The 144179-nt window shown below is 35.0% G+C and overlaps 6 protein-coding genes across 6 annotated transcripts; 2 read left to right on the forward strand and 4 right to left on the reverse strand.

Annotated features, from left to right (window-relative positions):
• Positions 1-8812: 8812 nt before the first annotated feature.
• LOC133334944 (phenoloxidase-activating factor 2-like) lies at positions 8813-16361 on the reverse strand. The gene is made up of 2 exons (XM_061543257.1): positions 16270-16361; positions 8813-9635 (listed from the first exon to the last, which is right to left on the reverse strand). The coding sequence occupies exons 1-2, from the start codon at positions 16359-16361 to the stop codon at positions 8813-8815; spliced, it is 915 nt and encodes a 304-aa protein (XP_061399241.1).
• Positions 16362-32790: 16429 nt separating this feature from the next.
• On the forward strand, positions 32791-93715 carry LOC133334976 (synapsin). The gene is made up of 11 exons (XM_061543290.1): positions 32791-32833; positions 43120-43199; positions 43431-43798; positions 48218-48378; positions 48448-48519; positions 48596-48739; positions 55768-55872; positions 86366-86583; positions 91555-91651; positions 91733-91900; positions 92513-93715. Exons 3-11 carry the CDS (start codon positions 43561-43563, stop codon positions 92939-92941), a joined length of 1632 nt encoding a protein of 543 aa, XP_061399274.1. The 5' UTR covers positions 32791-32833; positions 43120-43199; positions 43431-43560; the 3' UTR covers positions 92942-93715.
• LOC133334933 (tissue inhibitor of metalloproteinase-like) lies at positions 56310-59168 on the reverse strand. The gene is made up of 4 exons (XM_061543248.1): positions 59036-59168; positions 58634-58719; positions 56604-56822; positions 56310-56513 (listed from the first exon to the last, which is right to left on the reverse strand). Exons 1-4 carry the CDS (start codon positions 59166-59168, stop codon positions 56310-56312), a joined length of 642 nt encoding a protein of 213 aa, XP_061399232.1.
• Positions 93716-104065: 10350 nt separating the features above from the next.
• On the forward strand, positions 104066-123045 carry LOC133334955 (uncharacterized). Its single transcript, XM_061543269.1, has 5 exons — positions 104066-104366; positions 117342-117547; positions 117622-117745; positions 122676-122847; positions 122922-123045. The coding sequence occupies exons 1-5, from the start codon at positions 104066-104068 to the stop codon at positions 123043-123045; spliced, it is 927 nt and encodes a 308-aa protein (XP_061399253.1).
• Positions 123046-123399: 354 nt separating this feature from the next.
• LOC133334966 (multiple coagulation factor deficiency protein 2 homolog) lies at positions 123400-129374 on the reverse strand. The gene is made up of 4 exons (XM_061543280.1): positions 129229-129374; positions 129058-129145; positions 126789-126927; positions 123400-123515 (listed from the first exon to the last, which is right to left on the reverse strand). The coding sequence occupies exons 1-4, from the start codon at positions 129372-129374 to the stop codon at positions 123418-123420; spliced, it is 471 nt and encodes a 156-aa protein (XP_061399264.1). The 3' UTR covers positions 123400-123417.
• Positions 129375-130437: 1063 nt separating this feature from the next.
• Positions 130438-130844, reverse strand: LOC133334988 (piercer of microtubule wall 1 protein-like). Its single transcript, XM_061543300.1, has 2 exons — positions 130703-130844; positions 130438-130650 (listed from the first exon to the last, which is right to left on the reverse strand). The coding sequence occupies exons 1-2, from the start codon at positions 130842-130844 to the stop codon at positions 130445-130447; spliced, it is 348 nt and encodes a 115-aa protein (XP_061399284.1). The 3' UTR covers positions 130438-130444.
• Positions 130845-144179: the final 13335 nt, after the last annotated feature.

A 144179-nucleotide genomic window follows, 5' to 3' on the forward strand; every position in this document is an offset into this window, starting at 1 on the left:
TGGCTTTATCCTAGTTCATACGAGAGCTATACACTCCCAGAGAAACGTTGCAAAATTTGGAACTGATTGGATTATTAGTTTTTGAGTTATCGTGCCCGCCATTCGCAAAAAAATGTTTAGAGAAAAACGCGTTTAAAGTTTGAGAAGCCCTTCAGCCTTCACTTGATGCTGACACAATAAATCGGCTATATCTTCAAGAGTTCTTTAAATTTTTATTTGAAATTTTGTACGGACATTCTTTAATTAGTGTAGATTCGAATTATACCAACAACATTTTTACCCCGAGAATGGGGGGTCACCTTAAGTGAAGTATTCTTTATATGGATTCATCGTTTCGTTTTTAAGTATTTTTCCTTTCAGGAACATTATGTGGTTTTTTATTGTATCTGAATTTGGCATATTCTGGTATATTGTTTTTACTCGGTTATGTTTTTTTAATTATAGTTCTAGCATTTAGATTCTGATTTTCTGCATTCAGAAGGTTCTAATCGAATTCCAATCCAATTGGCTACAATTTAATTAGTCTTCATTCGTTTTATAATAAGGTATAAAACTTCAATCCAACCTCATTTAACGACAATTCAAATAGTTAAAATTTTTATTTTTTTATTAGTTTTTTTCGTACAACTTGCCTTGACTCACTGTTCGTTTCTAAGAACATCTGTACAATAAATAAATATTTATGTACAGCAGCATCCATATCTGTTTGATGAATGAGTCAATAAAATGGTTGACAACATTTTATTGGCATGTGTCAAGGCAAGTGAGTAAATTCAACAGATTCTTTACATATTTCAATCGAGTCTATTACCAAATGTAATTTGCAACTAAATAAATGATAAATTTTCAAAATTACAAATTGTTCAAAAGAAAAAATTACGACAACTAAAATTTACATAATAAAAAAAAAATTGCAATAATTTGAGACAATAACATGTTTTTTTGCTTATATTTTTGTAACTGCTCTTATGTAAATTTCCGCCACTGTTAATGCGATTTTGACATTCATTCAAACAAATATACTATACGAATATAAGACGTAATCATTCAGCCAGTCAGTCAATTGTCAGTGGTTTTGTTTGGTACGCTTGACGTTTTTTTGGTTTTGGGAAGGGGGGAAATTATAGATTCAAAACATGGTCATTGTTTTAAAGTCACATTTGGCAGAGTTGGCCAAACTCGGCTATTGTAGGCGAATATTTTTGTACACACCAGATAAAAAAAAAACATAAAACCGCTTATTTTCAACATCATCACACACATACACTCACACACAAATATACAAATAAACAAAGAAGTTCATTATAGTTTGTTTTTGGCAATACTTGATTGAAAAAAGCCACTTGAATGATCATCAAGAATAAAAAAACAAACGGTCCACTTCTATAGCTGGGGGACAGTTTTAAAAATATTTAGACGTTTTTATCTTAGAATTAAAATGAGAACAAATAGTGGTGATCTTGGTCAATAAAACTTGGCTGCATATAACCGCTACAACAACAATATTTCATACATTAACACACAAAAACAAAAAGCAAACAAATACACAAACACAACAGCATCGTCGTCGCAATGAAGAGGAGCAGCAGCAACAACAACTACGCCAACACCAGCAGTATTATTCAGCTTTGAAAATGGCAATGAAATATTTTTTTTGTTGTGTTTTTTTATTTTGCGTTGGAAAATATTATGGAAATTGATTTAGGAAAAATCTAGCACTTCAATTATTTTGTTTTTTCATATTAGTTTTAAAAATTATCATTTTGTTGTTGTAGTTTGACTTTGAAATTTTTTGTTTATTTTTAGTTATTTATTTTTTGTTGTTGTTTTTTTTTTGTATTTGTAGTTGTTTTTTATATTTTGTTCATCTCCGTTAACACGGCTTTTGCGCATTTGCGACGGCTAACTACCTTTTCGTTTGGTTGGTCGTATTCGGTTTGAGTGTCACGATTAAACTGTTTCTAGAGTTAAGCCGCAAACAACGAACAACCAAAGTTAAAAGTTGTGGTTGATCGGTTAGGTTGGTAATAGAGCGAGCGTTGCCAACTGTCGGGAGTTTTTGATATTGCCAACTGTCGTTTGTACACTTGGGAAAAGTAAAAGGGAATTGTTGGTAGTACAAATAAATTCAGTAAATATTTTAAATTGAACATTAACAACCTGTTTTTGTAAAATTCGAATCGAACTTATTCGAACGAATTACTACCAAACCATTATTTATGTAATTTTTTTTTAATCACAACAAAAAATAAATGAACATTTTTCAAAACTAAGGGGTTTGATCGTGATTCACTCGAATTCATTCATTTAGAATTTTACAAAAACAGGCTGTAAAATATTTAGGGTAGGTATATGAATTTTATCACTTCGTGAGGGTAGAAAACATTATTTCAGAAAATTGTCGACCACTAAAGTGGCAGTAATTTGGCATTTTGGTCTACGATATCAATGCCTTGTGTGAAGGTGGAGGTTTTTTTTTACATTTATAATTTTTCAACTAGAAGATATTGCCCTATAGACCCCATCTTCGGATTTTAGGTTTGTGCAATCTATGGATCAAATCTGCCCTATTCGCTTCGTACGCTTTAAAATTATGTTTTTAAAATTTTTTTAATCTACTTCATTTATACATACCCAAAAAGTATCAACGTATCCCAGAAAAACCACACAAGGTATGACGCAAGTTTTAATAAAATCGGTTACTCCGTTCGAGAGTTATCGTGCGCACCAGCCAGACACAAACGGATTTGGTCCAAAGAAACAGGGTCCAATATTTCCATAAGGCACATTTTGCCGAAGAAAAGTGTATATACCCTCATTAGCCAAAGGCGGGAGAGGAACGTTTTAAGCCCTTCACCATAAGGTGGTGTGTATATTAATGTTGTCATTTCTATTTCAAGGACTTCGAATATTCACGGGACACCCCAAATCAGAATGATATTCTGTGTCGATTTAGTCATGACAGACGGTCTTTTGAAGTTACCTAGCAATATTTGAAATAGAGGTTTAAAATTTTACACACAACAATATTGGAATACGTAGACCCCTGTAAATATTTCAAACAAAAGTCTTGGTCCTTTTGACCAGCTGAACATGCTAATTTTTTGGACTTACTTCATGCAAAATTTGAGACATTTAAAGAGATCAGAAGAACAAAGAAAAAATGGTTTGGTCGTTTTCAACAGCTAAATTTGGACCAAATCCATTTCAGAAAATGTGGAGTCGATTTACACATGTCCGTCCGTCCGTTGTCCGTCTGTCTGTATGTCAATGTTTATAATACCAATATCGAGCTAATGGAATCTCCGTTTTGAACCAAACTTTGCACAACCTATTACCTTTACCAGGCATATATCAAGTTTGAATTTGAGACCCATTGGTCCACTCTTTCTGGTACCTCCCCCACAAAATGGTCAAAATTGTGCTAAAATTAATTTTATAATAACATACAAACGGACTATCCGATTTTAATGAAACGTTATACAACCTATTATCTTTACCAAGCCAGGATCAAGTAGGAAGATGGGACCCATTGGTCCACTCTCTCCAGTACATCCCCCACGAATGGTCAACATTTTCAATATATGAAAATCCAATATCAGGCGAATGGAATGTCTGATTTGAATCAAACTTTGCACAACCTATTATCTTTACCAAGAATAGATCAAGTTTGAAGATGGGACTCATTGGCCCACTTCTTCTGGCACCTTCCCCACAAATTGTCAAAATTTTCAATATTTATAAGTGCAATATCAGCAAATGGAATGTCAGATTTGAACCAAACTTAGCAAAACCTATTATCTTTACCACACCTATATCAAGTCCGAAGATGGGACACTGTAGTCCACTACTTCCGGTACCTCCCTCACAAATTGTTAATATTTTATAAAATTTGATCAACATTAAATCCGAAACATCTTTGATATAAACATATTTCTTATATAAAGCTAATAATAAAATATGTGTGTAATTCCAAAGATCTCTGCAAACAATAGGCGGGGGGTATATATCTGTCGGCAACACCGACTGACTTTTTTTACTTGTTAATTCAAATTTCCTTATTCGTATTTAAGTATACAAATAATTTTTATATTCAAAGTTACTAACAAATTTCTTTATACATTATTTACCACTTTTAGAATTTTTTGATCATTTTTTAACAAAATCTAATTTTTCAATGAAGTTTTGGCAACGCTGGTTGTATTTTGGACAAAAATTTTGGTATTGTTATTTGGTATTTTGAGCTCTGTTTCGGTAAGGGTAGGATCCACAGACCGATTGATCTTAAATTTCAGTATTTCGGGTAGTTTGGGCATGTTTTTTAAACAACTTGGCCTTTTTATACCCTTCACCACACTGTGGTACAGGGTATTATGTCTTTGTGCATATGTTTGTAACAGGCAAAAATAATCGAGATAGACCCATGGTTCCTTTTGCGAATATGCATAGAATCACTTTCTGAGTCGATTTATGCATGTCCGTCTGTCTGTCCGTCTGTCCGTCCGTCCGTCCGTCCATGTATTTTTGTTAACAAAGTACAGGTCGCATTTATGATCCGATTTGGATGAAATTTGACACAGGTCACTTAATTGGCCCAAGGACGAACCCTATTGAAATTGGAGAAAATCGGTCCACGTTTAGGCATAGCTCCCATATAAGGGTACCCTAAAATTTTCGGTATTTTGAGGTTCTTGAGCGCGTTTTTTAACTGAATTCGCTGAAATTTGGTACATTGAGTTCTTATTGGGTAGCAAATCTCTCTACCAAAAATTATAAATAAAGGTCCATTTTTTCGGATAGCCCCCATATAAGATTACCCCCAATTTTCGGTATTTTGGGGGTTTTGATCGCATTTTCCGACCGAATTCACTGAAATTTGGTACTTTGTGTTCTTATTGGGTAGCAAATCTCCCTACCAAAAATTATAAATAACGGTCCATTTTTTCGCATAGCCCCCATATAAGGGTACCCCCAAATTTTCGGTATTTTAAGGTTCTTGAGCGCGTTTTTTAACTGAATTCGCTGAAATTTTGTACATTGAGTTCTTATTGGGTAGCAAATCTCCCTACCAAAAATTATAAATAAAGGTCCATTTTTTCGGATAGACCCCATACAAGATTATCCCCAATTTTCGGTATTTTGGGGGTTTTAATCGCATTTTTCGACCGAATTCACTGAAATTTGGTACTTTGTGTTCTTATTGGGTAGCAAATCTCCCTACCAAATATTATAAATAAAGGTCCATTTTTTCGGAAAGCCCCCATATAAGGGCACCCCCAAATTTTCGGTATTTTCGGGTTTTTGGGCTCGTTTTATAACTGAATTCGCTGAAATTTTGTACATTGGGACTGTAATTTTGGTATTTTGGGGGTTCTGATCGGATTTTTCGACCAAATTGACTGTAATTTAGTACGTCGAGTTCTTATTAGGTAGCACATCTCTCCACTATAAATTATAAATATTGGTCCATTTTTTCTGGAAGCCCCCAGGTTTTGAGGTTCTTGAACCAAATTCTTTTTTCTGGTACAGGGTATTATGTTTTTGTGCATATGTTTGTAACATGCAAAAATAATCGAGATAGACCCATGGCTCCTTTTTGAGAATATGCATAGAATCACTTTTTGAGTCGATTTAAGCACGAAATTTGGCACAGCGTAGCAAATTAGGTCTAGAATGATGTGTGTAAAGTTGCCTGAAATCGGTTCAGATTTAGATATAGCTTCTATATCTGATCAAATGAACAATTTAGTATCGGTTGCAGAATGACGTGTTTATGGTTCCAATTTCATTTTACTGGTCCTTTAAAAATGCGACTTCTGTTAGGATTCATCTGTTGAATATACTCAAAGTGGTGAAGGGTATCATATAGTCGGCCCCGTCCGACTTTACTACTTTCCTTACTGGTTTATATTATCATTTGATAGAAAATCTTCCTACTAAAAATTTTCAATGTTGGCCCATATTTAGGGGCAGATACATACCAAACATTGCATGTTAAGAAAAAAATGTTCCTTAATTTGTGAGTTTATACCCTTCATCACACTGTGGTACAGGGTATTATGTCTTTCTGCATATGTTTGTAACAGGCAAAAGGAAACGAGATAGACACATGGTTCCTTTTGAGAATAGGCATAGAATCACTTTCTAAGTCGATTTATGCATGTCCGTCCGTCTCTCTGTCTGTCCACGATAAATTGTAAACAAAGTACAGGTCGCATTTATGATTCGAATTGGATAAAATTTGGCAGAGCTCATTTATTTGGCCCAAGGACGAACCCTATTGAAATTGGGAAAAATCGGTTCAGATTTAGATATAGCTCCCATATATATTTTCCTCCGACTTAAGGTAAATGGTGCACCAAAGTCCCTATATATATTTCGATTTGCACGAAATATGGCACAGCGTACTGAATTAAGCCTAGAATGATGTGTGCTAAGTTTCGTGAAAATCGGTTCATATATAGATATAGCTCCAATATACATTTTCGTACGATTTAAGGTAAATGGTGCACCAAAGACACTATATATTCTTCGATTTGCATGAAATTTGGCATAGGGTACTGAATTGAGTCCAGAATGATGTGTGATATGTTTCGGGAAGATCGATTCAGATTTAGATATAGCTCCCACATATATATATTTTCGTTCGATTTTAGGTAAATGGTGCACAAAACTACTAATGTTGGTCCGATTGACACAAACCTTTGCACAACGTATCAAAGTGAGACTAGAATGACGTATTGTATTAAAATTGGTGCAAATGCAGACTAGCTTCCATATACAGTGGTGGTCACAGAATTAAAACATTTACTGTGGTAAACATTTTTTGATCAGCACACGATTCGTTTGAAGTATCTTTGAAAATTTTTTAATTCAGAACACTTCGATATACTGCACTTAAGAGATTTAGTGCGAAAATAGAAAATTATTGCATGCAATTTTCCATAAATAACGGTTTTTATGAAAATACATAGATTTTGAAGTGGCCATATAATTAAAACATTGTATGATTTTTTATTTTACTGCATTTTTTGAAAATATTTTTAAAAAAGCTCTTTAATTTAGTTCAATTATGTAAACTAAGCACTGATAGAGTCATTTACAAATAAAAATATCTGAAAAAAATCTGTAAAATCTATCAAAATTGCCAATAATTTGTACAGTACACGTAACATTCAGAAAACACCCTTATTATAGAAAATAAAGGTCCGAATGCACTAGAAATTGCTAGAATTAGTAAAAAACAATTAATAATTCTCAAAATGAATACATATTTGAAATAAAAACTCAAAAAATGGGAATTAACCTAAAGGAACGATTCAATTTCAATAGCCTTTACTAAAGAAGGAATATTTTTGCAGTATGTGAGAAAATATCGATTGATATTGGTATTTATTATATCAAATCGATTGTTCAAGTAGAACAGAATATATTTTATCAAAAAATATATCAGTCACAACAGAACGAACAGAGATCAAGGCCTATGTTGACGAGTAAAGGTTTCTGATCAAAAAATGTTTACCACAGTAAATGTTTTAATTCTGTGACCACCACTGTATATTCGCACGGGTGTCTGATTGAGATTGCATTTTGAAGAGTGCTGCATACCGAATAGCGTGTATTAAATTTGCTATAAATCGATTTAAATAAGTTTGTACATAAACGACTCTAAATCTGCCTGAATTAAATGAAACTTAGCATAAGTTTCAGAATATATGTACGGATTGATGTTAGTCGGTTCACATTTGATAAAGATTACATATTTATGTTCGTTCAATTTCATGTCAATGTTTCTTCGAAAAGGCGACGTCTATTAGAATATGTATGTAGAATATATCAAAGTCCGACATTCCTACTTTCCTTACTGGTTTTGAAATAAAAGCTGCTAAGAAATTACATATTTATTTTTTATGTTTGACCAGTCATTTCAGATTTATTGGGGTAGATTTACTTACATCTTACTGATGAGAATCCAAACATAAAAAATATTTCAGAAAAAAATTAGTTTTTAAATGGTTTTAATTAATCGATTAAACATATAAAGCTAATAACATTTGATTACTACATGGGAAAATTAGATAGTGTGTAGTGTTGTGTATTCTAATTTGGAATTTTTATTTTGTAGAAATTATCTTTTACATTTTTAGATAATACATCCACACAGAGCCATCATCGTGGACTGTGGATGACAATTGCTTCTACGTTTGCCTAATAATTATTATCTTCATTTAAGCGTATGGCAACATATATTCGTTAAGTGTGGTCAACCACCTTAACAGGGTACATCAAGATGACAATAAATACTATTATTATCAGCAGATGGCGCCAGCCATGATTTTCCATCATTGCCTAGAACCTTCACGAAAAAAACTCAAAATATGGTAACATTGAAATAATCGTTAAGAATATACAATATTTCGTTTAGTTTTGTGGATGCAATATTTCATCGTTAGATGGCGTTTGCTGTTTTTTTTTTCTTCAATTCGATGCATTGAATGGATTTTACGAATATTTTTCAAACGTTTTTTTAATAATTTCTTTCCAAATAATCAAAAAACCATAAAATTTGAATTTTATTCATAATTTTATTGCATGGATTATTTAAAATTATTTTTTTATTCAGAATCCATGGCGTGGAATTATTTAAATTATTTTTTTACTCAGAATCCATGACGTAAAATTAAAAAAAAAACTAATAGTCAATTAATTTTTTATTCAGTAGCCATAGGCGTGGATTTTTTTAAATTAATTTTTTTATTCAATATTTATCTGTATTTATCAGATTATTTAAAATTTATGAAATACATATTTTTTACTCGTGTATATAGGTAGTAATGTCCAGTCCATTGTCTCTCATCTGTGAATCAATCCACTCTCTTAAGCGGGCAACATCGGTATAACCCCCGGGAATGCCAGCAAAACATGCAGCTCCAAATGACGTGATCCCAATTTGATGATAAACCTCTTCCTCCGTTGTGATACGACTTACCAGCGGCGCACCAGAATCGCCAGCACATGTATCATTGCCATTCTGCCCCAGGGCACACATCACTGAACTATGTAGCTGTGTATTCATTTCTCTCTCACAAATCTCCTCCGTTAAGCTAGTCAAAGTGACTCGTTTTATTCTGCGACTTATATCACCAAACATTGATTGTCTACCCCAACCGGTGGCATAACACATTGTTCCATTAGGTGTCACATAGTTCGCTGGAGGCAAACACACGGTGTTGATATGATCTGCCAATACAAATGATTCATTAACGAACACCAAAGCTATGTCGTATTTTCGTGCAGCCATCTCCGGATGAATGATGAACTTTTCAATTGATCGCTCTTGATAAGGGTAGCGTTCATTGTTGTCTTCGCGATCCCAAAGGCCAGCACGAATTGTTAAATTTTTATTATCAAGTTGTCGCAATAGGCATTGACCTGCAGTTAGTACAACTTTGGGATGTATGAGAGAACCGGCACATATCAATTTCTGATTATTTGTAATATCGATGGTCCAGGGAAATTCACCAAATCTACTTTCACCTGGGGGACCAGAGGGGGAAGTGGCGGAATTGAGGGCTCCCAGAATACCTTCCTTATTTCGTTGACCACATTTAATTGGTTGGGTTTCCTCAGCTTGGCTGGCGGAGCACAGAAGCCAAATAAGTCCAATAAAAATTAGAATCCGAACTAAGGGTCTTTGAAATCTGCTCATCTTCTTCGTGGGATATGGTGTTTACTTTAACAACTCGTGTGATAATGAATCATTTTTTATTCTTTGCAAGATTTTTATATTCTTCACAGGCATTGATTTTTTTCGAACTTTTATTGATAAAGTCAGACAATTTTTGCCGAATTTTTTGCTATGAGTTCATGTGCACTCTTCGGACAAATACGTAAATATTTTACACAGGCAAATATATTTTTTGCCTGGGAATGTTGTTTTCGAGGTGTCAACATAGACGTGGATTTTTCAAATTCATTTTTTGCCTAGGAGACACTAGGCAAAATCTAACACAACACGGAAAGTCGACGTCGAAAAGCTGCAAACACAACAAGTAGCCGAGGCCTACTCCGCTCAATTTACCCACCTGATTGAAGAAAGCACTTCTTGTCCTGATAATAGTATAGAAGCACAATGGCAAAGAATTGCCCACTCCCTACAAAACAACACTTGTGTACCAAAAACCACCACCTGATGCTACTGATGTGAAAAACGCATCGTATAGGGCAACCCTGCAGACAGTAGCAACATGTAACGTGATGGAAAATTATCGGGAGAAAAATAGAAAAAAGAACAAGAAAAGCGTGAGCGTGAGCAAATCGAGATGTACAGGAGTCAGAATGAAGTCCGGAAATTTTACCAACGAGTAAAACACCAAAGCGAAGGCTTTGATGCAGGCACAACCCCTATGGTATTCCTGCAAAATTAATTCGGCTATGCAGGATAGTGGCACAAGGTCAGCAGTTAAAGTAGGAAAGGACCTATCGGGACCCTTCAATACCGAACGAGGATTCAGACAAGGTGACAGTTTGTCGTGTGATCTTTTTAACAACCTGCTGGAAAAGGTCATACGACAAACAACACCAGTTACTCGCCTACGCCGATGACATCGATATAATGGGTCGAACATTGCGAGCGGTAACAGTCACCTTTGAACAAATTGAAAAGGAGTCTCCCAAAGTGGGTCTGGCAGAAAACGGCGAAAAGACTAAGCTGATGGTATCAACCCGCAAGACGTCCAGTAGACTCGGACCAACTGTGGAACTTGAGAACTATAGCTTCGAGGTAGTCAAAGATTTTATATACCTTGGTACCGCCATAAATAAAACGAATGACATCAGTTTTGAAATTCGGAGAAGGATGGCCAACAGATGCTACTATGGTCTAAGTAAGCAGTTTAGAAAGAATACCACCTCCCGCCAGACCAAACTCACACTTTACAAGACGCTGATACTACCCGTGCTATTATATGGATCTGAAGCATGGGTACTTGCGCAAGCAGATGAGGCAGCTCTTGGGGTGTTTGCTCAAAAGGCATATGAAAGCGAGCCTACTGATGGTTCCCGTAGAAGGGGAAGGCCACGAATTAGATGGAAAGACCAAGTAGAAAAAAAACATCGTGGAACGTGGTCTTCCAAATTGGTGGATTTGCGCACAAGACCGATGCGCTTGGAAATCTTTTTTAAGCTCGGCTTATGGAACAACCTTTCTGTAACTAGTCAGCGAAGAAAGTAAGACATAGGCGTGGATTTTTTAAAATTTAGTTTTTGCCTAGTAGACATAGGCGTGGATTTTTTAAAAGTCATTTTTTGCCTAGTAGACATAGGCGTGGATTTTTTAAAAGTCATTTTTTGCCTAGTAGACATAGGCGTGGATTTTTTAAAAGTCATTTTTTGCCTAGTAGACATAGGCGTGGATTTTTTAAAAGTCATTTTTTGCCTAGTAGACATAGGCGTGGATTTTTTAAAAGCGTGGATTTTTTAAAAGTCATTTTTTGCCTAGTAGACATAGGCGTGGATTTTTTAAAAGTCATTTTTTGCCTAGTAGACATAGGCGTGGATTTTTTAAAAGTCATTTTTTGCCTAGTAGACATAGGCGTGGATTTTTTAAAAGTCATTTTTTGCCTAGTAGACATAGGCGTGGATTTTTTAAAAGTCATTTTTTGCCTAGTAGACATAGGCGTGGATTTTTTAAAAGTCATTTTTTGCCTAGTAGACATAGGCGTGGATTTTTTAAAAGTCATTTTTTGCCTAGTAGACATAGGCGTGGATTTTTTAAAAGTCATTTTTTGCCTAGTAGACATAGGCGTGGATTTTTTAAAAGTCATTTTTTGCCTAGTAGACATAGGCGTGGATTTTTTAAAAGTCATTTTTTGCCTAGTAGACATAGGCGTGGATTTTTTAAAAGTCATTTTTTGCCTAGTAGACATAGGCGTGGGATTTTTTTTAAAAGTCATTTTTTGCCTAGTAGACATAGGCGTGGATTTTTTAAAAGTCATTTTTTGCCTAGTAGACATAGGCGTGGATTTTTTAAAAGTCATTTTTTGCCTAGTAGACATAGGCGTGGATTTTTTAAAAGTCATTTTTTGCCTAGTAGACATAGGCGTGGATTTTTTAAAAGTCATTTTTTGCCTAGTAGACATAGGCGTGGATTTTTTAAAAGTCATTTTTTGCCTAGTAGACATAGGCGTGGATTTTTTAAAAGTCATTTTTTGCCTAGTAGACATAGGCGTGGATTTTTTAAAAGTCATTTTTTGGATTTTTTAAAAGTCATTTTTTGCCTAGTAGACATAGGCGTGGATTTTTTTAAAAGGCGTGGATTTTTTAAAAGTCATTTTTTGCCTAGTAGACACATTTTTTGTGGATTGGATTTTTTAAAAGTCATTTTTTGCCTAGTAGACATAGGCGTGGATTTTTTAAAAGTCATTTTTTGCCTAGTAGACATAGGCGTGGATTTTTTAAAAGTCATTTTTTGCCTAGTAGACATAGGCGTGGATTTTTTAAAAGTCATTTTTTGCCTAGTAGACATAGGCGTGGATTTTTTAAAAGTCATTTTTTGCCTAGTAGACATAGGCGTGGATTTTTTAAAAGTCATTTTTTGCCTAGTAGACATAGTGGATTTTTTAAAAGTCATTTTTTGCCTAGTAGACATAGGCGTGGATTTTTTAAAAGTCATTTTTTGCCTAGTAGACATAGGCGTGGATTTTTTAAAAGTCATTTTTTGCCTAGTAGACATAGGCGTGGATTTTTTAAAAGTCATTTTTTGCCTAGTAGACATAGGCGTGGATTTTTTAAAAGTAGGCGTGGATTTTTTAAAAGTTATTTTTTGCCTAGTAGACATAGGCGTGGATTTTTTAAAAGTCATTTTTTGCCTAGTAGACATAGGCGTGGATTTTTTAAAAGTCATTTTTTGCCTAGTAGACATAGGCGTGGATTTTTTAAAAGTCATTTTTTGCCTAGTAGACATAGGCGTGGATTTTTTAAAAGTCATTTTTTGCCTAGTAGACATAGGCGTGGATTTTTTAAAAGTCATTTTTTCCTGATAGATATGTTGAATCATCCCATATTGAATTCATATTAAATCTCGATAAATTAAAAAACCTTTTTGGTTCAACATAAATTTTATATGTTTGTTATTAATACACTTTCCCTCAGAACCCATACCTTAGACCAATACCGCAATCATGTCCCTACAAAATTTCCAATTAATTTTCGTTCTACACACTCAACAAAACTTCTATATGACCTTCAAATATGCCTCAACATTACCGCCATTATAGATATATAAATATCACAGCAATTGCCATCAAGCTGCCAATACTGCTTTAAAATTCATCAAACTCATTCTCATTGAAAAAAAAAATTCAATAAGTCGATTTAAAATAAAAAAGGAACAAAACAAAAAACTTAAGATAACAACAAATACTTCGTCCTTTTCAATTCAATTCAAAGGACTTTGTCATATCTGGAGCAACACCAACACCACCACCACCAGTAAGTAGCAACAAAAACAACAACAATGACGACAATGACAATAGCAGTCGTATCAATAAAAATCCATGACATCACAGAAGAACATTTCTGGCGACACAAAGTGAGGGTGGTTTATTCCACAACAACAGCAACAACAAATGTAATGAAAAAAGGAAGAAAAAATGAAGGAAGTAATTCATCGATTTATGTTTGCTTGCACAGACTACTGGTCGTGGAGTTTTTTGATGTTAGTCGTCGTTACGACGATACACACGCACATAAACAGGCCCTCACACTCAATGACATAACGAGATTATTGAGGATTTCTTGTGACAAAAATATGGGTAGTTGATAGGCCAGAAGCTATTGCCATTGATATATCCTATGATGGGGAAGTCCTTTGGATGTTTGACTTCGTTTGGATTTTTATAAGTATGTGTGTAATTATAGAAAATTATTTTTGTTGTTTTCTTTATTATGTTTATTTTAATGTATCAGGGATTAATGGATATATCGTTTTCGAACATGTAACATTCGACGAACGTACATCATGATATATGAGTTTAATTAGTAATAAATTTTGGGGAGACATGTGGTGTTCAATCAGAAGAGGTGTCCATGTATATAATGTATTTTTGAGGTTTTCTAACGTTGTGCATCAGAAAATTATTCTTTAAGAATCCACGTCTAAGGTTGTGCCTCAGAAACGTATTGCTCCCAATTGAGATTGAAATGAACAGGACTGCGTTTCCATTGTGAGAATTGCCCACTCCATACAAACTTCAGCAAAAGCAACACTTGGGTACCAAAGACCACCATCAAGAATCAGGAGTTTCGTAATGCTACTGATTTGAAAAACGCAGCGTATAGGGCACTCCTGCAAACAGTAGCATCACTTAATGCGATGGAGAATTATCGGGAGAAACGGAGAGATTAAAAACGTATTTTCAGAAAAAAAAGAAGAAAAAACGAGAAAAACGTGAGGGGAAGCAAATCAAGACGTACAGCAGTCAGAACGGGCACAACTCCTGTAGGGATGAAGAAGGAAACCAGGTTACAGATACAGAAAGCGTGTTAAGGATCTGGAAGGATCATTCTGAAAAGCTTCTGGTATCAAATAATGACGAAGAAGAAGATACCCCAGAACCAAGATGAGGTCATAAAAGTAATTAATCGGCTCAAGAACAATAAAGCAGCAGGTGCCGATGAATTACCAGCCGAACTTTTCATGACCGGTGGTCAGATGTTGGTCAGGAGCATGCAACAGCTGATTAGTACAATTTGGCTAGAGGAATGCAAGCCCAATTATTGGAACTTCGACATCCTCTGTCCTCTGCACAAAAAGTAGACGGACTATATGTCACAACTATAGAGGGATAAGTCTCCTTCCCATCGCATATAAAGTGCTATTCAGCGTGCTGTGTGAACTACTGAAGCCAATGGTCAATGACATTATTGGACCATACCGCCTTCGGTTTTCACTCTGCGTCTTCGGTTTTCACTCTGCGCCAGATCCTACAAAAGACTCACGAAAAACACATAGGTTGAATATTCCTCCACTGTATAGCCGCATTCGACAGCCCTCTCCGTACATAAGCGTTTAAAGCCATGTCTGCGTACGGCATTCCTGCAAAATTAATACTGCCATGCAGGATAACTTTAAGTGGCACAAGGTCAGCAGTTAAAGTCGGAAAGGACCTCTCGGAGTGATCTTTAAAACATCCTGCTGGGGAAGACTAAGCTTATGGTATCAATGCGCAAGACGTCCAGTAGACTCGGATCAACTGTGGAAATTGGGAACTGCAGCCTCGAGGTAGTCAAAGATTTTGTATACCTCAGTGCCGCATAAATAAAACTAATAACAATAGTTTTGAAATTCGGAGAAGGATAGTGTTGGCCAACAGATGATACTATGGTCAAAGAAGCAGTTTAGAAACAAGGCCACCTCCCGCCAGAACAAACTCAAACTCTACAAGACGCTGAGTGCGTTATATGGATCTGAAGCATGGGTACTTACGCAGTGAATATCGGCGTCGAATGAAACACGAGCTTTACATCTATACACGGATATGGACAGTCGTATTGAGCTGCAGCACTCTGTTGCTTTCCACAGATCGGTCGATTGCTTTTTAAGAGATTTATAAGGTCTCCTTGTCAGGAGAAAAATGTTGCCGACCAGCGACTTGAGAACCCTACTCCTACTTCTAATCTTATCGCAAATGGTGTTGGCTTCATTGGGCGTCTTGAAAATACGGTCGAACGTTAACCCAATATCTGGGGGTAGTTTGTGGTCCGAATTTGCTCTCAACCGACCATTCCATTTAGCGAAAGGTTCATTTTAACCGTCCAACTGGTTAGCAGGGTGGCTTGCGGATTTGGTGGCGGATATTTTCATCAGTTCCACAACAGCTAGTTCTATACACCTGATTGACTCGATGGTAGACTTCAGTCACGGGTTTTTTAAAAGTTAAACAACGTCTCGTGTCCACCGTCTTGAGGACGTTGTTCCTACCTCTCAAGAGTTCGCATATATCAGCCTGGACGACTTAAAGAGGCTGTCGAACGTATAGCTGTAGTTGGTGCTCGGAATCTACTTTCTATCGACCATTATGTTTAGCTGGAGCTTCATTTCAGTCGTACAAGTGGTGAACCCTTGTTAGCACCCTAAGTTCTGGCGGTCAGTGACTGAGAACTTTAGTTCTCAGCTTATCGCAAATAGCAGTGGTTTGTGCGGATGAATTGAAAAGGCTGTCGAACGTTATATCCAATATCTGAGGGTGGTTAGTGGTCGGAATATACTTTGGATCGAACTTTATGTTCATCGATAGTTCCATTTCAGCTGTCCAAGTGGTGAACAGTGTTGCTGGGGGTTTGGGGACGAATTTTTTCATCTATTTCACGACAGCCGGTTCTTCGAGATTTGTAAGAGGTCAGCAAAGTGCTACCGGCCAGCGTGATCGCAAATATCAGTGTCTTGTCAAAAGTAACACCTAATATCATGGAAAGTTGGTGGTCGGAATCTACTTTCCATCGACCTTGAAGATAAAAAGATCAGCTAATTTATCGTCTCACATATTTTTATCAATAATATGATCCTATACCATGCTCGTACAATCAACCGTACACGTTACCATATTAATGAAGTCCGTTGCTTCTGGAAGGTCAACTACGATCAGAGGTCAGTTGTCTCGATGTCCTCGAACAGTTTGGCATGTTTGGCCGTATCAATGGCCATTGATATGTCAAGGGCCACCATGACGGATGGTTGGACGTTCTGTTCTAATTCAGCCCACTATTAATAGTTGGGAATGGCGTTTAATGATGTTATCGTGCTGTACATTTTACGGAATCTATATTGGTGTTCGTCTACTGGAAAAACTGCTTCTCATCGATGGGAAGAGTAAGACTTCAAGTGTCTTAGCTACTGGCGACAAAAGTGAAATCGGCATGTACGATACACTTCTGTTGTCTTCAGTAAAGGGACGAACCCACCTACTTTCCACGGTTCAGGAACTATGTGAGTGGCTTTCGACAATGTGAGGGCTGATATTAAGCACTCAACTCCTGGTTAATCCAGTTGCTTAAATATTGCCGAGGGAAATCCGTTTGGACCTAACGGTTTCAATGATTTAGAGGTCTTATTGATATTTTCAACGTTTTTCTTCGTAAATATTAGTGGTACCTCCTTTTACCGGATCTGCCAAACTCCTCTCGTCTTTCCTTAAAGAGTGCGTCTTAACCTTATCCAACGATTTTCTTGTACCGAATACAATTTGTACTCGCATACTAGCTTGTTGACTTCAAGAATAAGTTCTCTTACCCTTGGGAAATTTCTCACAGCTAGCCGAGGATCTGACGGGATGGGCAGCGGTGATTGGAAAACTCTTTGAAATCTTTCCAATCTGCTTTCCCATGGTTCAGGTAAGAATGGCGTTCATATATTCTGAAGTGGTGTGGTCTATTAACGTAGACGATGAAACGGAGGTGGTGTGATCCGAGGAAGTAGCGGGTTATCAAGTTACGTCTATCAAGTTACGACTTATGATACCCATGCAAAATGTTGTGCTATAAATTTGATCGATTAGTTATGTCATAACTCGTAATGGGCATTGAAATACCCTGGCGGATACTTCCTCGTAAAAGTGGTCTAATATCCAATTCTACCTCGGCAGTTGAACACACAATACATGGGTTGGAAAACCCAATACATTCAATGTATGGGTCACTATAGTCTAGTTCAGCCGAGATAGGTCTGTACTGGACAGAATGGTGTCATAAGAATGCAAGTCCAACACCTCCGCTTCTGGTGCGATCCTTCTGCCCCTCTTGTATATTTGGAAAATCCGAGTAAAATATCAGTTAGTATTCTTATCTCTTACAAAAATCGCTTAAACAATATCTCAAAAAAATTGCCTAAATGTCTACACTGATTGTCGTTTTCTCCATGTGACATGCGTCGTACTGTTCGACAACATGGTTATGCAAATTGCTCTCCATCCATCAACGAGAATGATTTGCTCCAATTGTGGCACAAACTGAACTGAACTGAACGCACAACATAACTAACTCTAGTCCAGTGTAAAAGGAAATGTCAAAAGTCCATCACATGCACCTGTAAGCTAGCAGTCGGGACAACCAACCAACAACGGTGAGCGGTGAGTCTGTTGGAGTTTTTAATTAATCGAACGTCAAAACTAAACTCTGTCATTAATTATTGGAGTGATTTGTTCGAATCCAAAATAAATTACAAACTTATTACGGAGCGGCGAAAAGGGATGAAAACGATACAAAGAACGGGTAGAAATTGTTGTACACTGTGGCGTTTGTGTGTGCGACGAGTGTTTGGGGTGTAGTGTTGCCGTTGAAAAGGGGATATTTTCTACCAAAATGTTCATTTGGGAATTTGTGAAATAATGTGAAATAAATGTTAGTAATAGATTATTTTAATAAGGCTTATATTAAACGGCCAAATCTGGAAAATACTAAAATATAAATATCGATTTCTTGTCTTTGTGTCTAAACATAACATCTTCAGAGAAAACTTTTTGGAGGGTAAACAGGGCCTGCTTGATTTAAATCATTTTAAAGCCCACAAGGATACAAACTTTGATCAAAATATGCCAAATTGAAATATCGGTTTTAAACATCAAGTTATATTGGTTCATTCGTTTTTAGTAATATACGTCTACAGCAGGTGCGCCCGATAACTCATGAGTAACCGATTTGATGTAAATGTTCCTTCACAATTTATATCAAGTCCTATATGATATAAATCGGAGTCATCTGTACTCCGATTCGACCCAAAATTCCTACATCGTAATATACTCACCAAACTTAGATAAAGTCCGAAGTTTATACCCATTATGTAACACCGTCTGGTACGTCCCACTATGGACCTGACTGACATCCCATTTTTTGGACATAATTGGAGCAGTGAGTTTTGTAAAAAAAAATAGAACTCATATATAAGGGTTTCGGGGATGCTGAAATTAAAATAAAAAATTTTTGGAACACGTTTCATAATCAGTGACCTTAGCTAAGTCACTGATTATAAATGTGATTTTGAAAACTAAATAAATTTAAAATATAGGCTATTTGGAAGAAAAACATGCTCAAAATCCCAAAATACCAAATAATAAAAGAGGTCCGCAAGCCAATATTGATTGTTTTTTGTATGAAGATTTCACACCCAATGATAATTGGACCAAAGAGGACCAAATATAATTTAAAACGAATTGAATAACTGATTTGATCACCATTAAATCAGAAACCTCTTTGACAAAAACATGTACCTCATATAAAACGAATAGTAAAACCTCCGCAAACCTTAGGGTATATATCAATTGGCAACACCGACTAACACGTTTTCACTTGCTTTTTTAGGTTCGGTGTGTTTTTCTAACGTCATGCGGGATTTTAAAGGTCCTAGCCTAATTTGCAAAATCGGAGTCGGTAGTTTGGCAATGGGCTGTGACAGATTCGATCGATTGTAGGCGACGATTTTACTTGTTTGCATTGATCGGAAATAACTAACTACACAGTTATATTTTCTTGGAATATTTTCAAATTTTAGCTTGAAGTTTCCACAAAGCTTCGCCATCTTATTAGATTAGTTCCCGTTGTTTTAGAATCTTTCTATGCAAGTTTTTTTGTCGTAATTCTTGGGTATTGTACGCCTCCGCCCAAAGTTTTTTTCTTATGCGTTAGCAATTCGTGATGGTTGGGGATTCTATTCGAGAATCATTCTGGCTATGAACATGTCAATGACATTATTGGACCATACCAATGCGGCTTCAGACCTGGCAAATCCACCATTGATCAGATTTTCACCCTGAGCCAAATCCTGTAAAAGACTCACGGAAAATACATCGACACATTCCACATATTCGTCGACTATAATGCCGCATTTGACAGCCCTATCCGTTCAGAGGTGTTTAAAGTCATGTCTGCGTTCGACATTTCTGCAAAATTAACAAGGTCCGGAGTTAACGTTGGAAAGGACCTATCGAGGCTTCAGACAAGGTGACAGTTTGTCTTGTGATATTTTTTAATATCCTGCTGGAAAAGGTCATAAGAGACGCAAAGCTGAACAGAAATGGCACATTGTACACCAAACAGCATATGTTACTTGCATACGCCGATGACATCGATATAATGGGTCGAACATTCCGAGCGGTAACAGCCACATTTGAACAAATTGAGAAGGAGTCTGCCAAAATGGGTCTGGCAGTAAATGGCGAGAAGACCAAGCTGATGGTATCAACGCGCAAGACGTCCAGTAGACTCAGTGGACCAACTGTGGAACTTGAGAACTACAGCTTCGAGGTATTTAAGATTTTATATACCTTGGTACCGCCATAAATAAAACTAATTACTTCAGTTTTGAAATTCGGAGAAATTGGTCTAAGTAAGCAGTTTAGAAACAAGGCCACCAAGACGCTGACACTACCCATGCTGTTATATGGACCTGTCTTTCAAATAGGAGGAGATGCGCCCAAGACCGACGCGCTTGGAAATCTTTTTAAGCTCGGCTTATGAAACAACCCTTCTGTAACAAGCCAGCTAAGTTAGTATACATTTAATTTCAAGCGAATTGCTCACTTCGTTACAAAATTTGCAGGGATCTGGGTGATTCTAAAGTTTTCGATGATGATCAGTTAATATTTACTGAATAAAATTGAATATATTCATATAAATATATTGTTTTATATATTTAAAAAAATATATATATATATATAAAGTCAAAATATTGACATTTTCTAGGGGAGGTACTAGAAGGAGTGGACAGATAACTCCTATCTTCCCATATTATACACATTAATTCAATTTGGTGGTATTGGTGGTATTATAAAATTAGTTTTCAGCAAAATTATGACCACATTGTAGGGAAGGTAACAGAAGTAGTGTCCGATATTCCCCATCTCCGAACTTGATTTAAGTTTACGATGTACAAAATTTGGATGAAATTGGTCAATCCCTTCTATAGGTATCGTGCGTATCACTCATACAGACGGACGGGCAGACATTTGTATTTGTACTCCAAATTGTCTAAAACTGATTTTGTCCAAAGACACATGGGGTCTAAAACCAATGAGGCACATTTTTGCCGTAGGCAAGGTGTATTTACCAAAACTAATTGTTAATTTACTATAAGACTGAGGGTTAAAAATTAGTACAAATTTAAAAAAAAAAAACAAGTGAAAAAGCGTTAAGTTCGGCCGGGACGAACTTTGGATACCCTCCACCATAGATATACTAAAAGGTAGTTGAAATGAAAATGTAGGGAAAAAACCAAAACCATAATGTGAACCATGTTCCAGAAAATGTTGATTTCATCCAACCTGTGCCTATCTTATTATTCTTCCAAACTTAGTTCAGGTTCGAAAATGTGGACTATCGGTTCACTCCCTCTGATACCTCCCACGCAGATGCTAGGCCTAAATGTGGGTTATAGTTCATGTATAGTTCATTATCGAACCTTACGTTCTAACTTTATCTCGATATCCTCCCCAGGTTAAATGATTACGACAGACTCTTAGAACCAAACCCAAAACCCGGAACAAATTAGATAACTATTTTAATATAAAAAAGGGGGTTATATGGGGACAACCCCAAAAAGGGGGCGAATATAAATAATTTTTAGTAGAGAGATTTGTTACCATATACGACTACAAAATACCAAATTGCAGCGAAAAACGCGCTCAAGAACCCCAAAATACCGAATATTGGGGGTACCCTTATATGGGGGCTACCCGAAAAAATGGACCTATATTCATAATTTTTTGTGGAGAAATTTGGTGCCTATTAAGAACTCAAAATACTAAATTACAGCAAAAATACGATCAAAACCCCCAAAAGACTGAAAATTAGAAGGTGCCGTTATATGGGGGCTACCAAAAAAAGTGGACCAATACTCAGGCAGACAGTTAGTACCCATTAAGAACCCAACGTACCAAATTTCAGCGAATTCGGTTGAAAAACTCGGTCAAGAACCCCAAAATACCGAAAATTGGGGGGTACCCTTATATGGGAGCTATGCCTAAACGTGGACCTATATATCCCATCTTCGAACTTGACCTGCCTGCAGACAAAAGACAATCCTTTGCAAAATTTCAGCACCCTATCTCAATTCCTTCAGAAGATAGCGTGATTACAACAGACGGATGGACGGTCGGGCAGACGGGCGGACATGGCTAGATCGTCTTAGAATTTTACCCTGATCAAGAATATATATACTTTATAGGGTCGGAAAAAAATATTTCGATGAGTTACAAACGGAATGACAAAATTAATATACCCTCCATACTATGGTGGAGGGTATAAAAATAAATTTGTAGGGAAAATTTTAGGCGGAAAGATGTTATCAAACGGCAACACAGTTTATAACACACATTCGAACCTATGACTACCTACCCACATACAAAATTTCTAGATTCTACCTTTAGCCGTTTCTTATGGGCGTTTATTATTGAAAGTTGCAATTTAGTACTTTTCGTACTCTTGTAGTACGAATTTGCAAAAAACCCAGCCTTATCACACACCTATGTGTAAATACTGACTTTCACACAATTTTTCAGGATTTTAGCTTCAGTCGTTCCGTCTGGATGTTGTCACGTTCAGTAGCTTTTCCAATCGTTACAGTAAGGATTTACCAGCTTCATTGATACGTTTTTTTTTTTTTTTTAAATCAAACTGTCTGTTATTTTGGGTACCAAATCTTCCTACAAAAAATTATCTATTAGTCCACTTCTTAAGGTATTCCTCCTCATTTTCAACAAAAATAGCTGTAATTTCATATTTTGGATTCTAATTGTGTATGAATTATCCCTCACAAAATCTGTCTATATTGATTTAAGTTTTATGGAAGGCTCCATATAACGGTCCCTTAAATATTCAATATTTTGGGCACGTTTTCCAACCGATGTAACTGATTGATATTTTGGGTCCACATTGGGTAGCATTTTTTTTATCAAAACATAACATTATAGATTCATTTTCGGTCATTTGAAGGGCTCCCCCAAATGACAATATTTATATGGACTAAAAATATCCCCTCGAAAGGACCAAAATTTAAGTAGTCAAAATATACAGACGACTTTTTCTCAACGAACCGATATTGGCAACATTTACAGTGATACATTCCTATGCTCTCTGTAACATTTCCAAAAGAGAGAAATAGAGAAACCCCCAAACTGAGTACAGAGAGAAGAAAGCCAAAAAAGTAACTGTATCGCAATGTAAGTAATATGGGTATAACGGTAAATGCCAATGGCTCTCACAATCAGTTAAGTTTTTAACGTCGAGTAATAAAGTTGGATTTTCTCTCAAAAGAAACTGGAAAAAAGTCTCGGAAACGGAATTTTTTCTTCTGCTAAAAAAAATTAACAAAAAAATTCAATTCTTTTCAAACAAAAGCTTTGTGTGAAACTTAAAGTTATGCAAAGAAGTTGTAAGTTTATGGTGTAAGATATAAATTAAAAAGGTGTATTTGTTGTTTGAGAGGAATGAAAAAAAGTTGTATAAAAATTCTTTTACGTTTTCATAATCGAATCGATAATAGGTTTGTCTGTCTACCCACATTTTCATAAAGGAATTCCGTTTCGTTTTTCTTCTTCATAAAATAACGTTTGATACCAACAAAAAATTTTCGGAGAAAAGAAAAAAATATAGAGAAAAAGTGGCAAGAAAACTAAGCACAAGGAAGGACCCGTGTGTGTGACACCAAGCAAACAAGAACCAAAAAAAAATCGAAAACGGAAAAAATTCAATTCAAATCAAACGGAATCGGGTGTGTGTGGTGTTTTTTCTATACTCGCATCACGTAGCACACATAGCGACCCCTTCTCCTCCTTCTTGAGGAATTAAAAAAGTGAAAAAAAACACAGAAAAGAAATAAGAAACTCCTTCGTGTCCTGTTTGCGTGTTTGTGAGTGTGTGTCTGTGTGAATTCATTTTTGAGAGAGTGCGAGCAGAGAGTGATTTGCCGCAGTTGTGCGCATTTGTTAGACATCGTAGCCGTTATTGGAGTTGTGATAAGAAAAATATTTTTGCTTCGTCTGAGTATACACACGGATACAATCCTCCCCAAAGGATACCGCTTAATCCCCCTCGCTGCTACTACTACTACTAACAACCCCTCATCAGGAAAAGTACGCGAAGTAGCGGCAGTCTCATAATATATGTGTCACTGTGCTCCATTGAAATTCTGAGCCGCTGTGTAGTAGAACACTAAAAGGAAAAGAAAAATACAGCCGGACAAAAGGACACAGAAAGAGGGTAAGCATTTAAGGATTACTAGTTTAACTAGAAGCTCTAAAAGCATCCCTACCTCCCTCCAAACTCACACCCAGCCACCTAAACTAGGATTCGATTAAAAATATCTTCAACAGATACCAAGAAAAAAGAAGCCACAACAACAACAAAAATAATGTTAATGGACTTTATGCTAAATTTATGCAAATATTTATATAACTGTGTGTATGTATGTATAAGTGTTTGTTTGTGTGTATGTTAATGTGTCTGTAAGTGTTTGCATTTTGGACAAAAGACGACATGTGGTTCAACGACCGAACGTTTGGCTATATTATAGTAGTCGGACGTAATCGTCGGTAGTCAGTCGGCCGGATGGTTGGTCGTCATTCATACAGCGTCACCTGTAAACCATCTAAAGTCAACATTGCCATCATCACCGCCAGCCACCATCATAACTATCACATGATACAGATAGAGAAAGAGGCACACACACTCTCATACATCCATTGAGACACTTCTGTGTGTGTATTTGTCTGTATATCTATGTGCCGAAATATATAATTTTTTTCGATGGCATACACACCTCTTGTTGGGCATCCCATTTTTTTTTTTTTTTTTGCTGAGTGGATACAGCCATTTGGGATTATGGAGCATAAACGTATGAATGCAAAACTTAAACACAAAACTCACTATGGCTAGATTGCTATCTTCAGCGTTTTATAGCTCCCGGGAGACACATTTTATTTTAAATGAAAAATCCGTTACTTTTTTTACTTGGGAGATTCGGATTTCTATTGTTATTTCGCAAAAGTGAAATATTTACTTTAGCGTTAATGACACTTCAGTGAACAAATACAAGATATCCTTTTAGGATATTGAAAGGGGTTTTTCGTAGGACTGTAAGCTAAAATGTTGTATGAGATGTTCCCTGTATAAATTAAATTTTGCAGATTTTTTTCTAATCTGCTTCTTTTTCTTATCGGGATTTAAACAAGAAAAGATTTCATTCATTTCGAAAGAATTTGGTTTAGTATAGGAATTATAACCAAAACTGATCAAAGATTTTATAAGGGGAAAATACAAATTCATGGAAATTTTATATACTAAAAGAAGAGTGGTTAAGCTTGGCCGGGCCGAACTTATACCCACCACAATTTGGTACAATCAAAATTTCTTAAAAAAAATCGGGAAATTTATATTGTCTGATAGTTTATACTTCTAGAAATAAAACCAGTAAGAAAAGTAGTAAAGTCGGACGGGGCCGACTATATGATACCCTTCACCACTTTGTGTATATTAAACAGACGATTCCTAACAGACGTCGCATTTTTAAAGTACCAGTAAAATGAAATTGGATCCATAAACATGTCATTCTGCAACCGATACTAAATTTTTCATTTGGTCCGATATATAAGCTTCATTACGCTGTGCCAAATTTCGTGCAAATGGAAAGGTATATAGGGACTTTGGTGCACCATTTACATATAATAGGACGAAAATATATATGGGAGCTATATCTAAATCTGAATCGATTTTCAGGAAACTTAACACACATCATTTTAGACCTAATTAATTACGCTGTGCCAAATTTCGTGCAAATCGAAAGGTATATAGGGACTTTGGTGGACCATTTACATAAAATCGGGCGAAACTATATATGGGAGCTATATCTAAATCTGAACCGATTTTTACGAAACTCACCACACATCATTCTAGACCTAATTCATTACGCTGTGCAAAATTTCGTGCAAATCGAAAGATATATAGGGACTTTGGTACACCATTTACATAAAATCGGGCGAAACTATATATGGGAGCTATATCTAAATCTGGACCGATTTTTACGAAACTTTTCACACATCATTCTAGACCTTATTCATTACGCTGTGCCAAATTTCGTGCAAATCGAAAGATATATAGCGACTTTGGTACACCATTTACGTAAAATCGGACGAATATATATGGGAGCTATATCTAAATCTGAACCGATTTTTCCCAATTTCAATAGGGTTCGCCCTTGGGCCAAATAAGTGACCTATGCTAAATTTCATCCAAATCGGATCATAAATACGACTTGTACTTGTTCACAAAAGTACATGCACGTACATGCGTAAATCGTCTCAGAAAGTGATTCTATGCATATTCTCAAGAGGAATAATGTGTCTATCTCATTACATTTTGCCTGTTACAAACATATGCGTAAAGACATAATACCCTGTACCACAGTGTGGTACAAACATATGCACAAAGAAATTGGACTTATTTGGGCCAAATATGCACCAAATATGTTGTAAGATTTGTGGCCATTTTAAAGGCTTTTCTCGATCATTTCTCCGATTTTATCGAGATTTGCATCTTTAACATTTCTCATCACAGGGCATGTTTTTCTTGTAGTGGCGGACCTTTTTTCCATACGAACTACAATATTTGTAGTTCGTATGATTTTCGGGCGAACAATCATTCATGTAAATATTTTTATTTATTTCTCTTTCGAAGTTGCAATGAACAGAAAGCCAGAGAGATACTACATTCTCACCATTATTATTAATTTAATTTTCTTGGTCCAGGTGACCCCCTAAATATGGAGCGACCGTTGACAAAACTTTTGTATTGGTCTGAAATGCGGCCCGCACTTTGATTACAAATTATATCGGAAAGACGGACGGACACGCATATCTAGATCGACTTAGCTAGACGAGATTTGATGAATTTAAATAAAGCTTTAAATTTTTGCACATACCTGGGTTAATAGGTTATATATAAGGGTTCCCAACAGCAGGTGTTATTTTGTATTATTATTTTGAAATTCGGCATTCCACAAATGTGTATGGCATTTTGCATAAAAGTCTGCATCATAAGGTTTTTGAAGGATTCAAATTTTAGTGGATTAGAACTTTATACGCACTCTCAGGTACCTTATTTTTTAATCTCAGAAAGATATCTCATCCAGCAAGTTCTGTTTTATCGTGTTATATGTATGATTGTCTTACCTTTATGTAGAATTTGGTAATCTGAATATTAAAGGAACTAGGTAATTAATTTATTTTCATGTTTCGTTTAGCCCTGCCTTTCATTGGCAAACCTCTATTAATTCGATCAATCATCTGAACTATCTAAATGAACTATTAATACAGTACTAGGCGAACAAGAGCAAAAAGGACTGGGGTAAAAGGTACAGAATGAACGAAACATCCGGACCTAGTACCGAATGTTGCTTTTATAGTAGAATATTTCCTTTTAAATAGCTAATTTCGAAAAAACCTAACACTACCATTTTGTCATGTCAGTATGTATGTTAAAATCATCATAGCCCACGCAATATTGAAGAAATTTAGCACGGTTCACTTAATTGACACAAGGACGCACCCTATAGAAATTGGATATAGCTGACATATATTTTATTTTTATTCGATTTTATGTAAATGCAACACCAAATTAATATATCTTGGTACATGACATACAGTTGTGTTCATAAAAATAGTAGTGCAGTTGATCAATTTATAAATGTCATTCAAACAACGAAATAGGTACTTATAGTTTGTCATTGGTATACAAATATTGAAGAATGGAATTTAAAGATCAAGAACACGATTAAAGTCCCGAGAGAGTTGCTGTCGCTTTCTTGATTTTCTCTAGTTTTGTGAAATTTATTAAAAAAATTACTGTGAGGGTGAATGCCAATAAAAAAAAATAAATAAAGCCAAAAATATGCAAAAGTAAGTGTTTTATAAACAAGTACTAAACATTCGTTTGATATATTAATTATTTTCCATTAAATTACTTAATGGTATTAATTTTTAGTGAGAAGGGGAAAACATTGCACGGTTGCGAAGGGTAGATTGATAGTAAAGCTATGAAATGAAGGAAAACATACAAAGAAATAACAGATAAGAAAAAGCTTGAACAACGTGGTCGTAGATGTAGCTCTAGAAATTTTGGAGATAGGTGCCCCTAGTACGGTATAGTACGGTGAACCCTTAAGCGTCATCTGAAATGATGAAATGATCTAATTGAAGTCCTAGAAAGGTCCCTCTTTTGACTAGCATGCCAACGCTAAGTTGACTTTTGCAAAATCTAATAAATGTTGACCACTAGAAAAGTGGCGTAACATATTATGGACATATGAAACAAAATTTTCTTATATGGTGAAACAGGCTCTAGACAGTATGTAAGAATTCACCCATCATTCATTCATCAACTTCAATACGCAACCAAAAGTATTAAGCATGCAGGGTCGAGTATAATCGTTTGGGTCTGTTTTTCATTATACCCTTCACCACACTGTGGTACAGGGTATTATGTCTTTGTGCATATGTTTGTAACAGGCAAAAGGAAACGAGATAGACCCATGGTTCCTTTTGAGAATATGCATACAATCACTTTTTAAGTCGATTTATGCATGTCCGTCCGTCCGTCTGTCTGTCCATGTATTTTTGTGAGCAAAGTACAGGTCGCATTTATGATCCGAATTGGATGAAATTTGGCATAGGTCACTTATTCGGCCCAAGGACAAACCCTATTGAAATTGGGAAAAATCGGTTCAGATTTAGATATAGCTCCCATATATATATTTAACCGATTTAATGTAAACGGTCCCTATATATCTTTCGATCTGCACGAAATTTGGTACAGCCCAATCATTTAGGTCTAGAATGATGTGTGTAAAATTTCATAAAAATCGGTCCAGATTTAGATATAGCTCCCATATATAGTTTCGTCCGATTTCATGTAAATGGTGCCCCAAAGTCCTAATATATCTTTCAATTTGCACGAAATTTGGCATAACATACTGAATTGAGGCTAGAATGATGTGTGCCGAGTTTCGAGAAAATCGGTCCAGATTTAGATATAGCTCCCATATATATAGTTTCGTCCGATTTCATGTAAATTGTGCACCAAAGTCCCTATATATCTTTCGATTTGCACGAAATTTGGCATAACGTACTGAATTGAGCCTAGAATGATGTGTGCCAAATTTCGAGAAAATCGGTTCAGATTTAGATATAGCTCCCATATATATTTTCGTCCGATTTAATATAAATGATGTACCAAAGTCCCTATATATCTTTCGATTTGCACGAAATTTGGTGTAACGTACTGAATTAGGCTTAGAGTGATGTCTGGTATGTTTCGTGAAAATCGGTCCAGATTTAGATATAGCTCCCATATATAGTTTCGTCCGATTTCATGTAAATGGTGCACCAATGTCCCTATACATCTTTCGATTTGCACGAAATTTGGCATAACGTACTGAATTGAGCATAAAAATATGTCTGGTATGTTTCGTGAAAATCGATCCAGATTTAGATATAACTCCCATATATAGTTTCGTCCGATTTTATTTAAATTGTGCACCAAAGTCCCTATATATCTTTCGATTTGCAGGAAATTTGGCATAACGTACTGAATTGAGCCTAGAGTGATTTCTGCCAAGTTTCGTGAAAATCGGTCCAGATTAAGATATAGCTCCCATATATAGTTTCGTCCGATTTCATGTAAATGGTGCACCAAAATCCCTATATATCTTTCGATTTGCACAATATTTGGCATTACGTACTGAATTGAGCCTAGAATTATGTCTGCCAAGTTTCGAGGAAATCGGTATATATTTAGATATAGCACCATTATATTATAGATTGATTTTAAGTAATTGACGCCCCAAGGAACCAATATATGGCTGATAGGAACAAAATGTACTGAAATTAGTAAAACCTAACCTGTACCAAGTTTCGTTGAAATCGGTTCATTTTAGCATCCATATATAAGTAAATTGTGCATCAAACTCCTCATATTTGTTAGATTGACATCAAATTTTGCACAACGTACAAAATTGAGCATAGAATAACGTAGTTTGGGTTTCTAGAAGTGCAGACCTAGCCCAACGGATGACCTATTGATATTTGTTTGAAGTCGATTTAAATACTTTTGTTCCATTGTAATAAACGAATTACATGTTTATGGATAGATCTAGGTCATTTCACATTTAGATAAATATCACATATTTTATTTCATACAATTTCATGATAATAGTCCTGTTTAATATACCCATAGTGGTGAAGGGTATCATATAGTCGGCCCCGCCCGACTTTACTACTTTCCTTACTGGTTCATATTATATCGTAGGGCCAAGCATTCGATCAATGGTTTAATGGATAGAGCAGTGTATATTAATAACCTAAAAAAACATTATGGCAGTTAGGAAAAACTTTTCAAATGGACATTTCAAAAGGATAATGAACCTAAACATACTAGCGTATTGGCGTAATTCCATGGCATATGCAGTCACCGGATCTTGATCCGATTAAAAATATGTTGGAAGATGTACAACGATGTGTGGCCAATGCCAAACCAACAGAAATATCCGAACCTATGGGCTGTAGTTCAAGAAACATGGGCCCAGATACCAGAACAGCGATGCAAAGACCTTAACAACTATATCAGAGCCGTTGCGATGCTTTAATTAAAAATAATAAAATATGAAATAAGCTATTGCTTTTATCGCACATTTTTTGTTTTAATATTATTATTTGGAATATAAAATTTAGTTAAAACCAGGAAAAAAGTGTCAGTCGGTGTTGCCGATAGATATATACCCTCACCCTATGGTTTGGGGAGGAGGTCTTCGGAGTTATACACAGGTTTTATTATTCGTTTATAAAAAATATATGTTTAATAAAAGATTTCGAATTATATATTGTTCAAAAGCTTGGTTCAAATCGGATATACCATTCGCCTGATATTGGATTTTTAAATATTGCAAATTTTGACCCTTTGTAGGGGAGGTACCAGAAGGAGTGAACCAATGTGTTTCATATTCTAACTTGATCTATTCTCGGTAAAGATAATAGTTTGTGCAAGGTTTGATTCCAATCGGATATTTCATTCGCCTGGTATTGGACTCATAAATATGAAAAATTTAAACCATTTGTGTTGGAGGTACCGGAAGGAGTAGACCAATGTATATCATCTTCGGACTTAATCTGGGCTTGGTAAAGATAATAGTTTGGGCAAAGTTTGGTTCGGACATTCCCATCGCCAGATATAGGATATATAAATTTGGAAAATGTCTATCCTTTGTGGGGGAGGTATCAGATGTAGTGGACCGATGAGTCTCATCTTCAAACTTGATCTAGGTTTGGTTAATAGAATAGGTTATGCAAAAGTGGGTTCAAATCGGACGTTCCAATTGCCTGATATTGGATTTATAAATATTAAAAAATTTGACCATTTATGTGGGAGGTACCTGAAGGAGTGGACCAATAGGCCCCAACTTCAAACTTGATCTACGCTTGGTAAAGACAATAGGTTGTACAAAGCTTCGTTACAATCTTATACACCGTTTGCATGTGATCATAAATTTAATTTTTAACACAATTTTGTGAACAAAAGTGGACCGATAACCATCTTCGAACTTGGTACAAATATTACGATGTACAAAGTCTGGATGGAATCGGTTACTCGAGTTATCGTGCGCACCAATCGGCCAGACAGACGGACATTTGTAAATCTACTCCAAATTGTCTGAAACGGATTTCGTCCAAAGAAACATGGGGTCTAAAACTAATATTTCGATGAGGCACATTTTTTGCCGGGTGAGGGCATAAAATCCTCTTTCGAAATGTGATCCCAAAAACAATCTTCGATAGCTCCAAACAAATATATTTAGCTTTTTCTTCATGAACTTTCGAGTCACCAGAAAAAATGCATTACGCCATAACTGAAAAATGTGACCTATGGCGAATATGTCCTCCCGGGTTCTTAATATACTCGTCAAGCGCTTTCATCCCCATTAGGATTTTTCCACCCATGACATTTTGTGGCACATTCTAATTCATGTTGAATAATAACGAACCATTTCAAATGTTGATATTGATTTTCGAAATATTCACCTTTAGGAATCCTATTTTCAAAATCACTTTTACTCTTCGTATAATAAATGTAGCTTAGAATTCAGCTATATCGTATAAAATATAATTGAATAAGAAAAAATGGCTGTTTCTGCATCACATTAACATAAAGGATAATCCACTTATAATAGTGTATGTCAAATAATTCCTTCCTTGTTATCGAATATTTAGCTGGAATCCCAGGATTTTTATTGTATAACTTAATTGTATATGTAATGAAGCTGTCAATCACATGTCCACATCATAGTCTATAACTATGAAGAACTCATCAAAGTATCCTGCGGCAACAATTGATTTATTGTAGTCCTTAGGGGTCATTCTGCCAGTTTAAATAATGTTGCAATAGAATTCCACTTCTATTACAATTACAACAAACGCGCTGACGTCTACGTATTACAATTTCAACTACTCTATAAAATTAGAATAAATATTTATTGTTTACATACAGACATATGTATTTATTTTTACAATATCTAATCAATATCCTTATTTTTGCAGTGTCCACAAAAGCAACAGCAACAGCAGCAGTTAAATTAAATCAAACAACCGACCGACCAATTGTTGTGAATTCCTGCTAAAGGCGAGACAAGTGAACGACAGCACCAGCAAAGCGCGCCAAGAGCTGTGTCAGCCCTCTTTCGTAGTCGGTCAATATAAGTGCAATAGCTACTGCTGGGTGCGGGCGAATTTGTGCCCCACCTCCGGTAAGTCATCACATAGCCAGCCATGTTATTCATGTTCATGTCAATGTCATTTTTATGTTGTTCTTGTTTTTCGTTTTCATTTTTTTTGCTTTGCAATTTTTTACACACTCATTTGTTGTTTTGTTTTTTTGTCATTTGTTTACTGAATTCAATCAAAAAAATAATGAAAGAAACGCGAGTAAATAATTTGCATACAAATGTTTTTTTTTTTTATTTACACACACACATATGTCTATATAATGTGTATTTTTTATTTCTAATTTATATGTACATATGTGTTGCATACACTTGTGTGAGAGAGTGTGTGTGTGTGTGTGCGAAAATAATTTACATTATTTATTTACATACTTATTACATATGTAACGTACATATGTAATTCGTCTATTGTGTGTAATTTGTATATTTACTTATTATATTTGATTTTATTTTTGTTTTTCATTTCAATTATTCAGTTTTTTTTGTTTATCTGCACAAAAAAAAAACAATAAACAAAAAACCCAACGAAAATTGAAATCCATTACAGAATCAAATAAATTATGAAAATTAAAAAAAAATCCGAAAATATTTTGGCTAACTTTGACATTTATGTCTGCACGTTGGCCACCCTCTATCCCACAAAATCAAAAATGAAATCTGTGTAACACATGTGACCACTACCATTACCATCACCACCACCGCCACAATAACCATTTCAAATTGTTGGCCATCATCATCATTACCATCGTCGCCAGCACCTCCCTCCTCCGGCGTCGTCACCATCTACCACCACTAACAATTATCACCACTACTGCTTTGCTACCTTTGACATTTCAGAGAGAAATTGGAGATGAGAAATTTGTGATGTAATGCCTACCTACGCTTGTTCGAGTTCTTTGCCAATTTGTGTTAGGAGCGAACTGTTTTGGTGTGTATTAGGGTGGATCACATTTATAATTTTATAAAAGGATAATTTAGAAAAAATGCGTTAAGGACTTCAGAATAAAAAGCTTTTAAATAACCTATATAAATGCTTACTTTTCCCTACAAAGATATTCTATGACTGGAAGGCCTGCAGGCGGTCTTCTATGTCCAGAAGCCCATCACTGCCATATTGTGTCTAGAAGATCTTAAACAGAGAATTTGTGTACCGGTTCCTTTTTTCCAGTTAATCATAACAAAAAGAATAAATAAATAAAGTGAGTTTAGTGGCCAGGAACGGGTAAAATTGAGAATAGACAACCTATATATGGATTTTTTTTCCACACCGCAGAGCGTAATAAGTCTTCTGTGTCTTTAACTTTAACTCTGTGTCTTAACTTTAAAAGGACTTTTGTGTTCCCAACACATATACTAGGTCTTCTATTTCTAAAACATCCTATAATACGTATTTTGTATCTATAAAGCCTAAATCAGCTCTTTTGTGTTTAGACTACCTACAGGCGGTCTTATAAGTATAAAATGCCCATAGCAGGTCTTTTATTTCTAGATCATCTATATCAGGTCTTCAATGTCTAGAAGGCCTATAGCAGGTATTTTTGAATATGTTCAGCAAGTGTTTTATGTCCATAGACTTCTAACAGATGACCTAAGCATAGCAGACCTAGAACAGGTATTCTATTATATATGGAAGGCATATAACTGGTCTTCATTGTCTAGAAGACCTTTAACAGGGTTTCTATGACTGAAACAGATCTTACATTTGGTGAAAAAAGTCCCGTAAAAAGTTTTTTATGGGTAGAAGACCTATAGGTTCTTTACTTTGACTGAAAGCATTTTAGGTGAAAGCATTTTAGGTGGTTTCCTATATCTAGAAGACGCACAGGCGCTTTTCTAAACATTCGAATGTCTCATATGTATAAAAACCTTTAGAGGTCTCCTATTTCTAAAAGAAAATATATAAATTGGAGAAGTCCTGCTGAAGGTCTTCTAGGTCTATAAATGGTTTTCCAAGTCTATATTTAAAAGACTTAAAAGTGTGACATGTCTAGAACAGGTTTTCCATGACTAAAATACGTCTATGAGGTTATCAACGTCTAGAAGAACTATAGGAGTTCTTCTACGTTTAAAATATCTATAAAAGGTATTCTAGGTATATAGAGAGGATCTCAAGTCGATGTCTAGACTACTTCAAAGTCGTCAATATCTGGAAGAGAATTTCGTACTGTAGGAGGTTTTCTAGGTCTAAAATATCTATGGAAAAAGTATCAAATGCGTAGAAGACTTGTATGTGTTGAAGAGATCTTCTGGAAAATCTGTAGGATGAAGTTTACGTCTAGAGATGGACCTCTTCTATACACGGACGACTTCCTTTTAAGTCTTCTAGACATATAATACCTGGACATATAATATATCTAGAAGAGAAGAGTTTATTTCCATAGAAGAGCTAAAGCACTTCTATTTTGTGCGGAAGGTCTATAGTTTGTCTGTAAAACCAGCATGAAATCTGCTATGTATAGATCTTCGATGGTTAGAAGTAGGTATTCTATTTCTAGAAGACATATACGAAGTATTCTGTACTAAACGACCGATAGGAGGTCCTTCTGTAGGACCTATATGAGATCGTACAAGGGTACCTTCGTATATTTCTGTGCAGAAATCTTTTCACGTATATATGTTCGATGGATAGAAGGAGGTATTCTATGTTTAGAAGACATATTTGAGATATTCTGTACTAGAAGACCCATAGGAAGTTCTCAATGTATAGAAAACCTTCAGTAGGACCTATAGAAGATCATACATGGGACAAATATTTCTGACCTGAAAAATCAGAATCACCTTTTCCACTCCGATTGAGACAACATCCAAATTTGGTTTTTTTCGATCGCTTCATTATCATCTTCTGGTGAGGAAAATCGTTGAACACTCATTTTATGTGCAGGAATCAGAAGATGTCAATTGTGTGGCAAACCTTAGATTTGATTTATCCATCCAAAAATTGCTGCTTCGAACCGATATATGGGAGATTGTAATGGTGATTAGTATTCTCACCGTCGCTTTTCAGCTTGCTCTAAAGACTCCAGGCATTTCATTTTTCCAATCTGATTGAGACAGAAGATGGCATGTGGAAATTGAAAAAAGATTGGGTGTCAAGTTGGAATTGCACGGTGAATGATCCATCCACGTTTTGGCGGGTCAAATAGGAACTGCTTTGGCAGATGAGTAAGAGCTCGTACAATGAGACCTCTCTGGTTCATTTTTCGATTTGTTCCGATTATTTCAATCATATATATTTTCACTGCGACTGTGACCCGAAATATGGGGTTTGAAAGCATCAAAAATTCCTTTTGGCGGCTATCAACATCTTGGTTGACCACGAATTTTTTCCCTGATTTGCGGACAAAAATAATTCATTGTATGCCAAGCGGACTTTTACGCTCAAAACGTCACTGGTTTGAGTGGATGTGAGAGAGAGCTCGCATGATCATGGTGTACAATGATTCACTTTCCCTTGCTCGTATTCCAACTTGGTCCGAAGTCTTCACCCATTCACTTTTCCACTCCCATTGAGACAGCTGTATGGTAGATGATTTTGGTAGGTTAGAAAGTGCTGCTTTGAACCGATGTTAGAGCCAGCATAGCTGTGGTTCAAAATAGTTCGTCTTGTTCAGACCTTTCTTCGGATTTTTCCGAAGCCTTTAGGCAAACAAATAGTGGAAGAAACAAGCGACCAGTTGCTTGGAAGTATTTCTTCTGCAAACTACTTTCCTTGAATTTGACTTCTCTTCGAAAACCAACATTCGACTGGCATTTTGCCCAATCGGAACCGTCGTTAAATGTCCACTTTTGTCGAAGAAACAGATGACCATTTGTTTTGAAGTGATTCTTCTAGGAACAACATTCGTTAGATTAGACTTCTTCGAAGACCCTCACGATCGATGTTTCGGACTCATAAGCTTAGTTCTGTGATTCATCACCTGTCGGCCACGATTGTAATCATTAAACCAGTTTCTCACGGTGCTATGGAATGGTAAACATTTTATTTCATCGATTCACTATTGCCTTATAATCCACGTCGAATGATGTCAATAATGGCCTCAAAGTTTGGAAAATTTTCTTGAAATTTTAAAAAAACAAAAAATTTTATACACAGTAAGCAACACAACACATGGTGGTACACCAAACCGTACTGAGTATGTTTATGCAAACAAATTCTAAACTTTACAATTTAAATGGCTTGAAGTGTAGACCTCGTAAAATGTCTCAAAAATGATTTCCTATAGTATTCTTTTTTCTATCTTCCAAAGTTTTAACCAAAGTAAATTATCACACCCTAATGTAAATCGGTGTTATGTTTGTTTGTATGCGTGACCAACAAATAACGATGGTAGTAATAGCAGTTGTTTTTTCAACAATCATGTCCTTGATGATTTCCCCCCAAACTCTGTTATTAGTGAAATACGGCATCACAATCGTTTCACATCTCCCACAGTCCTTGTTTGAATGGCTGACAGGCAACCTGTCTAAATAAATGAATGAATAGATGGATGGCTGACTGGCTGGCTGTTTTGTTGTTTACAATATTTATAAGGTTTCAGTAAATACTTAATTGAGGGTGAATTTGTTTTTTTATTTCTTCTTCTTCTGCTTGTCTGTCAGCCAGTCTTTAAGTTAACGCTTAACAGCTAACAACCACAGAAATGTGGGCGGCTAAGGTGTGCGTTGAAAGTATGTAGGTTAGATTTCCTGCAACCCACAGCAGTTTTATTATATTCTATTCCATTTGGTTTTTGTTTGTTTTTTTTTTGTAATATAATGAAATGAAATAAATAAACAAAAGAACACCTAGATAAAAACAAAAAAAAATTATTTAGATCTATGTAACCAAGGAAACGTTGTAAATATAGGGTAGGATGTAGAATGTTGTGGGTTAAGTTAGATTAAATTAAAAAAAGAAATAATATATTCTGAGAAATCATCAAGCACTATTCTACAGAGAATATTTTCCAAAAAAATATATAGCTCGTTGTTATTGGTTTGTCGTATTTTAAAGGTCGTAAAGATCTAATCGAATATACTGGAATATATTTTAAAATTGGAAGAAGGGGATCTCTTTTTTCCGGGGCCCGAGCTTATTATATAGTTTTCAATAGATTTTTCTTTATAACCGAACTTTTCGGTTTACAAATGTGTTTGAAAAATATATAATATATGAAAAAGATCTCGTTTTACCATATCTTTAATAAAATACATCTCTGATACAGTACTCCAAAGGTGTGGCAAAATTGTCAACGTATTTAAAAATTTTGACATTTAAAACATTTACATAGTGGATATCCTGTGGTTTTTTGTGAAACCCCATCCAGAATACGTTTTTGATCGACATTTGAATACCGTATATAATCTATAATTGAAAGGCTTTCCTTCATGGCTAGAGGCCCTCTTCCAGATTACGTTTTATATGTACGAAGGAATTGGTAATGTAATGGAATAGCAGAAGCTTCTGTAGGTCAAAACCTTTAAATTAATTTTTATTTCTTTCGGAAATCATCGAAATATATTTGATCTCCAAATGGTCTTTTCTATCTTTCAGAAGTCTTTTAAGAAAGAATATTCGAATCTTTACGTAATTTTTCCCAAATTCTCCGAAAGATTTTTTTTTCAATGGATTTAACATTTTGAACATCTTCAATTGATTGAATGCACCATGGTCACATATCAACCCAAAAACTGCTTAATTATATATAGACATTGCCCGAAACATCACCTGCCCCATCGCTTAAATTTGCAAGTTAAAATATTCGTGGCGTTAACAATGAGAAATACTCAAATGGCTTATGCGAGCTCGTTTACAGGACTTTACGTGCAATTTTTCATAGTAACTGTCCTATGTACTCGATAGCCTCATGTATTCCACCATTGGTTCTAGGCCTTCTATGGCCCCAAAGGAAGAAGTTCCAAGATGTTAAATCACAAGATCTCAGCAGTCAATTATGATCACCTCTTCGACAAATTACACGGTCCGGAAACCTTTCCCCAAAAAGGTCAATGGTTTTGTTGCTTATGAGGCACGTAGCGCCGTCTTTTTGAATGTAAATGTTACCCTTATTAATACCATCCAAATTTTCACTTATTTGACCCAAGGACGAACCCTAATGAAATTGGAAAAATCGGTTCCTCCGATTTTATGTAAATAAAGTCCCTATATATCTTTCGTTTTGAACGAAATTTTTCATAGGGTACTGAATTGAGTCTTGAATGATGTGTGTCAAGTTTCGAAAAAATGGGTCAGATTTAGATATAACTCCCATATATAGTTTCGTCCGATTTTATGTAAATGGTGCACTAAAGTCCCTATATATCTTCCGATTTGCCAGAAATTTGGCATAGGGTACTGAATTAGGTCCAGAATGATGTGTGCTAAGTTTCGTGAAAACCGGTTCAGATTTAGATATGCCTCCCGAATATAGTTTCGTCTGATTTTATGTAAATGGTGTACCAAATTCCTTTAATATCTTTCGGTTATGGATCCAAATTCATTTTACTGGTCCTTTAAAATGCGACGTCTGTTAGGATTCAACTGTTGAATATACCCAAAGTTGTGTATAGTCGGCCCCGTCCGACTTTACTACTTTCCTTACTGGTTTTAAAATATGAAATAAAGGCATCCTTTGGCATTTCCTCTATTAGCACCCATGCTATATAGCGTGGAAATCTGGCCGTGAAAAAGGTTATTTCTCGTTGTATTCCGCACAATTGAAAAAAAAGATTCGTGTCGATTAGTGCAAAGATATTTTGAAAAAATATGAGGGCGGTGTTTCAAACTCATATCATCATAGGCCAACCATGGTAGTGTAGACCTTCGAAGACGCACCAAATTCAACGGAAGTCGTTCGTGGATGAAACACTTCGAATTAAATGGTCGTCAGTTTTTGGTCATGTTGCGACTTAAGATTTGAAGGACGGTCAATTCCAGTGGTACACCACAGTTTGTTTGCCTAAATTCTACTGAAAAATTCAAAAAAAATTAAGAAGAAAAAACTAATCATTCTACACGATGACAAAATGAACTCTCAAATATCGACTCAATCCAGTTTTTTTGACAAGCCAAAACGTGGAATTGATGGCTCTTTTTGCCGGTCAGCTATGAAACGGCGACCAATGATTTCCTTTTATTCCCGAACATCATACAAAATGCGTATTCAATTACTTTCGCCTTTGTTGACGCATTCAAAACCCACGTTTTGTGGTTTCTCGATCGGAGTGGAACAAGTACATGGAAATTAAAACCATTCCGTTTTCTTATTCGGAAATAGGTATATGTAATAATATAAAAATAATTGTATTTGAAGGATAGAGTAAACCAAAATTTGAATGAAACTTATTTGAATATTGTCATATATGATGATTGTGCTATCCTTTGAAAATATTATATAGGCCTGCCAAACATATAATAGGTCCATATTTTTAAAACATCAAATATGTGTATCATTTACTCTTTACTAACTACTACATTACGAAGTATATTGTCCTCAGATCGATAATGCTGTTGCTACCATAATCCTCAAAAAAAGATAAAGATAAAAACATCTACACATCTGATAGTCTTTGAAAAAAATTTAGAAATCTGTTCTTCTCATATTCCTCGAAATATTTTTTTAGAAATCTACCGATTCGATTGTCATCAAAACAATAAGCAAATCCCGAATCCTCGCGTCTGATAGCACCTAACAAAATATTTTTTAGAAATCTACTGTTCTAATTGTCCTCGATATTTTTAAATCAACGCTTCTGGTGGTTCTAAAAAATATGGTTCGGAAACCTACGCTCCTATTAGTCTTGGAAAAAAATATTTAATAGAAATCTGCGATTCTAATAGTCCACGAAAAATAATTTCAAAAATAACCTTTTCAGTTGATAGCGCTTATTTTTTTTAAAAAAAAAATATACGTATCTAATAGTCCAGAAAAAAATAAAAATCAAAGCTTCGGGTGGTCCTCAAAACAGTATGGTTTAGAAAACTACGCTTCTGATGGTCTTCAAAAATAATATTTATTAAAAATTATTATTATTATTCTACTATTCTGATACCCCTCAAAAGAATGTTCTTTAAAAATTCACATTTTTGGTGGTCCTCAAAATAATAATCTTTAGAAATATCCTGATAGCGATTCATTTTTTTTCGGAATAAAAGCTTCTCACAGTTCTGGAAGAAATATTTTTAGAAATCTACAATTCTAATTGTCTTGAAAAAAAAAATTTTCTCCGCTTTTCCGCTTCTGGTTGTATTTTTGTTATGAAATTATACAATTCTGATATTCCTCAAAGAATATTCGTCTGGTTGTATTTTTGTTATGAAATTATACAATTCTGATATTCCTCAAAGAATATTCGTCAAAAATACACTTTTCTGGTGGTCCTCAAAAATTTGGTCTTTAGAAACCATTTTTTTTTTTACCTACGCATTCGATTATCCTCAAAATTATACTCGTGGCAGTTAGAAATATACGCTTCTAATAGTCCTGAAAAATAGATTTTTTTTAGAAATCTACGCTTTTAATGCGCTTCATTAAAAAATGTATCGCTTCTAATTATCCTCAGAAAATATGGTTTAGAAATCTACGCTACTAATAGAATTGGAAAAAATATATATTTTTTAAATCTAAGCTTTTAATAGTCTTCGAAAAAAACATTCTCTATAAAAACTCCTTTCAATTTGACTATAAAGACTCCAGTCAGCTCGTCTAAACTCTATAGAAATTCCCTTCAGCTTGTATTTAAATACTCTTTCAGCTCGTCAATAAAGACTTCTTTCAAATCATCCATTCTGCTCATTTATAAAGAATCCCTTGAGCTCGTACACAAATACACCTTTCAGCTAATCTATTAAGACTTCCTTCAGCCATTTCTGAAGAGACTACCTTTAGCTCTTCTCTAACAACTCCCCACAGCTGGTCTATAAAGGCCAACCAATAAAAAAACTTCCTCATACCACCGCCGTGTAACATAGGCTACCATAACCCTTTTCACACTGTTTTCTAAATTATCTGTATAATGACAATTTTATTACATTCTATTTCCACTGTCATTGTCTAACTTCGTCTCTCCCTAATGAAGCCATAATTTCATTTTGGCATAACACCAAATTGCTATAGAAAAACAAATGTTGGTCTGGCAAACCATCAAAAACCCTGATTTTATTGTTCACATTATGAAGCAGCTGGGGTTGGGAAGTATTTAAGCTCTGTGACATTTCACAATGTGAGAGACAACAGGATTATATTACGCTTTCTTGCGAATGCGAAAGAGTTCATTCATTTAGTTATTCATTTATCATCATCACCACCACCACCATCATTACAATTCTCATTATCCTTATGGAATTCATTTCACTCTTTTGTCACACACACACCCTGTGAATTGTTGTTGTTATGTTTTTGGCGGCTGTATAAATGGCAAAACAATGAGGTTAAGTATTTGTGTTACATATATTTTATTTCTTTGTTGTTTTCATTCTCCATCCTTTATCATCATAAATACATTTGTATATTTATGTAAGTGTGTGTGTGTTATTTTTATTATGTATAAGTGTGTATATTATTGTGTGTTTTTTTATATAAGAAAAAAATATTTACACACACACCGCAGGATATATTTTCCTTCCTCTCCTCTCTCTCTATCTCTGTGTTTTTTGAACTATATTTCTCTCAATATTATAAATAAAAAATCATTTACTAATCGAATTGAGAGGAAATCCTAAGCATATGAAATTTTAAAGAAAAAAAGATCCGGTGGTACCTTTCAAATTTCTGTAACAGAAATTTCGAGAGGTCCCGCACAGTAATAAATACCGGTATCTCGTTTTAATGTTTTTTACCATCTTTGCTGGTGTGAATTTTCATTTGAAGTATACCAAAGCAAGAAAAAAAGGAAATGAAGAAGAAAATCTAACTACAACAACAACTATCTATTACTAAAATTACAACAACTGCACCTTTCTTATAAAATATTTTCTTAAGTTCTTCTTTACTTTTTAATTTTGGCTTTTGTCTTGTGTTACTGTCTTCAATTTAATTTTTCGTTTTTTAACAACAACAAAAACGCTTTAAATGTTTATAACAACAATAACAAAATTGAAAAATAAAAAAAAAATCAAAATTCTAACCAAAAAATTATTTTTTTTTCTCAACAAACTTCTATCTCTCCCCCGTGTCTCTCTTTCTACGATTTTATTCCATTCGAATTTGTTTTTCTTTTTTTTAAATTCCTTACCCAACAAACGATCTTCGTTAAAATTTCGCATTTTTAACAAATCGTTTGTTAAATCCACGAAATGAAAAAAATCGACAATCCTTTATACAATCCTGCAGAAGGAAACTAAAACCGGCACCCTGAATTTCTCATCGTTCAAGAGCAGTTTTACTTCCAATGTTAATTTCCTGAAGAGAAGGTAAAAACGTTTAAAAATTTCGCTACGTACCCCCAAAGAACAACTAAGTCGTACTAATTTAAAATTTCATATGGTTTGGCTCTCTTTGTTCTCTCTTCTTGTTCTTCTTCCATTTTTTTTTCTATTGTTCTACACTATTTTTTCTCCTACATAATACAACAACACATTTTGAAACCTCCCTCATCTAAAACCAACAAATAAAAACACTACACACCCACACCACCACTACAGATTCAGCTCGGGAGATTTATCTTCCGAGGCTGATGACATCGATCCAAATGATTTGCCACCGGCAGCTCGCCCCATCCAGGAACAACCAACGAAACCACCAACGGCGGTTTCGTCGGGTGGCCCCCCAACTATGCCACCACCACCGGCACCGGGCACCGCCAACATACCGCCACAACCAACGGGCAATGCACCAGACTTCTCGTTAAGTTTTGGCAAGACAACAACAGCTACGAATAATCCAACGGCCAGTGCTGCTCCACCGCGTGGAGTCAGCGCCCCCACGAGTCCGGCTAAATCGCGTGAAAGTCTGTTGCAACGTGTTCAAAGCTTAACGGGAGCCGCACGAGATCAAGGCGCTTCAATTTTGGGTATATACAAAAATAACCAATTTTTAAAATGTTTTAAATTAATGAATCGCTTATGATTTTGAATGCTCTAACACCAATGCCACAACAAAAACTACTAATAAACTAATGCACGAATGTCACAAAAAATACTTACTAACACCTATTGCCGTATACTTTTATAATGCACTGTATTATAAGCTTTAACTGAGTATTTAAGTTTTACGAGAATTTAAGACATTCAAATAAATAGAGACCTTTAACTGTTTTTCGGGGTAATTGTAATATTCATAGCTATACCTCGACCTTGTATAATGAAGAAGATTCGGAACTGGAGTTATATATTGCAGAAAATAGGGTAGATTGGAATACCAGCATAGATAGAAAGTTATTGTATTATTGTCCGTATATAACGACGAAGTTTCGGAAATAGATTTATATTGGAAAAGATATGATGGGTTCGATTCCCAGCTAAGATGGAAAATTTCTTTCAAAGTGGTTTTCGAATTGTTTTTTTATAGAGGCTTACATATCCCTCCAGATGAGATGCATTAGAATGACCCCGACATTCAAATAACCAACCTCGACATCAATGAGGATAATACAAAATATGGCAATGACAATACTAAATAAGCAAAGACTCCAATCACTGCACAAGATTTACAGAAACAAGTTTTCTAGATAATGATAGATGTCACCCTCATCACCTAGGATAGACTGCAGCAGACCAATCACATATGTAGCTGGATTAAAACTAAACAAAGTTTAACGGAACCATTATCCATTGGAGGTGGATAATTTCTATAACTGGTTTTCGAATATTTGTAAAAGGGGTCATGGAGAATCTCCTAGACGACCCCTTACATTCTAAGAACCATCCCCGGTTTCCACTTATGAGTACAATACAAACCAAGGGGTAGAAGGAGATAGCGTCACCAAGAGACAAATGTCAAGATTTAAAACAAAGAACCCAACCACTAGGTGTTGTTTCTAGTCAAATATAGATGGCAGACTCATAACTAAGACTATAGATGGGACACTCATAACTAAGGCTACAGCAGAACAATAATCTACATAGGTAGAATCAAAAAGACAAATATTAACGAAACAATTACCTTGTCGACCTGGGCAATTCCTTGGCCCTAGATCCAATTCAATACACCGATTGTCGACTAGTTGAGTCGATGTAGATATTTATGTCCGTCTGTCCATTATAGAAGAAGATAGCGCCACCAAAAGAAAAATGCCTAGAAACGATAGATGGCAGCCCCATAACCTATATTACAGGCTACTGCAGACAAATGATATACTTAGCCAGAATAAAAAACAAATATTAACGAAACAATTAACTATTATAAGTGGTTTTTGAATATTTGTAAAAAGAGCCATAGAGATAATAGAATGCATTGGAAGGCTTCCTGACATTCTAAGAACCAATTCCGGCCTTAAATCATGAGGAATAGAAGGAGATAGCGCCACCAAGATGAAAATGGCAACACTAATAAGCACAAGGCTCAATTATGTTTTGTTTCTAGGAAACTATAGATAGCAGTCCCATAACCTAGACTACAACAGACCAATAATCTACTTAGCTAAAATAAAAAATAAAGATTAACGAAACCATTAACCAGCCGGCTGGAAAATTCCTTGGTCCTAGAACCAATGTAATACACCGAACATCTGGCAATTATAGAAGGAAAATAGATGGAGATAGCGCCACACAGAGATAAATGGAAACACTAAATAAGCAAAGACCCCAACCAATACATAAAGCACAATTAGGTTTTGTTTCTAGGGAAAAAAGGTAGATGTCAGTCCCCATCACCTAGGACAGGCTACAGGAGACCAATCATGTACTCAGCTATAATAAAAATACAAAGATTAATGAAATAATTAACCAGTCGACTTGAACAATTCCTTTTCCTAGACCCAGTTTCGTACACCGATCGTCGTATCTTGACTAGCTGAGTAGATATACGTGTCCGTCCGTCCATGCGTCTCTCCTTTATAGATGAAGATAGCTCCACCCAGATTAAAATAGCAACACTTAATAAGCAAAGACCCCAACCACTACACACAGTGCAATTAGGGGATATTTCTAGGAAACGATAGATGTCGGCTTCCCCCTCACCTAGGACAGGCTACAGCAGACTGATCATTTAAGAAGATTATGTAGGTGTTAAGATCAACTCCTAAAGGACTTCTGACGATGGATGAATAACAAAAAAAATCTGCAATAGATTCTAGAAGTAGAAATTTTATAAAGACAAATATAAAAATCTGCAAGAATATGTGTAGATTGGCATATAAGCTGGGTCAGATGTATATTGTCTATGTATTTAATTTATGTTAGGGTATAATACAATAAAATAATACAATACAAAAAATAAGTATAACACCTTTTCAAGGTCTCGAGTTTCTTCTGTAGATCATTTATGGTGGTTAAACCATAAGTTGTGAAAATTCGCCAATTTATAAATAGAATAAGCGATATCTAGAGATAACCTGTATAGAAGACCTATAAAAGGTATTATTTCTATTGAAGGTCTGTAGAAGGATTCTGTCCGCAGAACACCTGTATAAATTAAGGACTATAGTTGTATTTTTTATTTCAAAAAAGGACTACAGCCCGTAACACGTCCAATTGGTTGAGCACCTAAGATTTCAGTAGCCCGATCAAAAAGCCCGACCTAATACTGCTCTCCAAAATGCAAGGAGTTGTGTCCAGATGACGATCACGTCCAAAAAACATAATGTGTTAAGGACCACACAGTTCCTGCTGACATGATATTTGACGTGTTATTCCTTCCATACCTCCGCCACTTACCAGGACTTCAGCTATTCTCATCAAGGTATCTAAGACGTTATTCCCTCGGACGTAAACAGATCGTCGGTAGAAAACTCCGTGCAATATGTACACCAACTAGAGGTAACCGAAGCCAGTAATGGTTACAGATACAAACCAACACCCTTATGGAATTTCGGACAGTTGGAGGCTTTTTCCTAAGTAAAATTGTTCCATTGTGTGGCACAACTTAGGTTCTCAAATTTTATTGAGACCGCACTGATCCCGGAATCATAAAAAGGTATCCTTCCTATTTTTATATAAAGCTAAAGGAGTACCTGAGTGGTCCATACATTTCCTTTAAGTGGAATTATAATGCGATGAAGAACTTTTTTGGACTGGTATCTCCCCAATAATTTAAGAACATAGTAGTCCAAATGTTGTAGAAGTCGCTTTTGAAGTAAATTCTAACAAGTAAAAAAGTGTCAATCAGTGTTGCCGGCAGATTATACCCTCACCCTATGGTTTATCAAAGATGCTTCAGATTTAAATTGATAAATTATATAATATTGACGCTTTTTGGGGGAGGTACCAGAGGAAAGGGCAGATGAGTCCCAACTTCGGACTCCTCTAGACTTCGTAAAGATAATAGGTTGTGCAAAGTTTGGTTCAAATCGGAGATTCCATTCGCCTGATATTGGATGTATAAATATTGAAAATGTTGACCATTTTGTGGTCAGAAGAAGGAGTGGACCAATGGGTCCCATCTTCAAACTTGATCTAGGCTTGATAAAGATAATAGCTTGTACAACGTTTGGCTACCATTTTGTGTGGGAGGTACCTGAAGGAGTTGATCGATATTTGCCATCTTTGAACTTGAACTAAGTGTGGAAGAAATAATAAGATGTGCAAAGTTTGGATGAAATCGATTATTCTTTTCTAGAGTTATCTTGCGACATTTGTAAATCTACTCCAAATTTTCAGAACCGTATTTGGTCCAAAGGAAACCCATATTTCTAATGTTATGTTTCCAACGCTTTACACCGCTCACTGTTTATTTCACCCGTTTAAACCTACCATATAAATCGTTGATAATTGATTTTCATGGGATAGTGTCCGGAAACTTGTCGCCAATCTATGTTTTTGCTTCAGTTAAATTTGTTGTCCTTTCAAAAATCAACATTGTGTCAACATGAATAATTGCATTTTATACCCTTTTTAATATTACAACTTTTGCTTCACACAAAAAAGTCATACAGTAATGATCCGAGAGCAATATAAATCAAATAATCGCATTGAATTAATTCTAGTAGCTTCCTATATGTCAAATATTTAAGATTAATCTAAATATTTATATTTTTTAATATTTGTTTATTACCTTATATATTATTCAATATACATATTAAAATTTATAGCCGGTGTTAAGAAAAACGAGTTTTCTCTCAACATAAAATATCCCGAAGGTCTCTTTATTTGAATGCCTACCTTACTCCAAATAACATAACAAAAAATACAAAATGCATGTTGTGAGCCCAAGCCCATAACCTTGGTGTGCAATTTCAATATATATTTAACATAAATATTCACTAATCATTATTTTTCATAAATTTCACAAAAAAACAACCACCCACACACTCACTCCCGAATACAATCCAAAGGTGCTGCGGTGCAAAGCGCAACACGTGCTCCAGCCTTTAACAAGGATAAATATTTTACGCTATTGGTGCTCGATGACCACAATACAGATTGGTCGAAATATTTCCGTGGCAAACGTTTGCATGGCGATTATGATATACGCGTGGAACAGGCGGAGTTTAGGGTAAGCTAAACTACTTTTTTTGATAATATATAATATTAATTTTATGTAAATGTGTGTGGGTATTTATAGGACATAACCCTTCACGCCAGCGCAGAATCTGGACCGGTAGTAACAATGGAAGTACATCGTGGTGATTCTAGGGTAAGTTGTTTAAAATTAGTTTGATGGGTATTTCAATATATATAAAATTTGTAAATATTTGTATTTTTCTTAACAGATCCCTCGCATGTTCCGACCAGATTTTGTTCTTATCCGCCAGCCACCACGTGACGGTGCTAATGATTATCGTTCAACAATTCTGGGCTTGAAATACGGTGGAGTGCCCAGCATCAATTCATTGCATTCGATTTACCAATTTCAGGTAAGATTTCGATTTATTCGAATTATTTTTAATTCACAGGGAATTAAATAGGAATTTTTCCGTAGGCAGAGGTTTGTACAAACTTATCTATAGATGACTGACAAAATGATAATTGTCGACCAGATAAATTATATAAGTGTACAACAAAGTTAGAAAGCTATAATGGGGTTTAAACCCTGACAAGAAAACCACTATCCCCAATGATTTTCGGACGAATGAGTTTCAATATAAATGAGCTTATATGGGATATACTATTTAGAGATGTTCTACAACAACATCTGTCGCCATAAACATTCCAACTTCAACTTCAACTACACCACATTTTACATACACAAACCAGTACCAGAGCTCGCTCCAAGAGTACAAAAGTTCTGAAATTCGACATTAGCCATAAAGCTGAAGGTATGAAAATGTACTTCATCGAAATATTGATTTCAAACCCCATTTTCAGTCAATTTGGGTCAATTTGCAAATGTCCGTTAGTCTGACAGGTGCTCACGAAGTGAGTAACCGTATTGTTCCAGTTTTTTTTTTTTTTGAATGTTTCTATCATCTATCCACTCCTTTTATTACCTCAGTACAGGGTTGCCCATTTTCAACGGATCCATGTTTTTTTTTTTAATCAAAGAAAAAAAAATAAAAATTTGGCGGTTAATCATTTAATTTGTTCTAAGTAGCTATGTTTACATCAATTTTTGAATATGATATCTCCGCCTCTGGCGTTGATGACGTATTGTGCCCTTTTTGCTGCATTTTCCATCGTTTTTGCCAACATTTCGGCCGAAATAGCGGCTATTTCTTTACGAATCTTGTCCTTGAGCTCTTGTGTGCGGTGGAGCGACGTCTTGTTGAAACCAGAACTGCCTCATACGCTTTCGACGAATAATTGGCATCACAAAATTGGTCATCATGTCGCGATAACGCTCCTGATAGATGGTAACAGCACGGCCCAATGACCGTTTTCGCACTAACGTCAAACTGTGACTTTTTCGTCATGAAGAGTCACTTCTTGAATCATTGGCGTAAAAACGGCAATTTTGCTTATTTACAGTCCCATTCAATGTGAAATGGGCTTCATTGGACATGATAATTTTGTTCCAAAATTGCTCGTCATCTTTGGCCATTTCGATGACTCTTTGGGTCCATTACAATCGACGAGGCTTGTCTGCAGGCAACATTCTTTGCGTCAATTGAATTTTGTACGGGAACAAATGCAAATCAATGCGAATAATCCGTTGTAAAGTGGACCGAGCCATGCCCAACTGCTGAGAACGGCGTTTTTGGGATGTTCTTGGAGACCTATCAACACTGGCTCGTACGGCAGCGATATTCTCAGCCGATCGCCTTGGTCGACTTTTATATGGCCTCTTCGGATTAAAATGAGCCTTACCAGTCGAAAATTTTTCGTATAAACGCTTAATGGTGTTCTTAGAAGGCGCACTTCTCACATTTTTTAATGTTTTAAAAGCACGTTGAGTTTTCACAATTGACTTCTTCTGTTGAATATAAATTTCAACTATTTCAGAGCGCTCGCGTGGCGTGTATTGGTTCATGGTAAAAATCTGCTTGGACTGACGCTTCAAACGCGGTATGTCATTAAGCGGTGTGACATCTATGTCAAAAGTTATGGCGTTGCCAGGTTGCCGTTGCCGTGGAATATGGGCAACCCTGTACTAACCTACATTAAATTCATAGAGGGGGTATTTCACTTCCATGAACTTTTGTATAATTCGTCTGGCGTGAGATCGTCTGATTTAAGATCTCGGTGTTCGGAAACAGTTATCTTTGCTAGTGTGTCACTTTTTTCTGTGGCACATTTCGAATCATTTATTCGCATTTCAAGGGCGCAATCGGCAGGTTTTTGTGTCGACTGACCTTTGACCTCCGGGAATCCGATTTATCCATGTACGTCTGTCTTTTGAAATTAAGATAGAGCCCCCCCAATATTTAAGATCGAGCTTTGCATATAAATTTCTACAGCTCCCTAACAGGACCTCCTATTATTATTTTTTTTGACGAATGGTTCAAACATTTGAAGTGAATTGCCCCTAATCTGATATTTGGGGTTCTCTATGGGTACCAAATGCAAAACATTAGTCTACTTTTTAGGATAGCCTCAAAAATGTCTGCATATTTTGGATTCTGCTAATGTATAAATATTTCAAATTAAAATATCAATATTGGCCAAAATTTCGTGGTATTCCCCAATAAAATAAGAACTGCCTTTTTCGCTATTTTGGGCATGATATTCTATTTTCTTTATAACGGTACTTTATATTTCGGTATTTTCAGAATCTCAGACATATTTTCAACCCAATAGACAGCATTTACGATTTTATGGAACTCCTTGGGTTTTTAATTTTCCTACCAAAAAAATTATCAATATCGTTCCATCTCAAATTGGCGTTGTTTTTAGGACTTTAGACATGTTTTTCAACAGAGTTGTCTCAAAAAACATCAGTCGATATCCGGGTATAGCACACATATAAATATCCAGCCTGTTGATATGTATTATTATTCAAGGCCAGGGGTGCTTCGTATTTCTTAAGCGTGGGAGGTTAACTGAGAATCCCCCATATGAAATGACATAAAAAAAAGAGAACGCAGAACCACGGGCATTAGTTTCCATGCATGAGCAGCTATTAAAGATCCTACCCCTAAATTGTTAAGACGCTTCACATTATGGGAATATATTTCTTTATAGCCCCCAGATACTTTATAAGTATTTTAATAGTGCTAGGCATATTTTCCAAACGAAGTGACTATATTTTAGCATTACAATGTGACTGTGTTAATTGACCTCGGAACTTCTTCACGGAATATTTTCAACATAAGTCACGCCTATTTTTCGGTATGTTTAAGGTGCTACCTCAATTTTCCGAACTCATTGAATGTAGTTCATTTTCCCCCCGACAGCAATAAAGCCATGACAAAGGCCTCGTATAAATGTCCCGATCGATTTTTGGTATTTCACTTCATAGTAAAGAGTAGTAGTACATGTAAGTACGGCTCTGGCCAAAGAAGATTTATGACTAAAACTATACCATGTAGGGGACATGCTCAACACATAAGCAAGACATGTTTTGATGAATATTTAGCTCGTCACACGGATTTGGACTTTTGTGTAAAAAAAAAAAAAGCAATTCCAAGAGTCCCTGTGTATGAAAAAGAGGTGGTTTACTTTTAGTCTGATACTCATTCAATAGAGGTATAAACCCGGTTATGGAAGTTATACCATAATATGTTTTACTTACTTACTTAGCTGGCTTGTTACAGAACGGTTGTTCCATAAGCAGAGCTTAAAAAAGATTTCCAAGCGCGTCGGTCTTGTGCGCAAGTCCACCAATTTGGAAGACCACGTCCCAAGATGTTGTTTTCTACTTGGTCTTTCCATCTAATTCGTGGCCTTCCCCTTCTACGGGAACCATCAGTAGGCTCATTTTTATATGCCTTTTGAGCTGGGGCATTTTCATTCATCCGAACAACATGGCCTAGCCAACGTAGTCGCTGCAGCTAAATACGACTGACTATGTCGATGTCCGCGTATAAATTGTAAAGCTCATGGTTCATTCGACGCCGATATTCACCGTCGACGCAGATCGGCCCGTAGATCTTTCGGCGAATTTTTCTCTCAAACACCCCAAGAGCTGTCTCATCTGCTTGCGCAAGTACCCATGCTTCTGATCCATATAATAGCACGGGTAGTATCAGCGTCTTGTAAAGTGTGAGTTTGGTCTGGCCTTGTTTGGCCTTGTTTTTAAACTGCTTACTTAGACCATAGTAGCATCTGTTGGCCATCACAATCCTTCTCCGAATTTCAAAACTGATGTCATTTGTTTTATTTATGGCGATACCAAGGTATATAAAGTCTTTAACTACCTCGAAGCCGTAGTTCTCAAGTTCCGCAGTTGGTCCGAGTCTACTAGACGTCTTGCGCGTTGATACCATCAGCTTGGTCTTCTCACCGTTTACTGCCAGACACACTTTGGCAGACTCCTTTTCAATTTGTTCAAAGGTGGCTGTTACCGCTCGCAATGTTCGACCCATTATATCGATGTCATCGGCGTAGGCGAGTAACATGTGTTGTTTGGTGTACAGAGTGTCATTTCTGTTCACCTTTGCCTCTCGTATGACCTTTTTCAAGTAGGATTTTTGAAAAACCAGGATAGCACTTTCTATACAATGGGAAAGAGACTTATTCCTCTATGGTTGACACATATCGCCTTGTCTCCTTTTTTACGGGACACAGGATGCTGAGGTTCCAATCATTGGCCATGCTTTCCTCTAGCATCCTTACCAGCATCTGACCACCAGTCTTGAATAGTTCGGCTTGTTATTTCTATGCAACGATAGATGGCAGCCCCATCAACTAGGACATTCATCTATATAGCTGAAAAAAGAAACTAAAACAAGTCCCAATCGAAGACATTCAATTTTAAAGAGTATCAAAATAGGAGTGGCAAGTTGTACCGCCACCCAGAGGGAAATGACAACACCAAAAAAAGACAGAAAATTCAAGAAGGATGTTGCAACATTATCGAAATTAAAACAAGCTCTAATTGAAGACCTGCAAATGTTCCCAAAGGAAATTAGCAACATTAAATAAATAGGACATTGACGACTGCAGAAAATGAATGAAGGGTGTTGATTCTATGCAACGATAGATGGCAGCCCCATCACCTAGGACAGGCTACAGAAGATCATTCATCTATATAGCAGAACAAATCACGAAACATTAACGAAACTAATACAAGCATTAGTCGAAGACTTGCACTTTTTAAGAATATTTTTAAACCCTTTGATTAATAAAACAGAATTATGTGTAGTCGCCCACATACCCTTGCCCTTGTGATAAAGGGTGTAATAATGAGACATTTACTTTCTAACACTGTGCAAAAAATGTAAATTTTTTTATAATTATCGGGAAATTCAAAAATATATATGTTAGAGGGGCTACAAATAGAAGGCATGTGTATCGGCCTTTTGAAACTTTACTTCGGGAGGTGACCTAAAAAGGTTTGGCAATATTTATCATTTCCAAGACATTTGAAAATATTCGGATTAGGAATAAATCCTTGCATTTTAGGTATATGGTATTTCTTTGGCATTTTTACTTATATAATTGTAAAGAATATTTTTGTCTAATAAGTAAACACTCAGTCGATCCTCTGAAGGGGTCTATTCCGTCCCCTTTTTCCAGAAATGATTGAAAAGTCACTAAAATAGGTTTATAGAAGGTCAGAATTTTCTACAAAAATGTTCGTAATAACGTTTTACTATAAGTCTCGGAATAGACCAAAAATTAAAAAATCAGTCTAAAAATCCACGTCAAAAATCTTAAAAAATATGAAAACTCATTTTAGGGTTAAACCCGATCTTATTCTGAGTTCGTGTCAATTTTCTGTCACTATATGTCGTTTTAGAAGTATGGTATAAAGGATAAACATATTCTCCATCAAATTTTAGTACATCTCATTGAACAAGAGAATTCATTATATATATTTATATATACCGAATATACAGGGTGAGATAAAAAACTGCAACAAAGTCAAACGCCATAATTTTTAATTTTTTTTTTTTTTAAATTTTATTGAATGAAAGCAAAAAATGTCGAAAATAGCATCAAATTTTAGAATAAGTTTAGATTTGTACGAATTGGACTCCTTTGGCACGAATTATGGCCTTCAATGAAACCGTCACATGTTGCCCGAATGTTGCTCTGCGGTATTTTGGCCCATTCCCGGCAAAGCGTTTTCTTGAGGTGATCGACACTTTGGTATTTTTAGTGCCAACTTTGCTTTCCAAAATACTCCAGACACAATAGTCCAACGGATTGATATCCGGAGATTTTGGTGGCCATTGTGCGCTGGAAATGAAGCGAGGAACCTCATTTTGTAACCATTCATGGGTGGCGCGTGATGAGTGCGATGGTTCTGAGTGCTGTTGGAATGTCCAAGGTCTGTGGCCAAAATGTTTGCGTGCCCAAGGCTTTAATACACCCTCCAGAATATTTTTGCGATAATATTCGGAATTTATTCTGATGCCATGCTGGATTAATACGAGCGGAGAGCGACCATCGGCTGTTATGGCGGCCCACATCATCACCATGGCCGGCGCTTGAGTTCTGGTGGCCAACCAAAGGTGCACATTTTCTGCTCATCTCTTTGGCAAGTAAACATGATCATTTTGTTTGTTTACAAGCTGCTGGACAACGAATGTTTTCTGATCGGAGAAAACCAAATATCGCACTTCACCACTTTTGGCCAAGCAAAACAATTCTTTAGCTCTTTTAAGTCTATTTTCTTTCTGTTGCGTTGTAAGTTCTTGCACTTTTTGAAATTTCAATGGCTTTACCCCGAGCTCATTTTTCAATATTTACCGAATGGAATATTGCGATATGTTCAGCTCACGAGCCATTTTTCGACCACTGCGACGCGGGTTTCGATCAAGCCGCTTCTTTACTTTTCGAACCATTTCTGCTGATGTTGCTGTTTTCTTCCGTCCACGTATCACGGTAACAAGCGATGGTACGAGACACATAGACGTCAATTTCAGACAATAAAAATACTAGTGTCAAGGAATAAAATATTCTACGTCAAATCACTATGAGTCTCAAAATAAACTATGTACTAATCTAAACTATGTATAAAATCAACAATATTAGCAAAAAATTATTTGTTGGCTTCAATAAGTGTTAATTAAACACCCTGTAAAAATGTGTCAAAATCTTCACTAAGACTACATCTTAGGAGTATTGAGTCAAAGACAAAATTATTCTACATCAAATTTTACTATTAGTTACATAAGAAAAGAGTTTTGTAAAAACAATATTTATTTGTAAAAAAAAAAATTATCTCTAATTTGGGTATATAAAACTAATTATATGGACGGACAGAATTTGTGGACATAAAAATGTTCTAATTTCGAGTTCTAATGGTGGAACCTTGTTACACACTATTCTAATTTTTATATAATATTTCAATATAATTTAAAAATAATTTAGTAATATATACTCCTTTACATTTCAGGATAAACCTTGGGTATTTGCTCACTTGCAGCAGCTGCAACGCCGTTTAGGTAAAGAAAATTTCCCTCTAATCGAGCAGACATTCTTCCCATCACCAAAATATTTGGTAAGTACAACCAAAATAAATTTATAAAAAATGGGGGTCGATGATATTCGATGAGGGGTCGATGATATTCTTCGCCATCGCTTCTCACAGAAAACTGATTTTTTTCCTAAACCTTCGACAAATGTGATGTTCTGTAGTAATTTAAGGGTATACTCGTGTAATGTAGGTCTTAAGTTTTTCCTTAAAAAATTATAGGAAGTAGAATTTAATATTGCGCATTACATTTATTCTCTTTTTTGTTTCGATTTGGTTCTTATTTTTTGGGCTTACATAACTATTAAAAAATAATAAACATAAAAATAAATTAAATACAATTTTACACAAATACATTACGACTACTAACTAATGGATAGACAAACAATTGCATTTTTTGTAAAACATGGTAGCATGTTTTGGCACATAATGAAGATTCAAGTGATCACACATCCTTCTATTGTTTATGGATTCATTTTACATTCATCATACTGGACGGTTCTTCGCCAGCGACATTTAAGCATTGGCTCTGTAACACTGAAGGGTGAACGGGCTCGGGCTGGCATACATGCACTGTAGTCTGTTTCACATTTAGCAAATGGTGACCATTGACACACATTGGATTTCTGATCATAGTCCAGGCAACGATTTCCAAAGCAGGGAGTTATCTGGAAAAAGAGCACATTTTCATTATTAGTTATTTATTTATTACAAAATTTCCAATATTCAAATTTTTTTGATAGTTTTTGCTACCTTACCTGACATCCACATCCCTTCTTATAGGCCCCGGTGAATCCAGTTCTCTCAATAATGCTCATCTTTTTATATTCCTTGGCATAATGACACATATTCAATTGATCACCTCGGCCGGCAATTACATAAAGACGTCCGAGCTGCAAATTAACACCACACATACTGTCGTGGGCCGAAGTCATAATGCGGCCATGCTTTAAGGTTCGTTGGCCTTCTTGGGTCATCTGAAAATTTGGAAAAAATAAAATATATAAAAAATCAGTAAGGAAAGTAGTAAAGTCGGACTGGGCCGACTTTATGATACCCTTCACCACTTTGGGTACATTATACATATGTATCCGAACTTAAATATGCGATCTTTATCTATAAGTAAACCGACTAACATTATTCCCAACACATGCCATTCTGCAACCTATTCTAAATTTTGTAAATAGATTTAAAAGAAACTTTATTTCGGAACCGATTTAAAGGGAACTTGCAGAGATTAATTTATATTAATTTCAGTACTTGTGTCAACCAGCCTAGCTATGGGTATTTAGTGCATAATTTACTTTAAATCGGACGAAAGTATATATAGGAGCTATATATAAATCTGAACCGATTTAAAAAAATCTTGACACACGAAAGGTTATAGTGACTTCAGTACATTGTACAAAATTATGTGCCGGTCGGCCAAACGTTGTGCCATTAGTGCACAATTTATATGGGAGCTATATCTAAATCTGGACCGAAACTTAGCAGACATCATTCTATGCTCAATTCAGTACGTTATACCAAATTTCGTGCAAATCGAAAGATGTATAGGGAATTTGGTGCCCCATTTACCTTAAATCGGACAAAACTAGATATGGGAGCTATATCTAAATCTGAACCGATTTTCACGAAACTTAGCAGACATCAATCTAGGCTCTTTTCAGTACGTTATGCCAAATTTCGTGCAAATCGAAAGATATATAGGGACTTTGGCGCCCCATTTACCGTAAATCGGACAAAACTGTATATAGGAGCTATATCTAAGACTGAACCGATTTTCACGAAACTCAGCAGACATCATGCCAAATTTCGTGCAAATCGAAAGATATATAGGGACCTCAGTGTACCATTTACCGTAAATCGGACGAACATATATATGGGATCTATATCTAAATCTTAACCGATTATCACAAAACTTGGCAGACATCACTATATTCTCAATTCAGTACGTTATGCCAAATTTCGTGCAAATCGTAAGATATATAGAAACTTTGGTGCACCATTCACATAAAATCGGACGAAACTATATATGAGAGCTATATCTAAATCTAAACCGATTTTACGATACATAGCAGACATCACTCTAGGCTCAATTCAGTACGTTATGCCAAATTTCGTGCAAATCGAATGATATATAGGGACTTTGGTGCCCCATTTACCTTAAATCGGATGAAAATATATATGGGAGCTATATCTAAATCTGAACCGATTTTCACGAAACTTTGCAGACATCACTCTATTCTCAATTCAGTACGTTATGCCAAATTTCGTGCAAATCGAAAGATATATAGGGACTTTGGTGCAACATTTACTTTAAATCGGATGAAAATATATATGGGAGCTACATCTAAATCTGAACCGATTTTCACGAAACATAGTACACATCATTCTGGACCTAATTCAGTATCCTATGCCAAATTTCGTGCAAATCGAATGATATATAGGGACTTTGGTGCCCCATTTACCTTGAATCGGATGAAAATATATATGGGAGCTACATCTAAATCTGGACCGATTGTCACGAAACTTAGCAGACATCATTCTAGGCTCAATTCAGTACGTTATGCCAAATTTCGTGCAAATCGAAAGATATATAGGGACTTTGGTGCACATTAAATCGGACGAACATATATATGGGAGCTATATCTAAATCTGAACCGATTTTTACGAAACTTAGCAGACATCATTCCGGACCTAATTCTATTCTCAATTCAGCACCACAGTGTGGTGAAGGGTATAATTAAAATGTATACATTTATAGGGATGGACTTGTTAGACATACTTTGTAGGACTTCTTCACTTCCACCTTGTAGACAATTTTTCCAGCTACCAATTTTGAAGATTTACGCATTACCCGAATGAGAGCAACTGAAAAGAGAATGAATAAAGAGAGATAAATATTGTGATACCTCAATAGTAGACGTATATATTTAAAATAATTTTCAAGCTCCACAATAGGTGTGGATTATTAAAATATTTTTTCAAGCTCTTCAGTAGGCATGGATTTTTAAAGATTATTTTTTCAAGCTCTAGAAAAGTCGGGGATTTTTTAAAGATTATTTTTCAAGCTCTACAAAAGGCGTGGATTTTTTAAAGATTATTTTTCAAGCTTATAATAGGTGTCGATTTTTTAAAGAAATTTTTTTAATTTTTTTTTTAAACAAAGAATTAATTTCTTACTCACCATAATCTGCTTCACAGTAATGTGTCTGGGGATGGCTGGGTAAGCACATGCATGCATCTGCCGGTGTGGCATAAAATGTAATAATAGCCATTATTACAATACCAAGTAATGTGAGAATTCTTGTTATTTCCATTGTGTATTGAGTTCAGCAGACAAAACGATCACTGGAAAACAAAAAAAATAATTATTAAAAAAAATATTTTTTATTCCTGTTAAAAAAAATAAAAATTACACCAACTAATGAAATTACGTTTGTGATCACTTCAAACTAAAATTTGCAAATGATATTCCCCAGAATTTGTTTTCAAAATTTCAAGATTTCTCATCTTTCTCTTTATCTCTAAAAAATATATTTATTTAAATTTCGTAGATAATAGAGATAGTGTAAAGATAAAGGCGGTAAATTCCCCCTTTTATTTTGCGAAATAATTAATTTAAATAGTAAAAAGTTTTTTTGTAGTGCCATTCTGACCGTTAAGAAATGAAATAAAACGAAAACATTTAAGTAAATATTGAATGTTTTTGTTTAACAACAAAAAACTGCTATGAAGATCTGAGAATATAAGTTGTATCATTGTTTGCTCAACCTAAATGACTTGTGGAAAAGCAAAAAAAAAAACTTTATTAGTCACGATAAAGTAATAGTGGTAGTTGTAACAAGAGAGTGTAATTTTTGGTGTGGCATTTAGGGTTCTTACCGGGAAATAGCATAGCTACAAAATAAATACCTGATTTTGACTTGATCATCAACAGAATTGGCAAAAATGACAAAAGACATTCCAGTGACCATAACTGGTCACTAACTTGTGTTTACATGGATTTTTAAGAGTTGGGGTTTCCAAGGACTATCAGAGCCATAAGCGTGGATTTAGTAAAAAAATCCAAATACTATCAGATTCATAAATTTATATGTTTTCAAGACTTTCGGAGTCATAAGCGTTGGTTTTTAAGAACATTTTCCAAGGACTATTAGTTTAAAAAGTGTGGACTATTTAATAATAATTTTCCAAAGACTGTGGAGCCATAAGCTTGATTTTTTAAGAATAATTTTCTAATGGTTCTTTAATGGATTTTCGAAGCATATTTTCATCGACTATCAAAACCATAAACCTGGATTTTGAAAAAAAAAATAACTTTCCAACTACTATGAGAGCCACAAGCGTGGATTTTTGTAACAATAATTTTTCATGGAATACCTGGATCATAAGGACTGATTTTTTAAGAAAACTTTTGAAAAAAAATACCCGAGACATCAGCTTAGATTTTTAACAGTAATTTTCATTGATCTATCAGGTCCAAAAACATGGACATTTTAGGGATAATTTTAATAGGCCTTTCAGAGCCATTTTTAAGAGTACATATTTAACCCTACGGTCAATAACCGGGTACATTTGTACCTTTTTTTGAATAAAAATGCTGTAAAATTTTTAATAATGGAGATATTTGGATCAAATTTTGAGGAATTTTTTAAAGTTATTACCGACGTAGATGAATAACCGTGGTACATTTGTACCCATCCATAGATAGCTCTGTAACTCATTACAAAATTGGACATCTACATCAGTACGTATAGACTAATTTAAAACAAAAAACCTCACGATAGTCCAATTTTTTAATGAGTTACAGAGCTATCTTTGGATGGGTACAAATGTACCACGGTTATTGATCTACGTATACTTTTTTGATTATTGACCGTAGGGTTAACGTGGGTCAATACACCAAATTGCAGTGTATAAGCGTGCAGAGCCATAAGCGTTTGAATATCTGAACCGCTATGGAAGCCGTTACATGGGCTAGGAGCGAAATAGTGCCGCCAAATTTGGTCTAATATGAAGACTCGGCTCACAGTTTTTTTCTCTCAAAGTGATAGTTTCTGGCTGGAAGTGGTCGTTTCATTAATTGAGAAAACGAAATCGGCATGTATCTTCGAAGTACCAAAATGGGAGCAATGCATTGATATGACGCTTCTGTCATAACGAGGACCTATATTAATTGTTTGTCCACCAAAAAGTCGATAAATGGAACTGGGCTTTAAAATTGGGATCTATTTGAAAAAAATCTCTGAAATAATATTATTTATCCCTTCAAGAATCCGTATGTTTCTTTACTGTCCTTTCTGTAGGACGAAATATAACATTACGGTAAAGTTCAAAAATGCAGAAAAATAACCTTCAATATATCGAAAATGAGGTGGTACCTTAATCCGAAAGCTATGTCGAAAAATTGGCCTACATTGAAATATTTGTGTAAAGATGTTTTTCACCTTCTAAAAACATCCACTTACAATCATCTAAATACCTCAAATTTGGTGGGTACTTAATATGGGGCTATGAGCAAACATGGATCCATATTGCAAATGTTCTGAACAGATGTTTGTAACCCTCCAAGAAAGTGGAATGCCAAATTAAAGCCCCTTCGTTTAGAAACGCGTCGCATAATGGTGGGTACGTAGGTTCTTCTCCTGGCTTTCCTTTTCATTGCAAAACTTAGATCATCAAGCTCGACTCGAAAGAGTATAAATAATCACTTAAAATATTTTTTTTTAATCTACGCCTTTTCATAGACCTTAAACTTTTTTTAAATCTACTCTGGGAAACCTTCTACTTGTGGAGAACATCTAGAAGGCCTTCTTTCTATGTAGGAGACCCCTGAATCTTCTATAAAATGTAAACTTGTATATTTAAAGATTTCAGTAGAATATTAATCAGTAGAATATTATTGGAAGGTCTCTATAAAATAATACCTTTGGATGGTCTATAGAAGCATCTGCAAATTCGTCTATTATCCGTAGAAGTTCCTTGGAAGTTGTATAGAAGACTTCTTGAAATCCTCTATCTATAGACGATTTCAGGAAGGTTATCGACATTTATATGAGGTATTTTATTTTTTGTAGAACTATATACGATGTTTTACTTGTAGATTTATAGAAATTCTTTTTAGAGGCTTATATCAATATAAGTTCTCTTGAAGGTATTGCGGCTACAGAAGGCTTTAGAATATATTCGATTCATTGTAGATCTTTAGAGCTCTTCAATTTGAGAAAACTTGTAGAACCCCATTTCTCCTCGATTTTTTTACTATCATCCCATGGGTATCAAAATAAAATATATCTCCAATTTATTACAAAAAAATCAATCAATCTCTGATCCATAAAGTTTCCAAATCATTAACCCATTTATGTATCACATGAACATTAAAAATCCCCCCGAGTGTCACAGACAGATTTCCTAACAGACAAACAATATGAAGACATTCCCCCCAAAGAATTTTCTTGTCTGTCTTTTCTAATTCCCCATTTGACTTTGATCATAATTTCAAATTGTGTATGTGAGTGTGTGTGTGTATGTGTGTGCGAGCGCCCACAATGGAGCATCATCACAGTAAATTTATCGCTTCAATCAATAATCCATGCTATACAATTTATTATTATCTACTGCTAAGCGCCTGCTGCTCACCCTCTCCACCCACCATTCAAAAATATTAGCCATTTACGGAGAGTATCATAAAACATTGGCAAAAGTGGGGGAAACAAATGGGGGTGGGTGTGTTCCTTAAAATTTCTTAAGTGAATTGAACACACATACGCTCACACACACACCCGATCTAATGCTCACTGCTATCTATGCAAAGATAAATTAACATTAAATGTTTGTCATGTTTGACGTAGTTGGGTTCTTGAAGATCGCTGGAGCTCTATTGGCGAGGGAGGGTGGTGGTAGGTGAAGGTGAACCATATGTTGTTTATTTTATTAAAACAGAAAATACAACAACAACAGCAATATATTTATGTGTACAATATTTTTGCATAAACATTTGAATGTTTTCAATTACAACAAAGTTAGGAGAAATAAAAACAGCAACAACCATGACAACAATAACAACATGAGGGAGAGAGAAAACAAAACGCCAAAATAAATCCAAAACAAACATGTGAATATTTTGTATCGAAATAAATATTCTCAGGCACAGTGTCGCACGACTTTCAATGAAGGAATGTGGGACGCTACAGAGTTGGGGGTGGTAGTTTCTTATTGTCTATAAATATGAAACCAGTGGGTAGAAGAGCTCTAAAACCCTCTAGAAGCCCTTTTATAAGATTTCCGATCAATAGAAACCATCCGAAAATGTGTCGATTATTAAAAGAAACTGAAAATCGTTTATTCACAGAAAGCTTTACAAGGTTTAATGGCCCTAGGATATCTCTTGGATAGACCATAGAAAACATAAGAAAGGTATTATTTTTGTAGAAGTCTCCTCAGAGGCCCTTTATACATAGAAGCTCTATGGAATGTTTTCGAAAGAATGTATATGCAACAGAGCTGTAGAAGGTTTTCTATATGTAGTATACCGCGGGGAAATGGATTTATATCAGTACAAGATATCTGGAATGAAAACTCTTCAGCGTCTATTAGGGTCTACTATTCCTAAAAGCCTTTGTATCCATTCCTCTGGAATTTTGAAGCTATATTAACCCTAGAAGACCTATCTAGCGGAATTGTGGTTAGCCTTCTATCTAAAAAAAGGGAATTATAGTTGTAGAAGGATTTTCATTTGTGGAAGAAATCAGTAAGTATTCTATCTTTAGAAGGCCTCTGGTAAGTCTAGTATCGCTAGAAGTCATCTGAAACGTCTGTTATCCCTAGAGGCCCTCTTAAAGGTCTAATATTCCTCAAATACCTTCTACCTATAAAATCCCTTTGGAAGAATGTCTATTTATAGAAAATATCTAGAAGGTATGTTAACCCTAGAAGGCCTACAGCAGACCACTGGGAAGTCGTCTATCTATAGAATACCCGAGAAAAAGTGACATATAGTTGTAAAAAGGTTTTTATTTATGAAAGAAATCAGAAAGGATTCTATCTTTAGAAGGCCTCTGGTAGCTCTAGTATCCCTAGAAGTCATCTGAAACGTCTGATATCCCTAGAGAGTCCCTTGAAAGTATAATATTCCTCAAAAACCTTCTACCAATAAAATCACTTTGGAAGAACTTCTATTTCTAGAAAAGATATAGAAGTTTTATTTACCCAGAAGGCGTATCAATACACAGCGGAACCCTGGGAGGACTTCCATTTGGAAAATATCTCTGGATGATGGATTTATATCTGTAGAAGAATTATGATCTGAAGAAGACATCTGGAAGATGTATACTTTAGAAGCCCTTTGGAAGGTCTAGTATACCTAGAAGTTATCTTGAACCCGTTAAAGGTTATCAAATTCATTCTTTCTATAAAATTCCTCTGGAAGAACTTCTATTTGCAGCAAATATAGTGAAAGTATATTAACCCTAAAAAGCTATCTATAAACAGCAAAACTCTAGGAGGTATTGTATTTGGGAAATATCTTGGGAAATTTCATCCCTAGAGAGCCTCATGAAGGTCTAATAGCCCTAGAGCATCTTCTATCAATAAAATAGCTATGAAAGGCCATAGAAGGCCTACTTACCTACAACAGACCTGTGGAGGGTCTACTGTCGATAAAATGTCTCTAGAAGATGGACTTAAATCTGTAGAAGTCTATTTACTTTTAAAATCCGGCTGAAAGGGGTTTCTCAGCAAAATCATCCACCTAGAAAAGAAGATATTTTATCCATACAATATTTCTGACAGATTACCTCGGGTATATCTTCTACGTATTGAGAATATGGGGAGGTCTACAGCTTCCCGAAAATACCAGTAAGGTACTATATACGTCCTCTTCTATACATAGAACACCTCCGGTAGACCTTCTATCTTTACAAGGTTTCCCGAAGATCTTTCATCAATAGATGACCTCTAGCTGTTTTTCCAGTACTTTTAAAAAACTGAAGACCTTCTAGAGATCTTCAGTATGACCTTTGAAAGGTATTCTTTCTATATGAAACCTCTGGAAGATATTCTATCTGTAGAAGACCTGTGGAAGCTCTTCTATCTACTGAAGACCCCTAGAGAGTAGTAAATACTTCTTCAACCTACGGACTATAATAAAGGTATCATAGTCATAGTGCACCTCTGATAGCCTTTCTATCTTAAGAAGATCTCCAGAGGATGTTTCATCTGTAAGTTATTTAAACTATAGAAGTCCCTTCTAAGGTTTTCTAGAAGACCTTGAATTGTGTTTACCTATTACTTTTTTCGAAAGACATTCTGTTAATTGAAAATCTCATGAAGATTCGTAGAAGATATCTGGATATCTGGTCTTCAATATGGCCATTGAAAGCTATAAAAGATCTATTGAAGATTTTTTGTCTACATAAGATCTGCAGAAGTTATTCTATCTGTAGAAGTCCCCGAAGTAGTATTCTGCATATAAAACTCCTCAAGAATGACTCCTATATATAGGAGACGTCTAGAAGATCTTCTAAATATGAAAGACCTCTGGATTTTCTTATATTCATAAATAAACATTTAGGAGATCCTCTGAATGGTTAGCTATCCTTATACGACGTCTTGAGGGTACCAGTCCTCCGAATGGACACTTACCCATTAGCTATGTCTAAAAAATCGGCCAAGTACGGTTTCTTTCTACAGAAGACCTACAGAAGTTCTTCTATCTGTAGAAGTCCCCTAAATAGTATTCTGCCTATAGAATTCCTTAAGAATGGCTTCTATCTATTGGAGACCTTCTAAATTTTGAAGACCTCTGGATTTTGTTCTATTCATAAATGAACCTCTAGGAGACCCTCTGAAAGGTTAGCTATCTTTGGAGGGTACCAGTCCTCCGATTGGACTCCTACCCATTAGCTATCCCTAAAAAATCGTACGAAATACCTCTGTAATTTGTTCTATCAAAAAATAACCCTCTAGAAGGTTGTATGGAAGGTTTCCTATCTCTATAAGGGTTCCAAAAGAAAAAATTCTGTATAGAAGACCTCTGTAAGGTATTAACAGTTAACAGATGACCTGTAAAAGAACAACTGGAATGCCATATTCTATATATAGACCTTTAAAATGAGGACCTTTGGATTGTGTCCAATCTATATACGGACTCTAAAAGGTCTTCTATGTCCTCTATCTCTGGAAGGTATTCTATTTACAAATATTTGTCTGTAGAAATGCCTCTAGAAAGTATTCCATCTATGAAAAATTTTTGGAATGCCCTCCTATCAAAAAACGTCCTAAGGAAGGCTTTCCACAGATGACCTTTTTGAAATACCTCTCGAAGGTCTGCATTTCTACAGAATTTGAAGTCCTCTGGAAGGTCTTGCTATCCAAGAAAGCCTTAGGAAAGCTTCCATACGCAGACGATGGACCTTCTCTCGAAGGTCTCCATTTCTATAGAATTTCAGAGGTCTTGAACGTCTTGAATATAGAAGACTGGAAGGTCCTCCTATCGTCATGAAGGATTCCTCCTATCCTTAGGAAGGCTTCCTCCTACCTTAGGAAGGTTCCACCTACCTTCTATCATGTTTTCAGAGGTCGTGAATTGTATTTTATCCATTAAAGACCTCTGGAAGGTTACCCTATCCAAAAAACGACCTTAGGAAGGCTTCCAACCACAGACGATATCTGTAAAATAACTCTCGAAGGTCTCCCTTTCTACAGAATTTAATATTCTCTGGAAGGTCCCACTATCCAAGAAGGGCCTTACGAAGGTTTTTATCCACATACGATGGATTTTCTCTCGAAGGTATTCATTGTTATAACATTTGAGAGGCCTTGGATGGTCGTACATATATAGAAGACAGGAGGACCTTCCATCCTGCCTAAAAAGACCTTAGAAAAGTTTCCATCCACTGGCGGTCCCTATATAAATACCTCTCGTAGGAATCCTTTTTTAGAATTTTTGTAGCTACCGATTTCCCAAAGTATTTTTTACACAGTATTCCCTCGATGCTGTGCAACGCTTGTAACATAAACCCACTTCAACGTAGCCAATAAACAATCAATTCCCCTTAAAACTTATTGCAGTTGACACCTGTCTGCCTAACGAAATATACAACTCATTTTTTTCAAATATGTAATTAAAAAAACTGCCGGAAAATCGAATACCTGTGGTCATCTAGAGTATCAGCTGGTTTGCTGCTGCTCACATGTGACACATGTCATATAGAGTATCTTTTCGGGCGACCACAACGATGACGACGACGCCACTGCTGCCGTTTTGCCATTGATTGGGCGATGTGGTTCACATTGTAGATCGGCAGATTTGTTGTTGATGGTTTTTTATGGCGTAGTTTTTTACATTTATTTGTTTTGTTCAGTGGTGGTATAGGTCTGTATGTACGCACGGTTGTCATTTATAAACAAATCGCAAAACTAAAAATAGCTGCCAAAAAGCGGACATTAAAAACGGTGACGATATATTTTTGGCGTTTAGTTTACACAGAACGTAGCGTAGAAATTTGAATGAAAGAACAAATTCTGCTGTTCTGATGTTTGTCAGCGCAAAATTTATCACCGTTGCGAGGTTGATGGTTTCCCTCCTCCCGGACGCAATAAACACAACCCGCATATACTGACATACACACGCACATTCAGGAGTGCGTGTGTGTAATAAATCTATGAAAAAATCTGTAATGTAACCTGAAAGATGTCAAATGCTCAAAATAGAATTAAATGAACATAACCAAGCGATCGTTGATCACAATGGTTTTCTTACAGATGTTTGAGTACTTGTTAGATGTAAAAACTGACCTTTGACACCAGAAACAATTACAGTATACATAATATTATTAAAAAATCTGAATATTGAAGAAAGACGATGGAAAATCAACAGATACTGTGATTGGAGAATAAATAGTATGATTTCTGAGATTTAAGAAATAGGTTCTTTTCACAATTTTAGAAATTTGTAATATAACTATTTTAATAACAACAACCTGGAAATGTCAAATAATGACAAAGGCTTTTGGAGAATGTATTCACAATTTTAGAAATTTGAAATATAACTATTTTAATAACAACAACCTGGAAATGTCAAATAATGACAAAGGCTTTTGGAGAATGTATATCGGACCGTAGAGAGCGTCTGTTCTTCGATCTATGCTCAATAACATAATTAGATATTAAAATTCGTTATATATACTGTGATCTATGGGATGCATATTGAATTGACTGATATATTTATTTTGCAGGTCAAAGAGATTCATGAAAATTTCTAGGGGCTAAGAGACAAAATTATGATCACAGTTTGTAGGGAATTTTATAGCAACAAAAAAGAAGGAGGTGTCTCAGGGGATTTAATACATAAATCGGTTCACGAGTTTGAAAAATTATGCGGTATAAATTGATTTATAAATGGAAAATATATTTCATTTCATATCAATCGAATGATAATGAGACCAAAAACAAGGTTTCTATAAATATAACATTTCTATATGTTGTCAACGAGCAGAATACCTAATAACTTCTAAATACAGTCGAAATCGGATATAACGACCATACGAGGGCCACTGTACGCAAAGACTAATAATTACAAAGACGAATAATTACATTTTGACATACATACATAAAAAGGCATTTGCCGATTGGTGTTGCCGATTTGAAAAACGTTTATAACATCGTCACAGGTGATAAATGTTGGACTAATACACATAGGAGTCCGAAACACAAGACGGACAAATCAAATTTTTCTTGAGTGATAATGGTCAAGGGGCGACTGTTACGCTTGAGCAACACAGGAGGCCAATTCTGAGCAGAACACCATTACAAGTTTGTCAAAGTCTTTGAAGAAATTAGAATGACGACAAGAGAAGACGAATAAATCTGGGAATTTCTGAAGGGCATAAACGTGGACTTGATGGATCATTCGTCGTACAGACCTAATATGGCCAATGACCCAATTTCTATTTTTTTTATTCTTCTACATCAAGAAAAAATGCATAGTGAACAGCTTTCACTCCGAATGAGAGTGGATGTGGTGGTTTTAGTGCATGAATATGTGTATAAGTTACACTGGATAATGTAAAAAATTTTTGGCGATAAATATTCGCATTTTCATTGTTTGGCTAGAAACATATACATAGAAACCCTCGAAGGTGCCTTCCATAAGTTTATTTTTTAAAGATAGCGGACATTTCATATTCCCATAAATGACCATCTATAGATTTTCCGGATACACATGATGATAGAAGACAGAAGGCTTAAAATCCAGAACATATTATGCTGGAATTCTTTAGATAGTATACATACCAAATGTCAGTCAGAAAACCGGCAATCTACCTCTTATAGCAGATCTTCTGTAGATAAAAATTCTTAAATGACAATAATAAAACTCTTAGACAAAATCGATGTCATGGTCTCTGGGGTGGAAAATTCCTATTGAGGATTAAAAACTCACCATGTCTTTCATCCCTCGAATGAGGAGATTTTTGGCAAAACATTTCGTCCTAACTCAATTTCTTGTATGTTATTTTCATTCTTACTCTATAGAACCGGACTCTAATTATCATAAGATGCAAATTTTCTTCCTCCCAGTATTCTACAAAAATGTTACTTATAAGATTTTATGTGGGGTCCTCAAAGGAAAGAAAGAAATGGATATATTAAAGTTTTAGCCATGTTTTTGACACTTTATCATGTTATCAAACCAATTCTCGAAGCACTTTTTTCCACTACGATTAATATGATTTCAAAACATGGTTTCTGATCCCTTCAAGAACTTCTTTTGACGACAAAAAATCGCTGGCCAAGCATTCCTACACCGCTTTGCGGAAATAAAAAAGGTTATTAGGCGCCAAATGACAGATTGAGAACCCGTTCATTCTGTAATTCCGCATTTTTGTAAGTCAAAGAGGTACTGGCTTGAGCCGATATGTAAATGTCATAGTACACAATTATTCGTATTCTATTCTATTGTTTTTTTTTTAATTTCTTCGGCGACTTCAGGAAAATTAGTTGTGGTATACTACTAAGAATTGAGCATGATACTACCTATTCGATACTACTTATTCCACTTTTGACCTGCATACTTACTCCAAAATCACCCAAACACTTTCAAAGAGGCGCATTTTAATCGAAATTGAGCAATTTTGACAACAACGCGGTAAACGTCCACCAAGAAAGCCGAAAGTCAGGAATAAATGATTGGGCCAATTTTTTATAACTCCTCCATCCGAGGGATTCAAAATACCTTAAATCAAGTATTGTTCCCATGGTTGCACGTATCGAGAAGAATTCTAATATTGGCCAAATATATTTTCTGCTCGTCTATAATTTATAATGATCCTCCGAATATTTAAGAGCCAGGTAATTAATTTCAACTTAACCTAAGCCGGGGCTTCTCGCATAGTCATTGGGACAAATAACGAATTTTTACAAATGATTCAAACACAAAATTTCGATATTTTAACTGTTAGTTTCCTATGGTCATATATGAAAAAATCAGTCACGCTTCAACCCTACTACATTTCGAAGCAAAATAAGTTGAAAAACGGGTCATACTGGAAATATTTATAACGCCGCGAAATATTGGTCCTAGACCCACCATTAAGTATACCGATCTTCTTATCTCGACTAGCTGAGTCGATCTAGACATGTGTGTCCGTCCGTCTGTCCATTATAATTTGTAAATACGATACAGACCACAGTTATGGACCAATCTTCACGAAATTTTGCATGTAGGAAGGTTTTGGCCAGTGAAGACCCTTATTTTTTTTTGGTAAAGATCGGTTAATATTTAGGGGATGATATGGACCAAATATTTAATTTTTGACGGTTTTTCTGGTCGCTCTAGAAGCCGCAAATATGACCCGAACATCGCTAAATTTTTCATGGAAAAGAGGATTGCGACGGAGAATATGCATGACTGCTTTGATAAAGATCCTTCATTATTTAGAGGGTCAGATGGACCCTGACTTTTGTGTGAAAAATGACAAACTTTGTATTCTATGGCGTATATATTTACTCGCGAAGCATATAGATCCGCGAAGTTGATAGTGTATCCAAGTGGAATGGTTGACCTTCAAAATGACTCCAATTACATTGTGGTATGTACTCGGATGTGGGAGTTACACACAAATTTTTACAGGTGCTTACGTATTCAGATATTATTTAGTAACCCATTACTTGATTAGAGGGCGGAAATATAGCGCTGATTCCTTTAAAAATTTCCATGAAGTTCCAAATATGGTCAAAGACAACGCCTATAATTTTCGATTATGATCTGATTAAAATTTTGAGAGAATGCCAAATTACCTCGTAATTATTATTAAGGTTCTCTACCAAAAGATTCCTCTAATCGAACTGATATTTTATTCGGATACTGTGCCATGGTTAATTTTTGGTAGAAAGATTTGAAAACCAATTATTACCATGATAAAATTTGAGCCAATTTGGTTGTAAAACGTGCCGAAAATACCTGATAATGAGCATTAACGTTATATTGGGACTACCGCAAATCTTGAGTCAATTTTTGCTATGGCGATTTTCTACCCAATAAGAATCCAAAATACGAAAAAAATGTGCCCATCTTATATAGGGACTACCTTAAAATATGGACCAATATTGAAAATTTTTAGTACCGACTATTGGAAGTTATTTGGAAGCTATACTTGGACCGATATAATCCATTTTCAATTCCAAACCTTCTGCTAGTAATAGCGATGTGTACGCAAAATTTCAAAGCTCTTCTTAAATATTGCGAAGTCTATCGTGATTTCGGTGGACAGACGGACATGGCTAAAGTATTTAGATTGTTTTTGATCGAGTATATATATACTTCATGGGATTTCCGGTCAATATTTCTAGAAGACAGAGGGACACGCCATAATGTGCTAAACTTTGTCATCTTTCACATAATAGTCTTGGTCCATTTGACCGGTAAATATTGACCGATTATTCTTCAAATTGTCTTGTTGAATCTACCACAATAAACGTAGATGTTTTTAAATGTATGTTCCTAGTTCGCACAAAAGGCGTGGATTTTGTAAAAATATTTTTCAAGCTCCCACAATAGACGTGGATTTTTTAAAAATATGATTTTCTAGTTCCCTCAATATGCGTGGATTATTAAGCTACCACTATTGGCGTGGATTATTTAAAAAAAATTTTCAATCTCGAACAATTTCTCGAAATATCGCTATGCTAGGGTCATAAGGTGACCCTATAGCTATCTGGTCCTATAGCTATTGGGTTACCTTTGGCCAGAAACGAGCTTACATGTAAAATTTCGTTACTGGTACAAAACTGTGGGCTCTATTTTGATTTCTATTTATAATGGTCGCATTCAGCTAGTCGAAATTCAAAGGCAGGGTCTAGGATAAATATTTCGTGGAGTTACGAACTCTTAGTTCCTCACTAACTTATAATACCCTCAGAACCTAGTGGTTCGGGGCATAACAATAATAATAATAATATTTATTTAGTATTCTTTCGATTTTGATAAAAATATAAATAATATTTTGGAATATCGCAATAATGACAAATTAGGTTCTCATCCAATATTTCCATTTTTTCTTCCCCAATCGATGAAATGTTTTTCTTGGCACCAAATCAATCAACACTCTAAATGCCTCTGCTTCCTAAATGACAAATGTTGCCAAGAAAAACCGAAAACAAAAAATTCAAATGCAGAAGATCCGCATTACATGCATTTGCACCTATTTCGTAAAATTTTTGAACGATGCGTAAGCAATATCGTTTCATCGTTTATCGTGTTGTCTTTGCGATTCATTTAACTTACCACCATTTAATTAATTACAAACTTCGATGTATTTTGTGTTGGGTGCGTGTGTTCACGTACACGTAAATAGATCCGCAAAATTGTTGTTGTAAAGTTTTTGTTGTTGTTGCTGTGTGTTTCTATTCCCAAATTAAAATGATTTATTTTCACTGCACACTTTTTTGTAACAAATTTGTTTTTCAATTTATCTTCTTCAAAAAAAATTGAATGTTAGAAATTCAAAAACACTGCCAATGTACGCAACTTGTTTTCTGTTTTTTTTTTTTATTTTATTTTACGCGACAGATCAATTTTTAAATGTAACGCAAAACATCAAAACAATGTTGAGAAAAAAGAAACAACAAATTTGAAACGTTCAAAACACTTTCAAGGAGATCCCGTAGTAGAATTGTAACGCGACGCCGACGAGCTAAAGTTCTTCTGTTCGGTTGTCTAAGAAATGCACGACTGAATGAAATTCAAAGTGTTTCAGTTGTTTTTAGAGAAATTCGAAAAACAATCTTGAATCGTTCAGAAATTACTCACCGCCACTCACTTGTTCGATCGCTTGGTTGCTCACTCGCCAGCGGCTGCCACCGGCCCCAAATAAAACGCTTTGCATAAAATTATGCCGCCCTCAACAGGCTGTCGCTGTGCGATGGGAGGGGGTGGTGGTGATCACAAAAAAATCGAACAGTGTTTGTGGATTCTCTGTATTGCCAATGATCTGCTGCTGCCAATCGCTGGCGGTTTAGCTTGCTCATCATTTTCTATTTGCTGTATTTGGGGTTTATTGAGAACAGAACCGAGCGAATATTCTCATTTTTTTAAGTTTGAGATTTTTTTTTCATATTTGATGAGAATTGACCAGAAATGCATTTTGCATTCCACCGTTCTTCTCTGCGGAATGTATTTGATTTTCGTTGTTGCTTTTGCAAATTTTCAAAAATAAGCAAAGAATTGGACGCTCATGTCAAGTGGTGCACAGTGTTCGGAATGTGAAAAAAATCGATATATTTTTTCAAGAGGCGTGGATTTAAAAAAATATTTTTTCAAGAAGCGTGGATTTAAAAAAAAATATTTTTTCAAGAGGCGTGGATTTAAAAAAATATATTTTCAAGAGGCGTGTATTTAAAAAAATAGGAGGCGTGGATTTAAAAAAATATTTTTCAAGAGGCGTGGATTCAATATTTTTTCAAGAGGCGGGGAATTAATATTTTTTCAAGAGGCGTGGATTTAATATTTTTTCAAGAGGCGTGGATTTAATATTTTTTCAAGAGGCGGGGATTAAAAAAATATTTTTTCAAGAGGCGTGGATTTAAAAAAATATTTTTTTCAAGAGGCGTGAATTTAAAAAATATTTTTTCAAGAGGCGTAGATTTAAAAAATATTTTTTCAAGAGGCGTGGATTTAAAAAAAAATATGTTTTCAAGAGGCGTGGATTTAAAAAAAAATATGTTTTCAAGAGGCGTGGATTTAAAAAAATATTTTTTCAAGGGGCGTGGATTTAAAAAAAAAATATTTTTTCAAGAGGCGTGGATTTAAAAAAAATATGTTTTCAAGAGGCGTGGATTTAAAAAAAAATATTTTTTCAAGGGGCGTGGATTTAAAAAAAATATTTTTTCAAGAGGCGTGGATGTAAAAAAAAATATTTTTTCAAGAGGCGTGGATGTAAAAAAAAATAAGAGGCGTGGTATTTAAAAAAAAAATTAGGAGGCGTGGATATAAAAAATATATTTTCAAGAGGCGTGGATTTAAAAAAATATTTTTTTAAGAGACGTGGATTTAAAAAAAAATTTTTTCAAGAGGCGTGGGTTTAAAAAAATATATTTTTTCAAGAGGCGTGGATTTAAAAAAAATATTTTTTCAAGAGGCGTGGATTTAAAAAAAAATATTTTTTCAAGAGTCGTGGATTTAAAAAAAAAATATTTTTTCCAGAGGCGTGGATTTAAAAAAATATTTTTTTAAGAGGCGTGGATTTTAAAAAATATTTTTTCAAAAGGCATAAATTTAGAAAAATATTTTTTCAAGAGGCGTGGATTTAAAAAAATATTATTTAAAAAAAATTTATATTTTTTTCAAGTTTAAACAAGAGGCGTAGATTTTAAAAATATATTTTTTTTCAAGTTCGAACAAGATTTAAAAAAAATATTAATTTTTCAAATGCCAAACATTGGAACTCCTTACTTTTTTTCTTGTTCTTATTCTGTTTTTCTTCTGACCCACAATTCTCCAAATCGGAAAAATATTCCCCAATTACTGTGCCATAATCCACTTGACTTATTACCGAAGCTGCTGTTTCTAATTACTTGCATTTTTTTCACTCCTGTCCACACAACTGCGGTATTGGTGGCCGAATAAACAGTAAAAATGTTTATTTCTTTACACCGAGAAAAAAATGTCGAGAACACCCACCCATCCAACATGTTTTCATTGATATTCAAATCTAAACAGAATATCGCATAACTGTGGAGGCGGGTTACAGTCATATCGGTTTCGCTATTAATTTGATGACGCCGCAAGAAGCGTCATCGTTTTTTTATTTTTGTTTATATAATTGATAAATAATAATAATAGAACATTGTCGTCCCGACGTTCTTCGCAGTGTTTGACTGCCAGGCAGGCAACCCCGGCATTCCGTCATCATTATTCATAAATAAATACAGACTATGACATCATTTAATGGTCTGGTCGGTCTGCTGGCCTGCCTGCAATGCTATGATTTAATGTGAAACAGAAGTGTGTTGTAATGTTCGGTCGAACTGTCTTTTAAAATAAAAATCTACCGACAACGACGACGAACTACATCATAATACGTAATCTCGTAAGACATGCAGTAGCCACACTCTGCACTCTAATTATGACCGATATGTGCAATGCCTCGTTCTCCGTTTCGCCAGAATGCCAGTTATGTGGTTGGTGGTGGCACTTAGCCAGCAGCAGTAACACTGGAAGGCAATTAGTGCAAATATGCCAAGTGGCTCAATGTTTACACTTTTCGCCTTTTCGTGTGGCTCGTTTTATCTTGAGTTTTTTTTTCTCTCCTGTCATTACATTTAGGCCTGACTTGTTTCACACCCACGCCGTGACGACGATGTTTGTTTTTAAAACACTTGAATAATTAATTTTTTGAAAACACATTTAATTTTATTTGCGAATTTTTATATGTTTCGTTGTTGTTGTTTTTTTGCTGTCAATATAGGCCGAAATGACGATGCGAGAAGGTTGTTATAAGGCAAATGGAATTTCATTGCCAAGATCAACAAAAATGTAAAATAAAAACAAAAACAATAACCTCACGAAAACAGGAAAAATTATTGACAGCCACATTACGTATGTGGGCAGTGTAATAAGCTTACAGCGGGAGACAATATTGTATATTAATTAAAATAATCCGCTTAGGTTAATTTTCAGTTTTTTTTACGGTGATATATTTTTCATTGTAATATGAATATTTATCAATTGATCACACCAATGACCGTAAAAGGTAAAATTTTGATAAAAAAATAAATAAAATAAAAAAGTAATTAGTGGTTAGGTACAGGTCGAACACTTTATACCCTCCACCATAAGCCGGGAATTCAAAATGCTTAAAATCTATGGGGACTTTTGTACTTTTTTTGTTTAATATCAAAAGTAACCTTATTGTTGAACGTTGGAAGAAATGATGATTTGACCAGAGTTTAAGAAAAAAATCCCATAATATAACTAGGGTGGCGCTTGAATGGAATTTCAAAGGACCACTAAATCGAGGACGACCAGAAACACTCTGCGACAAACATTAACCCAAGAACTATGACGAAATATCCTTAAAGTGGCACCCATTTTGGGTTTCAAAAAATATATTGTAATACCATACCCAACGATGTTGTCAGGGTATTATAGCTTTGTGTGGCCCCAGATATTTGTAACGCCGCGTAATATTGGTCCTAGATCAACCTTTTAGAATACCAATCATTTCATATCTCACATCTCGACTAGTGTCCGTCCGCCTGTACATTTTAATTTGGAAACATTATATAGGACACAGTTATTTTCCAATTGTCACGATATTTTGCTTGTAAGACGGGTTCTGGTCATAGAATATCCCTATTGTTTTTGGCAATAATCTCTTTATGTTTGGGGGATGAAATGGACCAAACACTTTATCCGATCCAAACATCACGAAGTTTTGCACAGAGAAAGGGTTCTGACCATAGAATAGGCCCGACCGTTTTGATGAAAATCGGACCAATATTTAGCGGGTCAAATTGATTCGGATGTGGATGTTACACTAAGAGAATTACACGTATTTATGTATATTGATTTGCTTAGCATTACCATTACCACACTAGAGGGCAAATTGCCGCACGGATCACTATGAGACTCAGGTTATGATAAAGAACGAAACATACAAGTTTCGGTGATGATCAAATTATATGTAGGAAATGGACCAAAAACTTTTTATACCCTTCACCACACTGTGGTACAGGATATTATGTCTTTGTGCATATGTTTGTAACAGGCAAGAATAATCAAGATAGACCCATGGTTCCTTTATAGAATATGCATAGAATCACTTTCTGAGTCGATTTAAGAAGATTTAATTGTAAACAAAGTACAGGTCCCATTTATGATCCGAATTGGATGAAATTTGGCACAGCTCATTTGTTTGGCCCAAGGACGAACCCTATTGAAATTTGGAAAAAAATCGCTTCAGATTTAGATATAGCTCCCATATATATTTTCGTCCGATTTAAGGTAATTGGTGTACCAAAGTCCCTATATATCTTACCATTTGCACGAAATTTGGCACAGCGTAATGAATAAGGTCTAGAATGATGTATGCCAAGTCTCGTGAAAATATATCTTCGTCCGATTTAAGGTGAATTGTGTACCAAAGTCCCTATATAACTTTCGATTTGCACGAAATTTGGCATAGCGTACAAAATTAAGAATGATGTGTGCAAAGCTTCGTGAGAATCAGTTAAGATTTAGATATAGCTCCCATATATACTTTCGCCCGATTTTAGGTAATTGGTGTATCAAAGTCCCTGGAAATCTTTTCGTTTTCACGAATTTTGGCATTTTGGCATAAGTCTAGAATGATGTGGCAAAGTTTCGTGAAAATCGGTTCAGATTTAGATATAGCTTCCATATATATTTTCGTCCGATATTTTGTAATTGGTGCACCAAAGTCCCAATACATCTTTTGATTTGCACGAGTTTTGGTATAGGGTACTGAATTAAGTCTAGAATGATGTTCCTAAGCTTCGTGAAAAGATCCATAGCTAGGCCGATTGACACAACGTACTGAAGTAATATAAATTGGTCTCTGGCAATGTTCCCTAAAATCGGTTCAGATATAGATATAGAAACGCGTCGTCTGTTAGGATACATATGTAGAATATACCCAAAGTGGTGAAATTTGTAATTTTTATACCCTCGATGATGTTTTTCGTAAAAGAATAACGTAAAAGCAAATGGTTACCTGTCTCTTCGGCGATTATTCCACTTGAGATTCTGAGTAGTGCGCCACGACTTGGTTGCCTTCTCGTGCACGAATAATTGTTGACTTTGCAGCGCCAGTTCTCACACATCGGCTCAAACCATATCAATTTTAAACGGCTATAACTTCTTGACACACAATGGTTATTTATAATTTCCGCACATAAATAAAAATTTTTTGACTCTTTGAAAATTTGTAGGGGTGGGCCGATGAGGTTTAAATCGAATTTGGTCCAGAGACACATGGATTCAAAACCAATATTTCGATGAGGCACATTTTCATCGGCATCATCCTGACTACAACCGGAATTACATACGAAGGATGTGTCTGCACCAATGCCTTCGGTTTAGTTTTTTACTCGTTGGTAAATTTTCCGGACTTCGTTCTGATTACATCCCCATTCGGGTTTATTGCTATTTATTCTTTATTGTGAAAATACGTTTCTCCCCTCTCTCCTTTTCTCTCGATGATTCTCGCTCAAATTACGTGTTGCTACTGCCAAGTGTTGCTTTTGCTGCAGTTTGTAGAGAGTGGGTAATTCTTTGTCATTGTGCTTCTATATTATTATCGGCACAAGGAGTGTTTTCGTCAATGGGTACGTTGAGCGGAGTAGGCTTCTTTCAGCAGCTTTTCGACGTCGAGTTTCCGTGTAGCATTAGTAGGAAATGATCCGAATCGATATTCGCTTCTCGGATCGATCGAACGTGTAAAACACTGGATGAATGCATTCCGTCTATCAAAACATGATCAATTTGATTTCACGTTGTTTGATCGGGGGGAATCCAGGTGGATTTGTGTATATCGATATGCTTGAATCTGGTGCTGCTAACTACCAACCGCGAAGTCAATCAATCATATGCCGTTGACTGATGTTTCTTCATGTTTTCTTCCGATTTTTGCATTAACATCTCCTAGCAGAATTTTAATGTCATGACCGGGGCAGCGGTTATATGTTGTTTCTAGGCGCTCGTATGGCTTTGGTCTGTCCATTACTGCCTTCCGTAGGAGCATGGGCACAAATAATACTGATGTAGAAGAACTTCGCTTTTATATGGATTATAGTAATTCGCTCATTTACTGCAGCTAATCTGAAGACGAGATCATTTATTCTACTGTTAACCATTAATTCGCAGCCAAATTCAGGTCTCGTTTCATGGCAGCTATAATTTTGGATTCTAGAACGATCAGAAGGTCATCTTTGACCAAAACCGAATCTACTTGTAAACATTCGTGACAATTGGTTTATAAGAGCGACCTGCACTTTGATTACAGATGGACGGACACACACATCGATTCAGCTAGTCGAGATATGACGATCGACACTAAATGGTGGATCTAGGGCCAGTATTTCGTTGCGATGCACTCCCTTGACATCTCACAAATTTAGTGATGTAGAGTATAATTTACAGAATCGAATTACAGTACCCAAATTATGAATTATAATTTTCCTATTACCACAGATTATCACAATTAATAAATAATTAGGCATCCTCTCCATTTTTTTTTTGATGCCTCAAATTTTATGATTAATTAGAGAGTATTTCGAAAAAATATTTTTAGTCATATCACAATAAATTTAGATGATTACTCAAAATGTTGTACATTTTCAAAACCAAACCTAAAAAACAAAAAAAATGAGAAAAAAAATTGAAAACAATTAAAAAATCATGACTACTCTAATATCAATCTACTGATTCATAACCAATTTCTTGGGAGATGAAAAAAAATCGAAAATTTTTGGCATGCCAAAAATAATATTATTTTGCCATTGAAGGAGGATTAATTCTGGGTGAAATTATTTATTTTGTTGATTATCGTTCACACCAACAAAAAATGTTTATTCTCGTTGTTGCTCTTGTGACCCAAATAATCTCCTTTCGAATACAATTTCAAAGCAATGTCCAATAACCAACGAACGTGATGATTGTGAGATGAGTATTTTGAGGCGAGTGTCACATTTGGCGTAAAGTAATTAAAACGAGCAGAATATCCACAAAAAACGAAAAAATGTGAAAATAAAGGCGCTAAAAGTAAATATTTGTTGTTGGAAATTAAAAAAGATAATAAATAAATAATTTAAGAAATGAGGAATAAATAAAGCCTCCACGGAAACGGATACACTTGAATGCATTTGGGATCAATAAAAGTTAATTGGATAGAGACATACTTTCACATTTTGGATATATTTTTTTAAAGGGATTCATTCATTCATTCTGATGACATTTTAGAAATCTGAAAGTAATGTCCATATAAAATATTCAATATTTTCAATATCATAAAAATCTAATAAAATTTTAGATTTATTTATCTAATAAAATATATTTTATAAGACCCACACTTATATCAGACACATTTTGATTAGTAACACTTCAGCCCGAGCCAAGTGTCATTTCTTGCCATTCATAAAAATATTGAAAAAAAGAAAGTACCTCTTGAATGGAAGTAATAAAAAATTGCGTTATTGGTTTAATATAGAATTTTTCTCATACACATGCGATAAAGTTCACAGCTGTGCCAGTTAGTAGATAAAGTTTTTCCCAAGAATTGTCATCCAAAAATATAGTCCATACAAGAAACCATTTGATAAGAGCCACTTGACTCAAAAGTATGAATGCGGTGCCAAAATGTCTAGCAATGACAAAATATGTGTCATTTTTTGGGTTTATGTGAGTTGTATAGTAAAAATATTTTTTAGATAGTTTTCAGCACTGACAAGCTAAAAAAAATAATTTGACGAGCTTTTTATACTTTGAACCATGAGTTATGAGGAACTAAAACACAATCATATTGGAAAGTGTTTATAAATCGTACCGTCATGTTAAAAATGTGAGTCTTTATATTAGGTTGGGGAAAAAGAAATTCATTATTTTTATATATCTTAAGGGAACCTCCCACCCCATTCTCGATTTTAACTTTTCAAGATTTTCAATGGGCTCGTAAATAAATACAAATGCTTTTTAAGGTTTGTAACTTTGCACATACATATTTGAAGATTTAAAAAGGAAGAAAAATAATTTACAAAAAAATGTTGTTGTTGTTTTTTGTGATCAAAGAAAAGTCCTTATTTTTGATGGCGGGCATGATAACTCCTCAGTACATGACTGGCTTTCGTATGAACTAGAATTATTGACTTCGCTCTAAAAAAAAAAAACAAAATGGCGGACCCTTGAAAAAATATTTTTGGAAAATCGCCGATTTTTTACCAAAAACCAAGTTAAAAAATAAAGAAGATCTTCACCGATTGGCTTTATCCTAGTTCATACATAGCTATACACTCACAGAGAAACGTGTAAAAATTTGGAATTGATTGGGTTATTAGTTTTTGAGTTATCGTGCCCGCCATTCGCAAAAGAGAAAAACGCGCTTAAAGTTTGAGAAGCCCTTTAGCCGTCACTTGATGTTGACACAATAAATCGGCTATATCTTCAAGAGTTCTTGAGATTTTCACTTGAAATTTTGTAGGGAATTAGTGTAGATTCGAATTATATCAAAAAAAATTGTTGACTCCGTGAATGGGGGGGTCCCCTTAAAGGTATCTTCATAATGTCTCACTCATAGAAGTCCTGCTCTCTATTTGCAAAAAAAAACTCTAGTAGTCGATTTTCCCAATCCTCCCTAGATACCAATTTTAGATCCTGGGCGATGTTACGACTGCTAACATGGTGGTCAACTTCGATCATTTCTCCGATTATAGCAACATTGTCATAATGGATTTTTTTTCCCCCAATCTAATATTTAACTGTGCGGAGGGAGGTATCTTGCCATCTGGAAACCCGAAATGTCTTATTTAAAGTATTACGCTTAGAAAAATTTGATGGCCAACTAAACACATCTTAATGAAAAACAAGTATGAACGTAGTTAATTGGCCGGGCGGAACTTTTAAGTTCCTCCATCATGGCGTGGACATTCTAATTAAAAGCGATCGGTTGTAAGTTGCTACCAAAAATACCAAATCACAGACAATCAGCTTTAAAAAAATGAGCAAAAACGACGTTTGTATAGCGGCTATGAGCATACAAGTCCCAAGTCCCTGAATGCCAAATTTCAGCCACTTCGTAAGTCCAAAATAAAGTGAATCTAACCTAAGTCCACGGAACTGATAAAATAATACAATTACACAAACTTGGTTGGAAAATACGTTGAGAGCCCTCCAAGTGCCAAAAATTTGGGTCATGTCAGAACATAAACCTATATATTAAATATTTTGCAAATAGGCCTCCAAGAATCTGAAATATCAAGTTGAAGAATGTGGTTATGACCTATAAATACCTACCGTTATATGGGGTCTTAGAACAGCTTAAATATCGAAAATCGAGCGCAAATGGGTCTTGATGAGAACGTGGAACCAGGGGAGGAAGTATTAGTGTATGAACAATTTTAATTTTCACTCTATTTTATATATTGCAATGAATTCTGGAACACACAGCTGGGCATGGATTAATTAACACTTTATGATAGCCCCGATAATTATTTCGACTTGTTGTGCGGATTGTGGAATTTTTGAAAATATTTATTCTATTTCAGAAGGATTTTAAGATTTGTTTAACTCGTGGAGTTTTTTTATTTTCCAACCCTACTGGAACCCATTATAGGGCTGGAGTTTCTAAAGAATATTTTTTCAAGGTCTATTAAAGGCTCGAATTTTTTACAGAATATCTTGTCTAGACCTATTAGGAATTTGGTTTTTGCAATGAATATTTTTTCAAGGCTTATGCAAGGCGTGGATTTTTTAAAGAATATTTTTTCAAGACGTGAATTTTTTAAAGAATATTTTTTCAAGGCGTGGTTTTTTTAAAGAATATTTTTTCAAGGCGTGGTTTTTTTGAAGAATATTTTTTCAAGGCGTGGTTTTTTTAAAGAATATTTTTCAAGGCGAGGTTTTTTTAAAGAATATTTTTCCAAGGCGTGGTTTTTTTAAAGAATATTTTTCTAGGATCCACACACCAAAAGGCGTGGGGTTTTTAAAGAATATTTTTTCAAGGTGAGGTTTTTTAAAGAATATTTTTTTCAAGGCGGATTTTTTTGAAGAATATTTTTTCAAGGCGTGGTTTTTTTGAAGAATATTTTTTTGGTTTTTTGAAGAATATTTTTTCAAGGCGTGGTTTTTTTTTTTTCAAGGCGTGGTTTTTTAAAGAATATTTTTTCAAGGCGTGGTTTTTTTGAAGAATATTTTTTCAAGGCGTAGTTTTTTTAAAGAATATTTTTTCAAGGCGTGGTTTTTTTGAAGAATATTTTTTCAAGGCGTGGTTTTTTTGAAGAATATTTTTTCAAGGCGTGGTTTTTTTAAAGAATATTTTTCAAGGCGAGGTTTTTTTAAAGAATATTTTTTCAAGGCGTGGTTTTTTTGAAGAATATTTTTTCAAGGCGTGGTTTTTTTGAAGAATATTTTTTCAAGGCGTGGTTTTTTTGAAGAATATTTTTTCAAGGCGTGGTTTTTTTGAAGAATATTTTTTCAAGGCGTAGTTTTTTTAAAGAATATTTTTTCAAGGCGTGGTTTTTTTGAAGAATATTTTTTCAAGGCGTGGTTTTTTTGAAGAATATTTTTTCAAGGCATGGTTTTTTTGAAGAATATTTTTTCAAGGCGTGGTTTTTTTGAAGAATATTTTTTCAAGGCGTGGTTTTTTTGAAGAATATTTTTTCAAGGCGTGGTTTTTTTGAAGAATATTTTTTCAAGGCGTGGTTTTTTTGAAGAATATTTTTTCAAGGCGTAGTTTTTTTAAAGAATATTTTTTCAAGGCGTGGTTTTTTTGAAGAATATTTTTTCAAGGCGTGGTTTTTTTGAAGAATATTTTTTCAAGGCGTGGTTTTTTTGAAGAATATTTTTTCAAGGCGAGGTTTTTTAAAGAATATTTTTTCAAGGCGAGGTTTTTAAAGAATATTTTTTCAAGGTGAGGTTTTTTAAAGAATATTTTTTTCAAGGCGTGATTTTTTTGAAGAATATTTTTTCAAGGCGTGGTTTTTTTGAAGAATATTTTTTCAAGGCGTGATTTTTTTGAAGAATATTTTTTCAAGGCGTGGTTTTTTTGAAGAATATTTTTTCAAGGCGTGGTTTTTTGAAGAATATTTTTTCAAGGCGTGGTTTTTTTGAAGAATATTTTTTCAAGGCGTGGTTTTTTAAAGAATATTTTTTCAAGGCGTGGTTTTTTTGAAGAATATTTTTTCAAGGCGTGGTTTTTTTGAAGAATATTTTTTCAAGGCGTAGTTTTTTTAAAGAATATTTTTTCAAGGCGTGGTTTTTTTGAAGAATATTTTTTCAAGGCGTGGTTTTTTTAAAGAATATTTTTCAAGGCGTGGTTTTTTTGAAGAATATTTTTTCAAGGCGTGGTTTTTTTAAAGAATATTTTTTTCAAGGCGTGGTTTTTTTGAAGAATATTTTTTCAAGGCGTGTTTTTTTTGAAGAATATTTTTTTCAAGGCGTGGTTTTTTTGAAGAATATTTTTTCAAGGCGTTGTTTTTTTGAAGAATATTTTTTCAAGGCGTGGTTTTTTTGAAGAATATTTTTTCAAGGCGTGGTTTTTTTGAAGAATATTTTTTCAAGGCGTAGTTTTTTTAAAGAATATTTTTTCAAGGCGTGGTTTTTTTGAAGAATATTTTTTCAAGGCGTGGTTTTTTTGAAGAATATTTTTTCAAGGCGTGGTTTTTTTGAAGAATATTTTTTCAAGGCGTGGTTTTTTTGAAGAATATTTTTTCAAGGCGTAGTTTTTTTAAAGAATATTTTTTCAAGGCGTGGTTTTTTTGAAGAATATTTTTTCAAGGCGTGGTTTTTTTGAAGAATATTTTTTCAAGGCATGGTTTTTTTGAAGAATATTTTTTTAAGGCGTGGTTTTTTTGAAGAATATTTTTTCAAGGCGTGGTTTTTTTGAAGAATATTTTTTCAAGGTCTACCAAAGGCGTGGTTTTTTTGAAGAATATTTTTCAAGGTTTTTCAAGGACCATTCGTTAAGGACTTGGGGCATGGATTTTCAAGGACTATTTAAGGCGTGGATTTTTCAAGGACTATTTAAGGCGTGGATTTTTCAAGGACTATTAGAGGCGTGGATTTTTCAAGGACTATTAGAGGCGTAGATTTTTCAAGGACTATTAGGGGCGTGGATTTTTCAAGAAGTATTAGAGGCGTGGATTTTTCAAGGACTATTAGAGGCGTGGATTTTTCAAGGACTATTAGAGGCGTGGATTTTTCAAGGACTATTAGAGGCATGGCTTTTTCAAGTACTCTTATTAAATAATTCAGTTGATTCATATCTTTTTGAAAATTTTCTGTATTTTTTACGAGTCTTCGATATGACAATCGTTTAAAATCCTTCCAACTGTTAATGTTAAACACCAACAAAAATACTTTCTTTTCTACATCCCCTTTTCAATATCATCAAGTATGAACCCCTTCAACATCTGACACATATACGTCATCCCCCATTTAAGTGTAAATAACGGAATTAGCTATTTTAGAAAAATTGCTTCCACTTGCCATCAGATATGTGAAACAAATAAAAATAAATGTATTACTAAACTAACAACGAATATTTTTTTAGGAAAATTAAAATTAATGTAAGCGGATTTTGTTAATTAGCTGATGAATAATTTTTATGAATAAGAAAGAAAAATTTGCAACCAGACATTTAAAAGCAATTCTATTCGGCGAAGGTCGTTACAAGCGTAAAAATCATAAATCCATATTCTTGGCGTTCATCCATCCATCCTCTCGGTGGGTTTTTCGCAAATCAAGAGGAGGGCAAAGGTGGCGCCCGAATGCAATGTGCCGCTGATGTTTTCTATAAAACAACAACAATAACAATTTATAAACAATTTTCTTAGAATCTACTTTTTTGTTGTCGTTGTTGTTGTTGTTGCACTTACACACTAATAAATAATTGGCCATTGGCCAAAATGTACGCTTATAATGAATAAGCGCCGTAAATGCTGCTATAGACGACTAAGTGGTGGTCGTCGGTCACATATGTGCGGATAAATAGAAAACAAAACAACAAATGCAACAACAAAAACTAAATAATAACAAAAGTTTTGACTAATTGCCCTTCAATTTTTCCAAATGGAGGCTGGCTGACCTTTTATAGGAAAAAAACAAAATGAAAATAAATAAAACAATTGTTTTGAAAACAGAACATCAATTTTTTTCCAGCCTTATCATATTTGACATCGACCCTCTCTGTGTTTTTGTTTTGTATCTCTCCTTTTCTCTAAGGACATACAAAGTATTTAATTGTTTTTTTTTTTCATTTTTCTCTTCTCTTCTTGCCATTTACAGCTTAATTGGACCAAGTTCCCCTGTGTACTAAAGGCTGGCCATTGTCATGGCGGCATGGCCACAGCACGCTTTGATAACCAAATGGGTCTGCAAGATGCTGCCGGTCTGGTGTCTGGCACCGGTTTTGAAGGACACTGTTACTGTACAATTGAACCGTATATCGATGCAAAATTCGATGTTCATATTCAAAAGATTGGCAGCAATTATAAGGCATTCATGTAAGTATGTACGAAGAGGGGGGAAGTGTTTATTTGGGGTCTCCATTGCGAAGTGTTGTTGGATTGGTTGGTTGCTGATGATGATGACGACTATCGCAAAACTCCGAATTGTGGCAATTTGTGTATTGCCATTATTTTTTAAATAGCCTTGTAGTTTATGAAAAATAAAAGCAAGCTGATTGCTCAATATTCATAAATTTTGTAGTTCGTGCCCAAAAATTTGTAATCAACGAAAATTGTTTAATTTATGTGCCAAATTATATGTCGCGATTGCAGAATATGATTCAATTGCGTTCTTTTAAAGAACAGACGCGACAATTGTTTTGGAGAGATCATAAAAAGTCGGATATAAGTTGAATATTGGCAATATACAAACATCAACGCCAAAATACTGCAATGATTATTGGTCGGAAGCAGCTACATTATATGCTCCATTAATTCAACATGTTATTGGATTTTTGAATCAGATGACACATATATTTGTAAATCATACATAATGCTAAATTAGTTTTGATTGTATTTTTTATAACCTACACAACAATTTTTTGAGGCTTATATATGGTTGTATGGCCCTAAAATTTAGTAATGCCTCAAAATATTGGTCCCACATTTTCGTATACCGATCATCATATCTCGAATAGATGACTTGTCCGTCTGTCCATTATAATTTGTAAACCAAGGACAAGCCGAAATTATGATCCAATCATCATGTATGTTCGGTTCTGGCCAATGGTGACACCTGTAGTTTCTCGTATTCCTCGGTTTATTTTTAGGGAATAAAATTGACCAAAACCTTTACTTTTTGAGTGTTTTTCTCATCGCTCTGGAGGTAACAATCATGACCCGGGAAGGGCCAACGAAAAATCACTCTGGAAAGACTTTGTTTGGAGAAATCGCCAGTGTACCCAAGAGGATGTGTTGTACATGATACGAACTGTTATTTGATGTGAATGAAGTCTACTCTTAGAATTAGATTATGTGGATACACGATATCAACCAGTAAGGAAAGTTGTAAAGTAGGACGGGGCCGACTATATGATACCCTTCACCACTTTGGCTATATTCAACAGATGAATCCTAACAGACATCCCAGTTTTAAAGGACCAGTAAAGGGAAATTGGATCCATAAACATGCCATTCTGTAACCGATACTAAATTTTTCATTTGGTTAGATATAGAAGCTATATCTAAATCTGAACCGATTTTAAGGAAATTTAGCCAACACCATTCTAGACCGAATTCATTTCGCTGTATCAAATTTCGTGCAAATCGAAAGATATTAAGGGACTTTGGTACGCCATTTACCTTAAATCGGACGAAAATATATATGGGAGCTATATGTAAATCTGAACCGATTTTCAGGAAACTTAACGCACATCATTCTAGACCTAATTCATTACGCTGTGATAAATTTCGTGCAAATCGAAAGATATATAGAGACATTGGTGACCCATTAACCTTAAATCGGACGAAAATATATATGGGAGCTATATCTAAATCTGAACCGATTTTCAGAAAATTTAACACACACCATTCTAGACCTAATTCATTACGCTGTGCCAAGTTTCGTGCAAATCGAATGATATATAGGGACTTTCGTACACCATTTACCATAAATCGGACGAAAATATATATGAGAGCTATATCTAAATCTAAACCGATTTTTAGGAAATTTAACACACACCATTCTAGACCATTTACCTTAAATCGGACGAAAATATATATGGGAGCTATATCTAAATCTGAACCAATTTTTCCCAATTTCAATAGGGTTCGTCCTTGGGCCAAAAAAGTGACCTATGCCAAATTTCATACAAAAACACACGGACGGACGGACAGACGGACATGCGTAAATCGGCTCAGAAAGTAATTCTATGCATATTCTCAAAAGGAACCATGTGTCTGTCTCGTTTCCTTTTGCCTGTTACAAACATATGCACAAAGACACAATATATTATACCCTTTGACCATCTTTAAAACAGCAATGATTATACCCTTCACCACACTGTGCCCTGTACCACAGTGTGGTGAAGGGTATAATCATTGCTGTTTTAAAGATGGTCAAATTGTAGTGGATCAAGTGGGCCAAAACTTTTGTGTGAAAAATTACAAAATTTGCAACTCTGGAAAGACTTAGATCGGAGAAATCGCCAGAGTACCCAAGAGGAGGTGTTGTATATGGATATTGAGGGTGTAGTGGATCAAGTGGGCCAAAACTTTTGTGTGAAAAATTACAAAATTTGCAATATATTCCACTCTGGAAAGACTTCGGACTTCGGAGAAATCGCCAGAGTACCCAAGAGGAGGTGTTGTATATGGATATTGAGGGTCATACTAAAATATTTACATCACACGAACTGTCATTTGAGGTGAATGAAGTTTATTCTTGGACTTAAATTATACGGATGATATCCCTCTTCTCTTTTACAAGATATCAAATATGCATTTAAAATTGGAGGATGCGGAGAAAAGATATAGCAATGTCGTACTTGAGTTTAAAATCAAGAAAACCGATGTCATGAAAATCACGATTACCGCAGTGTATTGGGAAGTTCACATATATCCAGGAAAATCAATCCTAACATATTCCAAGCAGACATAAAATCGATTCTGCTATACAGCAGTGAAACCTGTCATGTGTCTATCATAATTTTCATAAGCAAATCCCTCAGGATCATAAGTAACGTAGAACTGTGGAACCTAACGAACCAAGGAGATTGATCGCACCTTAAGACAAAAAGTCAATTACATAACCAGGTCATCGTATGCTGCCCAGGTCATCGTATGCAGCAGACCCAAACATTTCAGTTATCTTCGGTGGGTGATGCCAACTCCCTAATGGAATGTGATATAGGTACCGGTTCGGGTGGAGGTGGTGGTGGCGGTAATTGTCGCCTTAAAGGTATGCGCCGCCAGAGATCACGGGGTGCCAACGAATGCATCTCCATCGATTCCACGTCACAAGCCAATGTCCAGCTGTGGCGTGACGATAAAAAACGTAACTCCAACATGCATGAAACCGAGTTATACTCCAAACCCATGGGTCCACACATTATGGCGGCCACAATGGTGGCTACCCAACCCATTCAGCCCATGAATTCCATTGCCGAATTGTGTATAGAGAGACCTAGTCGTTCTCGACTCAAGCTATCACGCATCATTACACGGCGTCACGATAACGTCTTCGTTGTACAATCCATGCCTCACGTAGAACTCATGAAACCATCCACTCCTCATTCAAGAGGAGTATTAGGAGTGGATTTTCTTATATTTTTATTATACCCTTCACCACATTGTGGTACAGGGTAGTATGTCTTTGTACATATTTTTATAACAGGCAAAAGAAATCGAGATAGACCCATGGTTCCTTTTGAGAGTATGCATAGAATCACTTTCTGAGTCGATTTATGCATGTCCGTTCGTCCATGTATTTTTGTGAACAAAGTACAGGTCGAATTTATGACCCGATTTGGATGAAATTTGGCAAAGTTCATTTATTTGGACCAAGGACGAACCCTATTGAATTTGGAGAAATTCGGTCCCATACATAGTTTCGTCCGATTTTATGTAAATGATGCACAAAACACCCAATATTTATCCGATTGGGACAAAATTTTGCATAGAGTACTGAATTTGGTCCAGACTGATGCCTGCTAAATTTGGATATAGCTGCCATATACAGTTTCGTCCGATTGTGAATGATATACCAAACTTCCAATCTTGGTCCAATTGAGCAAAATGTCATATAGTCGGCCCCGTCCGACTTTTGATCTTTCCTTACTGGTTTTATTATTAAAACAGAGGGCGCAAATATTATGCAGAATACTTACGTTGAGATGGTTTCATGGGTCGCGGACCCAATGAGCCAAATGAAAAGCATTAAGAAGTAAACACGTCGTTAGGTTTTACCGGGCCTGTTAACAAATCGGGGTACCGAAACGTGGACAGATATTCATAATTTTTTTGTAAATAGAAAGCCAATGAAACTCTAAATATCAAATTAGAACCAATTGAGGCGAAACTGAATATTGGACCGATATTGAAAACTTTTGTCAGGTTGCGTTTAAAGGGGCAACCCCAAAAAATTTACAACTATTTATATCCAACCCATAGAGAACCGAAAATGCATGCAGATCGATATTCCCTGTCCAATATTCCCAAAATAACATAATATGTTTTACCCTGCATAAATCCGGAATTTCAAATCACAATCACTTCGATTGGAAAATATAGCCGGAACATTGAATCTAATTAATATAGAGGGAGATCCTTATGTGGTGTTCATCAGAATTGCGTAATATATTGAAAATGTTAAATTATTAAACATTGCGAGACTTTCACTGCGTCGATGTCGTTACATCACATGCTTCGCTAACATCCTAGGATTGATGTGAGGAAATAAAATTAAGTCCCTGGGCGACTTTGTTCTTTTTCGTTTTTTTATTTTTCCGCACATAAACGATCGATTCAAGGATTTTTCAAATCATCGCTGTCATATTTTTTGAAAGTATCTTTGCACCCATCGATTTGACATTTTTGGGCAATTGTGAAATTTTCCGGAATCCAACAACTGTATGCTGGTGGAAAAAATGACCAGGGATGACTCTATCGCACTCTATAAAATTTGGTATTCAGTTCGATACATATGAGATGTGCAAGCTTTCAAAATGTTGACCCTTTGTGGGGGAGGTACTAGAAGGATTGGAACGATAAGTTCCATCTTTCAACATTATACAGGCATGGTTAACATATTTGGTTGTGCAAAGCTTGGTTCATATCGGGTAGTCCATTCCATACAAAAATTATTGCAAGGGGTTCAAATATTTTAATAAGGAATAATGCTCGCTGCAACTGAACTGCAGCTTATTTGCAACTTGAAGAACTTGTTAATTTGTAGGGCCAACGAACTTCATTATGTTGTTTTACAAATTATCAAATCATTTGTTTTCTGTATTTTGTCATGCATTACAGGCGTAAATCCATTACCGGCAATTGGAAAACAAATCAAGGTTCAGCAATGCTGGAACAAATTACCCTAACAGAGAAGTATAAAACTTGGGTGGATGAGGTAAGTGAACTTTTTTTGTTTAGATAATTGGAAATATGCATAAGAGTGTGCGATCACTTCAATTAACTGATATTTTTACAGATCTCCGAATTATTCGGTGGCATGGAAGTGTGCGGTGTTTCGGTGGTGGTTGGCAAAGATGGTCGTGAACACATCATCAAAGCATCGGACAGTACTTTTGCCCTGATGGGTGATTCGCAAGAGGATGATCGTCGGCAAATTGCTGATTTGGTAACATCGCGTATGCAGGTTGGTTATTTTCGATATAAAAGACTCTATGCTATAGAAGACCTGCCATCTATGCTATAGAAGAGCTGGATTCTATGATATAAAAAACAACTGTAATCTATGCTGTAGAACGCCTGCTTTCTATTCTAAAGTAGACAAAATATTCTATTCTATAGAATACTAGCCCTTCTATTCTATAGAAGACAAGGTCTTTTATTATACAGAAGACCAACTCTTCTGTTCTATAGAAGACCTGCTATTTTTTGGTTAGAAGATCAGCTCTTCTTTTTCTACAGAAGACCTGCATTTCTATTCTATGGAAGATCAGCACTTATATTCTATAGAAGACCTGCTCTTCTATTCTATAGAAAACCTGTTCTTCTATTCTACAGAAGACCTGATCTTCTATTCAATAGAAGATCTACAATTATAATCGATAGAAGACCAGATCTTCCATTCTATAGAAGGCTAGCTCTTCTATTCTATAGTCGACCAGAATTTATATCCTATAGAAGACCAGGTCTTCTTTTTTTAAGAGTAGACTAGTCTCCTCTTCTATACAATATAATTTTTCACTCTAAGAGGACCGGTATCGAAAATCAATATTTTTATCCTTCTTATCATCCTTTCCAGAACGTCTGTCGCCCCGGCATGAACCAACAACAACAATCTGTTGGTGGTCATCACAGCAAACTTCCATCGGTCTCGTCGCGTGGTCAAAGTCCCACTGATGAAATCGGTCATCCACCAACCGCTCCCACTGGCCCTCGTCCAGCTCCCATGGGTGGACCACCACCCATCCCAGAACGTACTTCACCAGCTGTAGGCTCCATCGGAAGACTCAGTAGCCGTAGCAGCATTTCCGAAGTACCCGAAGAGCCTCCAGCCTCAGCTGGCGGTGTTCCACGTCGTGACTCGCAAACATCACAGGCTTCGAGCATATCCTCAGCCTCCAGGGCACAACAACGTCCTCCGCAAACTCAGACCTCGGTGGTCGAGGATGCGGAGGACACCATGAAGAATTTGAGGAAGACCTTTGCGGGCATATTTGGTGACATGTAGGAATTAGCGAACAAGAAACGCGGAAGAACGGCGAGCGAGTCGGCCAATGGTATCGGTGGTGGTGTCAGCGGCGGCGACAGCGGTCGCGGTAGTGTGGCTGGCATTAATGTCAGCGGCATTACAAGTGCCGGCAGCTCGTTTTTGGGTAAGCAATTTTCATTCGCCTCGGGTAAGACCAGTGCCTCGGCATCTTCGGGTCTGGGTGATTCTGTAATATCGGCCCAGCCACAGCCGAAGGCGTCTGAGGGTGCTGCCGATGCCCGTTCGGATACTTCATCAACCTCAACACTGACCGCCGGCAGCGTCAGTTCGAGCAGCAAGCCCACTTCCAGCGTTTTAGATGAATCGAAATACAAACCGGTTACAAACTTCGAGCCACAGGAACGTGTCAATCCCTTCGACAAGGGTGCCATAAAGGCCAGTACCACCACAGCAACATTGGCCAGTACATCTTCCACCACATCATCATCATCGATGTCGGCTTCATCGATTTCATCACGCATCAATGTTCGCACCGACAGTAATTTCAAATCACCACCACCACCCTCAAGGCCACCGCCTCCACCACCACAGCAGGCAGCATCGGTGGCCACCAACTCCAGTCACACCTATCAGAGTTCGACTGCTTCGAACAAGGATAAGTCCAGCTATATTTATGGCAGCTCAACGTCGATTGAAACCATCACGCGCATGGATACAACCAATACAGCTACCCACAGCAATCCAACAGGAACCACAAGCCTAGGGCAAAGTAGCCAAAATACCGGAAATACCAAGATACGAAATATGGCGGATACAACAACAACAGGAGCAGGAGGTGTAGGAGTAGGTGCAGGTATTAATGCCATCAACAATTCAGCAACAACTGGAAATGATTGGACCACAGGACGTTCCACTGCTGCCTCCGTATTGGGTACACGTTCAGCCAGTGTTTATAGTGCACCCGCTGTGGTCAGCACCGCTCCGGCAGCCACCAATGATGATGCCCAGTCCACAGCTGCAGCATCGAATGGCTACAATGCCGCAACCGATATGCCTTCCTATACAAGGCCCTCATATTCACGCTCCGAAAATAATGGTAATTATCTAGCCGTAGGTGTATTGCTGGTCAGCCTTACACTGCGTAAATCCTAAACCAAAATAGAAACTTCAGAAAACAGAATTTCTACCACTAATCCATTGACAACCATTCATCTTAAATCTGTAACCTCTAACCCGGCGTCCTCTTCATAGCATCATCATCATCATTTTTGATCATGAACATCACCAATGCATTGAACAGAAAAATACCAGAATCCATAAATTTTTTTCGTACTCCTCCTACTAACTTAGTCCAATTTTCCCCATATCATCACTAACAATCATGAAACCATTAATAATAACCTAAAGATCCTTCGAAGGCCATGAAAACCCCTTCTTGAGGTTCCGCGACGGATATATGCAATACATCTCAGGGGTTTCAATTATAAGTTTCCACATCGTGTCCATCATTCATCACCATCATCATTATCATCAATCTCAGTGCCATGTGTGCCATAAATGGGACCCTCACTCAAATATAATCCGCAGCCGGATAAATAAGTTTTTTCTCGCAAACAAGATAACAAATTACCTAGAATTATTTCTCACATTTTCAAATGCATGTTGTGTGTTTGTGTGTGTCTGTCGTTCGTTCGCTCGCTCGTACGTACGTCACATTTCAAAACCTATATTTAGAAATATAGATCGAAGATGGCGGCTTTTGTAAGTTCATACCAATAATAATAGATCACATTACTACAAGTTGCAAGCAACAACAACAAAAGCAAAACAAAACATAATTATCAGCTACATTTATATTGCATCTCAACAACAAAAAAAGCTTAAATAATATGTTCGTACCACAGTGCACGCTGTCATAACACTCACACACCACTGTGCACATTGCAATAGCAGCGTTGACAAAAAACAAGCGTTTCATATTCGGCATAATTTATATACCCTCGTCTAGAGTTTCTTCGTTCCGGAACGAACTAGTTGAAAATAACTATTCCGTAATAGTAACGATTGGCAGTAGGTCCGGTTCATTCCTACATCTAGTTTCTTTTGTTCCAATCGTTCTTTTTTGCATTCATTTTTTCTGCGAACTAGATGAATGAACTATTCGCAAAATGAACGATAGGTACCTTAAGTTCATCAAGTTTCCTTTGCTCCAATCGTTAATTTTGTTGAATATTTCTTCAAACATAGATCGAACTCCAATATGATTTTTTAAAATTTCTGCCATATGGCGAGAAAATAAGATTGGATCCAACATGTATACGTTGTAATAACTTAGTCCGCTTATTTAGCCTATATATACCAAATATATAGATTTAATCCAATGCATAACTACATAACCATATTACTTCAGGTACCGCCATAACAAATGGTTAATAAATTGAAGTGTTTATTGAATTTGTCATTCCATTTGCAGCACCTCGAAATATTTCCCGCGAGACCCAATAAAGTATATACATTCTTGATCAAATCAGATAAAAATCGATGCCGAATCCAATTTACACAAGTACGTCAACAAGTTCGAAGATGGGGGATATCGATCCACTCCTTTGGTACTGCCCACAGAAAATGATAAACATATTAAACGAATAGAATGTCCGATTTGACCCAAAACTCTGCACATCGACGTATTTTTACCAGCACCTCGAAATATTTCCCTCGAGACCCAATAAAGTATATACATTCTTGATCAAATCAAAATTTTGCAATTTTTATAAATCCAATATTAAGGGAATGGAATGTTCGATTTCGCCCAAAATTTTGAACATCGTCGAAATTTTTACCAATTCTAAATACAATTCGAAGATGGGACCCATCGATCCATTACATCTGACACCTATCCTACGAAGTGTTAACATTTTGAACATTTTTTAATCCAATAACAATCGTATGGAATGTCCGATTTGATACAAAATACTTAAATCAAGTTCGAAGATGAGACCCATCGGTCGACTCCTTATGGTACCTCCCAAGCAAAATGGTCAACTTTTTCCTGAAAATTAATTTCAACTAAACTTTTTACAACCATTATTGCCCTCTCACTCTGATGGAGGCTTATCTGGTTTGTCTCAATAGACTGTCCTCTAATAAGAGATTTTATTGGGAGTTGGACATATTTTTCGGCTCTCTCATATTTGTTGCTCCAATCTTTGCCTTCCCAATTGGACACGTAGTGCGCCTAACCCTTAGTCTTTGCCAGACTTACCATTTAGGACCAGCCCAAGCTCATCACAAGTAGAGCACCCTTTTCGTCCCTGTGGAAGCCGTTCGAGTTCTTCACCAGCAGTGTCTTGTTTTGGAGGCTTCAAAAATCCGTTATATCGTAAAAACTCTGTCACAAAAGAAACGCGTCGCTTGTGGTAACTGAGTGAGACAATTCTTGTCAGTGGTTTCCCCAGGACTTCAGTACTATTTGAGAGCTCAAATTCAAGCATTAAGTTATAACCCTTAATTTCGCAACTGTCCAGATCTATGGGGTCCCCCTCCTTGGAGCAGGTGATCTATAATATTATTATTGCCCGCATCCATCACCTCCTTATTTGTCTACTATTTTCGTCGATTACTGTATAGCAGATCTTTTCTCTATAGCGCCTTCACATAAGACGGCGATTCCTTACCAACTGTTTCTAACCGCTTCCTTTTTCGTAAAGGCCGGTCCTTTCGGGATTCCTGGTCTTTACAGAAGACTCGATGCATCGCCCATCTTCAGGATGTTAGAGCCAGCTTCGCCAACCCTCAGTTGATGCAATGTCCTGGCAGTTTCCTTCCACATTGTGTTGTGCTCCGCTTTCTATTTATATCAGCCGAATGAACGCTCTTTTTCATTGTTACGGGTTTGGCATTCATATGCTTTTCCGGAGGACATTAAGAGAAGACCTGTCTTGTCTTTTTGATCATAAGTTTGCAGGTCGCACTGGTTTCTCCGGTTCATTCTGACCAGTTTCTGCTTTTGCACCCCAGATAGCTGTTTTTCCCTGTCGCTTAACAATGCCTTCTTACACCATTTTATAGCCCTCTCTACTACTCCTGTGTTCTAATATGGTTATATTGGTCTTACTATCGTATTCATATTCGGAATTTGAGTTAGAGATAAATATTATCATTGGGTGAAAAATCTCCCTGACAAATGTCACACATATGGGTCGATCTTATAAATCCCCAGTCCCGTTAAAGGCATGTTTATATTTCCTTGGCACATTCAGATTTAGATATAGTTCGCATTTATAGTTTCGTCCGATTTTCGATAAATGTTCCACCAAAATCTCCACATTTGTCTGATTGACACGAAATTTTGTATAGTATACGAAAATAAGTACAGACTAGCGTGTGTCAAGTTTTGTGGGAATCGGATCAGATTTAGATATTGCTCCCATATATATTTTCGTCCGACTTTAGGTAAAAGGTACAAAAACTCTCCACGTTTGTCCGATTGACAAGAACGTTGGCACAGCCTGCCGAATTAACCCTAGAATGACGTGTATACATTTTTTATCGAAATTGGTTGATATTTAGATATAGCTCCCATATATAGTTTTTTCCGATTTTCGGAAAATGGTTCACCAAATACTCCAAGTTGGTCCGATTGACACGAAATTTTGTATAGCATACCAAAGTGAGTATACATTAACATATGTCAAGTTTTGTGAAAATCGGATCAGATTTAGATATAGCACGCATAAATGTTTTGGTGCGATTTTTGGTAAATGGTGCACCAAAGATCCAAACTTTGTCTGATTAGCACAAATTGTTACACAAACTACTGAAATGGCTCTTAAATGTCATCTTTTAACATTCGTCCGATTTTCAGTAAATAGTTTTTATGAGCATCTCTTGTATATACCCAAAATGATGAAGGGTAAAATTTCGTGGGACTTTGTTGTTGTTGTAGCAGCCCTATTGCTTTTACATAGGTAGGTTTTTGTGTGCCAGATTGTTTCCTTGCCGTGAGCATAGCAAGGTCTTTACTCACTTCTCTCAGCATCTTATCAGTCTCTTCACTACTCCTATATTCTAAAAGAGTTATATTGGTCCTACTCTCGTGTTCAGATTCGAAATTTGAATTTAATAAATATTTGTATGTATTATCATTGGTTCAGATTTTATATTTTCGTCCAAAGTAAATGGTGCACTAAAGGTTCCAAGTTTGTCTGATTAGCATCAATTGTTACACAAAGTTCTGACATAGGTTTGGAATGTCGTCTTTTAACTTTCTTCCGATTTTCGGCAAATATTTGTTATGAGTACTCTTGTATATACCTAAAATGGTGGTAGTCCCGTAGGTCCAGTCCGAATTTTGTACTTTCCTTACTGGTTTTAACATAGACTACCACTTCATAGAACTGAATTTTACACTGGTCTGTTTTATATAGGATCTTCGAAGAATATTTAGAATAAATCATTTTAATATGTGGGAACACCCTAATGTCAATTTTTTGTTATTTATTTTAGTCCACTTTAAATGGTTTTGAATTTTGTTCTATTCGAGGATGGCATGCCTTCTTGGATTTCTCCGATCCAATTGATTCGTCATCAAAATACCATGGCGTTCAATAATCTTACGTAGTTGATTTTTACTGCTCCAATTTTTTGGGACGTGTTAGGCATTCTAACACCATTTTAAATGATTTGGAAAAACAAATTACGCTTAACCGAATGTCAATAACATTAACAATTAAAAACCGCTATTGCAATGTACAGCGATGTGGTGTTAACTCACCGCAAGCAAGCAAGCTGCTTAACAACAACAAAAGCAAACCGCAAACAGCTACAACAAAAACAATAAATGGCAAATGAATGAACGGCTGTACCGCTTTTTTTGTTTTTTGTCTACAATAACTACAACAACTACTGAAATCTACTACAATAAGTTAACAACAACAACAATTTTTAATAACAATTTTCGATTATCATTAGAATCTGAATTGAGTGAGTAATTCGAGGATTGTGGGTTTTTTCATAGGAAAATACAAAATAATAAGAATAGCGTTAGCAAGCTATTTTTAAAATAGCGGCATTGTCTGCAATAAATAACATTGATTTTGTTTTAAAATTTTTGATAAGGAATTTTTGATATCAATTCACAAAGGCAATTAAATTAATTAGAAGTCAGTTAGAAGGGTGATTAATGGCTTCTAAAGTTTTTCCCAAAATTGAAATAAAAATGACATAGATACGGGTTTTTGGTTAGCAAATTTCCGAAATAACTATTTTAAATTCTGCAACAAAGATGTGATATCTTCAAAATTTATTTTTAAATCTCCATGGAAAATTTCGTCTGCCTAGAAAATTTCCAAATGTCTATTTCAGATTCCGATGTGAAATCTTCAAAATTTAGTTTTAAATCTCTAGGCAAAATTTCTTCTGGCAATTTCCTATGTCTATCTCAGATTCTACCACAAAGATTTGAAATCTTTAAAATTTATTTTACAATCCTCAGCCAAAATTTCTTCTAGAATCTAAATTTTATTCCTTCGGATTTGTTGTCAAGTCATCCTGTCGGATTAATATGTCTACCTTTGTATGCGCGTTATGAAACATTTTATTTTATGATAGTAACCACCGAGCAGCAGCAGCAACAGCCATCAATTACGGAAATTTATGAAGCTATTCATTTGGTCTGGAATAATATGTGTCTATAGCATCTAATCATCATATTCATTACCGAACATCATATATCGTCATTTTTTCGTCTATTTTTGGTTTAATTTCAAGCTCCTTTATATATATATTTTTTTTATCTCACGACAACAATCTTTCAAATCATTGCACACGCGCCGCACCTCCAAATGCTTCGTTTTTTTACTATTTTTTTGTTTGATTTTTTTCAAACATTTGTGTTTATTTTTTATTTTAAAATTCAAACTTCGTTTTCTTAGTTTCACACCATTTTTATGTTGTTAAAAATTCTGGTAATGGATCTCTTTGCATGTTTGAACATCGAATGGCAGAATATTAATGTTCAATGATTCTCTGTGTGTCAATGGATATTGAACAATTACAATTATTTCATTCATAAAAAAACCATCAATTAAATCAATTTTTTTATTAAGAGATGATGAGTCGAATATATTGATATTCAAAATTTGTTGATATTTTAAATTATTAATGTATTCATAAATAGCGTGAAACGGATATTATTTAACGCCTTAACTCGAGTTGGGATGTGAATATCTAACGTTAGAAATTTCTGGAAACAAAATGTTCAAAAATAATAATGAAAAAATATACCTTCACATAGGATGTAAATCTCCATCAGCCTTATGGCTAATGAGGCAAACATGTTTCCCATCGAAATAACTCTCGAAGGGAGTAACCTCTTTAATACAAACTTGACACATCGTAATATTTCTTCAAAACTTTTTTTTAAAGTGAGTATAAATTACTCTTTCGAATCGAGCTTTGCAATGAAAAGGAAAGCCAGGAGAAGAACCTACCTAACCACCATTATGCGACGGGTTTCGCCGTTGGTTAAGCGGCTCATCAGGCATATTGGGCTTCACAAAGGTCGTATGTTGATAACTTGTATTTATTCCGCCCTGATGCGAAACTTGCATATGCGAATTAAATTCAAATTTGTCAAGATTCGACATTTGTCTAGATATATGACAAATGTCGAAACAGTCCTTTTAAAAGCAGATTTTTGTTGTAGCGATTGATAATTAATGCACACACCTACAATTGCTTCCTTGGTATACACATGTTTTTTGCGCAATACGTCTGACTATATCAAAAATGGACCTCATCGTGCTTGAGAAGTACACTAATTAGATGTTGAATCCCTTCGAAATTTAATGAAAATATAAATTCACATAAGTGGTAGACTTTCATAGGATATCTTATTCTGTGCACTTATCACTAGAACTACTTGTTTATCCCTAGCTGAGTGCATTATCAATTGGGCATTGCCTTTATTATTGGTGAAATCCAGCAGCTCACACAAACATTATCACTTACACGCACTTATCTATGGAAATATATATGTATATGTTAGGCACTTAAAAATGTTATGATCTAAAATTATGTTCATATTATTATGAACAGATGATATAACTCGTGATTCATTCAAGGCCGATATTACCCGTCGACGCAGATAGACTCGTAGATCTTTCGGAGAAATTTTCTTTCAAAAAATCCAAGAACACAAGTTCCCATGCTTCTGATCCATACACCAGCACGGGTAGTACCAGCGTCTTGTAAAATGTGAGTTTGGTCTGGCGGGAGGTGGCCTTGTTTCTAAACTGCTTACTTAGACCATAGTAGAACCTGTTGGCCATCACAATCATTCTCAGAATTTCAAAACTGATGTCATTAGATTTATTTATGGATGTACAGACGTATATAAAATCGTTGAATACCTTCAAGCTGTAGTTGTCAAGTTCCACAGTTGGTACGCGTCTACTGAACGTCTTGCGCGTTAATACCATCAACTTGGTCTTCTCACCATTACTGCCAATCTCACTTTGGTAGACTCCTTCTAAATTCGTTCAAAGGTGGCTGTTACCGCTCGCAATGTTCCAGCCATAATGTCGATGTCATCGGCGTAGGCTAGTAACATCTGTTGTTAGGTGTATAGAGTGTCATTTCTGTTTAACTATGCCTCTGGTATGACCTTTTCCAGCAGGATGTTAAAAAGGTCACCGACAAAGAGTCACGGTATTGAAGGGCTCCGAGGGTCCTTTCCGACTTTAACTGCTGACCTTGTGCCAGTTAATGTTATCCTACATAGCCATATTAGTTTCGCAGGAATGCCGAAAGCAGACATGGCTTTAAACAACTCTGAACGGATAGTTCTGTCGAATGCGGCTTTCAAGTCGACGAATAGGTGGAATATGTCGATGCGTGTTTCGTGGGTCTTTTCCAGGATTTGGAGAAAAGTGAAAAACTGGTCAATGGTGGATTTGCCATGATGTCTGATGCTGCATTGGTATGGTCCAATAATGTCAGTGACCACTGTATTCAGTCGTTCAAGCAGCACCCAGGGTAGCACTCTTTTATGCGATTAGAAGGAGACTTATTCCTCAACAATTGGTACATATCGTCTTGTCTCCTTTTTTGTGCACTATGACCCATAGGATGCTGAGGTTCCAATCATTGAACATGCAATTCTCCAGCCAAATTGAACAAATCAGTTGGCGCATGCTCCTGACCAGCATTTGACCACCGGTCTTGAATAGTTCGGTTGATAATCCATCGACACGTGTTGCTTTACTTTTCTTCAGCCGATTATTTGATATTCTGACCTCATTTTGGCTAGGTTATTTACAATATATACCCTTATCTCTTATTGATTCTGGGGGTATCTTATTCGCCGTTACTATTTGATACAAGAAGCTTTTCAAAATCATCCTTCCAGATCCTCAACAACCTATCTATATCTGTCATCAGGTTTCCTTCTTGATCTCTACAGACGAATGTGCCTGTACCAAAGCCTTCGCTTTGGTGTTTTACTCATTGGTAAAATTCCCGGACTTCATTCTGTTTTCTGTACATCTCGATTTGCGGTTTTTCCATCAGTAGCATTACAGCACTCCTGATCGTTCCATATGTTTCTTGAAGGTTGTTTTTGCTGCCGTTTGTAGGGAGTGGGTAATTCTTTGTCATTGTGCTTCTATATTATTATCGGGACAAGTAGTGCTTTCGATTAGCAAGTGGGGATCGGAATAGGCTTCTGTTATCTATAGTGTTTGCACCTTTTCGACGTCGAATTTCCTGCCCAATCAAGCGAATGCCGTTGTCGGATGTTTCTGAATTTTCCGACGATGGGCCAAAAATAATTTCCCTTCCGATTTTTGCATAAAAATCCCCAAAAAAATATTAATGTCATGACCAGGGCATTGGCCATATACTGTTTATAGGCGCTCGCAAAATATTCCTTTGGTCTGCTCATTTTTGTCTTCCGTTCGAGCATAGGTCCATATAACACTCATGTAGAAGAATTTCGTTTTTATAGGGATTATATCAATTCTCTCATCTATTGCAGTGAATCTGAAGACAAAGTCTTTTATTCTCCTGTTAACCATAAATCCGCAGCTAAATCCGTGACTCCTTTCATGACAGCCATAATATAGTGCCTAATCATTTGATTTACATACGTCTGTCCTTTCCATCCATTTTCCTGTAAAACAATAATATCGGCTCTGTACTTCTTGAATACATCTGCCAAGGCGAAAACTGTGTCTGTTCTGTTCAACGTGCGTACATTCCCAGTGCAGATTCGCCGATCGTGGACATTTATACGTTTGCGGGTTATCAAAATTAGAGGGTTTGATTTTCTTTTCCGCCGCTTTTTCATGGTAGCTGGGGTTTGCCAAGTTTGGGCCAAAAACCCGACGCCTTAACCGATTTTTATAGTTCTTATGGGAGAACTCGCGGCACATATGAGCTCCCTATTTCAACGGATGTTGAATGTAGCTATCCCAGGTGACACCGTGGGGAGGTCAGTGTCCACTATTGAGATGAACCAGGGACCAAGATAAGCCTGGGCATTGTCATGTTAAAGCCAATCAGAGCCCTTGGTGCCTATCATTCCCTCCGTCACCCTGACATTAGACTTGAGAAAAAAACAGCTGACTTTCCCTAACTGGGTGAACTTATTAATATATCTTGCTTGCTAGCCAAGTTTCATTGCTGCTTTTTGTAGCACAACTATCGATGCCAAATACATCCAGTCCACAGCTATTGAATTCAATTTAATTATTTTTTTAGAATATGCAGTGATCCATTATCTTATTATTTCAACCATTTTATTTACCCTTATTTTATCCATATATCATCATATCATTGTTCACCTCACCATCAACGCTACGCACCAGCTATTGCGCTGTTCAGTGTTAAAGGCCTATTTGCACCAATTACTAATCCATCACCCTATAACAATCTAATAAAAAATCACCCTAAATGCAGAAGATGGCTGTAAAATGCATGAAATTCTCCCTCAAAAACACCCACTCTACACTTGGCTATTACTAACCTACAAATATTTTTATTTTCTTTTTCAATTGCCACCCAAAAAAAAAAAAAAACACAACTCTAGGTTCCCAAAACAAAGTATCGGATTTGGATATAATATTTGGTGATAGCAGTAATATGCCACCCTATTCTGGAGGTGGTGGTAAATTTTCACGTTCCGGTGGTTCGCTGTCCGATGCAGAGTTGATATTTGGTACCTCCTCTACAACATCCAGTTATAAAACCGATCGTTTTGGTTCATCGAAAAGTATGAGTGTTACATCGGATCGTCATTCGGCTAGTAGTGGTGGTGGTGGCGGACCAGCACCCTATAAAATCTATGAGGGTATACAAAATGCTGGCTTCAGTGATTTTGGCGATAGTAAGAAATCGATTGGTGGCAGTACCAGTAGTGTGAATGCTACATCATCATATTCTAGTTGGAGAAATACGGCAAAAAATCAAGATACCGATGATGATGATTTAGATTTGAAATAAATTAATGCGGAAAAATAACAACAGCGACACGAATATAGTTAAAACCTCAAGCAGTTAACTAGTGTTAGTGTTAAAACAAAAAACAAACAAATACCACCATCATTTAACCACCATAAAATGAGATTGAGAAGGATAAAAAAAATTGTCATTTGATTTGCTGAATAGTAAACAAAAACCTAAATGCTGAAACATAACCTCAAAAAAGAAAAAAAAATATGGCAACAATGTTATGTACTTTGGCCCTGCTGATTACTGCTGCTCCACGAATTGCTGCTACTGGTAAACCTAGATATCGCCTCTAAAGTTTCCTGGTTTCATAAAAAAATTTATTACTCCTCCTAATTCAGCAGTATGCCACCACCATGCCACTATTAACCCTCTCTGCAGCATAATTACTACACATTCATACAACTCTGCGTTTCTAGTTTAAAGTTCGTAATTATTATTATTATGTTTGAGTTAGAGAAATATGCTCTGCACTCTCTGGAATAATTGTTAAATGATCACCAAGTAAAAAACAAATATTTAATTGTTAAAATTTAGTTCAATAAATAACAAACAACAAATTAGGGATCCCTAGGTCAACAGCGGGATCGCCTTTTGTTTTGGTAGCAATCAAACGCACGCATTCAAAGCACGCATTTCACAATGGCGCACAATTCAAAATGAAAACCAAAAACGGAAATACATACCAACATACACCCTAGATAAATATCCTAGCTAAATTGTTTGTTCAAGATTTTTTGTTTGGGACTCAAAACCCCCACTTTGCTCCTCCTCCCTTTAATTGTTTAAAATAATGTTGAATTATATTTAAAAAAATAAAAAAACTCTTACAACAGGCAAATATTGAAACAAATGAAAAAAAATGTATTTATACATTATATACATGATACATACAAATATTATTATATATATTACAAATTATATATACATACTATAAACAACATTATACATACATATACATATATATTAAAAAATTACAAACAAACAAAAAATAAATACTTAATTAATACTCCAACATGAGACACTATATGAAAATACAATGACAATATTATGCAAAAGGATGCTAACAAAGAGGATACTCCAAAAACAACAAAAAGAAACAAATAAAAGAGATTTAAAAATTATTACAAACACTAAAATATTCTATAAAAATTTGCTAAGTTTAATGGAATGTTAATGAATGGAAAAATATTCACACACAAATAAACAAGAAACGATGTTATTATTCCAATAAAAATCATAATACAATTTTATTTATATTTAATCATAATAAATTATAAACAAAAAGTATTCATAATCATTATAAGTTATACATAAAAAAAATTAAAAAAAAAAAAACATAAATAAATACACATATAAATGTCCACAAGTCTTGATGAAACATGCAATTCATTCCTAAATGGAAAATCTCCAATAGGTCTTATATACATTAATGGTCTTGAAAAGGTCTTATGTAGGTATGATGCTCTCTATAGACCACTATATTTTTATATACGTCGTTTTTATTTAATAAACTTTTTTGGTAACGTTTTCATAATAAACAGATTTTCCTTATTAAAATTCAATAGTCCTTGTTTTTGAAAAATCAAGAAATTGTACTCAATAGATGATTAATGGATTTTCTTATTAGAAGATTAAAAGGTCTTCTTAGTATGAGCAAAAATGTCTTATAGTTAGAAGACTAGCCCTATTGAAAGGCCAAAATGGTATTCTCATTAGAAGATTATTTTTATTGAAAGGCCAAAACAGGTATTCTTATTAGAACCCGTATATTTTTTGTTATTTTCAAAAATAATGCCAAAATACATTTTTATTACACCTTCTTAAGACCCATGATATATATTCATAGTTTTTAAAAAAATCAAGATATTTTGCGATTAATCGATTTTCTAATAAGAAGATTAAAACCTTTTTCTAGTAAGAGCGAACATGTCATCTAATTAGAATACTTTTCCTATAGAAGGACCAACAAGCTATTCTTATTAAGAGACAATTCCTATTAAAAGGTAAAAATATATTCTTATTAGAAAATCAATTTGTTTTTTGTTATTAGAAAAATAATGATTCATTATTATACCTTCTTAAAACCCGTGATATTTTCCAATTAAAAGATAAATGAATTCCTTAAAAATTCCTTATAGAAGCGAAAATGCATTCTTATTAGAAGATTATTCCTATTGGAAGACACAAAGATATTTACATTAGAAAACCAATGTGATATCTTATCACAAGATCAATAAATCTTCTTCAAAAACAATAAGATTTCTTATTAGAAGGTCAAGAAGATTAAATTACATTATCTGTTAGAGAAACATATGAGTAATATGTTTTCTTATTGGAGGAACAATATGTTTTAATATTAGGAGAACAATAGGAATTCTTATAAGACTCCAATAAGCCATTTCTTTTGAATGTCTATAGTCTTTCTTTAAGAAAATCAGGGAGCAATAATACTAATGGGACTTCTTTTAAGACTCCAATAGGTAATTTCTTCTGAATGTCAATAATCTTTCCTTAAGAAAGCCAATAGGTATAATTATTAGAAGTTCGTTTTTAGAGACCAAATCTAAAGGACCAAATCTTTGAAGGTCAATAAGACTATAAGAATACCAACCTGATTTCTTATTAGAAGGCCAATAAGTATTCTTACAGCAAGATCAATATGTGTTCTTCTTGTACGACCACTAAGTAATATTCTTATTCTTACTAGAACACGAATATGTCCTCTCATTAGAAAATTAATAGTTATATGTCCTCTTATTAGAAAATCAATAGTTATTCTTAGAAAAATGTGTTCTTGTTTTAAGAGCGAAATGTTTTCTTATTGGAGGACCAATAGGTTTTGATATCGAGCAATCGATTTTTATTAGAGGTTTGCTTAATAATAAAACAGTCAAAAGGGGTGTATGGAAGTATATCTTATTAGAAACCCCTTCGAATTTCAACATGCTTTTTTCTTAAAAACCCAACAATTTTTCTTGTTGGAATGCATCTTATAAAAACCCAATATATTCTCTTATTAGACAACCAATTGGCATTACTCGAAATCCAACAGGGCTCCTTTTAAGAATACCCATATGTTTCTTATTAACAATTGAATAACTAAGTCCCACAGATTTTCTTATTGGACGTACAAAAAGACTTGTAGTAAACAAATCGGTTTTCTGATCGGAAGACTAATATATCTTCTTTCTAGAAATCAAAAGTTTCCTTTTTAGCAGTCAATTGGGTTTCTTAACAGAATGTCACTAGGTATTCCTAATAGAATACTAATAAGTTTATTTATTCGAATACCAGAATGTTTAGAAAATTGATAGAAAACTATGTTTTCTTATTGGAAGACCAATGGGAAAAAATCTATATATTTTCTTACCATTCTCATTTTGTGACAGATAGGTATTCTTATTCCTATTAGATTGTCCATATACCTTCTTATTAAAATACCAATTTGTCTAGTTTTTAGAAGACCTATAAGACTTCTTACAAGTAGAAAAAAATGGTCTCATGAAAACGATAAATAGTTTCCTTGTCAGAAAACCAAGGTAGGTTTAAAAAGAAATCTTCCTATTAGAAGTCCAACCGTTACATCTTCTTATAAGGATTCCAATAGGTTTTCTTTTAATAATATAAATTAATTTTAATCTTAGAGTGGAGGGTTTTCTATTAGGAGTCTAATAGGTTTTCTTGTTAGAAGTGCAAGAAGTTTTCCTATTTTATGGTATTCCTCTAGAAGGCAATTAGAAGACCAATAGGACCTCTTATCAGAATACCAATAGCGTCCATGTTATATAACCAATATTTGTATTAAGAAGATTTCCCATAGATCTTCTATTTAAAATACCAAAATAACTTCTTCTTTGGACGACCCCGAAGATTATTATTAGAGTTCCCATAGGTCTCCTTATTATAAATCCAATAGGTATTTTTATTAGTAGTCCAAGGTATTCTTATTAATAGGCCAAAATGTCTTCTTACTGGAAGACTAAAAGGATTTCTTATTAGAAGATCTACAAATTTTCTTCTTACAAGATCAGAAGACCCCTATTTAGAAAAACAAGAGAGGTTTGGAAAATTGATTTTATTGGACGAACAATATAGAACGCAAATAACGTAGGTATTCAATACAAGAATAGCTTTCTACAAGTCTTCTAAAATAAGACGGTCTCTAAACCTCTGAATACAATGTATATAATTGCAGAGTCCTCAATATATCGGATGAATTGTCTTTTAATAAATAAAGAATATTTTATAACAATTTTATAGAATTTTTGAAATTTTCAACCCATCAAGACTTTGTGAAGCAGCAATATACATATATTTTCCAAATATGTTGCTACACGGTGTTCTAACATAACACACACACAACCACATTTACAAACAAAAACACTCTTCCAAAAACATAACTCAATAATTTCATTATATATGTAAATTATAATTAATTAATGAATTAAAAATTAACTAAATTAAAATAATCAATATATAAATAAATTATTAAATAACAATGTTGAGTATATTTGTTTTTTTTTTTTCAATGTTGTTAGATAATTTCCCTTTGCCCCAAAGCTTTTAATAATAATGTTAGCTAATCGATACATTAAACTATGTTGCTGAAAATGTTAGCCAATGGGAAAAAAACTCTCTCCATGAAGAGATCTTTTGTTGATAATGCAAATATTATTTGGACCCATTATATAGGTCTAAACTAGAAGATGAAGAAGAGGAAAAATAAAAACCATACACACATACAAGTAGAGCTATCACACTGACAACGAATGCTTCTCACCAAGATAACCAAAGAAAAAAAGATGCAATGTAAAGAAGCAGTGTAAACGATAAAGTAATATTAAAAAAATAAATACTCCAAAGGATATGTGTTACACCAATATATAATTATATACATATGTTTATGTGTCAATATATTAATATAGTCTTAATAAAAGTATTAATGTGTGTGGTATTGTATATTAAAAGGACATTAAATATTTTTTCTCTCTAAGAAACTACCAGCCTTTTTCATAATTTTTTGTCAAGGGAAATAAAGAACTAATTTGTTTTCTATACACTTCAAAGTGTCCGTCTTATTAGAAAGGCGTTCTAATTAGAATTTCAATACGTGTTCTTAATGGAAAAACTAAAAGTTTTCTTATTAGAAAGTCCAGAATATTGTTATTAGAGATCTAATAGTAAATTAACAATTGGTGTTCTTATTAGAATCACAAAGGGTTTCAATACGAAATCTTATAGGATCTACTATTACCTATGGAATTTCTTAATACATATTTTGTACTAGAATATTAATAGGATGTCTTATTAGAATAGCCAGATGTTTCTTTAATAGAAAACTAAGAGGTCTGCTTAATAGATGATTTTTTATAGAAAAACATCTTATTGGAGGACCAATAGTTTTTCTTATTAGAAACCAATATGTTTCCATTTTAGAGGATCAATTACAAACGAATTTAAAAAATGGCTTATTTTTAGAAAGCCAAAAAGGTGTATGTAACAGAAGTACAATAGTTATTTGAAGACCAAAATGTCTTCTTATTAGAAGATTAATAGGATATCCTATTAGAAGATCTTCTTAAAACAACATCAAAATTTCTTCTTATTAGTACCCATTATGCATTCTATTGGGTATTATTACAAGAGAACCAATAGACCTTCGTATTACTGTACCATGGGGTCTTCTATTTAGAAGAATAATTGGCATTCTTATTAGAATACTAAAATGTCTTTCTATTATATGACCTGTAGGTATTCTTATTAAAGTCAAAACGAATTTTTATTAGAAACTCAATTCGACACCTTATTAGAAAACCGAAATGACATTTTATTATATAACCGAAATGACTGCTTAAGTAGACCAAATAATCAATAGGACAAAACGTTTAGAAGACCAATATGTATTCCTTTTAGAAGACCAATACGTATTCCAATACGTATTATTAGATGGTCATTAGGTATTCTTATTAGAAGACCAATAGGTCTACTTGTTAGAAGACCAAGATAATTTATTATTTAAATAATCTTCCTATTGGAATATGACATGTCTGTATGTAATAATTATAAGGTCCATAAGTATTCTTAATAGAAGACCAATACATATTATTATATGGGCATTTGGTCTTCTTATCAGAACCCTAATAGGTCTAATTTTTAGAGGACCAAAAGAACTTCTCATTAGAGAATACCAATAGGACTTCTTTGACGTCTTATCATAATTTGACTTGTTATTATTCTTATTAGAAGATCTCTAGATATTTTATTTGAACTTCACATCTTCTAATAAGACCACTAGGATTTCTTTTAAGAAAATCAATAGGTCTTATCATTAAAAGACCACTAGGTCTTATTAAAAACCCTTATTTGAAGACCACTAAATCTTCTTATTAGTATCCGAATAGGTCATCCTTTATGGAACCCAATATGTCATCTATTTGAGAAAACCAATATTTTGTTCATAGAAGCCTGAAATGTCTTCTTATTAATGGACCAAAAGGTCTGCTTCTCAAAAGACCAAAAGGTTTTTTATAAGGAGAACAAAATATATTTTTATTAGAAGATGAGATGAACCTTAATAGATGACCTATTGTATGATCAGTGGGTATTCTTATTAGAATGCCAATAATACTTCTTAGTAGAAGACCAATCTGACATTTTATCAGAATTTGGATTCTTATTATTAGAAGACCACAATCTCTTCTTATTAGAAGAATAAACTATAGTTTTATTGAAGATGAAATTAAAAATCAATGGTTATTCTTATTAGAATACCAATAGAACTTATATTAGAAGACCAAACTTACATCTTATCAGAATTTGGCTTCTTATTATTATTCATATTAGAAGATTTCTGTTATTTTACAGATTACAAGGTCTTATTTAAAAAAAGTCAGTAGGTCTTCTTATTAGAAGACTACGAATTCTTCTTATTAGTATCCCATTAGGTCTTCTTTTTAGCAGAGATCAACTATAAATTATTCACAGAAATTTAAAAAGTATTTTTATTAGAAGTCTAAAGGTGTTTCTTCTTATTAGAAAACCAACAAGTGTTCTTATTAGAAACTCTATTAAATAAAAAAGGTATTCTTATTGGACGACCATTAGAATTTCTTATTAGAAAGCCAACAGGACCACTAATTATAAGACCAATAAGTCATATTTGTATGTATTTTTTATATCCAATAGGTCATCTATTTTAAAAGATTAATAGTCATTTCTGGAAGTCTGAAAGGGCTTCTTATTAGAGATATAAAAGGGGATTCTTATTAGAGATCCACTATAAATCATTCACAGAAATTAAAAATTATTTTTATTAGAAGTCTAAAGGGATTTTTTCTTAGAGGACAACTAAATCTTTTTATTACAAAACCAACAAGATTTCTTATTAGAAACCCAACAGAAGATCCAACTTTAGAAGATCCATGTGACTTATTAAATAAAAAAGGTTTTCTTATTATAAATCCTGAAGGTCTTCCCATAAGAAGGCTCTTATTAGACGACCAATAGAATTTCTTATTATAAGACCAATAGAACCGCCAATTATAAGACCAACAGGTCTTATTATTCAAAGTCTAAAGTTTTAAAGAGGATTCTTATTAGAGAGTCACTATAAATTATTCATAGAAATTTAAATGGTATTTTTATTAGAAATCTAACACGGTTTCTTTTTAGAGGACCACAAAGTCTTCTTATTAGAAAACTAAAAAGATTTCTTATTAGAAAGCCAATAGGTATTTTATTTTAGAAGGCCCATATGACTTGTTAAATAGAAAATGCATTTTTATTATAAATCCTATAGGCCAATGGGTGCTCTTATTAGACGACCAATGTGTCTTCAAATTGAAGGCTATTAGCATTTCTTATTAGAATACCAATAGGATGGCCAATAATAAGACTAATTGGTTGTCTTATTGAAGTAAAAATAGGCGTTCAGGTAAGAAGACCAACAGATTCTTGCCTGGTCCATCTATGGAACTTAGAATAACAATTGCCTAAGGTTTTTCCCTTTGACAGAAATTCTCTTCCCACGTCTGTTACCAAGTTTCTACCAAAAATATTTAATGTCATTACAACTGTTTATATGCTTCTTTAGCTGATGTTTTATTTTTCCTCTCTATCAAAATCTATTTATTTTTTTTTTCTTATTTATCTAAATAAAGTACTATTTTTTCTTTAATCGACATATAAACAAATTTCTTAACTATAAACTTTATTTAGTAATTAAAAAACTCTTAAATATCATAATCATTATTGTCTTTAACAATCACGATCATTACCCATCTGACATTTGCATCTCTCAAACATCATCACTTTCCAATTAGAATGGAGAGCATTTTACATATATTTCAAAAATATTTATATATACATACATATATATCAGCAACTAACATTAAACCACAAAAAAAAATCACAACAATCGATCAACTACATAATCACACACATACACAAACATATACATATATATCAAATTTATAATATAATATACATACAAATTATTATTAAAAAATTAAAAACAAAATAATAATTAATCAACAAATAAATCATGTGTTTGGAAATCTCGATATAGAGACAATAGCTGTATATGAATGTGAAACCCGATCTCTCTTTCTCACTACCCTCTGTTATGACCTATATTCAGTTCCAGTTGTCTAACCAATAGCTAGACAATTTATCAAAAAAACCTAAACAAATTGCGTATTTACTTTTGAGGTAAATATGAGCGCGGTATAAAAACAAAAAATATCCAAATGCTTAACAACAATTGTTTTGAACTTTTTTCATATAAAAAAAAATACATACAAACAGATAAATATATATACCTATATTATATATTAAACCGAAAACAAAATAAATAATTATATAATTATGTATGTACTGTTACAGTGTTACAGTTTTTTTTTTTAAATAAAGAAATAAATATAAAAAATAAATCCCAACAAATTGAAATATAAAAAATTAAAAGATGATATATAATTACAACAACAACAAAATTGGAATACTCAAATTTAAGTATTATACAAACAACAGCAACAACAACAAAAATATGTACTAACCGAAGATATTAAATTATAATAACAAATAAATAAATAAAGTGTTATAAAAGAATTATAAAATTTAATGGAGTTTTAATTCAAAATAGTAAGAAGATGGGTCCCATCTTCGATTCACTCCTTCTGGTACCGGTATTCAACTAATTTTGAAATTGTATTTATTTTACAAGAACAATTTTTTTTTATTCACCTGATTGTATGCATATTTTGTGCGAATACCAGGCGCTCAGAAGAAAATAGAAAGTAGCCCGCCAAATTAAATAAACGAAGAAGAAGAAGCTTTCAAGACTGATTTTGTTAAAAATATTTTTTTTTTCGGGAATTACATTTAGACTTTAGATAAAAAATATATTTTTTAAAGAAATATTTTTTTGAGTAACACATAAAGTCGTGGGTTTTTAAACATGGTTGTTTTGGGGACCAGATATGGGCGTGGATTCATTAAAAAATACCAGGGATCACAAATGTAAGTGGGTCTAAGGGTTGTCTTTCCTGACCTGTATCAGGATCCTAAGGAAGTAAAAAAATTGTCATTAGTAGGGAAATGGCATATTTTATTTCGAAAACTTAGTTAAGGTTCGACATCATTTTCACATAAAACATTTTATAAATTTTTTTTTAAATTTTAATTATAATTAAATCGCGATATAGCCAGACTTCCTACCTTGCATATGGCACATTTTTTTACAATATCTGCAGTAGTTCAACAGTTATGACAAAAAAAAAAACACGACATAAAATTTTTCATTTATGATTTTTTCAACTACTTCATCAATAGATGACGCTGCGGTCGCTAAATTATCAGGTCGTTAAGGAAATTTAAATCGGTATATATCTATATTACACGAAATATATGTAAACTGTTAAAAACTGTGTTTCCAAACAGATAATAGCTAAAATATCACCCTTTATAATTGTAAAAATAAGGAATGGCAACAGGTGTAATAAAATTTCAGAATTTCCTCTAACCATATCTGGAAACTTTATAAAAATCGGTTTAGTAGTTGCCGAGATGTTTGTATTTGAATCCAAAGATGGTCCGAAATACACCTCCTGCTCGATTCTGGTCGCCTATTACCTGGAAATGAAAAACCACACAAAAATCGGTCTTTTAAAAAAGGCAACAAAAATTGTTTTCATAATGTCTACTGCTGTTGTTGGGAGGGGGCAAAGGGCTGTTCGAGGTACAATTTCTTGTTGCTTGATATGTAGGTGTGATTGTATGTAATTTATGCACATATGCAATGCAAAATATATTTACTTACACATACACCACACACTGTAGCTGTATAAAGAACAAGTTTCCATTTTTGCAAGATCGATTTTTTGGTGTTTTCCATTTTTTGGTAATAGGCACCCAGCATCGAACAGAAAGTATATTTCGGAGCATGGTAGAATACAAATTGTAATAACTCAGGTAATAGTTAACCGATTTTGATAAATTTTGCAGCAATGGTTTGGTTTTCGGAGACATAAGATAAAATTTGCATTATGTCAACGTTCAAAGATTTTTCAAATATCGGGGTTTTTTTTAATGTAAACAAAGAAGTATTTGGACAGGCTGTGTTATACCTCACACAAATAATAGTTCATTTTAAAAGTTGACGGCTCTGAATACAACTGATATTTTGTTATAAACTATGGATTATTACATTGTAATAGAGGCAGTGGACCGATGAGTCCCATCTGCGAACTGCAAAGAAATATTGCGATGTGTGTATTTTGTTTTAAATCGGACATTCCGTTCGTACCTTTGTATAACCTTTGATATGACACCAATTTTTATACCCTTCACCAAACTGTAGTAAAGGGTATTGTGTCTTTGTGCATATGTTTGTAACAGGCAAATGGAATCGAGATAGATCCAAGGTTCCTTTTGAGAGTATGCATAGAATCACTTTTGGAGGATGAACCCTATTTAAATTTCGTCCGATTTAATGTAAATGGTGCGCCAAAGTCCCTATATTTCTTTCCATTTGCACGAAATTTGGTATAGCGTACTGAATTAAGTCTAAAATAATTATCGCTACTTACTTAACTGGCTTGTTACAGAACTGTTGTTAAATAAGCCGAGCTTGTGTGCATCCCCTCCAATTTAAAAGACCACGCTCCAAGATGTTGTTTCCTACTTGGTCTTTCCATCTGATGTCATTCGTTTTATTTATGGCGGTACCAAGGTATATAAAATCGTTAACTACCTCGAAGATGTAGTTCTCAGGTTCCACAGTTGGTTCGAGCCTACTGGACGTCTTGCGCGTTGATGCCATCAGCTTGGTCTTCTCGCCGTTTACTGCCAGACCGACTTTAGCAGACAACTTCTCAATTTGTTCAAAGGTGGCTGTTACCGCTTGCAATGTTCGACCCATTATATCGATGTCATCGGCGTAGGCGAGTAACATGTGTTGTTTGGTGTACAGAGTGTCATTTCTGTTCACCTTTGCGGCTGGTATGACCTTTTCCAGCAGGATCTTAAAAAGATCACACGACAAACTGTCACCATGTCTGAATCCTCGTTCGGTATTGAAGGGCCTTTCCGACTTTAAATGCTGACCTTGTGTCACTTAAAGTTATCCTGCATAGCCGTATTAATTTTGCAAGAATGCCGGACGTAGACATGGCTTTAAACAACTCTGATCGGATAGGGCTGTCAAATGCGGCTTTATAGTCGACGAATAGGTGGTATGTGTCGATGTGTTTTTAGTGGGTATTTTCCAGGATTTCGCGCAGAGTGAAAATCTGGTCAATGGTGGATTTGCCAGGTCTGAACCCGCATTGGTATGGTCCAATAATGTGATTGACCATTGGCTTCAATCGTTCACACAGCACACTGGATAGCACATTATATGCGATGAGAAGGAGACTTATTCCTCTATAGGTGGCACATATCGTCTTGTATCCTTTTTTGTGGTACAGTTGTTTGGTACAGCTCTATTATTTGGCCCAAGGACGAACCCTATTGAAATTGGTTAAAATCGATTCAGATTGAGATATAGCTCCCATATGTAGTTTCGAACGATTTTATGTACATGGTGCACCGAAGCCTCTGTAAATCGAAAGATTTACGATTCTTGGCATAGCGTACTGAATTACTTCAAGAACGATGTGTTTAAGTTTCGTAAAAATCGGTTCAGATTTAGATATAGGTCCCATATATTCGTCCGATTTAATGAAAATGGTGCACCAAAGTCCCTGTTGATTGTTGAGTTATGGAAATTTATATTATAACATAATTTCTGGTGAACCCTAAATTAAATCGCCGCGCAACTTTTCCCTTTTTTAATGGCGGCATTTCCAACAATTGCACCTTTTTTTATTATCTATACCGCATTTAACTCTTTTATTGAGCAACTAATCTGCTAAGATTAAATAATCGTTTCTAAGTACACTGAAGTTAGGTAAAACAAAAAATACCGCACATGTCTTAGCAATTGCGAAAATTTACTTTCAGTAGCATAATACGGCTAATGACATTTATGACTTTCAATTCGTGGCAAAGATGTTTCCAGACAAATACGACTACTGCAATCATACCTACGCATGTGTGCAAATTGCATAGCACACTTGTACCCCGCTCCAAGAAAATACCTATAATCGCAGGTAGAAATGGCTCATCGTAATTTTTCTGGTAATTTTTGTTTTTTTGCCAACAGCTCTGCTCTGTACTTCCTTACCGCATAGATGCGATGGCGATAAAAACGCTCATCATTCAACGGAGCAAATTTAGTAGCGCATGCAACGTGCAACGGTGACATTGAAAGTGACAGTGAAAAAGTGAAGAAGAAGAAAATAGAAAAATAAACTTTGTTTCGAAACTTCCGCATTTAAAATGTTTATAAATAGAGGAATTTTCATATTAGCTGTCATATATTTTATGGTCGAAGTGATACGGGGAGCCACTGTTGTGAGTTATGAAGAGCCACAAACAAATGAAATCGATCCAGAACCAACAACAAAACCTTTCAAATGGCTGAAGGGTATGCAAGATATGGTCTCAAGTCCAACGGGTCATGTTGTAGTGCAAGTCGCGAAGGAATTACTAAATCGGTCAACGGGAAATAGTCAAGTAGGTGTAAATCCGGATGAAACCAACTAAAAGAGAGAGGTGGAGTCTTGTGTAATTGGAAATTATTTTTTCAGGTTTTAAGTTTGAATCTGACGAACTTGATAATAATTTTATTGCTGAAGGTGTTGATATTCTCGGCTGGCTTATTGGGTGCTGGACATTGGAGTAATTATGGTTATGCACGATCGAATGATAATGGTAAGATAAAGACAAACATAGTTATACCTTCAACCTTATGGTCAATGAAGATGTATATTTTTTACTAAGGTAAAAATGTGCCTCATCGAAATATTGGTTTTAGATCACATTTTTCTTTGAAACAAACCAGGTTCAGACTATTTGTAGTGGATTTACAAATGTCCGTCTATATGTGCTTCTGGCTGGCTGATAATTACGATAACTATCCAAGGCTGTAATCGATGTCATTCAAACTTTGCGAATCGTAGCATTTTTTTCAAATCTGAATCATTTCGAAGATGGGAATATGGGTGCACTCCATCTGCTACCTGCCTCACAAAATGGCCAAGAGTTTGAAGAAAATGATTTACTTACTTTACTGAGCTGGCTCGGGACAGAACATATGCTCCATAAGCCGAACTTAAAAAATATTTCCAGGCATCTCGATCATGTGCGCAGTTTTTTTCAATTTGAAAGACATATCAAACATCCTGCATTTGATCTTTCTATCGAATTCGTGGCCTTCCCCTTCTGTGTGAACCATCAGTTGGCTCGTTTCTGTATGCCTGAGGCATCCTCATCCATTCGCACAACATGACCGTATTCGCTGCAGCTCGATACGACTGGCTTAGGCATACGTAGTTGAGCGCAAAAGTCGATTTTGCCGATAAAAAAGTCGATTTTTAAACTTTCCGATTTTTGCCTTTCACTAAAAAGTCTACTTTTCGATCTTTCGATTTTGTCAAAACTAATCTTTTCAAATCGATTTTCGACTTTTACCGACAAATTGTTGGCAACAGAATGCATAATTTCTGGAATGCGCAATTTTGGGCCTTGTGATAATAATGAAAGAATTTAAGAAGACTGATGTACGCCGATATTCATCGTCGACGCAGATATGATCGTAGATCTTGCAAGATTTTTTCTCTCGAACACTCTAAAAGCTGCCTTATCTGCTTACGCAAGTACCCATGTATCTGCAAGTACTGATGTCATTAGTTTTATTTACGGCGGTACCCGGGTAGATGAAATCTTTGACTACCTCGAAGCTGTAATTTTCAAGTTCCACAGTTGGTCCTAGTCTACTGGACGTCTTGCGCGTTGATACCATCAGCTTGGTCTGTCGATGTCATCTCGTATGACCTTTTCTTTAAGGTTGTTGAGAAAGTCACACGACAAACTGTCACCTTGTCTGAATCCTCGTTCGGTATTGAAGGCTTCGGAGAGGTCCTTTCCTATTTTAACTGATGACTTTGTGCCACTTAAAGTTATCCTGCATAGCTATATTAGTTTTGCAGTAATGCCGAAAGCAGACGTGGCTTTAAACACCTCTGAGTTGCGAATATGTGAATGTGTCCATGTCATTGACCATTGGCTTCAATCGTTCACACAGCACAATGGATAGCACTTTATATGCGATGATAAGGAGACTTATTCCTCTATAGTTGGCACATATCGTCATGTCTACTTTTTTAGTACGGGACACAGGATGATAAGGTTCCAATCATTGGTCATGCATTCCTCTTGCCAAATTGTACTAATCAGCTGGTGAATGCTCCTGACCAGCATCTGACCACCAATATTGAATACTTTGGCTGGTAGTCCATCGGCACCTGCGGCGTTCTTATTCTCAAGTTGATTGATCCTGACCTCACCTTGGCTTTATACCGTCTATTTGATACCATACGCTGCAAAATTCTCCTTCCAGATCCTCCACACGCTATGTGTATCTGTTACGAGGTTTTCTTCTTTATCTCTACAGGAGAATGTGCCCGCACAAAGCCTTCGGTTTGGTGTTTTACTCGTTGGTAAAATTTCCGGACTTCGTTCTGACTCCTGTGCATCTCGCTTTGCTCACGCTCACGGTTTCCTTGTTATTTTTTCTGAAAATACGTTTCTCCTCTCTCCTTTTCTCCCGATAATTCTCCCTCGCATTACGTATTGCTACTGGCTGCTCGGTTGCCCTAAACGCTGCGTTTTTTCATCAGTATCGTACATAGGGATACGTAGTCGATTTTATACTTTTTGAAGTTTGCCTTTGAGTAAAAAGTGTACTTTTTCGATCTTTCGACTTTATCAAGCCAGCTTAAAATCGATTTTCGGCTTTTAACGACAAGTGCAAAATCGACTAAAAATTTTAATTTTTTTATGAATTGTTTCCAGCTGATAAAATAATGTTCCGGAATATGCACTTTGGGGTTTATGATAATAAACCAATTACTTATAAGGAAAATCGAAAGTCGATCTTAAAAAGTCGACTAAAAGGTGCCATCTCGCTACATTAAGACGAGTGCTAACCATGGCTGCTACAAGGTAATGGTCCGAATCGATATTCGCTCCTCGGGTCGATCGAACGTCTAAAACACTGGATGAATGCCTTCCGTCTATCAGAACATGATCGATTTCTCATTGTTTGATCGGGAGTTAGCCAGATGGCCTTGTATATATCGAAGATACTGGAATTTAGTGCTGCTAACTACCATGTTTTTTATTTATTTATCTTTCGTGATGAGCTACATGAGCGAAGTTGCAATGAAAAGGAAAGCCAGAGAGATACTACATTCCCACTATTATGCGACGCGTTTCGCCGTTGGTTAAGCGGCTCATCAGACATATTGGGCAATGTGGCTTACAAATGTCGTTACTTGATAATTTATAGTTATGTCGAACATTGTTGCGAAATTGCATCTACGAATTAAATTCAACCGTGTCAAGGTTCGGACATTTGGCATCACACCAGAACATCCATTTTCAGAGCAGACTTTTTTGCTGCCACGAAGTCAATCAACCTCATGCCGCGTTGTCTGATGTTTCTTCATGGAGACTGAATTTTCCGACAATGGGGCAAAAATATTTTCCCTTCCGATTTTTGCATTAAAATCTTTTTAATGTCATGTTCAGGGCAGCGCTCATATGCTGTTTTTAGGCGCTCGTAAAATATGTTTTTGGTCTGTTCATCTTTGTCTTCAGTCGGAGCATGGGCGCAAATAAGACTGATGGAAAATAACTTCGCTTTTATACGGATTATAGTAATTCGTTAATCTATTGTAGTGAATCTGAAGACGAAGTCTTTTATTCTCCTGTTAACCATAAACCGCAGACGATTTTATGATAGCTATAATACAGGGCGTAATCATCTGATTTACTTAAACCAGTCCCTTTCCATCGCATTTCCTGTAAGGCAATAATATCGGCTTTGTACTTCTTGAGTACATCCGCCAAAGCGTAAACTGCGTCTGTTAGAGCGTTTTGTTTCCTTTTTCGTTGCTTTTTCATAGTAGGAGGTGTTTTTCGAGTGTGCGAACACTGCGCCTGTTCTGTACAACATGCGCACATTCCATGTGCAGATTCGCAGATCGTGGTCCTTTATACGTTTGCGGGGGTTGTCAACATTAGGGAGGGTTTGGTTTTCTTTTTCTTTGTTTTTTCATGGTAGGTTGGGTTTTCCGAGAGTGGGCAACTAACCCGATGTCTCATCCAATTTTTTATAGTTCTCATGGATGAAATCGTGGCACATATCAGCTCACTATTTCAATGGGTGACGAGTGCCCACAATTGATACTCATCAGGTCCGTGTTCAAAATTGATATGCAAGAGGGACCAAGATAAGCCCGAGCTTTGCCATTTTAAAGCTGATCTGGCGGATGATAGGTACCAAGCAACGGCTCTGATTCACAAGTTATGACTAGTCTAAAATACCAATGATTTTCTCTAAATTTGGCAGCATGACAAACACTTGCTGTCAGCGCCATCTATTGAATGGGTAGATCCAATGATCGTATATGCAAAATTTAACCTAATTTGTTTTTCATATAACTTTTTATCTATTGTAGATATTTAAATAAAATTAGTGTCATATGAAAGGTACAATTTCATACTTCCTTGTAAAATAACAATAATTTAAAAATTTTGTATGTCTGAATATGGAATGCAGTATTAAAATATTCAATATTTTCCTTCAATAGATGGCGCTGGCGACGGGTTTATACAAATTCCATAACTTTTTTATAGCCTTCACCACACTGTGTGATCCGATTTGGATGAAATTTGGCATAGGTCACTTATTTGGCCCAAGGATGAACCCTATTGAAATTGGGAAAAATCGGTTCAGATTTAGATATAGCTCCCATATATATTTCCGTCCGATTTCATGTAAATGGTGCACCAAAGTCCCTATATATTTCGATTTGCATGAAATTTGGCACAGCGTAATAAATTACGTCTAGAATAATGTGTGTTAAGTTTCATGCAAATCGGTTCAGATTTAGATATAGCTCCCATATATATTTTCGTCCGATTTCATGTATATGGTGCACCATCTATATATCTATATATCTTTCGATTTGCACGAAATTTGGCACAGCATAATAAATTACGTCTAGAATGATGTGTGTTAAGTTTCATTAAAATCGGTTCAGATTTAGATATAGCTCCCATATATATTTTGGTCCTTTTTAATGTAAATGGTGCACCAAAGTACCTTATATCTTTAGATTTGCACGAAATTTGGCACAGCGTACTGAATTAGGTGTAGAAAGATATGTGTTAAGTTTCCTGAAAATCTATATCTGACCAAATGAAAAATTGATTATCGATTGCAGAATGACATGTTAATGGATCCAATTTCATTTTACTGGTCCTTTAAAGATGCGACGTCTATTAGGATTCATCTGTTGAATATACCCAAAGTGGTGAAGGGTATCATATAGTCGGCCCCGTCCGACTTTACTACTTTCCTTACTGGTTTTGTTATAACTTTTTACGCATGGCTTGTATACGAATGAAAGTGGTGTCATGTGAAAGTTATAATCGTATACTTTCTTCTAAAATTTCAAAATTAGTTCAATAATAATATGAAATTAGAGTTTTTTGTACCATTTTTTACAATAATATTTACTTAGGTGGATATCCAAAATAATTTTGATATTTTTAATACATTTTTTCTTTTCAGATTACTTTTTGGGTGTGACACAAGGCGAGGATTATCTAATTACTGGATTTTTGGCAGCTCAAAACGGCTACGATCAATGTTTGTTTGCTGCAGCCTGTGAATCGCCACAAATTGCCTATGAATATGCCAAGGCAGCAAAGGCCTTAATCGAAGGCATTGAAAAGTTTCAGGGGTAATTATATTTAAAAAAAAAATGCTATATTAAAAATAATTCCAATATTCATATTTATTTTCTCGTGTTTGCAGAGAACCCTTTAAAAATGTCCGTTACATGGAACTGGCTGTCTTAGTGGAAGAGGCGGCCTATAGTGGTCTGCGTGGTCAACCCTGCAATGCTACACAGAATTGTGCAACAATATTTGCAAATTAAGAACAATTTTTATTTTAAGTAAAAAACAAATTATTGTTATATGTTTCCTTAATAATTATTTTCTAGTTTAGTTTTTATTATTATTGTATTGAGCATTAAATGTAAATCTAATTATTATTATTTTTTCATAGAAATCATTAATAAATAACATAGCAGTATAAAAAACACCATTGAGAGGATTTTTTTCTCAAATTATTTTGTGGTTTTGTGAGGAGGGGCGAAATGCCACTTTATATTGCCCAAAGTGGTGATTGTATGTTCTTAGTTGAGTATGTTGGGTAACAGTCTTTTTGCAAATTATGTGACGAAAAAAATTAAATAAATAATCATAAATGCAAAAGTTGCTTAGATTGAATATTCCGCACTATGTCATTAGTGTGCTGTACCCGTTACCGCCTGAACATATTCGTTGTAGTGTAAAAATCCATCCTTATTGGCGTCGGCTATTAACAGGAATTCATCAATGACATCTGTAATTAAAGAAAATTTGGAAAATCAAAAATCAAAAATATAAAGATTGAATAATTAAAAACAAATGAGCGGAACAGTATAGTCGAACGGGGCCGATCATATAATACCTTAAATAACTACCCCTGGACTTAAAGTTGCAGTGGATATAAATTTCGATTCTGTGACTGACTGATCAACGTTTAGACCTTTTTTTGGAAATTCATACTAGAACGGCAACAAAAGTACTAAAATACTTTATCGTATCCGAAAAGTACTAAAATGTACTAAATTTTGTACAATTTCGTAGCATGTGAAAGGATAGAGGAAATACCATGAAATTTGGAATGCGAATCAAAGTTGAGAAGTAGGGTCCATGTAAAGAGATAGTTTTGGAAGTGTGTACTCAAGTAGAGGGAAAGTACTAAACTGTACTAAATTTGGTACAATATATGTTTGGGGGAACGGAAAGAGCTGGAATACTGAAGTTTGAAATCATTTTTTTATACCCTCTACCATAGTATGGTGGGTATATTAATTTTGTCATTCCGTTTGTAACTCATCGAAATATTCATTTCCGACCCTATAAAGTATATATATTCTTGATCAGGGTAAAATTCTAAGACGATCTAGCCATATCCGTCCGTCGGTCCGTCTGTTGTAATCACGCTATCTTCTGTAGGAACTGAGATAGATCGCCAAATATTTGTATAGTCAAGTTCGAAGATGGGCTATATCGGTCCACGTTTAGGCATAGCCACCCTATAAGGGTACCGCCCAATTTTCGATATTTTGGGGTTCTTGAGCCCACTTTTCTACCGAATTCGCTGAAATTTGGTACATTGGGTTCCTTTTGGGTACCAAATGTCTCCAATAAAAAAATATAAATATCGGCCCACTTTTTCTGGTTGGGTACCAAATTTCTTCACCAAAAATTATAAATACAGGTGAATTTTTTCGGGTAGGCTCATATAAGTGCACCCCCAATTTTTGGTATTTTGGGGTTCTAGAGTGCGTTTTTCAACCCAATTCGCTGAAATTTGGTACAATGGGTTCTTATTAGGTACCAAATGTGTCCACTAAAAATTATAAATGTCGGTTCACTTTTTCTGGTAGCCCCCATATAACGGAACCCTCCAATTACGGTATTTTGGGAGTTTTAAGAACGTTTTTAAACCGAATTCGCTGAAATTTGGTACAATGGGTTCTTATTGCGTACCAATTTTCTCCACTTAGAATTATAAATATAGGTCCATTTTTTCGGTTAGCCCCCATATAATGGCACCCCCAATTTTCGGTATTTTGGGGTTCTTGAGCTCGTTTTTCAACCGAATTCGCTGAAATTTGGTACATTGAGTTCTTTCTGGGTACCAAATGTCTCCACTACAAATTATAAATATCGGTCCACTTTTTTCTGGTATATATAACGGTATCCCCCAATTTACGGTGGTTTTAGGATATTCTTAAGCGCGATATAACCCGAATTCGCTGAAATTTGGTACAATGGGTTCTTATTGGGAACCAAAATTTCTTCACTAAAAAAAATATAGGTCCATTTTTGGGGTAGCCCCATTTAAGACACCCCCAATTTTCCGTATTTTTGGGTTCTTGAGCGCGTTTTTCAACCGAATTTATTGTAATTTGTTATTTTGTAGTCGCATATTGTAACAAATCTTCCAACCAAAAATTATTCCCATATAACCCCCTTCTTATATTATAATAGTTACCTGATTAGTTCCGTGTGTAGCGATTGTCCCATATAGGCGTATTCTACCATAGTATAGGGGATAGTCGTTACTCGAAATAGTCAGTTTTACCCTACAAATTATGGAATTGTAAGATGATTTAGCCATCGGTTGTAATCATTCAGCTCTTTAAGGAAATCGTGATAAAAAAACTCAAACCTCACGATAATGAAATATATCGGCCAGCATTTAGGCATCTCCCCCATATAATTATACCTATTGGGTTCGAAATTGACATATGTCGGTCATTAATTAGGCATAGCCCTCTATAACCCCCAAATATTCGCTAATTCCTACAGTATGTAATCTAACTTTGTAATCTAAATTGCAGAAGTTTGAGGTTTGTATATTCTACCGAACTTAACGCTTTTTCACTTGTTTTGTCTTTTTTTTTTTGAAAATCTAAATGGTACTATTTATGGTACAATTTGGATTTGAGAGAACCGATAGAGCTGGAACAATTTTTAAATGAGATAACTACTGCATTGAGATATTTAGGAAGTTTTGGAAATTCGTACTAAATGGTACTAAATTTGGTACAATTTGAATTTTAGGTGAATCTGAAATTTGGAGTTAGGATCACTGTTGGGGTGTAGGATTGGGGAATCTATGAACATTTGTAAATTTCTACTAATGTGTACTAAACGGTACAATTTGGATTTAGGTGAACCGGTAGGGCTGGAGTCCTAACATTGGTAAATATGATTTATTTTGGATTGTTGCGGTAGAGTGTTATGGAATTTTTTATTAATGTGTGTGTACTAAATGGTACTAAATGTGGGAAAATTTAAATTTTGGTGAACCTAGCTGGAAAAATGAAATTTGGAATTAGTTTTGTAAGTAAATTCTACAATAGTACAAGGTTAATAAATGGTACGAAGTTTAGAATAGAGCTAGACTTCTATTGCGGTCAGGATTGGTGTGTAGTGTTGAGATATGGAGGTAGTTTTCTGTGAAAACAAAATAATATATTTAGACCAGGGTTGCTTATCCATATACGCTACCGTAACTGAGCATCCATGGTTAAACACGCATTCTCATTTTTTCACATTTCATCAGTCGTTTTAATGGTAAATTCACAATTACGCTCACCCACATACTCTCAATTTTATTATGCCCACCACTGATTTAGACTTGCTTAAATAATTCCCACACTCGCTAACGAAGTAGCGGGCATATGCTAGTTATACATTGTAAGAATACATAGAACCATGCCCAAATATTGATCGATCTTCAAAAAAAGTGCTGATTCGTTTGTCAGATCATCTTCCCCGTGTTAATTTTTTTAGATCATCATTGTTGTCTCTAGAGCGACGAATCGAATCTAGATTCAAAACTTCGTAACGATTCGTCCATAACTGTAGCCCTTAATTTGTTTTCTAAATTATAATGGATCGGCGGACGGACAGAAGTACACACATACCTAAATCGATTTATCTAATCGAAATATGACGATCGGCATACTAAAATGTGTGTCTTGGTCCAAGCACTTTGGACCACACAAATTCTTAATACCCTCACAACAAAGTTGTGTCGAATCTAAAAACTTACCGATTATATGATTTAGTTCATCATTGGCATTTTGTATGAAATTATCCCGATCGATTTTCTTAAAATGATCATCCTGATGCATTGCAGCCTGCAGCAGCTCCAAACCATCCAGGGCATTATTATTGTCTCCATCGTGGATCTGTAAAAATAAAACATCAACATTATTGTTAATAATATACCTATACGAAATTTGTAAAATAATCGGAATAATAGGTCCGGGCTGTCGGTGTGTGTCGAATTTTGTACAACAAGAGAAAATTTTAAAACAAAACATGACTATGGTTTGCTGAGGTCTCCGGAATTACACACAGGTTTTATTATTTTTATTTGGAGATACCAAAAAGAGAGTGGAACGATGGTTTCCATCTTCAAGTTTGAAGGTGGGACCCATCGAACCCCTTTTTCTAGTACCTTTTACACAATTCAATATTCCATACTTTATAAACTTAATCTTGAAACCAAGATTTCATATTAATATTCAATTAATTCTGAAATGTTATTCATTTTAAGATATACGGTTGTATCTTGTAAAATTGCTTCTTTGGAAGTAAGACATTCATCAAATGGTCCTCAAAGGACATATTTTAAAAAAAGTGTCAGTTGGTGTTGTCGACAGATATATACCCTCAACCTGTGGTTTGCGAAGGTCTTCGGAATTACACACAGTTTTTATTATTCGTTTTATATAAGGTATATGTTTCTATCAAAGTGGTTTCGGATTTTCTATTGATCACAACGGTTATTCAATTCGAAATTCAAATTACTCTTACAAGATTATAAAATATTGATCCTTTGTGGGGGAGGTACCAGAAGTTGAAGGCCGACGGTCTCACCATCAGACTTGATATAGGCTGTTAAACATAATAGGTTGAGCAAAGGTTCCAGAAGGAGCGGACCAATGGATCCCATTTTCGAACTTGATCTAGGCTTAGTAAAGATAACAGGTAGTGTAAAGTTTGGTTCAAATCAGAAATTCCATTTGCCTGCTATTGGACTTATAAATATTGGATTATTTTTACCATTCGTGGGGGAGGTACCAGAAGAAGTATACCAATGGTTCCCATCATCGGACCTGATCTAGGCTTTCGACTATTTGAAATAAATTTGGTAGAATTATTACAATGTGCAAAGTTTGGTTGAAATCGGTTACTCCCTTCTAGAGTTATCGTGAGCACCAGCGGGTCAGTCAGATGGACGGACATTTGTAAATCGACTCCAATTGTGTGAAACGAATTTGGTCCGAACGGATAAGGTCTAAAACAAACCAATATACCCTCATTTGCCATAAGGCTGAGGGTTTAAAAATTGTCAATATTGTCAATTTTGGGTTCTCCAGGTACTCATGGGGTACCTGGAGTACCTTCGATAACATAAAGGAAATTTCGTTATCGTAGTAAAATGTAGTAGATTCTTGCAGTACGGGAACAGACCAATAATGAAAATGATAGGTCCATATTTTGACCTATGGGGATAGCGGCCCATGGTCATTATTTTGAATTTTTTAGCCACATAATTTGGTATTCCGGGAAATTAAAGAGTAAAACTCATTTTTGAGTTTTTTATTAGTTTTGATATAATAATTTTTTAGCCGAATTTTCCCATCGAAGTGGCTATAATTTGACATATCGGAATAGTTTTGTATTCATCAGAAATCCGATATTTGAATCCGATATTTCCATAAATTATTCAATATAGGATAATGCTTTAGCCTCCATACAAATGCAATATGAAGGTACCGACCGAGTTAAGGAATTTGAAATGTACCCCATTATAGGGTATGGAGGGTATAACGTAACGACTTTTATACTTGTTAGATAATGTCTATCTAACAAAAATATATTGTTGACTACAATACAAACATATGATTTTTTTAATACACTTTGTTCGGATTTTTATAAATTAGTCGACTTGTCCTTTTGTACTGAGTAAATGTCGTATTTGCTAGCAATAGTCAATTACAACAAGATTTTTTCAATTTTTAGGGGTTACGTTAAGTTCATAGAATAATTCGGAAATTTATTAGGAAATATTCCACACTTGTTCCCGACAATGCATGCTTTTAAACTTAAATTTTTACTTGGCTCTTTGCAAGATAGACCCGCATTCGAATTCTGACATTAAAATGCTGTTTCGAATATACTTGGCGAATGTTACCGTCTTTGCACCATTACATTTGATAAATTCCCTACGTCCCCAATTTAATTTAATAAGTTCTTTTGTATAATATTGATGCTGATTATTGGTGTAATCCATTCATTTCTTTACTTACCTTAAAATAATAGAAATTCTTCTCCTCCTCGGACATATTTTCCACAGATGCTTTTATGCCCATTTCCTTTAAATCATCTTCGATGCGGCTGAAGGCAAGAGAATAAAATAAATCGAAATAGGAATCAAATACAAAATTCATTGATAACTAAAACCAATACACAACACTTACTGCTCTTCATGGGTTAAATGTTGGTCCACCTTACGTTCACTACGCGGATGATGGGGACCACGTTTAATAGCCCAAATGTAATCCAATGTTTGACATAATGTAACAGCTAATATTAATAGATTTTGTAAATTTATTATATCCTTCATATTGTCGTTTGATGTTATGATAAATTTAATTTTGATTTACTTAAATTTATTTTCTATTTTTTAATTCATCTATACAAATAATAAACAAAATTCCCCTTAACACTTGTAAAGCTTCAGCTGATAACGAATAAACAAAATGCAGAAAAAAAAGAAAGACAAACAAAAAAATGCCGTGCGCATGTCCGGATAAAGGATGTACGTATATAATGGGGGATTGTATAAAGGGGTGGCAACTTTTTGCAACCACTGTAGTCAATAACAATTATTTGACACCAGATGGCGCATTCTCTTTATTATTTGATTAAACGTTTATTAAAAAATAAAAATAATGACAAAAATAAAAAAGAGGGTAATTGTCGAAAATTCGTATACCCCAAATATATTTGAAATATATATATATATATAGATCCCCAGTAAATACCCTGTCCAATTTGTCATACTAAGTATCTGGAATTTGAAAATGAAGCACATGTCCTGACACAATTTGACATATCTTCAACTTAGAGTCCCTACAAATTTTTTGTATATTAAGGGCCCCATACACTATACATCATGCCGTACAGCATTTATCATAGTATGTGTTATTTTTTGAAAGTTTATTTATGTATGTGTGACACACACAATGCATGAAGATAATCAAAATAGTTTTGATTTTGAAAATGAACCCCTATCAATCTGGTGAATAATATTCATTTTGAAAGTTGTCAGTAAATATTTTTGTGTAAAATTGTGACGGAATAAAAAACAACTGAATTTACGACTCAAAATGCAATTTTTGGGACAAAAATCTATTTTTTGGAATAGTGATTGGATAGTTTGCCATACACTAGTCAATCTCACATATACAAAAAGGGGTTCATCGGCATGACGGCATGATTTATAGTGTATGGGGCCTTAAATATTCATCTCCAGTTGGAGGGTATTGACAGTTCGGTCCGGAAAAAAACTTAACAACATTAACACCTGAAAATATCGTAGACTTTAAACCATATACAAATTAAACTCCAGTTTTTTATATACTTGATTTTTATTCGAACACCATATCTCCTCCCTCGCCAAATTTCAGTACTTCAATAGAAACTTCTATCCATATGAGTATTCAACGAGAAATTTCGATACATGCCACAACGATGCAGTTCATTGGAGAATTTTTGTGATAAGGGATAATAACGCGATGGTATCGTATAGGGATTTGGGGCATAATAGCCATACTCCGAATTATAGGTACGATACATTGTATTCTGATCGGCCTCAACACCATATCCCTTGAAATCATCTGAAAACAAATTTCTTATTAAATTAGGAAAATAAATAATTCGCCTACTCACATGGACGTTTGTTAACACTTTGATGGGTCTTCAATTCCTCATAGAGTTTGGCCGTTTGGACGATGGGCTTACGTTTTAGAAATTTTTGATATTCCACTTCGGGATTAAATGTTTCAATTAGATTACATTGATTGTCGCACATTGTTATGGAGGAAAGTTTAATAGAACTTTTACGACTTCTTGTTATGATTGAATTAAAAGGTTTGAGTTTCAAAAATTGTTGATTTGAAATTTGTTGTCTCAAAAAATAAATAATGAAGGGTTTCCCCGGCAACCGAGAATGATGGCAGTTGAAATGTAGTATATGTATTAGGGTGTAATGAATTTCAATGGAATTTTTTATACCATTTCAGAAATCTTAGGAAAATTAGACGTAACGGCTGAAGCAAGAATCTTGAAATTTTTGATGAGGGTCAGTCTTGGTTCAAAGGTGACTGATATGGCTTGGTTTTTGGAAATTCGTACTAGACATTCGAACTATATGTATGCGAAAAGTACAAAAATTTACTAAATTTGGCACAATTTCGTAGAATGTGAATGGATAGAGCTAAAAACTTGAACTTGGAAATGAGAATTAGGGTTGAGATGTAGGGTCTACTTAAGGAGATGGTTTTCAAAGCGTATATGTGTACGAAAAGTACTATATTGGTACAAATTTAATTTGGAGGTACAAATCGAGCTGGAATCCTGAATTTTGAAATTAACACTACCATCTTAGTGTAGGATTGGGATATGTACGTAGTGGAAATTTTTTACTTATGTGTACGAAAAGTACTAACACCTACTATAATTAGTACAATTTGAATTTGGGTGAACCGATAGAGCGGGAACAATGAAATTTGGAGTCAGGATCACTGTAGGGGTGTAGAATTAGGGTCATGATCAGAGATGGCCTATCATAAATAGTGACGTAAATGACATACATTTCCTACGTATAATATATACGTCAGAAACGTCGGAAACCCACTCAAAACCATTAGGTTTTTGATAAAATAGCTATTTACATTTATCGATTTGGAAATAACGTATGCTTTACTCAAATCCATATCGAATTTCAAAATGTTTTTTCTCAAAAAAGTTCAGATTTTTTCAGTTCTAGTAAAGAATAGCCAGATATACAGTAAACATAGTATATGTTCTAGGAAATTACTGTATATGGTGATAATATTGAAATAAATGACGTTTACTACATTTTATACAGGTATATGACGTTTTCGACGTTTACACTTTTTTGAAGTCGAAAACCTGAATATTCGAAATACGGACCATCCCTGGTCAGGGTTCAGTTCAATAAATTAATACTTATGGGTACTAAATGGTACTAAATTTGGTACAATTTGAATTTTAGGTGAACCAATAGAGATAGAATCAGGAAATTTGGAGTCAGGATCACTGTTGCGGTGTAAGATTGAGATATGTCGGAAGTTTAAGAAATTTGTACTAATGTGTACTAATTTTGGTACAATTTAAATTGTGGATGAACCAATAGAGTTGGAATCCTGAAATTTGAATTTAGATTCATTGTGGGGGTGTAGAATCGGGGTATGCAGGAATTTGTTGGATGTTGATGTTTGAGGTGGATACTTATGGAAGTAATGAATGTGTGCTAAAATTGTTATCGTAGTAAAAGATTGTATATTCTTGCACGATCTGGGGCAGACCAATTTATTTATAAATTCCACATTCGATCACATACAACAATATAATTGGTATCAATGTAAAAGTCAATCACTCCTCTTGGATACATAGTCATCTTCTATGGTTTATGTCCTTCAGGAATAAATATATACGCCATAGAATCCAAATTTTTTATTTTTCATACAAAAGTCGTGGCTCATTTGAACCGCTAAATATTGACCGATCATGTTCATGATAATCATTATCAATACGTTCCTCATGTAAAATTTCTTGATGTTCGGTTCATAATTGCGGCCTCTAAAGCGAACAGAAAAACATAGAAATAAAGTTTTTGGTCCATTTCATATTCATAAATATTAACGGTCCATAACTGTAACCTGGGTCATGTTTACAAATTATAATGGACAGACGGACGAACACACATGCCCAGATCGACTCAGTTACTCAAGATATGACGATTAGTATACTAAAAAGCGTTAAAAACTCTAAAATTGTGAGAATCTTTATATGTAGGCTATACCGAAGCCTGAATCGATATTAGTGAAAATATAAAATTAGAACCAAATTTGGTTAAAAAAACCTGCCCAAAATTCCAGAAATACCGAATAATAGGGGGATCCGTTATATAGTGCCACATGAGCCAATATTGATAATTTTTTACCGAAATTTCGAATACACCGTTTTGTGGGGGCTACTCTAAAAAGCGGACCGACTTTTGTTGCCAGAAGTTGTAGGGTGTCTGTTTGTCAGAAGGGTGTCTGTTTGTCAGAAGTTGCAGCATGTCATTTTCAGTGTTTTGAAGACTTTAACCTCATTTTGTCCACCTAAGGGACGTAATTTACATTCCACGTTCTTAGAGGATGAAAAAAATGTATCAGTCCATGACATAACTTCATATAAAGTCTCGCCCCATTACCAGTATTTACTCACCACATTGTATTTATTTTAAAATTCGCAATAAATTCGGTGCATAAAATTTCCCAACCCATATTCATTATTTTTAAAATTTAAGACGTAATTTTCCCACTCCATTCTTGGTAAAAATAACCGTATTTTACCAGCAAAGTGGTCTACTTTAGGCATCCGGATTATAATAGGATAGTACGTCTTTGCAGAAAAATGTGCAATATATATGTTCAAATTTTAACAAAGCGACCATAATAATGTCCTGATCCACCTTCGGTATTTTAAAGATTTTAGCGGCATTTTCCAATTGATGTTGTTGCAATTTGTCATGCCGATTTGTGGTGAATAAAAAACTTATTGGAATTGAACGAAAAAATGCGGCTCATGGAAATATTGACTTTAGACCCCAAGTTTCTTTGGACCAAATCAGTTTTAAACAGTTTGGAGTCGATTTACAAATGTCCGTCCGTCTGTCTGTCTGTCCGGTTGATGCACTCTCAAACTCTCGAAGGGAGTATCCGATTTCATCCAAACTTTGGAGACCGTAATATTCCTTCCAAACATAGTTTATGTTCGAAGATGGGGAATATCGGTCCACTCGTACTGGTACCTACACCACAAAATGATCAAAATTTTGCTGAAAATACATTTTATAATATCATGCGAACGGATTATCCGTTTTGAACAAAACTTTGTATAACCTATAACCTTTATCAAGCCTAGATCAAGTCCGAAGATGCGACCCATTGGTCCATTCCTTTGGTACCTCCCCCACAAAAATGTTCAAAATGTTCAATATTTATAAATCCAATATCAGGCGAATGATATGTCCGATTCGACTTAAAATGTTCACAACATATAATCTTTACCAAACCTAGATCAAGTCCGAAAATTGGACCCATTGACCACTCATTCTAGTAACTCCGCCACAAATGGTCAAAAATTTCAATATTTGTAAAACAAATATCAGATATATGGAATTTCCGATTTAAACCAATTTAAACCAGGCGAATAATATGTTCGATTTGAACCAAACTTTGCACAACCTATTATTTTTACCAAGCCTAGATCATGTCCGAATATGGGAGTAATTGGTCCACTCCTTCCGGCACCTCCCCCACAAAGAGTACAAATTTTCAATTCAATATTAGATGAAAGAAATTTCCGATTTGAACCGAACTTTGCACAACCAATACGTATAAAACACACAATGAAACCAGTGTGTAATTCCGAAACCCTCCGCAAGCCATAAGTTAAGGGTATATATCCGACGTCAATACTGACTGACACTTTTTTCTTTGTAAACAAATTACTTAAAAAATTGTGTATCCTTTAAAAATTTCAATCCTTTCAAAATTTCAAAAAAATGTCTATGAAAAGAGACTTTCATTGACATTTTCTAAAACAAAAAATTAAATACAAGAAACTTTCTACGAAACTATTTTTAGCGCCTGGAGAACTCTAATTATTTATTTTCGATTATCAACACTTTTTCAATTGCATAGGTTTTGATAGCTTGTCAAAATATAATTTAAAATTGTTTTTGTAAATGAGGTAAGCAAAATGAATACAATTTATTTTAAATTTTCATATTTTTAAATTATTTTATTGTTTTTCAGCTCTGTTAAATCCCTTCTCGATGCCCTGCTATGGGACATCTATGGTCGCCAGCAACGTTCCAAAAAATCACGAAAATCTCGTTCCAAACACAACAAATTCCTCTATCTACGTTCCATAGCTTTCCTACAAAATGACATACGAAAACTGCGTGATATGAAATCGTTGCTACACGATGAAATACGTTTAATGTCCAGTTTCCTACAGCAGGCCTTGGCGGAACGCGAGCAGCAAAGATGGCAACAATGGCGTTTGTGTGATTATTTAAATGCGTTATTACACCACCTGGTACAGGGTAAGTTAAAAAGTGATGACATTTGTTGCAAACGAAGTTACTGCGCAAACGCGATACATAAGTGACAGTACATTGACAAGATAACTGTCAAAGCGTAAAACGGCCAGGAAATTTCTTTAGTAGACTACCATCGAAATTTTCATTCAGTCGTCGTGGACATTTGAAACGATAAGCAGAGTTACGAGACCAACCAGAACAGCGATTTAGGGTAAACACACACAAAAAAACTAAAATTCCTCTAAGCAAAACAACCACCACTACTAACAACAACAAAAGCAGCAGCAGCTAAAAAAACCTCAACACTTGAAAAAGACCTTTTCTTCTGCAATTTCTTTATCCTTGAAAATATTTTTTGATCTTTTTTCCATAATTTTGGAATGTGAATGAAAAGCTTTTTTTGAAAAGTGGTGTAGCTTTTGTGCGATTGTAAAAATAATGATTTTTTGAAAAGATTTTTGAAAAAGAAATGCCTTTGAAAAAAAAATGATAAAGAAAAGTGGCCTAATTGTCTCCGTGTTTAAAATTCTGCAGACCCCTTGGGGTCTGTGAAAATGCAAATACAAAGAAAAAATATAATCGATATGTGTGGAAAAAGTGCGTGATGAAAAGAATTTTTTTTATAAAGGAAAAATTTTGTAAAGAAAATCAAAGTAATTTTTTATAGAAAAATTAGTGAAAAGGAATGCCTGTCTGTGCGTGTCCTTAACATGTGTGTTATATAAAGAAAAAATTTTGAAGCAACTAGCAAACATATGTATGTATGTTAAGAAAAAAATACATAGTATATTGCATACATACATAGATATGTAACAAAATATTCAGCAAAGAAAAAAATTTTAGACGTTGTCCATTTAAATATATGAGTGCGTGTTTGTGTGTGGGTAGGGGTAGTGCAATTTTTCTTAATAAACTACAAACCTATCACCACTACCAACACCTCAAAATCAATGAAGAAAAATACCAAGCAACCAACGAAACTATTCATCCATCCAACTATCCATTCGTCCGACCGACCGACTGTCTGTCTCTCTATCTAACCGAACACATTGGATCCATTAAAAAGGGTCAAGGTTGGCACTTGCACACAAAAATAACGCAAACACGCTAACTAAACAAGCTTAAACAACGTTGCCTGCTGATGTGTTGACGACTATGATAATGTATAAAATATGTGTGTAATATATAGTTAGATATGCGTGTGAGTGAGTGTGTGTGTGTATAGAAATAAATGCTGGCAGCCAACCAGGCAAGATAACTGAACTTCCGTCAAACGTAACGTTTTATAAAAAAAATAATACAGAAATATAATTATGTCTACAAAAAAATAATAATGCGTATACGCCACTTGAAAATGAAACGCCAACGTGCAGAAAAGTGTAGCCCAAGCGCACACATACATTTTTATACACAACAAAAAACAACCCAAGAACACCCACATCACAACACACACCTAAACAACAACAACGGCAACCTCCTCACTCAGCAAGCCAACAGCAACAAATACCTGTTTAACCAACAATCTCTTATTTTTTAATTTCCATTTTTTTCTTTCTATTTCTTCTGCTATAATATCCTCTCTTCAAACAATGACAACAACAAACAAATTATAAAATAACTAACAAACAACCAACCAACAGTGCATTAATGTTAATCTCCAAACCAACAACAACAACAAAATGTAAAGAGGCAAAGCATTATAAGCAAATACACTCTCCGCCTTTCTAAACAATACTAAACAAGGGAAGAGAGAACACACGTAGAACAACAACAACACACCACCCCCATCCACCAATACACCCACAAACCGGAAAACGGCATTTTTGGTGGTGTTGTTGTTTAATTTTTGTTTTTGGCAACATTAACAACATAAGAAAAAAACAAAACAAGCTCAGCTTAGTTTAAAGACGACTTTGGCTCGTCGTTACTAATTAACCGAGGTGGAACATGGGTAAATATAGAGATAAACTTCTTTGATCTATTTCATTATATCCCCTTTTCGTTACTATCGCCTTGCTCTTAACATTTTCCAAACTTTATTGTTTGCGTTATCAAAAACAAATTCAATCAATATCAGTTCCTTGCCTCTCATAAATCACAGAGAACATGATTCATGATCAAATTACCATTCTCTCTCTCCCTCTCATAACATGTTTGCATATCAGTTCTCTCATTAAGATAAATCATTTCATACGGCATTAAGTGTCACTGCTTTCTAATTCTCATTCTCATAAGCCATGAATGATGCTCAGGTTAGATGAATACAATCAAAAGCCGTCAAACTGAGGGAAGAACTTCAATTGGTCTACCAATGGAATATACCAATAAGAAGATGACCAGTTTCTTTTCAATTATTGTTTAATAAAACTACCTTGTTATATTTAATATTTTTTATTAATCTTTATTGAGTAAAGTTATTAAAAATTTACAGAATAGGCCTACTGCTCTCTAAAAAATCAAATCCGGGGGTATTTGGCTATGAATATTTTTTTAAAATGAAGTCTATTCCTGATCTCGAAAAATATTATATAAAAAAGGGCATATTTCTGGACATATTCTTGGGCCAAACAAAACCTACAATATTATTCTCTAAAAATCCAAACTTATTAACATGACAGTTCATAATAAAATATTCGTGGAAAATTCACGCTTATTAACCTGATGGTCCCTGAAAAAAATATTTTCAGGAAATACATACTAAATAACCTGTTGGTCTTTGAAAAAAATTACAAATTCGGAAACCTGGTGTTCCGAAAAAAAATATTATTCGAAAATCAAGATAATTTAACGTGGTGGTCCTTGAAAAAATATTAGGATGAGGAAAAAGATATCCATTATTTTTATATGAACTAGAAGACTTCATCTAACATGATTTGAAATGTCCGATTTTGGCCAAATATGCACCGTTTTGTTGCATAATTTGTTGCCATTTTAAAGGTAACTTCATAATGCGTCTCTTATAGAAGTCCTACTTTCTATTTGCAAAAATCTATAGTAGACGATTTTCACAATCCTCCCTAGATACCAATTTTTTTATCATTAAATATATTTTGAAATTTCGCTTGGTGCAAAGTCCGGACTCAATAACGAATGCATTAAAACTTTCCAACCAAGCTCCCGAAGTTTCTGGCGAGTCACTGTAAATGTGTGTGACCTAGCGTAGTCCTGATGGAACACGACACATCTCCTGTTGGCCAATTCTGGCCGTTTCTGGTCAATTGCTATCTTCAAAGTTGCTGACAGTAGAGATCAGAATTTAACGTTTGACCATATGGAAGCAACTCATAATACATAATTCCCATTGCATAGTAGAAACTTCCTGGACAGGGTTATCGTATGTGATCCATTTCTCATCTCCAGTCACCATCCGTTTAAGAAATGGGTCTATCATATTCCTTTGGCCAAGGCTTCTCAAATAGAAATACGAAATTTTTTCCGTTAATTGTGTGGCAGCCAAAAACCGAGCTTAATTTTGAATTTGACTTTGTGTAAATGGTTTAAAATAGTTTTATGGTAGATTAGCTCCAGGCGATGTTACAACTGCTACCATACCGGTCAACTTCGACCATTTCTCCGATTTTATCGACAATTTCGACGACAGGCCTAATGGATTTCTTTTTTCCGAACCTAATATTTATACCGTCAGCCTATGAGGATATATACACAGCCTATGAGGATATATACACACATATATATGCCTAATGAGGATATATACACATTGATACGAAATATTGCTTTTAAAATCAATGTTTGTTTGGGCCAAATCCATTTCAGACAATTTTGAGTCGATTGTCTGCTGGTACCATAACTCTCGAAAGCTGTAACCGATTTCATCCAAACTTTGTACATCATAATATTTCTTACCAAACATTAATCAAGTTCGAAGATTAGGTATATCGGTAAAGTCTTTTGGTACCTCCCCCATAAAATGGTCAAAATTAAAAATTAATTCTATAATATCACGCGAACGGACTATCTGATTTAAACCCAACCTTGTACTAGATATTATCTTTACTAAGCTTAAATCGGAATGTCGGAAAATGGGACCAATTAGTCAAAATTTTCAATATTTATAAATCCAATATTTAGCGAATGGAATGCCCGATTTGAACTAAACTTTGCACAACCTATTATTCTTACCAAATCTAAATCAGGTTCGAACATGGGACCCATTGGTCCATTCCTTCTGGTATCTCTCCCACAAAGAATCAATATTAAATTGTAAATTTAATTTGGAGCCAATTGAATAACCGACAACGACATGAAATCCGAAACCTCTTTAATAAAAACATATACTTCATATAAAATGTGGGTCCTGACTAGTGTTGCCAAAACTTTAATCAGAAAAAATGCTAGATTTTGCTAGAAAAATGTTAAAATTTTATTACTTATTACAACTAAATAGTATTTAGTTGTTGAAATTATCGAACAAGTTTTATTTTTATCAATTTTACCGAGTCAAAATGTCATCCTGATAGCTATGAAATTTTGGTTACGGTCAAGTGCGACATCTATAACTTCGATGTTACAGGGATAAAATTAGGCAACAAACGTTACAATCGGCCCCCTTACAACCTAAGGGGCTGTTATTTGCCATTACAGGTTCTCAGACGAAATTTTCTTTATAATATCCGTCAAAAGCAATACTCCGATTATATCGATCCTTTAGCTTTTGATACTCAGTTTAAGACCTCATGTGCCTTTGACACGAATTGGTTGCAGATCTGCTGTTAATAACAATAACTTTCGATTTTGGAAATTATCACACGATGTTTGGTATTGAAAATGGTGTATATATTGGACCACCTTTTATTGTAGAAGATTGAAGAGTTTTACCTGCATTTGGAATTTCTGGTTCTTGTAAGATAACAAAGATTTCTGCAGAAACTATAAAGACCATATGTCTTAGATTGATTCGACAAAACCCCTTTATTAAGATCCAGCCCTACTAAAGATATTTAGAAAGTTTTAGAAGCATTTCCCACCTAAGAGACTGTGGCTATTCCATGCCGCATTCTTCAATGGTGAAAAAAAATGTTTTGACATATAGTTCATACAAAACCCCCATATTTAGGTCCAGCCCTACTAAAGATATTTAGAAAGTTTTAGAAGCATTTTCCCCACCTAAGAGACTGTGGCTATTTCATGCCACATTCTTCAATGGAGAAAAAAATCTTTGTTTTGACATAGAGTTCATATAAAATCTCCACCCGATTTTCGAAGATCTACTTCTTACTCAACTAATTTGAAACGTTTTAATTTTTTCTCCAAACTTTACCAAATCTACATGAAACACTAAAGGGCCCTTCCGCTCAATTCCTCCTTAACACACGATTATTTGCCAGACGGATTTGAAATTATGCTTTTTTAGAGACTTCGCACATTGCAATATATTTACCTAATATAGACATTGTCCTAAGAGGAATCTTATGGGCTATTAAAATTTTTTAAATCTGCACACCTTATTATTTATTTAAGGCGGATTCATTCTGGTAACTCCTCCACAAATGGCTACAATTATGAAAAATTAAAAAATGTATATTTTAAAATACGAAGTGAGTCCCGATTATGTTCACACTTTCGAAATTGCAAAATTTTTACTGATTTAGATCATGGCGAAATGTGTACTCTTCCGCTAGGGCAATCTACAAATAGTCAAGATTTTATTCAATAAATCTCTTTAAATGCGAAAAGAATCTCGGATTTGATTTAATAGTCGAACCAAAAGAATATTAATCCACCCCGAATATACTGTCTTTAAAACTATAGCAAAAGGCAAACGAAAAGTCGGGATAAATGTAAACTACCTATGTTAGAAATTAGAAAAAAATGAGGACAAGATAAATTGGAGTATTATTGATATTATTTGCACTATCACTAGCAAGCAATACGCCACCTAGGGCATAGGGTTATAAGGGGAACTTAAGAGAAGCAACTTTTTAAATACAATAGAAAGTTGTATAGACTGACTGAAAGGAGGAAAGGAGTCCTAAAAGCGCGCTAGTTCTAAAAGCTCAATAGGCAACATGAAGCAGAGAGCCTTTAAGAATTAAGCAGAAGAATTAAGACGTTAAATGGGAGCTGATATAATGATTATAGGCGAGCTGAATCTGGGGGCTTTTTAGGAGAGCTGAATCCTAGAGCCTTTAAATGCGACCTGAAGCAAAGAGCATTTTTAGGCGATTTCAACCAGGAGCCTCCATAGACAAACTTCATTTACATTTGAAGCACGGAGTCTTTATTAGTGGACTGGGATGTTTCTCTATAGACGAGATATCGGCAGTATTTTAAATGAGCTAAAAGGAGTCTTGATATATGACCTGAAGGGAGTCTTAAAGACAAGGTCATAGGCTGACGAATATGTGTGTATGTCACCCCGACTAATAATTTTACGATTTGTTGATTGCTTCAAAAAGAAAACAAAACATTTTCGCTAGCGACCAATTTGAAACCAAATTCATAGAAGCGGTCGTGTTTCAACGATTTTGCCCTTCAAGCAATCCAATTATCTCCATATTTTCGATATTTTTCTATTGATCATGATCAATTCTAGCAGATCCGATATAACGATACAATATATTTTAGGTACATTTTCCTACTACAAGATTTATACTTTTGTATTTCAGGTTAATGAGGCAGTGATATCTTTATTTTTTTCATTTAAGTTTTGTACGGAGGAACCTCTCGAAATTAAAATTTTCAAGAATACGACATTTGGAGTTTGCAGTAAATAACAAATATCGTCGTAAGATCGAACTAAAAGGATTGCGATAATAATAGATAATATTATCGCAATCCTTTTAGTTCCATTTTAATTTAAGTTAGCCAGTAACCTTTCGAAGTCCATTTTATTTTTTTCAAGATTTTTACAATATCTCTACAATTCTGTACCGATATTCTCCACGTTGGAACTAGATTAACATTTTGTTAAAACATATTATTATTTTATTAGGCCCTCTCACGAAAACTGCCGGATGCTTAAGCTATAAGATAGTCAACCCAAAAGAGATCAGCTCCAAAGCTCCTTGCACCTAACGTTGACTTTAAAACATGTTAAACATAGCTCCATATTTTTTATTTTGGCTAAGTCCTTTAAAACTCAAAAAACAGAATATTTGAAGAGCTTATAATTTATTTCCTGAATTGTCAATGTTGATGCTCGTCCATTATGGAGGTATAAAAGAATCGTTATATCTAAAAATTATTGTATTTATACTCTAAGTAAAGTTTTTCTTACTTCATTGAATTTCACACGCATTGTGGATATTCAACGCCGTTCTCTACTGAACAATAGAACTCCTTAATAAAATTTGGGTTTCTTACACTCTTTGAAACCAACATTTTGACCTGTTACAAAGTGTACAAATCAGTTAAACAGCAACGAGAACATGAAGCTTTTATAGACCGACTGAAACTGGGAGTCTGTTGACGGAAGTCTATTTGGCGATCCAAATAGAGAAGGAGTCTTTATAGAGGCGTTGAAAATAGGCTTTATTGATGCCCAGAAGAAAGTCTTTATAGACGAGTTGAGGGATATCCCCATATTAATTAGGTCATATCAAATGTAATGTTTATATAAAACTTCGATGTTTAGTATAGCTTTGAAAACTTTTGTTGTAGTTCTCCAGAAAGTCCCTATAATACAATACCGTTTGACCCATCTTTTGATAATAGCCTTAGCACTAGAAAACCCTGATCCCAATACCGTGTCTTCATTATGAACGATTCTAGGTAGATACATTAACTAAAGTTATAGCCATTTTCATATAAATTATTTAACTACACTGATTGATGAATACTTCTGCTCCACTTACAACTCTGTCAAATGCCTGTCTCAAGGGTCACCACTTTTGTGCCACGCAATCATTTTGTTAAATTATGTATCACACGATAGGGTTTAGGTTACGGCAAGCACATCATTAAAACAACAACACATCGATTCCATTAACTCCCCATTTACAATTGGTATTATTCTCTTTATCTCTCTGTGTCTGTCTCTACCTCTCTCTCATTTGAAATTACTCATTCAGCTTTGAAATTAAAAAAAATCACACACACACACAACCACTCACTCAGTTCAAAAGATTTTCATTCCTCTGTGTTTTTTCACACACAACCCTGTCTACCTATAATACTCGCCTATAAACAAAAAAAAAACAAATCTAGCATATAACTCTTTTTGTACAACATGCAAAAATACATTGATGTTAGTGTGTGAGTATAAATGTGTGTACGCGAGTGTCTGTGTTTCTGCACTCATTGCATTGTTACCTACATTCATACAATCATAAGTATCTCGACTGTCATCACTTCATGTCGACGTTTGTCCTGCTTTGAAACACACACAAATACTAATACATATACGAATTGGTTTGTGCCGCCTTTTTTGCTATATCTGTAAGGGTATGTATTAGTGTGTGTATGGGTATCAAATGATTCAAATTGTAAGAAAGAGTGTTTGTGTTGTTGTTGTTGTTGTTTTTTTGTGCCTCTGTGTTGCACATGCAATTTTAGCCTTGACCAAAATTTAAAGAAGTAAAACAACCAACCCATCATCAACAGCAGCGCTGACAACAACAACAACTACAACATAAAATAAATGGCAAATTAAAGTGAAAAGTCGGTCAAGACCGATTACGTTGTTACGCTATACGACTAATACCAAACCAAAAACTGCTGAGGGGATTTGGATAGAAATGCGGTTAACTTAGATAAAAAGGTTCACGAACGAATAGGGTAGTAATTTTTTTCGGAAACTATAATTAGAAATTAGAAAAAACGAGGGCAAGATAAATTGGCGTATTAGTGATGTTAATTATTTGTATTAAGACTAACAATACGCCACCTAGGGCATATAAGGAACTTATGGGAAGGAACATTTTAAATACAATGGGAAGTTCTATAGAAGGATTGAAGGGGCCCTCTAAAATTTTAAATACAAAAAAGACGAACTGAAGGGAAACTCTATAGACGAGCTGCGAGGATGCGGTAGGCGAATTGGAACACACAGCCTTTATAGGTATG

The sequence above is a fragment of the Musca vetustissima genome, unplaced genomic scaffold, assembly GCF_032173495.1.
Source record: "Musca vetustissima isolate MV318-11 ecotype Yass unplaced genomic scaffold, APGP_CSIRO_Mvet_v1 utg21078, whole genome shotgun sequence".
Taxonomy (NCBI): domain Eukaryota; kingdom Metazoa; phylum Arthropoda; class Insecta; order Diptera; family Muscidae; genus Musca; species Musca vetustissima.

Coding starts and splice junctions, on each gene's coding strand:
- LOC133334976 (XM_061543290.1), top strand. CDS start 43,561: ATGCCACCACCACCGGCACCGGGCACCGCCAACATACCGCCACAACCA. Junction 91,652..91,732: donor ATAAAACTTGGGTGGATGAG/GTAAGTGAACTT, acceptor ATATTTTTACAG/ATCTCCGAATTATTCGGTGG. Junction 91,901..92,512: donor TGGTAACATCGCGTATGCAG/GTTGGTTATTTT, acceptor CATCCTTTCCAG/AACGTCTGTCGCCCCGGCAT.
- LOC133334988 (XM_061543300.1), bottom strand. CDS start 130,844: ATGTGCGACAATCAATGTAATCTAATTGAAACATTTAATCCCGAAGTG. Junction 130,651..130,702: donor AAGTGTTAACAAACGTCCAT/GTGAGTAGGCGA, acceptor ATTTGTTTTCAG/ATGATTTCAAGGGATATGGT.
- LOC133334944 (XM_061543257.1), bottom strand. CDS start 16,361: ATGAAAAAATTCGTCCCCAAACCCCCAGCAACACTGTTCACCACTTGG. Junction 9,636..16,269: donor AACATAAAGTTCGATCCAAA/GTATATTCCGAC, acceptor GTGCTCCGCCAG/CCAAGCTGAGGAAACCCAAC.
- LOC133334966 (XM_061543280.1), bottom strand. CDS start 129,374: ATGAAGGATATAATAAATTTACAAAATCTATTAATATTAGCTGTTACA. Junction 129,146..129,228: donor CATTTAACCCATGAAGAGCA/GTAAGTGTTGTG, acceptor TCTTGCCTTCAG/CCGCATCGAAGATGATTTAA. Junction 123,516..126,788: donor TGAACTAAATCATATAATCG/GTAAGTTTTTAG, acceptor CTTTAATTACAG/ATGTCATTGATGAATTCCTG.
- LOC133334933 (XM_061543248.1), bottom strand. CDS start 59,168: ATGGAAATAACAAGAATTCTCACATTACTTGGTATTGTAATAATGGCT. Junction 58,720..59,035: donor TTACTGTGAAGCAGATTATG/GTGAGTAAGAAA, acceptor TTCTCTTTTCAG/TTGCTCTCATTCGGGTAATG. Junction 56,514..56,603: donor AGAAGGGATGTGGATGTCAG/GTAAGGTAGCAA, acceptor CTCTTTTTCCAG/ATAACTCCCTGCTTTGGAAA.
- LOC133334955 (XM_061543269.1), top strand. CDS start 104,066: ATGCCACCCTATTCTGGAGGTGGTGGTAAATTTTCACGTTCCGGTGGT. Junction 104,367..117,341: donor TGCTACATCATCATATTCTA/GTTGGAGAAATA, acceptor TTTTCATATTAG/CTGTCATATATTTTATGGTC. Junction 122,848..122,921: donor GGCATTGAAAAGTTTCAGGG/GTAATTATATTT, acceptor TCGTGTTTGCAG/AGAACCCTTTAAAAATGTCC.